General features: G+C 38.2%; 2 protein-coding genes across 3 annotated transcripts; one reads left to right on the forward strand and one right to left on the reverse strand.

Annotated features, from left to right (window-relative positions):
• Positions 1-6,772: 6,772 nt before the first annotated feature.
• On the forward strand, positions 6,773-103,985 carry LOC149840382 (alpha-mannosidase At3g26720-like). Its single transcript, XM_090003141.1, has 29 exons — positions 6,773-7,267; positions 7,544-7,627; positions 7,792-7,880; positions 8,041-8,215; positions 8,478-8,597; positions 8,740-8,826; positions 8,895-8,966; positions 50,212-50,325; positions 59,851-59,951; positions 60,045-60,138; positions 60,233-60,400; positions 60,491-60,580; positions 61,102-61,167; positions 61,260-61,316; positions 64,409-64,643; positions 65,195-65,325; positions 66,916-66,984; positions 68,217-68,276; positions 68,379-68,450; positions 68,674-68,721; positions 68,852-68,971; positions 70,219-70,284; positions 98,385-98,497; positions 98,604-98,688; positions 99,967-100,077; positions 100,151-100,246; positions 101,904-101,951; positions 103,172-103,240; positions 103,539-103,985. The coding sequence occupies exons 1-29, from the start codon at positions 7,034-7,036 to the stop codon at positions 103,764-103,766; spliced, it is 3,102 nt and encodes a 1,033-aa protein (XP_089859267.1). The 5' UTR covers positions 6,773-7,033; the 3' UTR covers positions 103,767-103,985.
• Positions 103,986-115,955: 11,970 nt separating this feature from the next.
• On the reverse strand, positions 115,956-120,024 carry LOC149840383 (transcription factor ICE1-like). Of its 2 annotated transcripts, none has more exons than XR_016431551.1 (4): positions 118,761-120,024; positions 117,126-117,347; positions 116,320-116,549; positions 115,956-116,224 (listed from the first exon to the last, which is right to left on the reverse strand). XR_016431551.1 is itself a non-coding variant. In XM_090004414.1 (4 exons), exons 1-4 carry the CDS (start codon positions 119,832-119,834, stop codon positions 116,141-116,143), a joined length of 1,551 nt encoding a protein of 516 aa, XP_089860540.1. In that variant the 5' UTR covers positions 119,835-120,024; the 3' UTR covers positions 115,956-116,140. The 2 variants fall into 2 exon arrangements, 1 of the variants encoding a protein (XP_089860540.1); XM_090004414.1 differs by having other exon boundaries at positions 116,320-116,490.
• Between the last annotated feature and the right edge of the window lie 24,155 nt (positions 120,025-144,179).

Consider the following 144,179-nt stretch of genomic DNA (forward strand, 5'->3'; position numbering starts at 1 on the left):
TACTGTCATCTTGAAGAGTTTCTCAAAATCTGCTCTACAGTGCGGATCAACAATTTTGGAGATGATCCGTTGAGGTTAACTTTGTTCTCGTTCTTTCTCAAGGATAAAGTCAAGTACTGGTTTAAGTTTTTAAATACGGTTTAGATTACCGTTTGAGAACAAATGCATAAAGAGTTTCTTAAAAAATATTTCTCAATTGGTAAGACAGACCAGTTTCGAAAGGCTATCACTAGTTTTTTTCATATTGAGGAAGAATAGTTTCAAGAGACTTGAGAGAGAATGAAAGATCTTTTCTGAAAGTGTCTCCATCATCAGGTGTCTCGATGGCAATTGGTGCAATACTTTTACGACGGGTTGACTGAGAAGAATCGTTAGGTGGTTGATGCAGACTGTGGAAACACTTTCATGCTGAAAAGTGGGGACGAAGTGTGAGTCCTGTTTGAGACCCTTAGCGAAAATTTGATGCACCACGCAAAGAGCAATACCTGCTCCTGTTGGAGCGAAGAAGGGTAGTATTTTTGAGTTAGGGACATACATTAGGTTGCAAAATAAGGTTGACCTGTTGACTCAAAAATTGGATCAGTTGTTGAATCTCTCACCAGTTATGCAGGTATGTGCGCTGTGTTAGCCCATCACACTATGTTTTTTACTGTCCTGCAACACCACAGTATCCTGAGTTTGTTTAAGAGCAAGCTCAGATGGTGCAAGGTTTCGCTAAACCCGTGCTCAATCCATTCTTCAACACCTACAACCCGGGTTGACGAAACCATCTTAATTTCTCGTGAAGAAATATACTACAACCTTTCATCCTTTTTCATAACCAACTCAAGCAAGACAGTTATCCGTCTAATTTTCAGAGATGCAGCTACCCTCCAGCTCAACCCTCCTTTAGTTAGCCTCCATCTCAAAAACCTACTTTCAGCCAGTTCTTTAAGGACAAAATGCTTTAGGTTTTCTCAGATAGCAAGGCAAACCTGAGTTCTCATACCTAATTCATTGTCAAATTAGAAATGCAGATGAAACAACTCATTGAGGCGTTAAGCAGGCGAAGTGAGGAGACACTGCGTAATCAGCTTGCATATGACAGATGTTCATCAAGAGCAAGCTCAAGCGATTATCAACCTTAAAGAATGAGAAATAGTACCAATATATTGAGAAAAGAATAATGAAGCTATACACCAATTTCTCTAGGCTGTCTGGAGGTTACATTATCCTTCCACTGACGATCCTCATAGAGATCAGCAAGTTAGCAAGAGACCATGCCAAGTCATTACTGAACTTTGGCACCCTCTGCACAATACATCTCTTGAACCCAAAAATTACAGAATATCTGGTTTGAAGCTCTATCCCTGCCCTCCACCGTCTGTAGAATGAGTCACATCACGTCTTGAGACCTCCACAATGATCTGATGGGGGGTATTGAGTAGGCCGAGGAAGGATGGCCATGCACTCCATTCCTTATCCTCTGGAGCCCAGCTCCCCAATGACCAACCAGCAATCAAAAAACAACCTGTACAATCTCCAACTACATATCCCACCCTCCATCTATCCCTTGTACAAAATGTATATACATCCATTAGGAGGAACAAGACTCCTCCCCCCCTGATCTCCATCTTAATGCTATCGGATGGCGATGGTTACACAAAAACATCAAAACATACTCTGACAGAACTAAAGCCCTCTTCAATTATGTTCTCTCTAGACCACTTCTCTCCAAACAGAACTTTACTCCTAAATGACCAAATTTTCCAAATGACATTTTGGAAACTTAGTACCCCACTACGATAAATCATTTTGTTCTGAAATTGCTGCTTCCCCCACCTGACCAGCTCAACATCCACCTCCCCTACTGGTATTCGGCTTCTCTCGAACAGTCTGTCCACCCTATGCCATAAACCCCTGATCCTTGAGAAAAAACAGGTAGGAGTGTGTTTCTTATGCTCTCCTGCATAGGCCGCATCCATTGACAACGTACCTGCCCATGCATCTCAAGCCGTCCTGCGTAAGCAATCTCTGCTGAGAAGCAAAAAACAGTGTAGTTGCTGCACGCGGGTAGTAGCCCTTGCACAAGATGTACTTGTTGGTCTTTGAATGACCTTCCCTATCCCTAATCAGCTCCAAGATTGCTTTAGATGAAATCTGCTTAGAACCAGCCCAAACAGACCTGTCCTTACTAGGATCCCACGTTTTGGCTGAAAGCTGAACAGAGCTGTGTGGAAGTAGGTGATTCTCCACATTCATCAATTTGCACTCAGGCCACTTTACTTGTCCTGCTTCTCGACCACCTTCACTGAAAACAAGCTGGCATACTCTCTTGGTGAAATCCTCTCTTGAAAGGATTTATATAAGGGGTCTGATCCCACCTAAGGATCCATCCAAAACCTAGTATCCTCTCCATTTCCCAATCCCACTGAATTCCTTGCCCCAGTGCCTCAGCACCCTTCTTAATACTCTTCCAACAAACCGATCCTGTTGACAGACGACAATTAATCAAATCGGGTGGTAGGTGACCTATCCAAAAGGGAGCACAAGCTCTCTCACCCCAGTGCTTTTGCGATCCCTAGGGCACGTTTGGAAGTGAGAAAAATGTAGAAAAAGTGAAGATAAGAAAGAAAAAAGTGTGGTTTTTCCTACTCTTCCGACCAAAAGAGATTTTCAAAATAGAATTTTTGAAAAAATTATAATTTTTTATTTTTTATAGGAAGCATTCCTCCACTTCTTCCTCCTCTAACAGCAGGTTCCATGGCGACACAAACAACCGCATTATCTGAGCCCCTAGCGCCGTCACCCAAATCTGGGGACGCGAGTTCCGGCCATTCACCTCTATTTTTTCTCTCCTCTTCCCTTTTCCTTTTTCTTCTTCTCTCTTATTCTTTCTTGTTTTTCTCTGACTGGTAGCATGGACGGTACAACCGAGATGGAGGATGGAAGGTCGGTGGATGGGGAGTTGTAGAGTTGATTGAATTTTTTCTTGTTTTTTCTTTATTTTCTCTCATTTGTGTAAGATGTTTTTTTTTTAACTGTTTCAATTCTCTTCACCTTTGTCACCTACCTATGCAGACATGTGAAGAATTTCATCCATTTTATCACAATTTTTTTATTCTAGATGGCTCCTCTTCACTCTTTTTTACTGATTTGCTCAAAATTTTCATGATTAAAGGAAATTCCTCAAGAATCAAACTATTCATTATAACCCCAAGAAATTAACTCTCCTAGCTCATTTTGGGTTAGTGATAATCTAGGTTAAACGGATGCAAGTTTGTTTTTGTTTAACAGTGCAAAATTTTAGGTGTGTTTTTTTTTTTATTTCAAAACTCAGGTGTGTTTTTAATTAATGGCCGTGCCTTTTTGAAAATTTCCCTCGCTTTTAAAAACAAATAAAATTATAAAAAGCGGCCATTCCATCGATTATTTATGATAGCCTCATAACATTTGGACATTACATTCAACCAGCTCTCTTGGGTATTGTTTCTTAAACTCGATTGGTCCTGGAATCACTCATCTAACCTACTCACAGGGTTGGGTTTACCCGGACTTAATCCAGACCAAACCCTATAGGGTCTGGATATGGTGACAAATAAGAAGACCTGATTAAGACCCGGGTTTGAACCCGAATGTTCGATTAATACATGAACCCAAGTATAGTTTGTGAAATTTTATACCAGAGTCGAGTTTCAATTAAGACCCACAAATTTTAATGTAAAAATGATAAAAAATATCATTTTATCCGCTATGGTCTGGTTTTGGTTCTTGTAGTTCTTATAGGATCCAGGTATGATTACTCTTATAATAGACCCGATTAGACTCGGGTTCGGATACGATATCATACCCAAAAATCTGGTCCAAGTCTGGTTTCACTTGGGTCGGAACCAAACCTAACCCGTTCACACCCCTAATCTAACCATTGTTTAGACAAAAAATAACTAAAATATCCTCATCTGTTTTTTGTTTGAACAAAAAGTAAGTTATTTTGTCAACAAACAAGTAGGGCTGCACAATGAGTTGCTCTAACTCAAGCTAGGCTTGTTTGCCGGCTTGGACTCATCAAGTAAATATGTTGAGCTTGAACAAACTCATAAAAAATAAACGCGTGGAGCTTGATCAAGTAATTAAGCTCGGCTAATGCATTTGTATAATGATTAATTTTAGAATATGTAGGTAGTTTCACCTTAGTAGGTGGAGTGTTCGATGCTTGTGTGTGAGGCGTTGGGATTGAGCACGACTATTGACACACACACTTTTAATTTTTTTTTTAAAGAAAACAACGCTTGAGCCGAGCCAAGTTAGACTCAACCCTCGGCTTGAACTGTGTTTGTAAGGATGGCAGTGGACCAAGGCGGGTGCAATGGACAAGCTCTCTACCCCTGCCCTGTCTCAAAATTTTGCCCTTCATCCCCACATGGGTTATGATTTTCACCTACATTCCTGGTCCATTATCCATTTCATGTCTTTAGTCCCTATCCCAAATGAGGATGGATCCCCATTTTCTCCCAGTGGACTGGGTTAGACTCGTTAGAGGAAGGAGAGAGGAGAGAAAGGGATAGTTAAACTTAGGGTTAAGAAACCAATATATATATAAAGGATTTAAATGTTATTTTATAAAATATTAAGGATATGTAATTTTAATAATGGAGATCGGGGCAGGATGGGGCGGGGAAAAGAGTAAGTCCATCCCATCTCCATCCTCGCACGAGTTTTGATTTACACCTCCATCCTCTGTTTATTCCCCATTTCATGTCCTTCCCCGCTTCAAATGTGACGGGTTCAGACGGGTCCCCGTATCCCCCACTGTCATCCTTATGTGTTTGTACACAGGTGTTCAAGCTCGACTCAGCTCGAGCTTGAGCTTTTTTAGCCTTAGCTCGGTTTGAGCCCGGATCATGTGCACCCCTACAAACAAGTAGAAAAACAAAAAAAAATTTCTAGCTTTTTCATTCAAGTAAAAAGAAAAAAAAACTAGGGCATTTTAGTTTGAGACAATATCAGGTTAGACATGCCTTGTACGCAGTTCATTCATGAGATGAAGAGCAAACCAAACACCACCATTTTTTTTTCAGCCATTCATTTTTTGTACTTTGAATGAATGAAAATTTTTGAGGGACCTTTATGAAAGCTAGGTCTTTAGTTTGCATTTCATCACATGGATGAACCGCATCCAAGGCACCTTTGACGGTAATCTGCTAGTGGTGCCCCTGACATGATCTTGCCTCTTTAGTTTTTTTTTCCCTATTTTGTCTGAGCAATGTTGAACCCATTGATTTAAGGAAAGAACGTGTGTTTGAGAATAAGAACCAAGAAAGGCAAGCATTTGAATATCATATCCCAAGTGTATATCATATAACCTAAAAAGTTCTTGACGGGTTGGTCAAGGTTCGATTCCTATGGGCCTCTCCTCTCTGCACAAGTCGATGCCCAATATATGCCCAGGGGTCAGGGGTCCTAGCCTCAGAGTTTTACGATGCTGGCACGACAACAGGCTGAGCGAGTGTGACCAGGTTTTCGTGCCGGCTGTGATTTCTTCTGATTATAAATCTTCCATCCCTCCAAAAAAAAAAAAGTCCTGAGAGTTCTTGCCTCAGCTCACAATGGCTTTGGATGTGAGCAATTTATGAATGTTACCAAGTTGACGACACATTCATGAATTCATGTTCTTCATGGCGAGGCAGCTGAGTGTACTGTTAAACAAGATGCTTTTGGGGGTTTTACGCGATGAACTCAGTGAGTAGGGGTGGGCATCTGGCCAGCCCTGCCTGGGGCTGGGCCCAGTTAGAGCTCAGAACGCCGGGCTTTAAATGCAGCCTGGCTCGAAGATGGCTTGGCCTGTTTACTAACGGGCTAGGTTTTTGCCCGGTTCTTAACAGGCTCGGGTTTGAAGAGCAGCCCATGGCCCCAACGGGCCAATGTGAAGCGGGACAGGTGAGGCCTGGCCCAACCCAAATTCATTTGTAAATAGTAATAATTAATAAGTTCCTAACTTTTTATGCACCAAATTAATTATCTTTATAGTTTTCATCATAGTACTATTCAATAGTTAATTTTTACTTTTATATTATTAAAAAATAATAAATAACTCAGGCTCATCGAGCTGAGCCGTTAGCCCGCGGGCCAGCCCAGGCCCGCCCACGTATATAACAGGCTGGGTTTCGGCTTGGTACTTAACCGGTCTAGGCCTAAAACCTTAGCCCAAACCTGGCCTCCCCCCCCCCCCCCCCCCCCCCGCCTTGCCTACCCCTATGGGTGAGGTGTCAGCAGAAAAGTCATCCCTATCTTAGTACCCTTCTTTAGGATTTAGTTGACGTAAATTATTAACAAATTGGACTTATAAATGTGATTTACAAAGGTCAAACATTTAATAAATCACCAGAATCTGACCTGTATACATAATTTTTGAGGACTCAAAAATCAAAGGTAAAACATACAATTTTGTATTTTAAACAACTTTTTTTTTTACATCCGAAAGTGCAACCCAAGAACCCAAGAATCGATTCCTATTAACTCAGCCATGATGATTTTATCTATGGGTTCAAATTTGATAAAAAACAATTACATCAATAAGATCTAAGAGGGGCACTAAGATAGTGGATGAGAGGAACCCAACTCATTTTTTTGGGGGTTATCTAAAAAAAAAGTTGTCTTCTCTCATAATTAACTGACAAATTGGGCCGCTTTATTCCATGAAAAACACGGTGGGGGCGTTTCTGGTCATTTTCCAATTTCCAAACTTATCGACAATGGATAAACTTTTATAAATAAAAAAGAAGTTGCTGACACTGACACTGTGCAACAAAAGCAACTTTCGGAGACGATCGGAATTCCATTTTCGCCGGGATTCGAATTCCCCGATTCTCCGAGCGATCGTCCTCCCGAAGCGGGCCGAGAGCCCGAGAAATCGGACCAAAAGGAGTTTTTGCACGGATCCCTGAAAGGTTTTTTTTTTGTTCGGTAGCTTCGGGAGCCTATGGTGTCGGAATTCCGTCCTGATTGTCTCTCGTGATCGATCGGAGCAAGAGGCGAGGAGGAGTCTGGCGCAGTGATGGCTTGGGGTGGGGGTTCTTTGGTTGTGGTTGTGGTGGCTTTGACGGTGGCGGTGGAGGTTGTGGCGGCGTGGGCGTTGGGATCGTCGGACGGCAGGTACATCGCGTACAACACGACGCCGGGGATCGTTCCCGGGAAGATCAACGTGCACTTGGTCCCGCACTCGCACGACGACGTCGGGTGGCTCAAGACCATCGACCAGTACTACGTCGGCTCCAACAATTCCATCCAGGTGAGGCTTCGCCTTTTTCCCTCTCTCTCTCTCAGTTGGGTGAGCGAGATTATAATTCGATGATTACCATCTGTTTTTATGCTTTATTGTACTGTATAGCAAGTACTCTCTCTCTCTCTCTCACTTGGTTGAGCAAGATTATAATTCGATGATTACCATCTGTTTTTGTGTTCTATTGTACCCTATAGCAATCTCTCTCTCTCTCTCTCTTTGAGTGACGGAGACATTAATTTGATGATTGCCATTTTATGTATTTGTGGTTTATTTACTCGACAGGGAGCATGCGTACAGAACGTATTGGATTCCGTTGTCTCTTCGTTACTGGCAGATAAGAATCGGAGATTCATCTATGTTGAACAGGCAATGAAACTCCTCTGTGCCAGTATTTTTCTGTCTTTGTTGCTTAAAAAAGTATTAGTGCTTCTGTGTAGGTGTTTAGTTGGTTATACATGAAAGGAAGGGGAATTTGGGCGTTTGATGCCTACCTGTCTAGCAACATGGGACCTGATATTTGAGCAATGCAGGCATTTTTTCAGCGATGGTGGAGACAACAGAGCCATCGAACCCGGAAATTTGTGAAGAAACTTGTTAAGTCAGGTCGACTTGAATTCATGTATGAATTTTCTCATCTTTCCAATCAGCTACAAACTTATTATGAACTGGGTGTCTTTTTTCTTTTGTTATTTTAAATATTCCAATCAAGTTCAATTGTGGTTAGTGCTTTAGAAAGAGATTGAGTTGCATTGAGTGTTTTGTTTCTTATGGCTGTGTAGAAATGGTGGTATGTGCATGCATGATGAAGCTGCACCGCATTATATTGACATGATTGATCAGACAACTCTTGGTCATCGGTTTATCAAGGAAGAGTTTGACCAGATTCCAAGAATTGGTTGGCAAATTGATCCATTTGGGCACTCTGCTGTACAAGCTTACTTGCTTAGTTCTGAAGTGAGTTTTGTTTTTTGTTTTTTGTTTTTTCCCCTTGTTTTCAATCCTTTTTTTAGTGTTTGTTTTAAACTAACAATGTAGATGTGAAAAGTCTTTTCTTAAAATAGTTATAGTTTGCTGCAATATGAAAATATTAATTTTGATCGTTGATTTTATGCTGGTATAACATGAGACTTGAAATCCGAAACATTTGATGCACTGAAAATGCATCATCCAAGATGGTGAATGTAATTTTTTTTCATTTGTTTATAATCCTTGTCAGGTTGGGTTTGATTCTCTTTTTTTCGCTCGGATTGATTACCAAGACCGACAAAAGCGGAGGGATGAAAAGAATCTGGAGTTTGTATGGCAGGGTTCCAGGACTTTTGGGTCATCCTCACAAGTAAGTGTATCCTGTGGATTATGTCTTGTTGATTCATGATGGCCTGGACTAAAAATATGGTTTACTTGAGGCGCGAAACCCAGTTTCACTTGCAGTGGCATATAGTAAGTGAAAGTCAGCTTGACAATTATTCTTTTTCTAGATTTTTGCTGGAGCTTTTCCTAATGGGAATTATGAACCACCAAGAGGTTTCTATTTTGAAGTTAATGATGACTCTCCTCTTGTTCAGGTTGGTATGCTTGACTCCTTTGGAATGAGAGTGACTGCTTGTTTTCATGTCACTGTTTTGTTTTTCAGGATGATATTTTGCTGTTTGATTATAACGTTCAAGAGCGAGTGGATGACTTCGTCAATGCAGCGATTTCACAAGTATAGATGCCTTCATTTGAGGACCTTTACTTGCATTTCTGATCATGTAGTTAGCTTGTCTTCTCAGAAGTCTAGTGCTTGTAGGGAGTTTTCTTTTGGTTCCACTGGATGGTTATTTTAAAAAATATTCATATCTTATCCTCAGATGGATGTACGTGTTTACTTTCAATAAGCAAATGACTCATCCCTTTTTGCAGTTTAAATCATATCCGTGTACTTTTATGAAAAATGAATCAAATAAAATTTGGTTTTGCAAATCCTATCAACTTATTCTGAATTGACTAGTCTCTTGACAATTAGCTTTGCAAGATTTGTTAGGTCTCTGTTTGTGACCTAACCTAATCATCAGAGAAAGGGAAAGAGTCCAATTCCTGGAATTGGAAAATATCTCATTTACGAAATCTATTCTTGGCTGCATAAACAGAGAAACAAAATCCTTACCCAACTCCTTAACTGACCAAATGCGTCTCCAAAAGCTTTCTCCCATACGAGCACTTCCAACTAAGGTTTATTCTACTCCTCTTCAAATCTACAAGTCTGCCAGACCACCAGCCCAAACAGTGTGTAGGTGACGCAGAAACCATTGTTTTCTTGGTGCAATGGAACTCAACTATAATGCTTTTCAATTGGCTATGTTCACCAGTTTTCTCTATTTTGCTATCTGATTAGGTTCATGACAGTTTGGATTAAAAATTGGATATTCTCTGTGTTAAAATGTAACATGTAATATATATATATATATATAATATATATATATATTAATAAAATAATAAAATAAAATATATTTATATTTTTTATTTCTTTTATTTTTATTTCTTTTCTTTTATTCTTTTATTTTATTTTCTAGTTCATTTTGAACTAGTTAGTCAAGACCTAGTCCAATGACTATAAATAGAGCCGTTGGACTAGGTCCAACGACTCTTAGGAAGAGTTCTTCCCACTTCACTCTTCTCTTGTATATATAGGGGTGGCCCCCTCCTTTGTATTTCAATGCTTCTTAAGCATTTCTTGTGAGAAATAAAATATTATTATTTTTAGTGTGTTCTTTCATTTATACCGTTTTATGGGTTATGCTTGTAGTATCTCCAATAGACGCCCTTTGTGAGTTTTCGTGCTTTTATGAAAGACTACCATTTCATTACATGGTATCAAAGCCTTGAAGATTTTTAGATCTTGGAGAATTTTTACCTTGTTTTTCATGCCTCTTTTGTAAAGGGTGATTTGTTCTCTTGTTCGTGGTTCAAGTGATCCTCTTTGAAAAAGGAAAGCACTTGGAGGAAGATTGGCTACAAAAATTTGTGTTTGTGCTCATTCTCCTCCTATCTTATCTCTCTTTTTCTTTCTTTTTCTTCTCCCATCTATCCTTTCTTTTTTTCTCACCCTTGTAACCCTTGCAAACGATGGATGACAATGATAAGATCACCATCATGCCCATGAAATTAAATGACACAAATTATGTGATGTGGGCTTCGATTATGAAGCACTACATTTGGGAAAAAGGGTTGAGGGGTATAGTGGATGATTCCGATTCAGAACCTAAACTAGTTTTCACAAAAATTGAGAATGACAAAGTAGTTTCTCTCACTGAAGGAGAGAAGAATAAGGCCTTAGCCACCTTTGAGAAAAAATAAAAAGAGTGGAGGATAGGCCACGCCAAAATTATGTCATGGCTAATTAATAGCGTTGAGATTAAGAAATGCTCTAGTCTTGCCAAATTTGAGCATGCCGATAAAACTTGAGAATACCTTAGAAATATGTATTCTCTTAAAGATATTGCACATGTGTGCAATTTGCAAGACAAAGTTCGGACAATGACTCAAAAAGACAAAACTATTAGAGAATACTACAACGAGTTATCCAAACTTTTGAAAGAATTGACTCTTCTTGAGCCAAAATAGCATTATTAAAGCAACTCGATATAGAACATTTTTATCAGTTTATAAATGGTTTAAGGCTGAATTTGAGTCAAGTAAATCAACTCTTTTACATCGTGGAAAGGTTCCTTCTATCATTAATACTATAGAGGAACTCACTATGGAGAAAAATAGACTTAGAAAAAATACTCCAAAAACTGAAGATGATTCTGTTCTAGCTGTATCTAGAGTCTAGACTAAGAAATTATCTGCGTACTTATAGGCCGCTTCACTTTGGTAGACAAAATGGTGATTTTGACAAAAGAAAAGTCATTTGCTACCATTGTCATGAGCCGGGGTATTATAGGCCTCAATGTCCTAAGTTAAAAAAAGAGAAGAAAAGAAAGTTGCATCTATTGGACCAAAATCAAAAGATCAAGATGCACTTGTATCTATGGCTCAATTAATGGAGATCCTTCAACCTCTTCTCAAATGAGCATCCTCCTCAACTAAAGCCTCAAATGGAGTAGTTGTTGCATCCTTCTCCGATCCAGGTAACTTTCCTTGGCTCATTATCTCTGGTGCTTCCTTTCATATGACCCCGAATATCAATAGCTTATCCTAATGTCTTAAAAATAACTCAAGTGTGTCAAAAGTTTTCACAATTGATGATACATCTCTTGAAATAAAAGGAGTAGGACATTTTGAAAAACTTAATAAGTCCAAAAAATTCTTTATCCCAGAAGTTAGATATATTCCTAAACTAAATCTAAACCTTTTATCTGTTTTTCAAATATTTAATTATGGGTGTAATATCTCCTCTTCTCATGCTTGTTGGGTACAAGATCGCCAGTAAGGGAAGCTGATTGGAGAAGGCTATAGAAGAGGACTCTATTATATGGATTTTTTGGATTTGCTAAAGAATGCTTTCTGTTATAATGTTCAGAAAATAAAATTGGATTTATGACACAAAAGACTTGGCCATCCTCATATGTCTAAAATCTAACATTTTTCAAGTTTATGAAAGTTTTGTAATTCTAAAAGTTTTACTTGTAAAGACTGTATTCTTGGCAAAATGAAAAGATTACTATTTCATGATAGAACTTTTGTTTCTTTTAGACCACTTGAGTTAATACATTCAGATGTTTGGGGTCCCACCGGTTATTTCAAAAGGTGGATATTCATATTATGTAATTTTTTTATGACTTTTCTAGTCATACTTGGATTTACTTCCTTAAGCATAAATCTGAGGTTTTTTCACACTTTCAAACATTTCATAAAATGTCTAAAAATAAATTTCAAAATGATATTTTCATTTTTCGCATTGATTTAGGGGGAGAATTTATGTTCAAAGAATTCAAAGACTATCTCAATTGACATGACATCACACATCAAAGATCGTGTCCACACACACCACAATAAAATGGCCTAACTGAACGTAAACATTGACACATTATGGAAACCACTAGGACTTTATTAATAGCAAATCAAGTTCCAAAAGGTTTTTGGGCAGAAGCTGCCTTAACTGCTATTCATCTCATTAATCGAATGCCATCTTCCTCTTTGAAAAATATAACTCCAATTTGAAAAACTTGTTAACTTGTCTCCTGATTACTCTAGATTAAGGATCTTTGGATGCAAATGTTTTGTTTTCACCAACAAGAATGATAAACTTTCTCACTGTGTGATTCCTTGTGCCTTCTTAAGTTATGCAGATAATAAAAAAGGCTATAGGTGTTTTGATTTTCAAAATGAAAAATTATATATATCAAGAAATGTATCCTTCTTGGAAAAAGAAAGTTTCTTTAAATTTGAAAAACCCAAAAAAGTCACTGAATATTCCTTTTTAATAGATTTGACTTCAAAATCTAATGAATATGATCATGAATATGATTTAGACAATGATCAAAGTACTATTAATTTTGAACATAATGTTGATAATGAAGAGCAAACTCATAAGGATGTTAGTTTATAATATTCAAGATGTAGAGAATCGAATCTTCCATGTGCATTAGAAAAATATTCTCAGGTACAAACCAGAAGGTCATCCAGAATATCTAGACTTCCTGAAAATTTTGTCATACAAATTTTTTTCACCTACATACAAGGTGATTATTGCATTAATACAATCATATGTATAACCGTCATCCTATTCTCAAGCCAAAAACCATACATAGTGGGTAAAAGCCATGAAGGTAGAATTGAAAGCATTAGAAAAGGCTAACACTTGGACTATTCAAGATATTCCTCTAGGCAAAAAACTTATAGGCTATCAATGGGTTTACAAAATTAAAACCAAGAGTGATGGAACTCTTGAAAGGTATAAAGTTAGATTGGTGGCCAAGGGGTATGCTCAAGAGTATGACATCGATTACGAAGAGACTTTTGCTCCAGTTGCCCGAATGACCACTGTTAGGATATTAATAACTTTTTCCTCTATTAGAAAATGAACCATATTTCAAATGGATGTTAAAAATGTTTTTTTAATAGAAATTTAGTTAAAGAAGTCTATATGAAAGCCCCACCCACTATTAGTATCACTAAGGGTAAAACTCTTTGTTTAGAAAAAGTTCTTTACGGTCTTAAACAGGCACCAAAAGTTTGGTATGACAGGTTTAGTCATGTTATAATTGATATTGGTTTTCGATCTTGTTTGACTAACACTGCTTTATTTATTAAGAATTCTGATACATGGATTATTGTTCTTCTTCTCTATATGGATGACATGATCATCACCGGAGGCGATAAACAGGGAGTTGAAAACATTAAAAAGTTTCTTAAAGCTCATTTTGAAATGATTGATTTAGGTTTATTGAGATTTTTCGTCGAAATTAAAGTTGCTTATTCCCTTTGTGGATATTTGATATCTCAATCTAAATTTGCTTTTATTGTCTCTATAAAACCCACGTGAAATATATATATATATATATATATATATATATATATATATATATATATATATATATATATATATATATATATCGGACCCAGGCCGGACCCGACCCGGGCTCATCCTCGTTAGGGTTTTAAAACCCGACGAACCCGACCTGGGCTCATCCTCATTAGGGTTTTAAAACCCGACGCAGGGGCTGAGGGTTTTAAAACAAAACCCTCTCCCCTGTGAGCTGCACCCCGCCCGTGCCGCTCCACCCCCTCGATCGGATAAGGGAAACCCTTGAGGGTTTCCCCGAAGATGCCCCCCCCCCCCCGAGCTCTTTAAGAGCATCACAAGAGGGGAGGGTGGACGCGCCTCCCTTCTCTCCTCCTCGCTCCCTCTCCTCTCTTGCACCCTCTCTTCCCTCTCTAGGGATGGCAATGGGGCGGGGCGGGGCGGGGGACAAGGTCTCCACCCCCGCCCCGCCTCCCTGGCGGGGATGGATTTTATCCTCCACCCCGCCTTCATCCCCGTTTCATGTCCTCCATCCCTGGTTCAAACGGGGATGAGGCGGGGCGGGGCAGGGATATTGCGGGGAAAAGTGGTCGGGGCGGGGTTGGGGCGGGGATGAGGCGGGGACGGGGCGGGGAAAAGTGCACGTCCATCCCCGCCTCCACCCCCGGACGGGGATGGATTTTAACCTTCATCCCCGCCTCCATCCCCGTTTCATACCCTTCATCCCCGATCCAAACGGGGCGAGGCGGGGCGGGGCCCCGCTTTCCCCCGCTCCACTGCCATCCCTATCCCTCTCTACGACTTTCGGCGAGCCGACGATCGCAGGTACTATGCTGACCCCGCCTCCCGTCACCACCGTAGGTAATTAGCTTCCCTCTTCCCCCTGTTGTTTTCCCTTCCCCTTGTGTTCGTCGGAGGGCCGACAGCCTCTGTTGAGTCCTCCCCTCCCTTTTTCGCTGTTGGTCGGAGGGCTGGCGGGTGGCCGTCGGCCTCTATCGTACCCTCCCTGTGTGCGTCGGAAGGCCGACAGGGAACCGATGAACCCTGCCACACCCTTCCCTCCTCCCGGGAGTCTGCTGAAAGGCCGACGGGAGCCCGATAGCCCCCTGTCGTGCATTCCCTCCCTCTCCTTATTGCCAGAGGGTCAACGACCCCCCTTCTGATGCCCTCTCTCCCTCCCTATGTTTGTCGGAGGACTGGCAGAGGTCCGGTAACCTCTGTCGGGCCTTTCCCCTCTCCCTGTGCTTGCCAGAGGATCGACAGAGGTCCGACAACCTCTGCCCGACCCTCCTCTTTTCCTTGTGCTTGCCGGAGGACCGACAGAGGTCCGACAGCCTCTACCCGGCCCTCCCCTTTTCCCTGTGCTTGTCGGAGGACCGACAGAGGTCCGACAACCTCTACCCGGCCCTCCCCTTTTCCCTGTGCTTGCCGGAGGATCGACAGAGGTCTGACAACCTCTGTCAGGTCCTCCCCCTTTCCCCCGTCTTGTAACCTTCGCCAGAGGGTCGACAGGGAATCAGAAAACCCCTGTCGCGCCCTCTTTTTCCTATTTTCCTCGTCGTTGGGCCGACAGGGAGTCGGAAACCCCCTGCCGCACCCTCCCCTTTCCTCTTGGCCCTTGCCTTGCCTTTCGTTTGAGTTTGGGTAGGGGTTTGCCCCTTTTGAGGTTGCAGTTTGGCAAGGGGGTCCCCTGCTGCCTAAACCTACCCATGTGGATCAGCGGGGGTCGAGCCCCTGCCATCCTCGGTTCTTTTGGCAGGCCAACAGGGGCGATACCTCTGTTGCCTAGGCTTACTCGTTAGGTAGGGATCCTACCCATGCCCCCGTCGCGCTATTTAATTATATAGCATAATTGAATATTTCACACTCTAGCAGATTTATGCAACGGGTCTCGTTCGTGCTCTGCGGCCCGACCCTCATATCATCTACACTCGTAGACGCACGCAGCTACACAACATCCCGAGGTAGGGGAAAGTCACACAAGGATTTTGGATGAATGAAATAAAGTATAGGGATTCTGAGATAGAATAATTTATTTTGCATACATGCTTACCTGTCGAACAATATAACTTGTGATTGCATGTTTGAGAGTCTTTGTTCCTACTCTGAAATTACATGCTTGATATATGCTAAATGGGTAGACTCATTTTCTACGATATTTCCTATTACTACGTTTATGTACTTTCTCACTGTTGTGATTGCACTACAGATTTGTCACTACATGTTAGATCTTGTTGTCGCCCTCAGGTAAGCCTCGTGGGGTGTGCAGGTGCACGTACTATATTTTGTGCCTTTCAAAAATGTACGAAATTTGGGTACATGCATCAAATCTTGAGAAGAGGATCTTCTTAGTGCAAGGCTCGACTTCTCGAGCACGAAATCCTGTTTTAAAAATGAATATTACATCTGTGTGTTGCTAGATGCAACTAAAAGTACCCCGAGTAGGTTACTCGGGGGAAATGATTGGATCCACAACGATCCCAAGACTTGTTTGAGATTTCATGTTTCGTAGTGATTGAGCATGCCAAGTATATTACTGATTTTATGAAATACTGTGATGGGTTATCCTTTGAGAAACCCACAAGATGCTATTGTAACCAAACTTTTAGATAGGTACGGTATATATAGTGCGATAAGAAGTATGAGAGGTCGTTGAGTACCTCGAAGTTGAAATAAAATGGGGATCTTCGAAACACGAGCTTAGATTCACAAGGGCAAGTGTCAATAATGACACTAAAGCATAACCCTTAAAAATGGTATAACTGAAAACAAAATAAAAATAAAAATGTATTCTTTATTGATATGAAAAACCAATTGCTTAAGAAGCATTGAAATGAAATACAAGAGGGGCTGCACCCCTTTATATACACAGCTGAAAGAGGACTCAATAGAGCTGTTGGACTGTGTCCAACAGCTCTATTGCTAGTCAAGTCTGGACAGGACTTGACTAGCAACAGTCATTCTAGTTCAAACTGAACTAGATGACATAAAGACAAAAAATAAAAATAAAGGAAAAAACTTAAAGAAATGAAAAATATATTTATATATATATGTACAGTTTTACATTTTAACACTCCCCTTCAAACTTACGGTACAATGAGTGAAAGTTTGTCTAAGAGAAAGTGAAATCGGGGAGCAACGAGAGGCTTTGTAAAGAAGTCTGCTAACTGATATTCTGAAGTGACATATGGCAGATCAATTATCCCGTGTAGATATTCCTCTCTGACATAGTGACAATTCATTTCGATGTGTTTGGTGCGTTCGTAGAATGTTCTGTCACTGGCAATGTAGATCGCACTTTTGTTGTCACAACACATTTGTGAAGCCTTTGTTGCTTCAGCTCCCATGTCAGCAAGCAGTTGTCAGAGCCAAACTACTTTCATGGTCGTGGTTGTCATGACTCTGTATTCAGCTTCGATGGATGAGAGAGATACCTTTTGCTGCTTTTTACACCTCCACGAGATCAATGATTCCCCTAAAAAGACACAAAAGCCAGTGGTTGAGTGTCTGTGATTGGGATCACCTCCCCAATCAGCATCAGTATACACAATTAAATCAAGAGAAGAGGAGGAAGATAAGAAAAGTCCTCGTGAAAGAGAGGACTTGATGTATCTGATAATACACATGACTGCTCCCATATGAACAAAAGTAGGAGCATGTTGAAATTGACTTGCTGTGTGAACATCATGTGTTATATCTGGTGTGATAATGGATAGATAGAAAAGTACTCCGATAAGATGTCTGTAAGGAGTAGGGTCTGCAAGAAGTTTTCCATCATCAATCTTCATTTTAACATTAACAACTTCTGAAGTGTCAACTTTCTTATCATCAGTAATACCAGACCTGAAAAAAATATCAAAAGCAAATTTAGTCTGAGATAATAAATATCCTTTAGGAGAATAAGCAACTTCAATACCTAAAAAATATCTTAACAAACCCAAATCAGTCATTTCAAAATGAGATTTAAGAAGTGTTTTGATTGTTTCAACTCCCTATTTATCGCTTCCGGTGATGATCATATCATCCATGTAGAGAAGAAGCACAATGATCCCTGCATCAGAATTCTTAATAAACAAAGTAGTGTCAGTTAAACAAAATTGAAAACAAATATCAATCATAACACGACTAAACCTATCATATTAAGCTTTTGGTGCTTGTTTAAGTCCATAAAGAGCTTTTTCTAAGCAAAGGACTTTGCCCTTAGGAATACTTAGACCAGGAGGGGGTTCAATGTATACTTCTTCAACTAGCTTTCCATTTAAAAAAGCATTTTTGACATCCATTTGAAAAGTAGACGATTTTTTGATAGAATATAAGGCAATTAAGGTTCGGACAATTGTCATACGAGTCACCGGAGCAAAGGTTTCTTCATAATCAATCCCATATTCTTGGGCATAACCTTTAGCTACTAAATAGGCTTTATATCTTTTAAGAGTACCATCACTCTTGGTTTTAATTTTATAAACCCATCGACTTCCTATAGTTTTCTTCCCTAGAGGAAGATCTTGAATATTCCATATAGAAGCCTTTTCAAGTGCATTTAATTCAGCTTTCATGACTTCTATCCATTTGATATCATTTTTTGCTTGAAAATATGTGGATGGTTCTTCATATGAGTGAATTAATGCAATAATTGCCCTATATGTGGGTGAAAAAGACTCGTATGATACAAACTTTTCTGGAGGCCTTGAGACTCGGGATGATTGTCTAGTTGAAATGTTAGAATATTTTTCAAGTGCACATGGAGGATTAGACTCTTGTCGCCTGGAATATTGAATACTAGTATCTCTATGAACTTCTTTATTTTCAACATTAAGATCAATAATTCTTTGATCATCATCAAAGTTACTGTCAAGGTCATATTCATCAGATGTTGATGTTAGATCTAGCAAAAAGGAGTACTCGGTGACGTCTTTTAATTTTCTAAAATCAAAGAAGCTTTCTTTTTCAAGAAAGGAAACATTTCTAGACACATATAGTCTATTATTTTTTAAGTCAAAACATCTATAACCTTTCTGTTTTTCAGCATATCCTAAAAAGGTATAGGGAATCGCACGAGGGGAAAGTTTATCATTTTTGTCAGTAAATATGAAACATTTGCACCCAAATATTCTTAGTCTAGAGTAGTCTGGAGAAATGTTCATAAGTTTTTCAATGGGAGTGATATTTTGTAACGAAGAATATGACATCCTATTAATGAGATAGGTGGCAGTCAAGGCAGCTTCTGCTCAAAAGTCTTTCGGGACTTGATTTGCTATTAATAAAGTCCTAGTGGTTTCTATAATATGGCGATGTTTTCGTTCTGCCAATCCATTTTGTTGAGGTGTATAAGGACAAGATCTTTGATGTGTGATGCTATACAATTTAAGATAATTTTGAAAATCTGTGGATAAAAACTCTCCCCCTGAATCTGTGTGAAAAATAGTAATATCATTTTGAAACTTGTTTTTAACCATATTATGAAAGGTTTGAAAGTATGAAAATACTTCAGACTTATGTTTGAGAAAGTAAATCCACGTATGTCGGGAGAAATCATCGACAAAAATAACATAGTAAACAAATCCTCCTCTAGAAATTACTGGTGCAGAAACCCAAACATCCGAGTGTATTAATTCAAGTGGTCTTGAAGAGAAAAAGGTTTTGTTCTAAAATGATTATCTTTTCATTTTGCTGAGAATACAATCTTTACAATCAAATGATTCAGAGTTACAAAATTTCCTTAGATTTGGAAAATGTTGGATTTTGGCTATATGAGGGTGACCAAGTCTCTTATGCCACAGTTCCAACTCTATTTTTTAAATATTATAACAAAAAGCTTTCTTCGGCATTTCCAAAAAATCCATGTAATAGAGTCCTCCTTCTTTATGGCCTTCCCCAATCAGCTTGCCTGACTGGCGATTCTGTACCCAACAACCATGAGAAGAAAAGAAAATATTACACCCATAATCCGAAATTTGAGATACAGATAAAAGATTTAAATTAATTTGGGAACATGTCTAATTTCTGGAATAGAAAATTTCTTTGTTTTATAATTTTTTTTTAAATTTCCTATTCCTTATATTTCAAGAAAAGTCCCATAAGCAGTAAATGCCTTTGACACACTTGTTTTATTTTTAACACATTTGGATAGACTTTGATTATTTGGGGTCATATGAAAAGATGCACCAGAGTTAAGAAGCCAAAAATTTTTACCTGGATCAGAAAAGATGAGGCTGCTGTGCCGGTTGAAGCTTCAGATGAGGAAGAGACACCTTTGATGAGAGGTTGAAGAATCTCTATTAGTTGGGCCAGGGAAACTGGTGCATCCTGATCTTTAGGCTCCGATCCAGCAATTGCAACTTTTTTTTCTCTCAACTCCTTAAGTTTGGGACATTGTGGCCTGTAGTGTCCCGGTTCATGACAGTGATGACAAATAACTTTCTTCTTATCATAGTCACCATTTTGTCGATTAAAGTTAGGAGCCCTATATGATCGAACATGATTCCCTGGTTTAAACACGGCTAAAACGGAATCATCTTCAATTTTTAAAGAACCTTTTCGGAGACGATTTTCTTTCATTGTTAACTCTTCAATAGTTTCAACAATAGAAGGAATTTTTCCCCGGTGAAGTAGGGCCGATTTAGTGGTTTCAAATTCCGGCCTTAATCCAGTGATAAACTGGTAAAAATGTTCAGCATCGAGTTGTTTCTGACGAAGCTCGATGTCTTTGGCACAATGTGTTAAAACATATGTAATAATACCATAATACCCGATAGGGGTATTATGGTCATTTCACAAAGTACCCCATAGGGGTACTTATTTTGTTTCTTTTATTTCACCATTTTTTATTTTTCTTTTTATTTTTATTTTTGTATTTTTTGGATACCGAAAAGGGGCCCCACAATGGAGTCGTTGGGGCCCCCAACGGTCACATATGTGACCGTTGGGGGCTCCCAACGACTCTATTGGGAGCCCCTTTGGTCTCCTTTTCTTATAAATAGGGGGAACCCCCCATGTATGGTGTATTGCTCTTGAGAGCTCCTCTTCAATAATAGTGATATTATTTTTCATGTGTGTAGCCTTTTTATAAGGCCCTTTGTATATCCCTTAGTGGATTTTCTCTCTTGTGCTTGTTGCACTTGTCCGTGTGGGACATAGTGAATGCTTTAGCATTCTTGGTTTCTTCCGCTTATTTCATTACATGGTATCAGAGCCATAAGATCTACTAAAGGTAAAATCTTGTCTCTCTCTACTTCTTTTCTTTCTTACATCTTCATTGTGTAGCTATGGAAGTCAAGATCGATCTATCATTCAAACTCAATGGAAAAAATTACATGATGTGGGCATCCGCAATGGAGAATAATCTCAAAGGCAAGAAGCTTTGGGGTTATGTAATGGGAACCGTTCCGGAACCCCAACTTAAGCTCACAAAGATGGAAGGAGATCAAGAGAAAGCACTTGAAGGCGATGCTCGTCTCAAGGCCATTGAAGATTATAATCATCAAATGGAAGATTGGGAGAGCAACCATGCAAAAATCCTAGCATGGTTTATGAATAATGTCGAACTTAAGGTATGTGCAAATATTGCAAAATTCCGCCGGGCAAATGAAGCTTGGTTTTTTATGAAGGGTATGTTTACCCAAAAAGATCTTGCAAGAGCTTATTTCTTGCAAGAAAAAGTAAGAACCACAAAACAAGGAGACATGAGCATACAAGATTACTATAGTACTCTAAATCCTTTGTGGGATGAATTGGCTCTTTTAGAGCCTAAATGGGTATCTATGGAGGATGTGGTTCTAAGACAAAAACAAATGGAACAAGATAGATTGTTTCAATTTTTATTTGGGCTTCGTCCCGAATTTGAACAAGTGAGATCCTCACTTCTCCATAGATCCACGTTTCCTCCCTTAGAAGAAGCTATTGCCGAGATTACTCAAGAAGAGACTAGGCATAGCATGGGTAAAAGCATAGAGGAAGTTCTTGCCGTATCTAAACCCGGCAATCATGTTAAAACATACAAACCACCTCATTTTGGTAAGCAAGGGAGTGGTGGAAGAAAAATGATTATATGTCACCATTGTTATGAGCCGGGACATATTAAACCCGTTTGCCCAAAGCTTAATGGAGCATTCGAGCCAAAGGTGGCTTCCGTTGAAGAATCCACCACCAAAGAAGATGACGGCAAGAACGGGGATCTCAAAGATACTCTTGGACAAATCTCCTTGGCTCTTCAACAAATTTTAAAGGTCACTTCTTCCACCTCCGGTGCCGCCATTGCCTCATCATCACCTCCTGGTACGTACTCTTGGATTTTAGATTCCGGAGCTTCTTTTCACATGACCCCTCATGAAAATGCATTAACCAATGTGCACACCAATTCAAAAATGTCTTGTGTCTCTACGGCCGATCGAACTTTTCTCAAAATAAACGGTGTTGGAACTCTTGATTCTAAAAATGTTCAAAATTTCCTTGTTCCAAAAGTTAGAATGGTTCCAAAATTAAATCTTAACCTCTTTTCCGTTTCTCAAATAGCCGACCATGGATGTGAAATATCTTTCTCATCCCAAGGGTGCTTTGTGCAGGATCTCCGGTCCGGGAAGCGGATTGGGCAAGGCCATAGGAAGAGAGACCTTTATTTTATGGATAATTTAATGCTTCCAAATACCTCATTTTGTACTTATGTCCAAGACAAAAATATTGAAACTTGGCATAAAAGGCTTGGACATCCAAGTTACTCTAAAATGTATCTTTTTCCTTTTGGACACAAGTTTTGTAAAGAAAAAGATATCAATTGCAAAGATTGCATTTTTGGCAAAATGAAGTCTACTCCTTTTCCTATTAGATCCTTTGTGACAACAAGACCTTTTGAATTGGTGCATTCCGATGTTTGGGGGCCATCTCCGGTTCTATCTAAAGGTGGTTATTCATATTATGTTACTTTTATTGATGATTATACTAGATATGTATGGATTTATTTTCTTAACTTTAAATCGGAAGTTTTTAACTTCTTTAAAGAATTCCATGCAAAAATTCAAAATCAATTTCAAAGTCAAATATCCATTCTTAGATCCGATTCGGGTGGAGAGTACTTATCAAATGATTTTCAATCATATCTAAAACAACATGGCATTTGTCATAAAAAATCTTGCCCAAGAACTCCTCAACAAAACGGTCTAGCGGAAAGAAAACATAGGCATATTTTGGAAACCACTAGATCCTTACTCATTTCTAAAAATATTCCTAAAAATTTTTGGGCTGAAGCCGTGTTAACCTCCACCTATTTAATCAATAGGATGCCATCTTCAAAATTGAATAATATCTCTCCTTATGAAAAACTTTTTAATATGACACCCGACTACAATCGTCTTCGGATTTTTGGGTGTAAATGCTTTGTTCTTTTACATAAAAGAAATAAATTGTCACCTAAAGCAATAAAATGTGTATTTTTAGGATATGGTGAAAATAAAAAAGGCTATAGATGCTTTGATCATAAAAACAATAAGTTATTTGTCTCCAAAGATGTAACCTTTTTAGAAGATGAAAATGGATTTGACATATTGGAAAAATCAAATGAAATTGATTATATGTTTATCAATGATCTTTTAGAAGATTCAAATGATGACTCTTTGAGTCATCCGGAAATTTTAGAAAATACTCATGATTCTCATGATAATGATGTATCACCAACTAATGGTGACAATCTTCAAGTATACACTCGGCGTGAGGAAGCCCAACCTATTAGTGCTTTAGAAAAATTCTTGCGGCTTAATGAACCCCTAGAAGAAACCTCCCTTAGACGTTCTTCTAGAGAATCAATTCCACCTAACAGGTTTGTCTCATATGAAACTCTTTCACCTAAATATAGAGCTTGTCTAATAGCCTTGCATTCTTACTATGAACCCTCCCATTATAATCAAGCAAAAAGTATACCTCATTGGGTTGAAGCAATGAAAGTTGAACTAGATGCTTTAAATAAAGCTAAAACTTGGAAAATAGTTCACCTTCCTCCAAATAAGAAAGCTATAGGATGTCGATGGGTCTACAAAGTCAAAACAAAAAGTGATGGTTCCCTAGAGTGTTATAAAGCTAGATTAGTTGCTAAGGGATACTCACAAGAATATGACATCGATTATGAGGAAACTTTTGCTCCCGTGGCTCGCATGACAAGCGTTAGAACTTTAATTGCTGTAGCATCATCTAAGAAATGGCCTATATTCCAATTAGATGTTAAAAATGCCTTTCTTAATGGTCAGTTGAATGAAGAAGTATATATGGACCCTCCGCCGGGAATCAGTGTTAACCAAGGTCAAACCCTTCGGTTATTAAAAGCCTTATATGGTCTTAAACAAGCCCCTAAGGCTTGGTATGATAGATTTAGTGCTATCATGTTACAATTGGGATTTCGCTCCTGTTATACTGACACTGCTCTTTTTGTTAAACATGCAGGTAATAGTATCATCATCCTTCTGCTTTATGTTGATGATATGATCATCACTGGCAATGATGAAAGCGGTATTCTTAAAGTTAAAAATATGTTAAAACATAATTTTGATATGTTTGATCTGGGTTTTCTCAGGTACTTTCTTGGTATAGAAGTTGCATACTCTCCTCGAGGGTATATATTGTCACAGATGAAGCTTGCTGCAGACATATGTTCCAAATCTGGGATTTCAGATGATAAAAAGGTGGAAATTCCCGAGGTTATCAATGCTAAACTACGACTGGAGGATGGAGTTCTGCTGGATGATCCTACGCCCTACAGGCAACTCATAGGCTCCCTCACCTATCTGACTATCACCAGGCCCGATATTGCTCATGCTGTGCACTCTGCAAGCCAATTTCAGCATGCTCCTACATCTGTGCATATGAGTGCTGTGCTCCGGATCATTCGATATATTAAAAATACTTTGACTAAAGGGCTATTCCTATCCTCACTCTCTTCCTTAGATTTACTAGCTTATACTGATGCTGACTGGGGAGGAAACCCAAATGATTGAATCTCAACTACTGACTTTTGTGTGTTCCTAGGAGATTCGCTAATTGCTTGGAGGTGCAAGAAACAGCAGAAAGTCTCATTGTCTTCTACTGAAGCAGAATACAGGGCTATGGCAACTACTACAATGGAGCTGGTGTGGCTTCGAAGTCTTCTTTAAGATATGGGAGTCGAAATTACCGGGGCTTCGAAGCTTTGTTGCGATAACAAAAGTGCCATCTACATTGCCAGCAATCACACTTTCCATGAGAGGACGAAACATATTGAAATTGACTGTCATTATGTACGTGATGAATATCTTCGTGGGACAGTAATACTGCCATATGTCACTTCAGAATATCAACTTGCCGATTTCTTCACCAAAGCCCTGCCTGCTCATCGCTTCTTGTTCCTCCTTGGCAAACTTTCGGTCATTCCCCCGTAAAGTTTGAGGGGGTGTTAAAACATATGTAATAATACCATAATACTCGATAGGGGTATTATGGTCATTTCACAAAGTACCCCATAGGGGTACTTATTTTGTTTCTTTTATTTCACCATTTTTTATTTTTCTTTTTATTTTTATTTTTGTATTTTTTGGATACCGAAAAGGGGCCCCACAATGGAGTCGTTGGGGCCCCCAACGGTCACATATGTGACCGTTGGGGGCTCCCAACGACTCTATTGGGAGCCCCTTTGGTCTCCTTTTCTTATAAATAGGGGGAACCCCCCATGTATGGTGTATTGCTCTTGAGAGCTCCTCTTCAATAATAGTGATATTATTTTTCATGTGTGTAGCCTTTTTATAAGGCCCTTTGTATATCCCTTAGTGGATTTTCTCTCTTGTGCTTGTTGCACTTGTCCGTGTGGGACATAGTGAATGCTTTAGCATTCTTGGTTTCTTCCGCTTATTTCATTACACAATGCCACTTTGGTTCTAAAAGGGAAAGTTCTTCCCAAAGTTCGGACAACCCATTGTAATATTCACGAATAATTTTGTCTCCTTGTTGTGAAAATGTCTACGAAAAGACAATACGCATACAAGCATAAATATTTTATAAAAGAAGTGCACGAAAGCACTCTCACAACACTTGAACAAAATACGCAAAAAGCGTATAAATAATAAACATGCAATAATGCATGTATTTCATAAAATGGAAGCAAATGCTTGAGACTCTCAAGCTTATTTTACAAGGGGGAACACCCCTGTTTATACAAGAGGAAAGGGGTGCAAGAGGGGGCTCTCCAAAGGAGTCGTTGGGGGAGCCCCCAACGGTCACAATTGTGACCGTTGCCCCCCCCCCCCCAACGACTCTATTGGGGGGACCCCCAATGCACCTTTTTGTTATGCAAAAAGGAAAAATAAAAAGGAAAAAGAATTACAAAAAAAAATAATAATAAAAGGAAAAAATACAGCATATTCCAAATGGAATATGCGCAAAATGTAAAAAGATAGAAATACCCTTTTAGGGTAAAAGAGAAAAGGAAAAATATATAAATATATATACTTATATATAGAGATACGTATACATATAATATATGTATACGTATCTCTATGTATATAAGTATATATATTTATACTTACAATAATGTTTTTGAGTATACATTTTAACACCCCCCCTCAAACTTACGGTGTGATAACCGCAAGTTTGTCAAGAAGGAAATGAAATCTAGGCGAACAAAGAGCTTTTGTGAAGAAGTCCGCAAGTTGATACTCAGACGTCACGTATGGTAAATCAATGACCTTCTTCAAGTATTCTTCCCTGACATAATGGCAGTCCATCTCTATATGCTTTGTTCGCTCGTGAAAGGTGTGGTTTTTGGCAATATAGATTGCACTTTTATTGTCACAGCACAACTTTGTTGGTTCTCTGATAGACACTCCCATATCTTCCAAAAGGCGTCGAATCCATACAATTTCCATGGTAGTGGATGTCATGGCTCTATATTCGGCTTCAGTGGATGACAAAGAGACCTTCTGTTGCTTTTTACATCGCCATGAGATCAAAGACTCACCTAAGAACACACAAAAGCCAGTGGTGGAGTGACGGTTACTAGTGTCACCTCCCCAATCTGAGTCAGTATAAGCAAGTAATTTCAATTCAGAAGAAGAAGATATAAATACTCCCTTATTCACAGTTCCCTTCAAATATCTGATGATGCGAAGCACAACACTCATATGAACGGTTGTAGGAGCGTGCTGAAACTGACTGACGATGTGTATAGCATGTGACAAATCAGGTCGAGTAATGCTAAGATACATTAAAGAGCCTACCAACTGCCTATAAGGAGTAGGATCGGTTAAAGGAACACCATCGTCAATCTTCATTTTTGCTCCCATAACTTCAGTAGTTTCGCATACTTTGTCATCAGAAATCCTTGATCTGTCAATAATCTCACAAGCAAGTTTAGATTGGGATAGAAAATAACCACGTTGCGAATAGGCAACCTCAATTCCAAGAAAATATGTCAGAAAACCCAAGTCTGACATCTCAAATTTTGAAGTCAAGACGGATTTAATACCCTTGACTCCTTGAACATCATCACCTGTAATTAACATGTCATCAACATAGAGTAATAATATTACAATCCCTGCATTAGATTTTCTAGTAAATAGAGCAGTGTCAGTATAACAAGAGGAGAAACCATTTTCCAGCATTACACTGGTAAATCTGTCATACTAGGCTTTGGGAGCCTGTTTCAAGCCATAGAGGGCCTTTTGAAGACGAAGAACTTTATCTTTAGGAATCTTCATGCCTGGTGGAGCATCCATATACACCTCTTCGTTAAGATCACCATTTAAAAAAGCATTTTTCACATCCATTTGAAAAATGTTCCAATTTTTAATAGATGCAATAGTAATAAGACATCTAACTGTAACCATTCGGGCTACAGGAGCAAAAGTTTATTCATAATCAATCACATACTCCTGCCCATACCCTTTTGCAAGTAAGCGAGCTTTATACCTTTCCTGGGATCCGTCGCTCTTAGTTTTAACCTTGAAAACCCATCGACAACCTATAGTTGTCTTTCCTATGGGTAGATTTTGGAAATCCCAAGTTTTAGCCCTTTTAAGAGCATTAAATTCATTTTGCATGGCTTGCCATTCTATACATTTTTTAGCTTCTTCAAAATTCCTTGGCTCAAAGTAAGAGTGAATGGCACTAAGACAAGCCCTATACCGAGGTGAAAAGGAATCAAAACGAGTTGGAGGTCTCCTATTCCTCTCAGATCTTCGGTGATCGAGAGCAGGAACAAGCTCACTATATTGGTCAATGACACTTTTAAAGGTGTCTTGGTTTCTACGTGAGTAGGTTATGGGGTCACTTGAAATCCAGTTTTCTTGTTCATTGAGAGGGCTATGTTCTTCAACATCACCATCATTTTCCTCATCATGGTTTGATGATACATCATCATCACTAGATATATCATCATTACTAGTCAATAAGTCAAAAATGAATGAGTAGTCAAAATTTTCTTGTTGAGAAACATTTTTTTCAAATCCACTTTCATTTTCTAAAAACGTTACATTTCTAGAAACATATAACTTATCATCTTGAAGATCATAGCAACGAAACCCTTTTTGAGTTTCGGAATACCCAAGAAAGGCACAGGGGATAGCTTTGGGAGAGAGCTTGTCATTTTTATCCGTAAGTATAAAGCACTTGCACCCAAAAACTCGTAATCTATTATAATCAGGTTCAAGCTTATATAAATTCTCAAAGGGGGATATTTTCCCTAATATCCTAGATGGTAAACGATTTATCAGGTAAACAGAAGCAAGAGCGGCTTCAGCCCAAAAATTTTTAGGAATGTTTTGAGAAATAAGAAGGGTCCTAGTGGTCTCAATGATGTGCCTGTATTTTCTTTCGGCCAACCCATTCTGTTGAGGGGTTTTAGGACAAGACCTTTGGTGAATAATTCCGTGATCTTCAAGATATACTTTAAATTGGTTGGATAGATATTCTCCTCCAGAATCACTTCTAAAAATCTTCTCTCCATCCCTGCACATTCTCTCTCTCTCTTCTCTCCATCTCTCTCATCTTCCCTTTGTCCCCTCGATTCGCAGGGAGGGGTGTCGCCCCCTCGTTCTCTCTCTTTGTCTTCTCGAGTTGCAGGGGAGGCGCTGTCTCTTTGCAGGAGGAACCTGTTTATTTCCTCCCTTTGTCTTCACAGGAAAGGGCGGCCGCCTGACTTGGCCGGTAGACGAAGTCTTCTTCTTCTCACCACCTGTCGCAGGTGGCTTCTTGTTCTGGGCGTTCTTCGAACGCTTCCAATCCTCGCTCATGAGGGTGGTTGCTGCCACAATCGTGGAAAAGGTCGGGGGCATACTAGTGAGGACCCGATGTCTGAGTCCCTCTTTTAACCCCTGAATGAACTTTCCGGCCCATTCACGGTCGTCCTCGAACAGGTTGGGACAATAGCGCTCCAACCGCTGAAATTTGGTGATGTAATCGCCCAAACTCAAACTGCCTTGGCACAATTCTAAAAATTCGATCTTCTTCTTTTCCCTCGCATGAGGGAGAAAGTAGTTCCCTAGGAAAGCCCTCTTGAAGGCCTCCCACGGAATCATCGCAACGCCCATAAACTGCACGTCTCGGGTCGTATCTCACCAGTCGCGGGCATCGTCCTTTAGTTGGAAGGTCTCAAAAAGAGTCTTGTCGTCTGGGACCGACAAAACTTGGAACACTCGTTCTACCTCCTTGACCCAGTTCTCAGCCATGTCTGGGTCCACCTTGCCATTGAAGGTCGGTGGATTGTGCTTCAGAAACTTCTCATAAGTCACTGTCGGGCTTGACTTAGAGAAGGGAGTTTGATCCCGATGTGTGCGAACCTGGCTTCAAATTGCCTCGTCCAGAGTGTTGAGGGAATCCATCACGAATCTTCGTTGCTCGGACCATTCATCTGCCGAATCTTCATTTAAGCTCCTTACCATCCTTGAATATAACTTAAGGATACAAGAGTCAAAATGCAGAAAACTTAAGAGAAAAGCATAATAATCCATAGTACTTTAAGCCTTATAAAAGTAGATCATACAAAAATCCAACAGTATTGATACACAAGCCAAAAGGGAATTTATCTACAATGGTGAAGGAGTTCGCAAACTCTAATACAAAACTTGACAGGTACTAACTCCTCTCAGGGACGGCTAGTGAACTGCCTAAGGTATTCCCTCTTGCTGCCCGTGCGCCTAAACTTGCGCGAAGGGGAAGAGGGAGGTAATTCCTCACTGAAAGTCTCTTGCCCATGGAGGGGTGTTGTTGGTGTATATTTTGGCGAGTCCGAAATATATATCGGTGACTCAGGTGCGGGTGTGTAAGTGGGTGAAGCATTTCCCGCAACGTCTGCTAAGTGTGGTAGTTGCTCGTCCGTTATAGGAACTTCTAAGGCATCCGGGACTGAGGAAGTTGTGCCCTCACATCCCTGTGTTGTTGTCGTCCTGTTGTACTCTGCCTTATGGTGACAGGTATTCAGGGTGTGCCCTATTTCTCCACAGAAGACACACTCTTCCTAGACATCTAAGAGGATATCTTTCACCGAAGATTCTAGCTTGGCATGCTGGTTTACTCGGACATACGAAGGAACACGCCCACACTCTCAATAGTGCACTGATGCCCAAGTCGCAGCCAAGGGTGCTTGGTAGATAGCCAAAATAGCAACTCCCCGAGCATCAGTAAAGGTGTGTAGGGGTGGACGATTAGCCCAGTAATTCGTCCAGGACATCATATGTCTACCCCTTTTTATAAAAGGGCCCCTACCCCTTACTAATCGACCACGCGTTCGACACATGCCTCTACTCGGGCCGCTACCAGCATCAACCGAAGAGTCCATTTCACAAGCAAAAACTTCAAGTAGAAACATACGTAATAATTCAGTGTAAGCATGAAATGGAAATTCAAAAGCAGAAAGGAGGGTTTTACTTACCGCGCGATGCAGATGTTCTATAGTCAAGACTTACTTCTCGTAACTACTCTGATACCAAGTTGTAACACCCCAAAATTTCAAACTTGTAAACTTTTGAAATTACTTAGAAAACCTTTCATGTTTCAGAGTTTTTATTTTAAAGAATCAGCGGATACGATTTTTTTTTGAAAAGTAAAACAAGTTGACAACTTTGGGCATGTTAGCGCAAAAATCCGTCATCGAAACCATCATTATCAAAAACATTTTAGCAAGACAATTAGTGAGCCAAGTATATATTAAACTTGCAGTTGTACAAAATTTAGGGTTTTCCTTATACAAAACTCAAAACCAAAACAGGTAAACGAACAGAAGAGTGAGATCTCGAGTCATCTTGCATCACGCCATCGACTGTCTGGTAAACCTATGTGTCACTTGCGCCTATAAAATAGGTCAGTTTCACGAAAAAATGGTAGGTACGAAAGTGAGACAATATAAAACAAAAATTAAAGCAAGACATTATGCTAGCATAATTATCAGTTTAAACAAGTAATTAAGTTATACTAGCAGTTAACTACGCAGAAAATAATCTATCTCTAGCATGAACAATTGATTCCACAAGCAGAGAGCAGTTAACTATAGCAATTAACTAACACATGATGTAAGCATAAGCAATAAGCAGTTCATCAATCTCAAAATGTATAACCAATCAATATTGTTAACAGGATAATCTTTGTTTCAATATTAGCTGGCCTGTGAGTACGCACAGACGCGAAACATAGAAACAACCGAGATTGATCCAAGGGTTTATTATGCCATGTATTTTACGATACCCCTGATAGCTAGCTGAGTCCGCTCCTAAGGGGACGATCAATGATCAAGAGAGGATTCTCCAAAGGCATTCGTGGCCACGGATACATCCTACTTATGTAGAAGTTCATAGGATCTACCACCTAAGATCATTTTTGGTAGTCCCGTCTCTTAACTCCGATGACTGGGGAGACCGAGTTATTTGCCCGAGAGGTGATTGTTAACAACCTATTCATCAGACTTTTTTGTACCAATCCATCCTCTCCCTTGACGGAAACAAGAGGCGAATGGGCGCATCAGGGGTTATTTAACTAACACCTCATTCTACGTGCTCGGGTCCTTCGACCCAACTCGAGCATCTTGCCTGTGAAGGCGAATCATCACCATTTATATGATTTCAACTCGAGCATATTGCACGTTTTGAGGTTACCATCGACCTCTCATCCTACTCATCGTAGTACAAATATATTGTACATGTCTAAAAGTACGATTATGATGATAGGGGCATGGGTTTCTCAAAGGATAACCCAACTCAGAGTTTCATAAGGACATAATGTAAGTAATTCAAATTTGACCTGCTTAGTCTTGCGGAACAGAAAACAACTTGCATGATTTAGGATTGCCATGGATCTGAAATATTTCTCCTAAGGCACCGACTTGGGGATAAGTTAGTTGCTAATTCACAACACTCAAATTTCTCTAGCTTTGTTTTGCAACACTGCGTACTCGAGAAGCCGAAATTTGTGCAAGAAATCCTCTTCTCGAGACTGTAGTGCCTGTACCCAAATTCATATTTTTTGAAAAGAGCAAAAATGGTATGCGCTCCTACGCGCCCTGCGAGGCTTGCATTTAAGGAGTCATGAGTATCAAAATGCAAGTTTGCATGCTAAACGTGTCGGCAAGGAAAAGACAGAGCAGTAATGCGAAAGCAATAGCTTATGCACTAAAGCGCGATGGCAAAGTAAATACAGAAATAGTAAATGCGAAAGCAAGCCTGTGCACTAAAGTGCGGCGGCAAAGTAAAGGCAGTAAGCAGAAAAGGCAGAAAGCAATAAAAAATAGAAAGTAACTGCGAAAGCAAAAGCTTATGCACAAAAAGTGTGGCGGTAATAGAAAGCAGTAAAAACAGAAAGTAAATGTGAAAGCAAAAGCCTGTGCATAGAAAGCGTGGTGGCAACAGAAAACAGTAAAGACAGAAAGTAAATGCGAAAGCAAAAGCCTATGCACAGAAAGCGCGGCAGTAACAGAAAGCAGTAAAGACAAAAAGCAAATGCGAAAGTAAAAGCCTGTGCACAGAAAGCGCGACAGCGATAGAAAGCAGTAAAGACAGAAAGTAATTGCGAAAGCAACGGCCTGTGCATAGAAAGCGTAACGGCAATAGAAAGCAATAAATACAATAAGTAAATGCGAAAGCAAAAGCCTGTGCACAGAAAGCACAGTGGCAACAAAAAACAATAAAAACATAAAGTAAATGCGAAAGCAAAAGCCTGTGCACAGAAAGCGCGGCGGCAACAAAAATCTGTAAAGACATGAATAAAAAAGGATAAGGATCGCAAAACCGCGTCCTTAAGTTAAAAGCATATGTATATAGATATGCGTCTATATATATATTGTTTTTGTCCTTTCTTTTCTCATTTTAATTTTAATTGCTTTATTTTAGTTCGTCCATTGCCCTTTGTGCAACTTTTCCCTACCTTGGGGTGTTGCGGCGTTGCGCACGTCTTCGAGTGTAAGGGATGAACGTCTCGAGTCGCAGGGCGTGAGCGAGATGCATTGCGCGAGCTGCGAAGAATAAAAGGGTGAGTTCTCACACAAATGTTCGAAAATAAACAAAGGGGTTGCAAGCCCTGAATAAGGAGAAAGAGGGGACTGAGCTCACTCGGATGAGTGAGCTCGCTAGGCCCTCATCTCGAAACATAAAAGGGGCGGGAGTGGGGTCGGCCTCTAGGCCGTACCCGACTCCGCCTGCACGTACAAAGGGGTGAGGGGTGGGCTCGGTTGTCAAGTTGAGCCTGACCCCGGCTTTAACCGGAGATGAGGAGGGAGGCCCAACCCCTGCCTCCTAGAAAACACAGAGGCAGGGGCAAAGCCCTTCCCTGTCCGAAACGAGGAGGAGGTGGCAGGGCTTCGCCCCTGTCCATCGGAAAAGCAAAGAGATAGGGCCCCCAGCTTGACAGTAGTGGAGAGCACCTCTGCCTGGCGAGAAGGTACAGAGGCAGGGGCGGTGCCCCTGCCAAACATCGGTGCAGAGGGAGGCAGGGGGCTTTGCCCCTGCCTGCCAGAAAAAAGGTGGACCCGAAGAAAGGCACAGGCAGGGGCTTCGCCTTTGTCGGCTGCCTGTTGGCTATACACAGGTTGCAGGGGCGTTGCCCCTGTCGAAAAACGAAAAGAAGAGGAAGAAGATGACGCATGGAGAGGGAGAAAGAGAGGTTGCCTGAGGGAGACGATGGGGGGGGGGGAGCACCGGCGTTGGGGGCTCCTCCGTTGAACCAAAGAGGAGCGAGGAAGAGAGGAGGCGACACGGGGGCTACGGGTGGCCGAAAAAGAAAACAGGAGAGAGGGCATGACTGCCGGTGTGGGGTCGCCTGCACGGGTCCCGACAACAGAAAACAACGAAAGAGAGGGGAGACTGTAGAGGGTGGCTCGGGCAGGCTCCGACGCCGAGGCTCCTCTGACGAGCTGAGGAGGTCGAGGGAGAGAGAGAGCACACGAGAGAAGGGGGAGGACATCGACGGAGGTCAGAAAAAGGGAGCAGAGAGAGAAAGGGCAGGGTGCAGGGTTTCTCGAATGGGAAACCCTTGCCCCTGCGTGCTTTAAATAAGCACGAGGGGAGGGCGTCGGGTACCCGGGTTCAGGTTCAGGTCGGATCTGACCTGGGTCCGATTTTTTTTTTCACAGGCCTTACAATATGGCTTGATATAATGTCTCGGTTTGGAGGTGGCAAGTACACAATCCTCTTCTTGACCATTGCTAGAAGTAGCAAGCACACTATCATTCTTACTCATATTTAACCTAATCTCTTCTCCACTAAGTTTAGTGAGAATCTCATGAATAGGACATGGCGATGAGGATGATAGCAAGGAAGCCCTAGTTTGTTCAAACTCGGGTCTTAATCCATAATGAAAAGAGTCTATCTTCTTCAACTTGAACTCTCTGCATCTTAATACACTTATCTTCCCATTTGGGTTCAAATCGAGCAAGTTGAGTACAAATAGATGATAACTCTATAAAATAATCTCTTACATTCTTATCTCCTTGTTTAATATTTCTAGCTTTTTCTTGGAGATAATACTTATGAGCCATATCTTTTTTGGGAAACATACCTTTAAGATATTTCCATTCTTCATTTGCTTTTTTGTAACACAAAAGATTTGAAGCAATTTTCATCTCAACTCTACTTAGCATCCAAGAAAGAATCTTGGCATTTTTCATGTCCCATTCATCAATTTTTTTGTAATATTCTTCCATTGCTTTGTCCTTTTCTTCGATGCTTATCTCGACACCATTTTCACATATTATAATTTTAGGAGTAGGTTCAAGAATAATACCTCTCACGTATTCACATAAACTTTGACCTTTTATGAATGTTTCCAAGTGTCCCGCCCAAATGATCTAATTGCTTCCATCAAGCTTAAATGGCGAAATGAAATTGAAGTTGCTTGTATTATGCGGGAAGAATTTGCCCATGATGAACAAAGAGAAGAAGAGAATCACAAGCAAGGAAGAATTGTTAACATGCTTCACTAGACAGCCCACCAATGCACTCTTCACAAGGCAACCTTTAAGAGTGATTATAAACCAAGCTCTGATACCATGTGAAGAACCTCACGAATAATCAAGTTTACAAACAACTTGACAAAAACATTCACTCATCAAATGTGCTAGGACAAAAATAACACAAAGTGCTCTAAGGCTCAAAAATAAAAAGAGTGCACTAAGGCACTAGAATGCTGAATATAATTGAGAGAGAAATCTCTCTTGAAAGATAATTTACAATGGGGAAGTAGTAGCCATTGGGCTACTCCCAATGGCTCTAATTAGAGTCGTTGGGAATTGCCCAAAGGCTGGTCAACCAGTCAACATTTGACTGTTGACTCCATGTTTTAAAAGAAAACAAAAAATACATATTACAAAAAAACAAAAAACAAACATATTACAAAATATATCATACATGTATATACTTTAAATATATATTTATATACATATATTTATACATATACATACTCTTGTATTACGAAGAGTATATATATATACATATATATATTCAAGTATATATTTATATATATGTGATTTTCTAAGATACGCCACCACGGTCGAGCAATTGACCAAAGGAGAGCTCGTGCAAGGTACCATCTTGGTCACTAACAAAGCGGCTTTTGCACTTTTCGATTGTGGTGTCACACATTCTTTTATCTCTGTTAATTTTGTTAAACAATTGCAAATACCTGTAAAACCCCTGAACAATATTTTAGACGTGTATAACCCGATTGGGAAGAACACAGTTTGTGCTAACTACGTTCTAGATCTGGACGTAGTCTTGGCAGACCGACATCTACCTGCCTGTGCTATCCTGCTTGATATGATGGAATTTGACATCATACTCAGTATGGATTGGTTATACAAGTATGACACCAAGGTCTTTTGTTGTGATGGGAAAGTTGTGTTGTCTCCACTAGGTTTTCCTAAGGTGAAATTCAAGCTTTCGAAGCCTGCCCTTGCAGGTCGAATAATTTCATCGATGAAAGCACAAAACTATTTGTGGAAGGGATGCATTGCCTTCTTGGTCAGTGTCATCCAGTCTGAACCGATGCTTATTCCTATTAGAGATCTGGATGTGGTTCGTGAGTTTCCAGATGTTTTCCTGGAGGAGCTGCCAGGACTTCTTCCACCTCGTGAGGTGCAATTCAACATTGAGTTGCTACCAAGTATTGTGTCAATTTCTCAGGCACCATATCGGATGGCGCCAGCCGAGCTCGAGGAAATCAAAAAGCAGTTGCAGGAGTTGATGGATCAGGGATTCATACATCCAAGTGTTTCGCCCTGGGGAGCACCGGTATTGTTCATGAAAAAGAATGATGGATCATTGCGGTTATGCATAGATTACCGAATGCTCAACTAGGTCACTATAAAGAACAAATACTCATTACCTCGCATCGAAGATCTGTTCGATCAACTGTAGAAGGCCAAAATCTTTTTGAAGATAGATCTTAGATTTGAGTACCATCAGTTCAAAATTAAGGGAGATGATATCTCAAAGACGGCCTTTCGAACCAGATATGGGTACTACGAGTTTATCGTCATGCCCTTCGGACTCACCAACGCACCTACAACCTTCATGGACATGATGAATAAGGTGTTTAAGCTATATTTGGGCACCTTCGTGATCGTGTTCATCGATGACATACTAGTGTATTATGAAAGTCGAGAACAACATCGTGAGCACCTGAGCATCATTTTGGAAACCTTACGAAAGCAATGCTTGTTCATCAAGTTTTCCAAATGTGAGTTTTGGCTCGAGAAGGTTATGTTTTTGGGAAACATTATTTCTAAGGAAGGAGTATCCGTGGAGGGTTGCGGTAGGCCTGTGACAGCCAGCATAAAAACTTTGTCATACCCTATGAAAATGAACCAATATGAGAATTTCGTTGGGGCGTTCCCTACTGAGCGACACACTGTACTCTCTAGGCCCGGAGGCAGTGATAAATGGGCAAGGGTTGCTAGGTCGTCGCCCAGAAGCGATGTGTCACACCGGCGCTCGGGTGTGGTGTCAAATAGGCAAGGGTTCCCTCACTTTGTTGGACGGGTGGGGGTAAAGAAGTTAGTCCAAGACCATAAAATTAGGTTAGCCACTTGGAACATAGGGTCTTTAACTGGTAAGTTGGTAGAGTTAGTAGATGTTATGTGTAGGAGAAAGATTGATATTTTATGTCTTCAAGAGACCAAATGGGTAGGTGAGAAAGCAAAAGTGATAGAACATTGGGGATATAAGATTTGGTATACAGGAATAAATAGGAATAGGAATGGAGTAGGGATTGTTATGAGTCGTCAGTTTATAAATAATGTAGTTGAGGTCCGGAGGAAGGGTGATAGAATTTTACTTATTAAATTAGTATTAGGTACGGATATTATTAATATTATTAGTGTTTATGCACCTCAAGTAGGTTTAGATGATTCCATTAAGCATCAATTTTGGGAAGATTTAGATGGAGTAGTACAAGGGATATCTTATGGAGAAAAACTTTTCATCGGCGGTGACCTTAATGGACATGTAGGCATTAGTAGGGATGGATTTGAGAGTATCCATGGAGGCTATGGTATAGGAGAAAGAAATGAAAGTGGAGAAAGGATTTTAGATTTTTGTTTGTCCTACGATATGATCTTAGCAAACACTTGGTTTAGGAAGAGGGAGTCTCACCTAGTAACATTTAAAAGTGGGGTTAATACGAGTCAGATAGATTTTTTCCTACTTAGAAAGAGAGATAGGGGTTGTTGTATCGATTTTAAGGTTATACCGGGAGAAAGTGTAGCTACACAACATAGAGTCTTAATTTTATATCTTAGAATTAGACAATGCTGCAAAAGGGATAGACATAGGATAAATCCTAGAATTAAGTGGTGGGCACTGAAAGGAGCTAAACAAGGAATGTTTGTAGAGCAGGTAGTTAAGGAAGTTGATTGGTGTCTCGAGGAAGATTCATAATCAATGTGGAATAAGATAGCGGGTGGCATGAGAAAAGTGGCTAAGGAGGTATTGGGTGAGTCTAAAGGCGGTGCACCACTAGGTAAGGATACATCATGGTGGAACGGGGATGTCAAATTAGCTATTAAGGTTAAAAGAGAGTGTTATAGAAATCTAAGTAAGAGTTGTGATAATGAGAATTTGGAGAAGTATATGATAGCAAAGAAGGAAGCTAAAAAAGTTGTTCGAAACGCGAGGGCTAAGGTATATAAGGAGGTTTATGACAAGTTGGATACCAAATAAGGCGAGAAGGATATTTATAGGCTTGCAAAGATGAGAGATAGGAAATCAAAGGATTTGGGTATGGTTAGATGTATCAAAGATGAAACGCAAAGGGTTTTAGTCAAAGATGAGGAGATTAAAGAGAGATGGAAAGATTATTTTGATAAGCTATTTAATGATAGTCATGCTCAAGATCTTGGAGACTTCTCCATTCATTTTCATGAGATAAATCGTGACTTCATGCGCAAGATTCAAAAGAAAGAAATTGCAGAGGCTTTGAAGAAAATGAAATCAAGAAGGACAGTTGGCCCAGATTGTATACCTATCGAGGCTTGGAAATGCTTGGGAGAGAAAGGTTTAGAATGGTTGACAAATCTTTTTAACTTGATTTGGCGAACAAATAAGATGCCTAATGAGTGGAGGAAGAGTACTTTGGTGCCTTTATATAAGAATAAGGGTGATATACAAGATTGCACAAACTATCGTGGTATAAAACTCATGAGTCATACTATGAAACTTTGGGAGAGGGTGATTGAGTCTAGGTTGAGGAAGGTTGTCATGATATCGGAGAATCAATTTGGTTTTATGCCTGGAAGATCAACTATGGAAGCTATACATCTTCTTAGACAACTTATTGAAAGATATAGAGAGAGGAACAAAGATTTGCATATGGTTTTTATTGATTTAGAGAAGGCATACGATAGAGTACCTAGGGACGTTCTCTGGTGGACAATGATAAAGAAAGGTGTTTCTCTCAAGTACATTAGTATAATTAAAGATATGTATGAAGAAGTAGTAACCAATGTCCGCACTTGTGGAGGGGTGACAACCAATTTTCCGATAACGGTTGGGTTACATCAAGGATCTGCTTTAAGCCCTTTCCTATTTGCGATAGTGATGGATGAGCTTACGAGATCAATTCAAGAAAATGTACCGTGGTGTATGTTGTTTGTTGATGATATTGTTTTGATTGATGAGTCTAGAGCTGGGGTTAATGCTAAGTTAGAATTATGGAGACAAACATTGGAAACTAGAGGTTTTAAGTTGAGTAAGAGTAAGACTGAATATATGGAATGTCGGTTTAGTAAGCAACGAAGTAGTGATGGGAGTGTAGTGAAGCTTGGTGAGCAAGAAATACCGGTGAATGATTATTTCAAATATTTGGGATCCATCATTCAAAAGTATGGAGAAATTGATGTTGATGTAAATCATAGGATAAAGGTTGGGTGGATGAAATGGAAAAGTGCAACTGGAGTGCTGTGCGATCGTAGAATGCCATTGCGGTTGAAGGGAAAGTTTTATAGGACGACTATTAGACCCGCTTTACTATATGGTACGGAATGTTGGGCTGCCAAGAGACATCATATTCAAAAATGAGTGTAGCTGAGATGCGGATGCTTAGATGGATGTGTGGAAATACAATAAAAGATAAGATTCGGAAAGAGGAGATACGTAAGAAGGTAGGTGTTGCACCCATTGAAAATAAGATGCGAGAGAATCGTTTACGGTGGTTTGGACATATTCGGCGAAGGCCTAATGATGCTCCAGTTAGAAGGTTGGAGAAATGGGAAAATATATTAGTTAAAAGAGGTCGGGGTAGGCCTAGGAAGACTTGGATGGAGATGATAGGAAAGGATATGAATGCTTTGAACCTCACCGAGGACATGGCATTGGATAGAAATGATTGGAGGAAAAGGATTCATGTGGAAGACCCAAAATGATTTTCTTTTTTGGTTCATATCGCTGACCCCCAATTGTTTTGGGATGAAGGCGTAGTTGTTGTTGTTGTTGTTGTTGGAGTATCCGTGGATCCTGCCAATGTGGCAACAATCGAAGAATGTTCGTGATATCAAGAGCTTTCTTGAATTAACTGGATATTATCGAAGGTTTATTCAAGACTTTTCAAATATAGCTCAACCTATGACCAGGCTCCTGAAGGAGGCTAAGTTTGAATAAAATGATAGATGCAAGAGTAGTTTTCAAATACTGAAGGAGCAACTCACCACTGCTCCTATTTTGGCCTTACCTTCGGGTCAAGGCAGTTTTGTTATATACACTGATGCCTCTGGGTCAGGCTTAGGTTGTGTTCTGATGCAAAACGGAAGAGTGTTCGCTTATGCCTCACGCCAAATTAAAATTCATGAGAAGAATTATTTGACACATGATTTAAAGTTAGCCGTGGTAGTTTTCGCATTTAAAATTTGGTGACACTACTTGTATAGAGAGCAGTTTGAAGCCTTTACCGATCACAAGAGTCTCAAGTACCTGTTCTCTTAGAAGGAATTGAATATGAGGCAACGACACTAGCTGAAATTCCTCAAGGATTACGACTTTACCCTCTCCTACCATACATGAAAGGTGAATGTAGTGGCCGACGCCCTCAGCCAAAAGACCTTCAGAGTTTCGGTCAATCTTTTGAATGCAGGATGGAAACTGATAGAAGATTTGCTTTTCTAGAAACCGTTTGTTGTCACGCAAGGTTTGATCAGTTTGTCAAACCTGGTAGTTCAACCTGATCTGCTCGCTAGAATCGTTGGCGGGCAGAAAATCGATGCATGTTACAAGAAACTGAAGGCTCAAGCAGAGCAGGGCGATACCCCCTTCCATCTTCAGGAGGAAGGAAGCCTATGGCTGAAGGATCGCCTCTGGGTCCCTGATGACCCTGACTTGAGAGATGAAATTCTTGCTGAGACTTACAAATCCAGGTACACCATTCACCCGGGAGGCACGAAGATGTTTAAAGATCAACAAAGATATTGGTGGAACGGGATGAAGCGAGACGTGTCCCTGTATGTATCAAAATGTTTTACCTGTCAGCAGATCAAAATCGAGCACCAAAGGCCCGACAGAGTGATGTAGCAATTGGAGATCCTACAATGGAAGTGCTAGGACATCACTATGGACTTTATCGTAAGTCTGCCGAGAACTAGGAGGAAGCATGACGCGATTTGGGTGATCGTTGATAGACTCACCAAGTTGGCTCATTTCCTGCCTATTCGCCTCAATCAATCTCTGGATAGTTTGGTGGACCTTTATGTTTGAAAAATCGTGAGGTTGCACGAAATTCTGGTCTTGATTATTTTCGATCGCGATCCGAGGTTCACTTCGAGGTTCTGGGGACAACTTCAGTCAGCATTGAGCACGAAGTTGAAATTCAGTACTACCTTCCATCCTTAAACCGATGGACAATCTGAACGCATCATTCATACTCTGGAGGACATGTTTCGAGCGTGCATGATGGACTGGAAGGGAGAATGAGATTCTCATACCAGCCTTGCAGAATTTGCGTATAATAACAGCTATCACGCTAGCATCGGGATGGCCCCTTACGAGGCTTTGTATGGAAGGCCTTCTCAATCACCTGTTTACTGAGACGAGGTTGGCGAGCGGAAGTTGGACTCATCGTTAGTGCTACAACACTATACTTAGCAAGTTCAATTGATACGGGAATGACTCCAAACTGCTCAGAGTCGGCAGAAGAGTTACGTTGATCAGTGTCGTCGAGAACTCACTTTCTCGACAGGGGATAAGGTTTTTGTCAAGGTATCCCCGACAAAGAGTGTTTTTCGGTTCGGGAAAAAGGAGAAGTTAAGTCTCAGATTTGTTGGACCTTTTAAGATCTTGAACCGGATCGATGATGCAGCATATCGCGTGGTGTTACCTCCTCAGACAGATCCACAACGTCTTCCATGTGTTTATGCTAAAGAAATACGTTCACGACCCATCCCACATCATCCACTACGATGACGTGGACATTCGAGGAGACTTGACCTTCGAAGAAAGACCTGTGGAGATTGTAGATCGATGGGACCAAGTGCTAAGATCAAAGACTATCACTCTTGTCAAGGTTTGTTGGCAGCATCATGGAATCAAGGAATGCACCTAGGCACCTGAGACTGACATTAGGAAGAAATACCCTGATTTGTACTTTGAGCGTTGAATTCTATAAAATTTCGTGGACAAAATTATTTTAAAGAGGGTAGGATGTAAAACCCAGATAAAAAAAATTTGGACCCGGATCTAGACTTGAGTCTCCCCCCCCCCCCTTCCGTGCTTATAAATAGGCATGCAGGGGAGGGTTCCTCTTACGCAGAAGAGGAAACCCCTCCCTCGCTCTCTTCTCTCTCCCCAACGGTCTCCCTTTTGGCCTCTTCTCTATCCCCGATTCCCTTGCTCTCTTCTCTCACGGGTCTTCCTCCCCCGCACCGACGACGTGCAGGTACACTCCTCTATCCCTGCACTCTCTTTCTCTTCTCTCTGTCTCTCTCGCCTGCCCTCTGTCCCCTCGGTTCGTAGGGAGGGGCGCCACCCCCTCCCTGTTCTATCTCTGTCTTCTCGAGTTGCAGGGGAGGGGCGTTGTCCCCCTCCCTGCTCCCTCTCTCTCTATGTCTGGTTCACAGGGGAGGGGCATCTCTCTCTCTCTCTCTCTCTCTCTCTCTCTCTCTCTCTCTCTCTCTCTCTCTTAGTCTGCTTCGCAGGGGAGTGGAGCGACCCCCCACTTCTCCCTGCTCCCTTTTTTCGACAAGCACACAGTCAAGGGGCGACTCCCCCTGCCTCCTCCTTTTCCAGCCTGAGGGCAGGGGCGCAGCCCGTGCCCCTCCCTTGTTTTTGTCAGGTCGGCTGACCTCTGCCCCTTCCTTTCCTTCTGTCAGGCCGGTGGGCAATGGCTGCGCCCCTGCCCCCTTCCTCTTTCTTCTGACTGGCCAACGGGCAAGGGCGTGCCCCTTGCCCCTTCCTCTTCCTCTGTCAGGTCGGCGGGCAAGGGTGCGACCCCTGCCCCTCCCTCTTTCTGTCAAACCGACAGGCAGGGCACAGTCCCTGCCCCCCTCCCTCTCTCTCTACCAGTCTGTCAGGCAAGGGCGCAGTCCCTGGCCCCTCATCTTTTTTGCTATCGGTTAGGGGCGCAGCCCTGCCCTCCTTTCTTTTAAGGTTCGGCCCCGTAAGTGTCAAACACTTCGTTTTAATAAAGAAACTCTTTTGTGTCATTTACGCAGTACGACGAATTTAGCATACCCCATCGGCGCAACAGACTCTACGTGTGCACCGAGGCACTGATCACCTATGCTCGAAAACGTTAGCATAGACGACATTCTCCCAGGTAGGAAAAAGTTGCACAATGGACAATCAAGGACAAATCTTAAAACTTATGAATTAAACAATATATATATATATATATATATATATATATATATATATATATACATTATGCATTTAATTCAAGAACGCAATTTTGCGATCCTTGTCCTCTTTCCTTTATGTCATTTACTTTGTCGCCACACTTTAGTGCACAGGCTACTGCTTACGCATCTATTTAGCTGAGGTGCGGTTTCATACCTCGTGCACTGCTTACGCACTTTTTAGGTCGTGCGTTTTCACACATCGAGTCTTGCTTTATACTTTGCCATCGCGCTGAAATGTGCACAGGCCTGCATATGTAATATATGTATAATCCTTAGATAAATGCAACCTCGTAGGACACGCAAGTGCGTATTCTATCCTACTTGTTTCCCACTTGCTCGTTTTCAAAAGACACGGGTTTACACTGCTCACCTATGCCCGAAAATGTTAGCATAGCCGACATTCTTCGAGGTAGGAAAAAGTTGCACAATGGACAATAAAGGACAAATCTTAAAACTTATGAATTAAACAATATATATATATGTATACATTATGCATTTAATTCAAGAACGCAATTTTGCGATACTTGTCCTCTTTCCTTTATGTCATTTACTTTGTCGCTGTGCTTTAGTGTACAAGCTACTACTTACGCATTTATTTAGCTAAGGTGTGGTTTCATACCTCGTGCACTACTTACGCACTTTGTAGCTCGATGTGTGTTTTCACACATGAGTCTTGCTTTATACTTTGCCATCACGCTGAAATGTGCACAGGCCTGTATATGTAATATATGTATAATCCTTAGATAAATGCAACCTCGTAGGACACGCAAGTGCGTATTCTATCCTACTTGTTTCCCACTTGCTCATTTTCAAAAGACACGAGTTTACGCATGAGCGCTAGAGTTTTTAAGAATGAGATTCCTTGCGAGAATCTAGCTTTCCAAACACGTAGTTTTGCAAAGCAAATTCTGCATACATGAGGGTTGCCAATTTGCAACTAAGTTTTCTCGAGCTGACACATTATGGAGAAATGTTTTGCAAGCTCGGTTTTATATCTTATATGACCCGGATATCCCCGGTTGGGGCATGAGAATGTGTTTGGACGGGGTTTCTTGTAACGCCCCAAAATTTTGAACCTTATAATTTCTTTGAAATAGTTGAAAAAAATTCTTTTTCTTTACAGAGTTTGTTTTTAAAATTAGCGGAAACGATTTCTTTAAAAGAAAAAAGAACATGTTTGACAACCTTGGGCACGTTAGCGAGAAAATAAAGATTTACCATGGACGATCTGCAATAATACTTAGGAAACCATTTCTTCTATTTAAAGAGAGTATCAAGTTTGTACAAAATTTGGATTTCTTAAAGGGAAAAACCGTATCAAAAACCAAAAATGTCTAGGAGAAGAACTACGAGCAGAAACAGTGGATCCTTAAATCATCTCGCAGTCGCGCCATCGCCTGATGCACCTATTCGTCACCTGTACACATGAAATGGGTTAGTTTTGCGAAAACTAGTAGGAGAGCACAAAGACAGAAAGAACTAAATTAGGCATGAATAATTGATGCAGCAGGTAGTAACGAGCAAACTAAGCAGATAGACCGAAGGAACAAGCTAAGTACAACAAACTGAAAAGGTGAGCATGCTCAATTTAGTATTTACTTGTTAACCGGCCATGCGGGTACATACATGGCACGTGAGTCGAAACAGTCGAGTCCAAGCCGAGTGTTCATTATGTTAAGTATTTTAAGATACCTCGGTTGTCTGACTGAATCCTATTCCTTTGGAGACGACCGATGGTCGAGAGAGTAAGTCCCCAAGGCCTGATAGGGATACATCCGACTTCTGCAGAAGTGTTAGGCTAACTATTGTAGCCCCAATCCCCCCTAACCTCCGATGACTGGGGAAGACAGGTCTTATGCCCGTAAAAAGCCATAAATGGTCTGTCCATCGGAGTTCGTACCCTTCGTCCTCTCTCTTGACGAAGCTAGGTTGAATCGAGTGCGACGGAGTTTCTTGGCCGTTGCCTCATTCTTCATGCTCTGGTCCATTAGACCAAAACGAGCATCTTGCCTATGAAGGCGATCCCATTATTTTTTTATATGTGTTTTCAACAACGTGCACAAAGCACTAATCGAGGTCATAAGACTCTCTCATCCAATCGTCGTAGTACTAACATGCCTCGCATGTTCAAGAGTACACCTTACGAGGAAAGGGATATAGGTCCTTAATAGGAGCCTCGGGAGTGTGTTTCGCAGAGATATAATGTTTAAAAAAAAACTATTTTAACATTTCAAATCTTTCAAAACGACACACAACTTGCCAATATATGGCATGTGATTTTCTCGAATCTGACAACTGATGATGCAGTGTCTAGGTGCTATGCAAGTCACGACACTGGTTTTGGTAAATGGGCTTCACAAATGAACCCATCACCCAACAACTTGATCTTGCCCCAGATCAAGGGTTTTCCCAAAACATATTGGGTAAAAAAAAGAGGAATAGGTATTCCTTTCGAATACGCTGTGTCAATGGCAAGGCAAGAATGAAAGACAATAATGCGAAAAGTAAGAGCCTGGGCGCGAAGCGCGACGACAAACGGAAACAAGAAATGCGGAAGCAAAGGACAAGGATCGCGAAACCGCGTCCTTGAATTAAAAGACAGTAAGTAGTAAATACGAAAGCAAAAGCCTAGGCGCAAAGCGCGACGGCGAACTGAAATAGGAAATGCGAAAGCAAAGGACAAGGATCGCGAAACCGCGTCCTTGAATTAGAAGACAGTAAGTAGTAATTGCTAAAACAAAAAGCCTGGGCGCAAAGCGCGACGACAAACAGAAATAGGAAATGCGAAAAGCAAAGGACAAGGATCGCGAAACCGCGTCCTTGATTTAAAAGTGTACTTATATACGTATATGTATATAAATATATCATTAAGTCCTTTCGATCTTTAATTATTTAAGCTTGATTTAATTATTTAAGTCCTTGTGCAACTTCTCCTACCTTGGGGTATTGCGAGAATGAAGCCGTCTACGAACGTAGGTGATCGTCGGTTTAGTTCGCGAGGCGCGAACGGGCTCCGTTGCGTAACACTGCAAAAGTACGTTGTTTAGCATGCATAAAACGAATAAAGATAGGGAGAAAACTCGGTTTCTCCGCAACCCAATGCAGGGGTCATCGACCCCTACAGTTACGAAAAAAAACGGGGTAGGGTCCAATAACCCATGCCGTTAAAGGAGATAGGTGCAGGGGCCATCGGCCCCTGCCGGATATCTAAAGGGTAAGAGGGGCAGGGGCCTTTGGCCCCTGCCGAGTCTTCAAAAGGAGGGGCAAGGGCCTTAGGAGGCCCTTGTTGGGTTTTAAGGAAAAGAGGGGGAGTGCGGGGGCCAAAGCCCCCCCCTGCGGCTTATCAGGAGAAGTGGCAGGGGCCAATGGTCCCTGTCGAGCCTCTGCTCGACAGGAAAGAGAGACAGGGGCCAGAGGCCCCTGTCGGTCAAGGGAGGGGCAGGGGCAATCGGCCCCTGCTGGGTTTCCAAGAGGTGAGGCAGGGGCCAAAGGCCCCTGCTTCCTTTCTTAAGGAAAGGGTAGGGGCCATCGGCCCCTACACGATGGGAAGGGCAGGGGCCATGGCCCCTGCCGGAAAAGTGAAAAGGGCAGGGGGCGGAGCCCACCCTCTGCCTGCTAAAAAGATGAGGGCAAAGGGGGCAGAGCCCCCTGCTTGCTACAAAGAGGAAAGCAAGGGGGCGGAGCCCCTTGCCTGACGAAAAAAGGGAGGAGAAAGGCTCGGCAGGGGCCGTCGGCCACCTGCCGGCCTTCCGGCGAACCAGAGGAAGAAAAGAGGGGGGAAAAACAAGAGGAGAAGGGGGGCTTACCTGGGCTGCCGAGGGAAGGGAGGTTGCCAGGGAGTGGCTGCCGTGAAGGAAGCTCGTCGTTGTGGAGAGCGAGGGATGGAGTCGGGGGGAGAGAGAGCAGAGACAAAGGGGAGAGACGAGAGATGAGAGAGAGAGAGTCGGGGGGTCGGGGGGTCGGGGGGTCGGGGGAGGCTCATAGGCCCTCCCCTTTCCCCTCTCACCTTTTTATAGGGAGGGGGCGCACACAGGGCCCGCCCCCTGTGTCGCCGGAGAAACCCCCCTGTCGTGGGCTGCCAGCCCCTTTGAAAAGGGGTTTTCGAGGGGCTGGGCACGGGTTGGATCCGGGTCGGGTCTGGACCCGACCCGGGTCCGATCCATTTTTTTTTGTTAAAAAACTGGGTTTTACATTTCTACTGAGAAACCTATACCCTTTTTATCGTAAGCAGTGTTGCGAGACATGCGTTGCATGTTGATACTACGATAACTGGATAAGAGATTCGTGACAAATCTCGTATTGTGTAAATTACACAATGTTATAAAAATAGTTGGAAAGGCCAAATCATGTCAAACTAAACTAATTGTTTCTTTTACGAAACATTGAGCTGAGATTTCTTTTGAGAAAACAATACCCCTCTCATCGTAGCTGTACTTTTAGACAGGCACAACATGTTAGTACTACGATGATTGGATGAGAGGTTTGTGGTGACCTCGAAGCCTGCAAATGGCATATTGTTGAAATCACATAATGGTGATGATCACCGTCACAGGCAAGATGCTCGAGCTGGTTTGAAAAATTGGAGCATATAGAATGGGTGGTTAGTTAAATAAAACCTAACGCGCCCATTCGCCTCTTGTTTCTGTCAAAGGAGATGATGGATTGGTACAAAAACTCCGATGGATAGGTTGTTAACAACCATCCATCGGGAAAATGACTCGGTGTCCCCAGTCATCGGAGTTAGGGGACGAGACTGTTAAAATGTACTTCATATATAAATATATATATATTACATCAATACCCGATAGGGGTATTTTTGTAATTTTACATATTTGTTTTAGAAAACAACTATTTTTATTTTTTGTTAAAATGTATTTTTTTTTAGTTTTTAATATTATTTTTTTTATTTTTTAGGAACCAAAAGGGGCTCCAACCATAGAGTCGTTGGAGCCCCCAACGGTCACAAATGTGACCGTTGGGGGCTCCCAACGACTCCATGGGAGCCCCCTTTTGGGCTCTCCTTTTGAGGCCCTTGGCCCTCCTTTTCTTTTCACTCCCTCTTGTATAAATAGGGGTGAACCCCTTGTATATTTGTATTCTTGAGAGCTCTCTCTCTTTTCAATAAGAGGTTTTTTATATTGTTGTCTTCTTAAAGGCTTGTGCTTGCATTGTGATATTCTCTATTTTATTCATTATTGTAAGTGCTTATAAGCACTCTTTATATTTCTGCAATATCTCATTACAGGGACTACTAGAGATTATCCTAGGTGGTAGATCCCATGGACTTCTGTAGAAGTTGGGTGCATCCGTTACCACGTATGCCTTTGAGGAATCCTCTCTCGGTCAACGACCGCCCCCTTAGTTGCAGACTCAAGTAGCTACCAGGGGTATCAAAAATACATGGCATAATAAACTCTCGAATTAGTCTCAGTTGTTTCTACGTTTCGTGCATGTGCGTACCCGCAGGACAGCTAATATCGAAACAAAGTTATTATGTTCACATTACTTGTTAAATTGCGTATCATGTATGAATTAAATGCAAATGCTAGATTTGTTCACATTACTTGTTGAATTGTGTATCATGTATGAATTAAATGCATATGCTAGAATTGTTCCATATTGTCATACTTGTGCACTTACTAGTTTTTCATGAAACCGACCCATCTTATGGGTACAAGTGATGATTAGGATTATGCGACAGACAATGATGCGATTGTAAGATGGATTCAAGATCCCATTGTTTCTGTTGACATTCCGTGTCCTGGATACATCTTTTGGGTTTTGAATTTTGTATAAGGGTTTCTTCGGGAAATCCCATTTTTGTATAAACTTGATATTATTTTTTAATGCATATGGTTTCTAAATGTTACAAAGATACAAATCTTTTGTGAAATGGAGGTTTTACGCTAATGTGCTCAAGGTTGTCAACTTGTCTTTTTTCTAAAAAATTATTTTTGTTGATTTCACTAAAACAAAACTCTGAAAAGCAAAGGATTTTCTAGTCTCTTTCAAGTCATTCTAAAAGTTTACAAGTTCAAAATTTTGGGGCGTTACTTGTAGTGTCTCCAGTAGACACCCTTTGTGGGCTTTCATGCTTTTGTGGACGACCACCATTTCATTACACTCTATACAGTTTTGTTGAACTGAAAAATGATCTTGTTTTAAAAGATTAGGCAGTTCTAGGTTTGAAATTTTGTAGTGATAACAAGAGAAAATAGGGTGTCGGATGCTGGTTGACATGTGTACTAATGTCAATAAGTGGAGTTTCATGATGATCCCTTATGTTCTGGAACTATATGATTGAAAAATCTTATGGTTACTGAAAATGCTAGTGAAAATCAAAGATAAAACCTTCAGTAAAGGAGCCTTGTGAGCTCTAATATTGTCAAATAATGAGCGGCAGCATTAGAGATTTTCATTATATGATATCACGAACCATGGTTAATAATAAAAGAACAATAAACAACAAATACTATGACACTATCCCTCCAACTACTAATGTGCATAAGCAGAAAATTATAGAATTGCCTATTTTTTTATATTGTTCCACAATGTATAGCAATAAATAGTTTCTAAGGGAATGAAAAATATAATTCCTGTAGTTTGAAATGCTTCCAGATTCATTTGATGCACTGTTTTAATAATTTAACTCTTGGATGCAGGAAATTAATTTTAGTTTCTATGCTTTACTTTTTTCAGGCTAATGTAACTCGTACAAATCATATCATGTGGACAATGGGAACAGACTTCAAATATCAATATGCACACACTTGGTTCAGACAGATGGATAAACTCATTCATTATGTAAACAAGGTATTTGTCTTGCTCGTAAATGAAATTTTCCATGGAAGCACTGAAACAAATACACACGGCATAAGTTGATGCCATATTTTCCTTATTTTTTGCGCAATTGGTTATCATGTTTGGTGTGGATTTTATCAGAAGCCTATTGTATTTGGAAGTTGTGTAGTGTTTAGATTTGGGAACATGCTTATCTGTATTCCATTGTGACTACATTTTTGAGGTGTTCTACATGCATAGCAGGCTCTGATGTGATAAAGAGAAGACTAAATTAGAAGGTAATGTCAAATTGTAGGCATTTGAAGCATATACTTATGCTTTAATAGCTGGGCTTGATGTCACACTGTTTTAACTGGGGTTGTCCTCCAGCTTGGCTATGATTAAAAAAAAAAGAATCTGGGGTGCACTCTGAAAGGAAATCAATATTCTTAGGGTGAAAATTATGAATTAAAATTAAAATTTTTGCATCAGTTCACATTCATGAAACATCTATTGTTCCATGTAGATGTAACTACATAAATTATGTAGATCAGAAAATAGCTAAAATGTCTCAATGATGCTGGTTTTGCCTAAGTGTGAAGTGGGGTCTTCTTTTGCATGTTGATCTCCCAAAACACCATGATTTGGAACATAGAAAGAGGCACTTTTTCACATATTTGGCAGGTGGTTGTGGTTGTTACTATTAGGCAGGGTTCTTGTTTTGTATTTAAGTTTGGATCCGGATCCGGATCCAAACTACTTGTGTGTATCATGTCCAACATATAATGGACATACTTGTAAATACCCTCAACTTATCAAGGTCATAGTGAGGACCATGTATTAGGTTTTTGTCTATATATTAAAGAAAGAGGTCACGGTTTTTATTTATGAAAAACCGTGACTCGTTGCAGCCTCACTCTCTCTTCCTCCTCTTAGTTTCTCGTTCGCAGGTTCTGGAGAAAACTCACATGGTATCAGAGCACGTCTGATCCGAGGGCTGAAATTCTTCTACACAGGTACGACCATACGAGATCTTTTCTTTTCGTATTTTCTCAAATCTTTCTTCCTCTCTTTTCTTATTCGGTGTGGCTGCTGGAATACGAGCCCAGATCTTCCTTCATCTATTCATCTGCTGGAATAGGAGCCTCAGATCCTTCTTCCCTCTGCTAGTTTCTTTCTGCAACAAGTCAGTCTGATTTGCGTATCAGATCTGACATCTTACCTTCCCATTCTTCTTCACCTCGCTTTGCGTCAAATTTGATTGCTGAAACTGATTTGGGTCTGGGCCAAATCAGTTTTCACGATACTCTTGTTCATTAAATCAGTTGATCTCTCAAACTGATTTGGATTCGCTGATTTGGGTTTGTGCCAAATTAGTTTTCACGATTTCCCTATTTTCAGTGATATTCTTTTGAGGTTTTATCATCTGCTCCAGATCTATACATCAGATCTATCATTTTAATTACATTCACCCCTTCCCATTTGATTTCGCAGATCTATACATCAGATCTGTCTCTTCCCTTCCCATTTGATTTCACAGATCTGTACATCAAATCTGTCCTTTTTTTTGTTTCTGTTTTATTATTGTTGTGTGTAATTTTTATATATATATACAACAACAACAACAACAACTACGCCTTCATCCCAAAACAATTGAGGTCGGCGATATGAACCAAAAAAGAAAATCATTCTGGGTCTTCCACATGAATCCTTCTCCTCCAATCATTTCTCTCCAATGCCATGTCCTCGGTAATATACATATATAAATTTATATATATATATATATAAAGGAGAAATCTTAGCTTCTTTGATGAACTCATATTAGACCTGATAATCTGGATATCAGATCTGATAATCAGATTCATGATGAATACTCAGCTCTCTACTAGTTAAAAAAAACTGCTGCATTTATATACTGATTGCAACGACTCTCAGTAAGAGTCGTCATAATGAGAATTTGGAGAAGTATATGATAGCAAAGAAGGAAGCTAAAAAAGTAGTTCAAAACGCGAGGGATAAGGTATATAAGGAGGTTTATGACAAGTTGGATACCAAAGAGGGCGAGAAGGATATTTATAGGCTTGCAAAGATGAGAGATAGGAAATCGAGGGATCTAGGTATGATTAAATGTATCAAAGATGAAACACAAAGGGTTTTAGTCAAAGATGAGGAGATTAAGGAGAGATGAAAAAATTATTTTGATAAGCTATTTAATGGAAGTCATGCTCAAGATCTTAGAGACTTGTTCATTCTTTTTCATGAGATGAATCGTGACTTCATGCGCAAGATTCAAAAGAAAGAAATTGCAGAGGCTTTGAAGAAAATGAAATCAAGAAGGGCAGTTGGCCCAGATGGTATACCTATCGAGGCTTGGAAATGCTTGGGAGAGAAAGGTTTAGAATGATTCACAAATATTTTTAACAAGATTTGGCGGACAAATAAGATGCCTAATGAGTGGAGGAAGAGTGATTTGGTGCCTCTATATAAGAATAAGGGTGATATACAAGATTGCACAAACTATCGTGGTATAAAACTCATGAGTCATACTATGAAACTTTGGGAGGGGGTGATTGAGTCTAGGTTGAGGAAGGTTGTCATGATATCGGAGAATCAATTTGGTTTTATGCCTGGAAGATCAACTATGGAAGCTATACATCTTCTTAGACAACTTATTGAGAGAAATAGAGAGAGGAACAAAGATTTGCATATGGTTTTTATTGATTTAGAGAAGGCATACGATAGAGTACCTAGGGACGTTCTCTGGTGGACAATGATGAAGAAAGGTGTTTCTCTCAAGTACATTAGTATAATTAAGGATATGTATGAAGGAGTAGTAACCAATGTCCGCACTTGTGGAGGGGTGGCAACCAATTTTCCTATAACGGTTGGGTTACATCAAGGATATGCTTTAAGCCCTTTCCTATTTGCTATAGTGATGGATGAACTTACGAGATCAATTCAAGAAAATGTGTCGTCGTGTATGTTGTTTGCTGATGATATTGTTTTGATTGATGAGTCTAGAGCTAAGGTTAATGCTAAGTTAGAATTATGGAGACAGACATTGGAAGCAAGAGGTTTTAAGTTGAGTAAGAGTCTTGGTCTGCAAGAAATACCGGTGTAGTGAGCAACGAAGTAGTGATGAGAGTGTAGTGAAGCTTGGTGAGCAAGAAATACCAGTGGATGATTGTTTCAAATATTTGGGATCTATTATTTAAAAGTATGGAGAAATTGATGGAGATATAAATCATAGGATAAAGGTTGGGTGAATGAAATGGAAAAGTGTAAATGGAGTGTTGTGCGACCGTAGAATGCCATTGCGGTTGAAGAAAAAGTTTTATAGGATGACTATTAGGCCCACTTTACTATATGGTACGGAATGTTGGGCTGCCAAGAGACATCATATTCAAAAAATGAGTGTAGCTAAGATGCATATGCTGAGATGGATGTGTGGAAATACAATAAAAGATAAGATTCAGAACAAGGAGATATGTAAGAAGGTAGGCGTTGCACCCATTGAAAATAAGATGAGAGAGAATCGTTTACGATGGTTTGGACATATTTGGCGAAGGTCTAATGATGCTCCAGTTAGAAGGATGGAGAAATGGGAAAATATATTAGTTAAAAGAGGTCGGGGTAGGCCTAGGAAGACTTGGATGGAGGTGATAGGAAAGGATATGAATGCTTTGAACCTCACCGAGGACATGGCATTGGATAAAAATGATTGGAGGAGAAGGATTCATGTGGAAGACCCAAAATGATTTTCTTTGTTGGTTCATATCGTCGACCCCAATTGTTTTGGGATGAAGGCGTAGTTGTTGTTGTTGTATTTATATACTGATTGCACACGCCAATAATATTTTTTCCTGTTCTAAGTCATGAATTCTTCTTCTTCTCAAATTTTTCTCTCATCCAACTTTCTTGGCAAACTCATTTCTGAAAAACTTACCAATTCCAATTTCTTGATCTGGAAGAGACAAATTCTTCCATTCATTAAAAGTCAAGGCCTTTCTGGATATCTAAATGGATCAATTTCAGCTCCTCCAGAATTTATCATACAAGAAACTAAGGATGGAAACAAGGCTGATTTTATACAGCGAATACCAAATCCTCAATATGAAAATTAGATGAAGCGTGATCAAGCTGCAGTTGCTTTTCTTATCTCCACTATCTCTCAAGAAGTATTGGTGGGAATTCCAGATGAGTGTTCAACAAAAGAATTATGGGACAGGCTAGTGAAGACATATTCTCATATTTCAGAGGCTAGAATTTCCTTCCTTCAGTGTGAATTTCAACTCCTCACTAAAGGTTTTATGTCTGTCATGGAGTACTTGAACAAGGTTAAGAACATAAGTGATCAACTAGCTGTTGTCGGGTATGAAGTGACAGACAAAGATAAAGTCAGGCAAGCCTTGAATGGATTGGGACCGAAATTTCATGTTCTTTCGACCTCATTGTTATGTCTACCCAGCTTACCATCGTTTGAGGACTTGCAAGCGAAACTACTTCAATATGAGATGACCTTAAAGGGGATGTCACATGACACTGGTGGACAGATTCTTGCTACTGGTGTTTCTTTTGGCTAGGAACGTGGTGATAGTCATTTTGGTGCAGGCAGAGGACAAGGACGAGGTACTTCAGGGGGGCATGGGTTACTACCCATCCCGAATGCTTCTCCTTCTTATAATATGAAAAACGTGCCCACCTGTTATCTCTCTAACAAGCGAGGTCACGTCAAAGCCAACTGTTGGCACAATCCACAGAACAAAGGAAAGTTCCAGAAAGGTGAGAGCTCGTCAGGACGAAAGGAGAACCCTACAAAGTTTGGTGGAGATGTGAAAGAGCTTCTTTTGGCCACGTTATCTGAACTTGATCTGAAACGCGATGATAAAGGAGTGTGGTACATTGATTCAGGGGCAACTACTTATGTCACAGGTAATGCGGGTAAATTCTCTACTTTAACTCCCTATTTTGGCAAAAGTAACATCGTCACTGGAGATGGGTCACACCATCCCATCACACACATTGAAAATGTTTCTATTCCCTTGCCTAAATCTTCACTTCATCTTTCTAATGTTTTACATGCTCCAGATATTAAAAAGAATATTGTTTTTGTTTCTAAACTTGTTGATCATACCAATTCTTCCGTCGAATTTACTGGCTTTTGTTTATGTCAAGGACCTACAAACGAAGGAGACATTCGCTAGAGGGGAACACCAGAGAAATATGTATGTCTTCCAAGAAGATCCTTTTACTTGTGTCTGACCCACCTTGAAGTCCTCTCCTCAGTCTATGTCGTCAAAGAGTGTTCATGTGTTTAGTTTGCAACCTTTAAATAAATGTAATAAGCCTGATTTTTGGCATTCACGTCTTGGTCATTGTGGTCGAGTCTTCGTTAAGAGACTGGTATCTAATGGGCTTATTCCTGAATCTAGCTTAATTCCTAGATCAGATGATAAAATATGTTTCAGTTGTCAACTGTGTAAGAGTCATGTTCTTCCTTTCATTCAATAAATGAGAGAGCTTTAAGGCCTTTTGAAATCATTTGTTCTGATGTGTGGGGACCAGTCTCTAATTCCTCTAATTCTGGCAGCAGATATTATGTTATTTTTATCGATAGTTTTTCTCGTTTCACTTGGATATATTTCATGAAAAATAAATCGGAAGTCTTCTCTATTTTTCGTTGTTTTCATATATTTATCAAAACTCATTTCTCTTGTAATATCTTACATTTCCAATGTGATGGTGGAGGAGAATACTCCTCTAGGGAATTTATCAATTACCTCCAAGATAGTGGAATAGATCATAGAGTATCTTGCTCGCATATGCCTTAACAGAATGGAGTTGCAGAACGAAAACATTGTCACATTATGGAGAGTGCTATGAGCATGATGCACGAAAGTCGTGTTCCCATAGGATTATGGATAGAGGCCTTTCACTCTACTGTTCACATTATTAATCGTCTGCCCATGAAGTTTTTAGAAAATAAATCACCTTATTTTGTCCTATTTGGGAAACATCCTAATTATGATGAACTAAAGATTTTTGGTTGCATGTGCTATGTTCATATTGACTCCTCTCTGCGAAACAAATTTCAGGCTAAGACATCAAAGTCCAGATTTGTTGGATACGCAGATCATCACAAAGGGTACAGATGTTATGATCTTGACAGTAGGCGAATCAAGATATCTAGAAATGTAGTTTTTGATGAAAATGATTTTGGAGATGAAGAACATGTTTCTGCTAAGGGCATTCTGTCAAGATGAAAACAGTGGAATTCATGAACTTGAAATAGAAAATCCATTAGAGATTGATAAGTTTGCTGGGCAGGTTTATAGAAGAAGAGAGAGGGACTCTCCCCTGACCCCGAACGATGTTGAACAAGAAGCTCTTGCGTCTCATTCGTCCAATGACATCACTTCCTTAGTTTTTAATGCAATAGCACTCCCGATCAGACAATCTAAGAGAGCCCGACATCCTATTGAAAGGTGGGTTAGTTATGAGAATTTCACCATGGATTTTCAGCTATTTCTATCACAGACCGAGAAAGAAACCGAGCCTAGACATTTTCGTCAAGCTATTAACTCCAAAAAATGGATTCAAGCCATGAATGAAGAGATGAAAGCTTTGTATCAATGTCAAACATGGACAATTATTCCTCGACCTCCAGATAAGAATGTTGTTGGGTCACGATGGGTCTACAAGATCAAATACAAACCGGATGGGAGTGTTGAGCGATACAAAGTTCGTCTCGTAGCAAAAGGTTTTATCTAGGAATTTGGACAGGATTATGATAAAACTTTTAGTCCAGTCGTGAAAATGGGCACAATTCGCATTGTTCTTTCATTAGTTGTAGATTATGGTTGGAGAATAAGTCAGCTAGATATGAAGAATGCTTTTCTTCATGGGGACTTAAAGGAAGAAGTTTACATGGAACAACCGCCAGGATATACAGAAGGAGATTCAAAAGAGTATGTATGCAAAATAAATTGAGCACTCTATGGCCTGAAACAAGCGTCTTGATCTTGGTTTGAGAATTTTTCCCTAGAAATTCAAAGACATGGTTTTTATCGGTCACAATTGGATCATTCTCTTTTTATTCTTCGAGGTAAGAAGTTTACTACCTTCTTGTTGATATATGTTGATGATATAATTATTACAGGAAGTAGTGAGAACCATGTTCAAGAAACTAAAGATCTATTAAGTCAAAGATTCAAAATGAAGGACCTTAAAAATCTTCGGTACTTTCTTGGAGTAGAGGTGGATAATCAAGGAAATAAGCTTACTTTGACCCATCATAAATACACCTTGGATATGTTAGAAAAGGGTGGAATGAAAGATTGCAAACCTCTTGCTACTCCTAGTGTACTTAACCAGAAATTAAGTGCGCAAGACGGAGACTTGTATCATGATCCCACCAAATATCGGAGTTTAGTTGAGATGCTTCAGTATCTTACATTTACTAGGCCCGATATCACATACTCAGTCAATCAAGTTTCTCAATTTATGCATGAGCCAAGGACAGGACACATGGATGCAGTAAAAAGGATACTAAGATACTTGAAGAGTACTGTTGGAGATGGACTTTTGTACACCAAAAGCAGATTCATAAATACTGCTCATGACATCATTGCTTATTCAGATGCAGATTGGGCCGGAGATCTTGATGATCGAAAGTCAGTTTCAGGGTATTGCATTTTCATTTGTGCCAATCTTATTTCCTAGAGTAGTAGAAAACAAAAAGCAATTGCTAGATCTAGCACAAAAGCAGAATACAGTGCGATGGTTGCTGCTACGACAGAAGTAACATGGACTAGACATTTGTTAACAGAGCTAAAAGAGTCGATTGCTAGTTGCTTTCTCTTTTGTGACAACCAAAGTGCTATTCAAATATCTCTTAATCCCATTCATCACAGTAAGACCAAGCACATTGAGATTGATCAACATTTTATCAGGCAGAAGATTGAAGAAAAAGAGATTGAGCCTCATTATATTAGAACAGAAGACCAAGTGGCTGATTTGTTCACTAAAGGACTCACAAAGTGCCGTTTTTGGTTCCTAAAGAGCAAGTTGTCCATGATCCAAAATCATGCACAACTTGAGGGAGACTATTAGACAGGGTTCTTGTTTTGTATTTAAGTTTGGATCCGGATCCGAATCCAAACTACTTGTGTGTATCATGTCCAACATATAATGGACATACTTGTAAATACCCTCAACTTATCAGGGTCATAGTGAAGACCATGTATTAGGGTTTTGTCTATATATTAAAGAAAGAGGTCACGGTTTTTATTTATGAAAAACCATGACTCGTTGCAGCCTCACTCTCTCTTCCTCCTCTTAGTTTCTCGTTCGCAGGTTCTGGAGAAAACTCACAGTTACTGCTCAGGGTATTTTTGTTGGAAAAAAATAAATAGCTGCATATTTGCCTAGTATCAAAAGGTTACCTGTCATTCCATGGGTTTGTTTATCACGAGATAAGCACTCAAGAAGTTAGGCTGACATTGAATGGGGTTGGATTAGTTTCTTGTGATGCGGTATTATTGGCTGTTGTTTCTTCCACTGTGTTTGTGTGGGTAACATCTTGTCACCTTAACCTCTTCTTAATCATAGTGTAACATGTCTTATTTAGAAAATGATATCTTGCCTCATTTTTGAGTTCTACACAAGAGTACTGACAGTTGTGTGCTGCTAACTACAGTAATCAGAGTTTTCCTCCAAAATCTCCTGCACCATTTTGTTAACTCCTAATATGCTCCTGATTTTATCATCTGGCAGCATGACACAATGGAAACTTGATCTTTGAGTTCCATTCTGTGTGTGCAGACTTATCACTCGTCATGTTTTGATGTTCAAAAGAAACAAACATATTCATGTTAATTTGTTTTGGAACGTTGATGATGTAACTATTAAATGCTTGCAAGTTCTCTATGCATGAAGAATCATTATGGTCAAAAGTTATCAAATACATTGTGAAAAAAAATAATAAAGTTTTAGAAAACAATTCAAAAGTAGAATTTTGACTGAGGCTCATTTTCATTGCTTTTCTTGATGTACTTGGTCCAATTCAAAAGTTATATTTTGTTTCTCTATGCAGTTTTCTTTTTCTCGGTATGAGCAAAGTTTTTATACCTTTTTCTTGAGCAATTTACTGGGAGTGTTAGGGATGTAACTCGGGTGGGATCTAGGCAACACCGAGTCTGACCTAATCGGATCTGACCTAATCAGATTCAGAGTCAGATGGGATTAGCTAAAACTGAGTCCAGATCCGACTTACAAAATCAGGCATTTACATGTATTCAGATTCGGATCTTAGTCGGACTCGGACTGGGGTTCGGATGCAAAATCCATTACGAGTCCAACTCCGATTATTTATTGGATCCTATTTTAGCTACCAGATCCGACTAATTGGATTCGGATTCAGGACTGATCTCGGATATTATGCGACCCATTGACATCCCTAGGGAGTGTGGTCTGTCTGCTTTAACAATTTTGTGTTTTGTTCTCTCCTATCCTGGATGTCTGTGCTTCTTAAAATCTAATTGAAAGCTTTGCTGTTAGGATGGACGTGTCAATGCCCTATATTCAACCCCATCCATTTATACTGATGCAAAGCATGCTGCAAATGAGTCATGGTCACTGAAGACTGATGACTTTTTCCCGTGAGTAGTCTTGAAGAGATGTCCAATTATACCTTTCTCTCTCTCTCTCTTGTTTTATCTGGTTGATTGATGATAAATCTGATCAATTTCCAGGTATGCAGATCGTGCCAATGCATATTGGACTGGGTACTTCACAAGCAGGCCAGCCTTCAAGCGCTATGTAAGAGCTATGAGTGGCTACTACTTGGTAAGGCTTTTATTTATTTATTTTTTTAGTTGTGTGTGCTTTTGCATGCACACGTGGGCATGATTACAGAGCAATGGAAATTTTAACTGATTAGGCAGCGAGGCAACTGGAATTTCTCAAAGGAAGAAGCAATTCAGGGCCTAACACGGATGCTTTGGCTGATGCCTTGGCAGTCGCTCAGCATCATGATGGAGTTAGTGGTACTGAAAAGCAGCATGTGGCTGATGATTATGCTAAGCGCTTATCGATTGGTTACTCAGAGGTACATAGGGTGTGTCACACTGCTGTTTACTGCATACTCCCTTTTATGATTACAAGATTCTTTTTGTTCAGCTATATTGGTTCTACGCAGGCTGAGAAATTGGTCAATGTTGCACTTTCTTGCTTGACGGAGGGGAAACCAAATACCAGTTGCAGAAATGTTGTGACAAAGTTTGAACAGGTCAATAAAGTTTATAACCTCCTTCCAGAATTTGTGGTGGTTTCTGGCATAGGTGATAGTCTCTACTATATCAGGTTCATAGTTTCACATATACCAATGGGGAGAAAATAGCATCACTCAAACAAGATCAGAGACAGTAACACTGATTTGGAGATGAACACTAACACTCAAAGTGATGAAAATAACCTCCCCTGACATACATCTCATGAAGCTGCAACCCATCTCAGAAACGATGATAATAAATAGTAACACGTCAATGGATTTACTTATATTAGCCTTTAGAGTAAGTTACAAGCCACCTAACTTATCAGCTATTTGTAAAAGTGAATCATTAAACTGACCGTTGTTCAGTCAAACCAAATATTTAAATTATTATCAGTAAGTTAATTGATAATTTATTATTTCAAGCTAGTCAGCCTTGCTCATTTGGTATGGATTATGCAGGCATACCTAGGACCATAGCGTTCATAGTATTGCTGAACTAATGTATATATTTTGTTTTATTCTGTTATTTTCTGCAGTGCCCACTCCTGAACATAAGTTACTGCCCTCCATCAGAAGCCAATTTAAATCTCAATAAGCAATTGGTGAGATCCTACTTGGCTATTTTATTGCAACTACAAAATAAAATAAAATAAGTTTCAAAATTAGTAATAATTTATCTGCTTCTTTGATGTAGGTAGTTGTTGTATACAATCCTGTTGGGTGGAAGCGAGTGGACGTAGTTCAGATCCCTGTTAAGTATTCTTGTCACATATTCTATCAGTATTACTGTTGTAACTTGCATTTCAGTGTCATAAACAAAAAGTGTTGATGCATGCATTGCACTTCATTTCTTGTTTGTATGCAGCTTTGTGAACAAGTCAGATTCGAGTTGGATCAAATCTACAAACCTGACCCAGCTAACTTGTCCCTGAGATGGCATAATCTGTTTCTGGATTTAGATTTTGATCTGATGATTTGATTACAATATGATGAACTAGATCTGAATCTGGATCTGGTTCTGGATCTGGGTAGTTTAATCGAGATATGATTGCAAGAACAAAAGGTGCATATTTTGTGGCTTAGGGTAGTTGTAGTTTCTACTCTAGAGCTCAATCATCTCAGGAAGTCAGTGTATGTCTTGTCAGGAAATAGGCGGAAGTGTAACCCAAGAATGCACAAGCATTCACAAAGTCCAATAATGGACAAGCACTATTGCATTCAAACAAGAAGTCTACAAAGGGACAATATGAAAGCCTAAAAGGTTATACAAGCATGAAAAATAATGGAATGTTTATTGGATTGAGCCTTGAAAAGGCATACACATACAAGCGGTCATGACCCCTATTTATACAAAAAATGAAGCAAAAAGGGAGAGCCATTGGGGGCTCCCCATAGAGATGTTGGGAGCCCCCAACGACTCTATGTGGGACCCCCAATGCATGTACAAGAAGGGGATTTAAAAAAAGGAAATTACAAAAAATAAAGAGATAAAAAAACCTAATTAAAAAATAGTTGTTTCTATAAACAACTATGTAAAAAGACAAAAATACCCCTATCTGGTATTACAAATGAATTACATAATTTTTATACATATAGACATATATATATACACGTATGTATATATATACGTATGTATATATATACTTATGTATATATATTTTTAACATGTCTAACTGGTGCAGTCTGGTTGGACTTTTCACTACAAGGGGATAGTCTGAATCAATGCCACAGATCTCATTCTTGGAAATTCTCAGTGAGGAAAATCTCGTGATAACTTAAAAATTTCCCTTTCCTTGGGAAAATCTTTGGAAAATATTGGCATATACAAAAATTACAATATTAAAGGTATACATAAAACTATTAAAAAAAAATAAAAATATATTAAGAGTGTTCCCATTGCATTAAATCATGATAAAGACATGATATTTTAAAGCAGGGAACATTTTGAAATATCACATTTTTGGGGGGATTATTATCGGTTTTTGAAAATATCACACTAAAATCTCAATATTTTCAACATATCACCAATTTTTGTGAACATGTTTTTAAGAGGCTATAGTTGAAGATTTAGAGGCTTATGCTTTTTATGCTGCATGGGTCTACATGCCTCAGAGGCTTAAGTTATTTAGTGGCTTATACTTTTTAGTGTGGTATGATTTAGTTATTTTTAAGTTTTCTATTTACTTAAAAGAACCTTTTAAAAATCTTAAATCTTGTTGTAAGCTCAAATTGGCAGGATGAAAATTAACTTTACACATTAAACTGTAAAGAAAATATATTTAGATTTTATTTGAGTAAATAACTTTTATACTCACTATTAACTCCCTTTTTGTAAGAAATTCGACTATACAGTACAATGCAATAATTTAAGTGAAAAAAAGTAAATAAGCAAAGGACAATCCTAATAAATATTTATTTCATATTAATTATTGTCTAGTAGTAAAGAATATAATTTCTTAGCATTTCCACCATAGTTATGTTTAATTGTATAGCTGTTTAGCTTTATGACCTTATACAATTAAAAAAAATTAAACAATCAATTATAAGACAAGAATAAAAAACAAAAACGAGGAAATGCATAAGGTGTACAATTAATAAACAACAAAGGGTTTCCTCCAAGCTCTTACAATGTTAATTTCATTGTTGCCTGATTTTGTACAACTTCTAGGAAGCAAGTAATAATGGGTCAATTTTTCATTTAGAAATTCTTTTGAAATTGAATGATAATTATGTTGACATAAAAAATTCAAGTACTGTAGTTTTTATTAGTGTTTGATTTTTGAAACATTAAGGGATTGGAGTCTAATGTTGTTCATGTGACTGTTTATATTTATTGTTATTCATTTATGTCTTATAGTTAAAAAGAAAGGTTTTTTGGTAGTTCAATTTTTTTTTAATATTTAAAATGTATGTCTCAAAAAACATTGAGGCTTATGCCTTGAACTGCCTCAAGGCTTGTCCCCTTGTTTGTACTATTCAAAAACACTTCATTACGCCTCATACCTCTAAGAGCCTTATTTGTGGCATAGATCTGAGTCCTGTCTGATTGGATCAGGTCAGTTTCATCTAAATCTTGCCTGTTTCCTCATCCAGCCACTGGATTTACTCATACGCAGGATAATATCAGATATGGAGTAGATCAGAACATGATCCATACCTGGTTGTTTGACAATCCTATTGTGTATGGAAGTTTGAAATATTAATGTATTTATGTCTTTTAATCGATTTTACTGATTTTCCTACTCATTCATGCATTAGCAACAGGATGAGGAGTTCCTTGCATGCTGATTGTTCAGTCATACTGCTATCTGCCAAAGCCTCTATTTAGTGTATGCATGTGATAAGATTTGGAATGAGGAGATACGTAAGAAGGTAGGCGTTGCACCCATTGAAAATAAGATGAGAGAGAATCGTTTACTGTGGTTTGAGCATATTCGGCGAAGGCCTAATGATGCTCCAATTAGAAGGATGGAGAAATGAGAAAATATATTAGTTAAAAGAGGTTGGGGTAGGCCTAGGAAGACATGGATGGAGATGATAGGAAAGGATATGAATGCTTTGAACCTCACCGAGGACATGGCATTGGATAGAAATGATTGGAGGAGAAGGATTCATGTGGAAGACCCAGAATGATTTTCTTTTTTGGTTCATATCGCCGACCCCAATTGTTTTGGGATGAAGGCGTAGTAGTTGTTGTAATTATTTTTTCTCTCTCTCCCCCCCCCCCCATGTCTACCTGATAAATTATTTCTTTCAAAGTGTGTGCTTTCTGGATGGTTGTTCGTGCAAGCCAAACAGTGCTGCCAATATCACCTTATTACTTATAGGTTCATTAACTTTCAGGTTAGCAGTGAATCAGTTGTTGTTCGGGACTCTGATGGGAGAGCAATCGAATCACAGATTTGGCCTCTAGCAAACTTTTCTGTTGGCATAAGAAACTTCTATGCTAGAGCATACACAGGTGTATCCCCAAGTGATGCACCAAGGTTTTGGCTTGCATTTACAGTATCTGTGCCACCTTTTGGTTTCAGCTCTTATACTGTAGAAAATGTGAAAGGGAATTCATTCAAACATGAAGGTAAGACCGTTTCATTAGATTCCTGTTTGTGTAAAAATCTCTATAGGTGTGGGCAAAAAGCTTGTGTTGGGCTTACTAAAAGTTTGGGTTGAGCTCATTCATTTAACAAATGAACCAAGCTTAGGTTCAATCAAAAGGCTTCGTTAGTTAAACGAGCTGAGCCTGAGCCTAAGCTTAACCTGGTTAATTGCTTACTAAGATCAGTTAAGTTTGCTAAAGATATTAGAATTAATGTGTATTTGGTAGACATATTTTGACATTAAAAAAGAAAAGCTTCATGTACTGGTAGGAGGTATTTCTGTTAGAAGAGAGGTGATGGGTTCAAATGTATCTCCTTGTGTAAAAAAGTATCTTATTTTTTATTGAGCTGGCTTGGCTCAAGCTTAGCTGTGCACTTGAACACTAGTGTTCAAGCTTGAACTGCCCAGCTTGCACTCAGTTGGCCTGCATGCAGCCCTAAATTCCTATTATCCAATATATACAAGTTTTAAGAGTGTTTCCAATTAGATTGTTTAACTTGTTTTTTTTCTCTCTCTATTTTATGCATGCAGAGGATATATCAACTTTGTCAGAAGTATTTATTCAAGAAGATACAGATATTATTGAAGTTGGGCAAGGAAATTTGAAGTTTATTTATTCTGCAGATGGAACACTATCCCGAGTCTTGAATAAAAATAGTTTGGTATGTTAATAAATTTTTTTCCTTTATTTATTTTAAATTGTTAACTTTCCAATTTCTGCCCGTATTTGAGTTGTTTCAAGTAATCTTTTTATGGTATATGTTTATTCCTTACACCAATACAAGACGATATATTTCAGATACTTGTTACTTTTGCTGGATATTTTCTGTCCCATTGTACTCATACTTATTGTCCTCTTGAATCGGCTGCATGGGAATATTTTATATTTTATCAGGTCAGACTTAGGGCATGTTTGGAAGAAGGAATTCGTACTCGCATGTGGAAATAAATCATGCTATCTAGAACTCCATGGTTTGTTTTTTTATGTTTGTTTTCCAGTATATGAAAAAGGGCGTAGTTCAATGTAGTATTTGTTTTATACCATGAACAATTGGATCCAAGTATATCCAAACCTTTTTCAAGCTCGAGTTTACTTTAGATCCAAGCTCAAATAAGTTGCATTTTGAAACAATTGTTTTAGTTATAGTTCATTATTAGATTCAAGTTCAAAATGGATCATATCCAAACTCCAATATGCTTTTATGATTATCTGATTAAATGCTAAATCTAAATCCCAACTATGTTAATATGGATCTGGTTAGAGTTGTCACACTGAATCTGGTGACATCCAAATCCAACCCATTTACATTCTCAAGAGAGGTTAAGCAGAAAATTGTTGAAGTAGAAGCCATTAAACTATTGGCACTAATTGCTGGTGAGAAAACTTTAGTGAGGACTGGAATTGCATGGGAAGAGGTGTGGCTTCAAATCCCATGACGACTCCTTTACTGGGATCTAATTTCCCATTGACTTGGTAAACTAGATCTATGTTTATCTTGAATTATTGTTATATTAGAAAGTATGCATCTTTCACATGAATATGAATCAGTTTCTCACTTTCCAAAACATTCCTCTAGAAATTTCTTATTCGAGCTTAATCACTGCAAGAATTTTGCTCAATCTACACTTTGTGTTCTTGTTTAGTTTGGAATTGCATATTTTTTGTTCTTTTTTTTCTGGATGTTTCCAATTGGAATTTAAACAAAAACAATTAGCTTCTATTTCCATCATGTGTTTGTGAAGTCTTTTTGGATTTTCTTATATTATTTTCTAGAAATGTAGGCATGTTATTTTTGTGATAATAATTAGGATCTGCTGCTTAGGTTGAGAATGTTGCATGCTTTTAAATCTTCTTTCCTCCATGATTATAATTCGTTAGAGCTTTTGTATCCACATCCGACAGCATAAATAGAAATGCTGAGTCAAATATTAGGATGCTAGAATTAAAGAATGAATATTTGTTTTCTGTTCTAATGATTATTTGTTGCCTCTATTTCATATATATGTGTTCTGTGATCCGTTTTGCACTGCTGAGGGTCATATATTTTGTCATCTATGGTATTTTATCCTTTCATGGAAAATTGTGTATCATTCGAGCTTCTAGATTTTCATGTACTGGTGACTTTTTGGATAATTCAATCTCTGTTAGAAGATATTATTTGGTTCAATATTTTCATAGGTTTGCAGCTTGAACCCACCGATATTTATCTACTAAGCAATATTTGATATAATTATGTCTTTTCTTTTGCAAGGTGGACACATTAGTGGAACAATCATACACTCTGTATACAGGGGATGATGGAAGTGGCAGCGATCCTCAGGTAGCTGAGTTTTTGCTAAAAATAAAATCTTTTCTATGATAATACTTGGAGTCAATGTTCAAAAACCCAGTCTCGGGAATTGACTCGTCTAGGGTTGAGTCATGACTCTGGCAGGTCAACTCTGTGACTTGGCTGGGTTTTGTTAACTTTTGATTTTATATAAGAATAGTGCATTAGTTATCATATGCTCATCATAATGTAATAGATACAACTCTGTGAATAGTGCATTGGCTGGGAATCGACTTTTCTATGATAATACTTGTTAACAAAAAGCTAAGAATGGCATTGATTACTTGTAAAATGGTCATGTTAAGATACAACTAAGTTACATTTGCTCATTTAGTAATAAGAGTCGGACAACTAAGCTAGTGTGTAACTGTATATTGTTTGACATACATCATGGCTATGAAGATCAATGATGAAAACGAAGAACAAAAAAAAAGCACCAAAGTTTGCTACATTGAGAATATCAGTTAATTTCATCACAATGTAATAGAAGCACTTGTAAAACAATTTATCAAATTTAGCACACACACACACACACACACACACACACACACACACACACACATATATATATATATATATATATATATAGGATGCTTCTGTTGTGGTACTGAACCACCATAACTTATGGTGGTACACACTTGATTTATGCATACCTAACCTCCAAAACCAAAAACTAACCTTTGGATCATGTTTAGCATCTTCTATTGGCTATTCTCATGTGTTAAAGTTGACTCCAACATGATGTTTTATACCATTTCTTAAACCATCCTTATCTTCATGAATTGTAAGCCGTCAATTTTTCACCATCTCAAAAAATCAAATCTTGTGGTGAATTAGGGATGATAAAACCTCCTATCATAATAAACAAATCATGTTAAACACCTGTATTGTTGGATCTAACATTCGGTTGCTAGATCTATATGAACAAAAGTGTGCACAACTATATGGTATCATGGTTCACAACCACCATATATATATATATATATATATATATATATTCATATATATATATATATAACACTAGTAAAACCCCATTTAACTCAGCCAAACCTTACCTGGTTTTGCTGGTTACCAAGTCCATTCACCAAGTTGACTCGCCATGTTTTAAAATACTTATTAGAGTTGCTTGAGACCATGTATCTGTTCTTTATGTATTTCAGTCATTCAATGTACCCCTTCATTTGAACTTGAATATCATAATGCTTTTGTCTTAATTGTTTAAGGCATCTGGTGCATACATATTTCGACCAAATGGCACAGTGTCAGCAAGCACTGGAGGACGGGTACTTTTATGTTTCGTGAAAAGTTGACGCAGCATTGACTGTTTGATTCATTTTTTTGCTTTCAAAAAGTAAATGTTTAATTATATTGAATATCTGCTTCAGATACCATTAACTATTGTTCGTGGACCCATATTAGAGGAAGTGCATCAAGAATTCAGTCCATGGATATATCAGGTGCTTTGCAAAATCCATGTGAATATTAGTACATCTATCTGCATTTTCTCCATGCAATTTCTTTCATGTGATAAATATCTTCTGATTCTTTTCTCTTTGTTCACTCAGTTGGATGTCTAAAAACACTGACCATCGCTTATCATATTCCATTTTCTTTCCAATGACTAAATAGTAACAGTCTTGGTCATGATTTTGCTTAATCTGATATAACGTATCCTTTTAGATAACCAGGATATACAAGGAGAAGGAACACGCTGAAGTTGAATTCATTGTAAGTGTACTCTTTAAATGTCATGGATATATCATTTATTAGGAATATGTGATTATTTCTCTACAATATGAATGTGACTTCTGAATTTAATGTTTGACAGTTTTGTCCATATTTTCTACCTTAACTGCAGATTGGTCCTGTACCTGTGGATGATGAAATTGGCAAAGAAATTGTTACTCAGATCACGACTAATATGATGACTAATAAGACATTCTACACAGATTCCAATGGGCGGGATTTTATCAAAAGGGTCTGTATTTATTAATTTTCTTTCATTGAGATTGAATTAACTTTCAGTATAGAGCAGTAGTGGAAGCCTATATGGATGTGGTGTCATTTAACAATTTGCATCATGTCTGTCTCTTCGTGTGCTTCAGAGTATTTCATGTTTTGGTCATACTCAACTTACAGTGTTTCTTGAGTTCTTTGAGGACAATAAGAGTTGTACGTTGAGGAGAAATTGAAACAATAAATTGTTAACGCTTTCATATTCTATACAAACTACTAGCAAATGTATGAGATACTTCCTCAAACTAAACATGAAGTCTTGGATTGTTGATGGACAAACAAGTAACATTTCAAAGGGCTGTTAATTGCAAGCTGTATCAACAGTATTTGTTTTTCATGGGATCTGAACCTAGTAGCCTTGGTTAAGATGGCAATTGGAAGCTCTTCAAATTTCTGCCATCATATGAATCCTAATTTACTGCTTTACTATTTATAGAATAAAGCTGGTCTCAGATTGAATCTGTCATCTTAAAGGTGAAATTATCTGATCCTCGTGCTGGTAGACCTGAATACTTTGTTGTCAATATCTATAACATAGCCATGTGTGGCATGGTACAGAGTGGCATTTTCTGATAGATATGCTTGTCAGTGTCTACATCAGGCACCCGTGGTCTTTTGTGTTATCCTGGGTGATGTGGGTGGAATCTTTGCATAATCACTGGTTGTGGAAATTTATTATGTATATAACCAACTTTTGCTAACCTTATCTGTCATTTGTTTCACAAAAACTGTGAAACCACATTCTTACTCCAGCCAGTGAAGTTATCAAGCTGGTTTTAGGTCTTTACTTTCATTTAAATTTTTTATCAAGGTTGGGTTTTGAAAACTGGACTGTGTTTTAACTCTTCTTATCAGTTTGTATCTAACATTTTAGAAATCCTTGATTATGCTGTTTTAATAATATATGTAGGCAAAAGGAGACAAGATATTTTGTTATGGGATCATAAGATCCTTTATAGTGGATCAAGTATCATATCCACTATTTCTGAGATTGTGAAGCTGAATTGCTACAGCATGCCAGATGGGCATATGATTATGTTTTGTGAAGCCATTCATGTTGTTCCTTTGCAAACTCTTGTTAAGCTGTTCAAGCTCTTGGGAGAAAATAGTTAGAAAATGGGTGTCTGATTTAGAAACTATTATATTCCTGTCTATTTGTAAGTTTGTTGTACATGTTTGACTTGCATGTGAATTCCATCTAATGTGCAGATTCGAGATTATAGAACAGACTGGGATCTGCAGGTGAACCAACCCATTGCCGGAAATTATTATCCAGTATGTCGCATCTCAAGATTGTGTTTGGCGTAGTACTTTAGTAGTAAATTGATGATTTAGCTTTTTGTGTTGGTAGCTTATTACTTAACAGTAAATATGTTAAACCTCTCATATGACCTATCTTAGATAAGTGAATGACATTAGTGCACGAAGGCCTGTGGAAACTGGGGTAGTATGTGAAACAAAATGATATTCTAAAATACCATGCGTATAATAATTAAATGATAAGGGTATAAAATTACAAAATACTAACAATTTTTTCTCTTGACATTAGTTTTTTGTCTGTCAGATTTAAATAAAAATATCAAAATTTTAATCACCAAATGTAGTCTGTGACTCTGTGCATTCCTCTTGCCCATCTGTTTTGAAATTTATGTGAGACTCTACTCTCTTTTTCTTTTGTAACTGAGGTTCTTAAGATGCCAGACTTTAGACTAAGTTAGCTTGATGTCTGTTCTGATTACGATTGATCATATTGAGCCAATCTTTGTTTTTATGGCTAGTGATAATATTGAAATGATATTATAAAAGGGAATAAGGAAAGCGACTTGGTTCGTTCCAGTATGTCTGGCACACTCTCTTGAGGCTTACATCAAGTTCTTGGCACGTGAATTAATCTCGGTTAAGCAAATGGCAATCTGTGCAGAGAAAAGTATTGGTTTTTCACTAGTTAGCATTTGAACCTTTGACTAATTCTACCAATATTTATTGCATAATTGCCTTAGTAGTTAGTACAAATGAAAGGATCGGTCTAAATTTGTTTGATGGCTATCTCAATTCTTATATAGTAGTTAAAATAGAGCAAGCTGCTCTTTTTGTATTTACTTTTTGCAACAACAGTGACGATATATGATATATGGAAAGGGATGGGCATTTGGTGGATGAATTTTAAAAGAATGGTTCCTTTTTTTTCTCTTGGTGGGCAGAGTCTTGGGTTGAACTGAAATAAGGAGATCATAGCATGTGGATAAATTGTTCACGAATGAGTAATAAGTTGGAAATGTGGAATGAAAGAGCACAATTTATTTCAGTTACCTAGATGCCTTTATGCATTAAAAATGCACATGCCTATAAAGAAAAGAGAAATTTTTGTTGGATGTGATAAGGCAAGGTGAAGACAATTGGTTCTGGTTAAAGGGGTATAGCCGATATGAGATACAAAGAAAATATGAAGTCTGAAAGGATAAGAAAGAAGCACCAAGTAGATGTTGGAACTCTATGGATGTTAAGGCCAAAGTTATGTATGACTTTGTTCCAGTTTCTTGTCTATTATGCCTTCATAAAGATGGGGCAAGGAGGAAAGGTGTGAGGAGAAAACCAAATTCTTGTTATATATGTAATAAAATGGTGGTCTTCCACAAAAGCACTTGAATCCACTAAAAGAATGTCTAGAAAGACACTTCAAGCAAGACCCATAAAAGGGTATAAAAGAAAAAACACAATGAAATAAATAAATCTTTATTACTAACAAAAATGCTTAAGATGCATTGAATACAAAGGAGAGGGGATCACCCCTATTTATACAAGAGTAGAGAGAGGGGAGAAGAGCTTGTAATGAAATGGTGGTCCTCAACAAATGCACAAATAACTCACAAACAAGTGTCTATTGGAGACACTACACCCTTGAAAGGGTATAAAGGGAAGAACACTTGAAAAATAAATAATACTTTATTCATGAACAAAATGCTTAAGAAGCATCGTGATTTACATTGAAGGGGTTCACCCCTATATATACAAAACAATGGGAGAGAGAGGAGAGCTCATTTTGAGCTCTCCAAAAAGAGATGTTGGATTCCAACGTCTCTTAATATAGTTGTTGGACTACAGTCCAACAGCATTTATTATTATAGCTGTTGGACTATAGTCCAACAACATTTATTATAGCTGTTGGACTACAGTCCAACAGCTACTTGCACAGTCAAGTTCCAACAGGAACTTGACTGGATCAAAATATCTAGTTTCTATTGAACTAGATGCTAAAAAAGAAAATAAAAAAATAGAAAAAGAAAATAATAAAAGAAAATATAATAATATTAAATAATATACATATATATATATATATTGCAGTTTACATTTTAACACTCCCCTTCAAACTTACGGTACAATGAGCGAAAGTTTGTCTAAGAGGAAGTGAAATCTGGGAGCAGCGAGAGGCTTGGTGAAGAAGTCTGCTAATTGATATTCTGATGTAACATATGGCAGATCAATGGTTCCATGTAAGTATTTCTCTCTGACATAGTGACAGTCCATCTCAATGTGTTTAGTGCGCTCATGGAATGTCCGGTTGCTTGCAATGTAGATCGCACTTTTGTTGTCACAGCACATCTTTGAAGCTTGCGTTGCTTTAGCTCCCATATCTGCGTAAAAATAATAAAAGAAAATATAATAATATTAAATAATATATATATATATTGCAGTTTACATTTTAACACTCCCCTTCAAACTTACGGTACAATGAGCGAAAGTTTGTCTAAGAGGAAGTGAAATCTGGGAGCAGCGAGAGGCTTGGTGAAGAAGTCTGCTAATTGATATTCTGATGTAACATATGGCAGATCAATGGTTCCATGTAAGTATTCCTCTCTGACATAGTGACAGTCCATCTCAATGTGTTTAGTGCGCTCATGGAATGTCCGGTTGCTTGCAATGTAGATCGCACTTTTGTTGTCACAGCACATCTTTGAAGCTTGCGTTGCTTTAGCTCCCATATTTGCTAGCAATCGTCTGAGCCAAACAACCTCCATAGTGGTGGTTGCCATGGCTCTGTATTCAGCTTCGGTGGAGGAAAGAGAGACTTTCTGCTGCTTCTTGCACCTCCACGAAATTAAGGTTTCACCTAGGAACACACAAAAACCAGTAGTTGAGTGTCTATTATTGGGATCACCTCCCCAGTCAGCATCAGTATATGCAATTAAATTTAATGAAGATGAAGCAGACAAGAAGAGTCCTCGTGAAAGAGAGGATTTTAAGTATCTAATAATACGCAAAATCGCTCCCATGTGCACGGAGGTGGGAGCATGCTGAAACTGACTAACTGTATGAACCGCATGAGTTATATCTGGCCTAGTAATGGAAAGATAAGAAAGAGCTCCAACAAGTTGTCTATAAGGAGTAGGATCATCAAGAAGTTCTCCATCATCAATTTTCATTTTAACATTGACAACTTCTGGAGTGTCTACTTTCTTATCATCTGTAATTCCAGACCTAGAAACGATATCAAGAGCAAATTTAGATTGAGATATCAAATACCCCCGAGGGGAATAAGCAACTTCAATGCCTAAAAAATATCTTAATAAACCTAAGTCAGTCATTTCAAAGTGAGTTTTAAGAAGAGATTTGATATTTGCAACTCCCTGTTTGTCGCCTCCGGTGATGATCATATCGTCCACATAGAGAAGAAGAATAATGATGCCTGCATCAGATTTCTTAACAAACAAAGCAGTGTCAGTTAAACAAGGTTGAAAACCAATATCAAGCATAACATGACTAAATCGGTCATACCAGGATTTTGGAGCCTGTTTAAGACCATAAAGAGCTTTTTCTAGACGAAGAGCTTTACCCTTAGGGATACTAATACCAGGTGGGGCTTCCATGTATACTTCTTCAACGAGATTCTCATTCAGGAAAGCATTTTTGACATCTAATTGAAAGATAGGCCATGTTCTAATGGAGGCCAAGGCTATTAAAGTTCTAACAGTGGTCATACGGGCCACAGGAGCAAATGTTTCTTCATAATCGATGCCATACTCTTGGGCATATCCTTTTGCTACTAAACGGGCCTTATATCTTTCCAGGGTCCCATCACTTTTGGTTTTGACTTTGTATACCCACCTACAACCTATAGGTTTCTTACCCGGAGGAATATCTTGTATCGTCCAAGTATTGGCCTTTTCTAGTGCATCCAATTCTATTTTCATGGCTTCTATCCATTCTATATGATTTTTTGCTTGAGAATAGGATGATGGTTCAACATATGATTGTATTAATGTAATAGCGGCCCTATACGTGGGTGAAAAAGATTCATAAGACACAAATTTTTCTGGAGGTTTAGAGATTCTAGACGTTCTTCTAGGTGGGACTTCAGAGTATTTTTGTAATGCACATGGAAGATTTTGCTCTCTACGTCTTGAATATTGTAGACTAACATCCCTATGGATTTGCTCTTCATTATCATCATTTTCAACAACAATAGGACTTTGACCATTGTCAAGGTCATATCCAACATCACATTCATTGGATTTTAAAGTTGGATCAATTAAAAACGAGTATTCAGTGACATCCTTGGATTTTTCAAATTCAAAGAAGCTTTCTTTTTCCAAAAAAGATACATTTCTTGACACATATAATTTGTCATTTTGAAAATCGAAACACCTGTAGCCTTTTTTATTATCAGCATATCCTAAAAAGGCACATGGGATTGCACGAGGAGAGAGTTTATCATTTCTGTTGGTGAAAACAAAACATTTGCATCCAAAGACTCTTAATCTAGAATAATCTGGAGTTAAATTAACAAGCTTTTCTATTGGAGTTGTATTCTTTAATGAGGAAGATGGCATCCTATTAATGAGGTAGGTGGCAGTTAGGACCGCTTCAGCCCAAAAACTTTTTGGAACTTGATTTGCAATTAGCAATGTCCTAGTAGTTTCCATAATGTGCCGATGTTTGCGTTCGGCTAGGCCATTCTGTTGTGGAGTGTGTGGACATGATCTTTGATGTGTAATACCATGTAAATTGAGATAGTCTTTGAATTCGTTGGACATAAATTCTCCCCCTGAATCAGTGCGAAAAACAGAAATATCATTTTGAAACTTATTTTTAACCATTTTATGAAATATTTGGAAGTTAGCAAAGACATCAGATTTATGTTTAAGAAAATAAATCCAAGTATGTCTATAAAAGTCATCAACAAAAATGACATAATATGTATAACCACCTTTGGAAATAACTGGTGCGGGGCCCCAAACATCCGAATGTATTAACTCAAGTGGTCGTGAGGAAACAAAAGTTCTACTAAGAAATGGTAACCTTTTCATTTTGCCAAGAATGCAGTCTTTACAAGAAAAATTTTCAGAATTACAAAATTTTTCCAAACTTGGAAAATATTGAATTTTAGACATATGAGGATGGCCAAGCCTTTTGTGCCATAAATCCAATTCTAATTTATGAATATTATAACAAAATGCATTCTTGGGTAATTCCAAAAAGTCCATGTAATAAAGTCCTCCTTCTCTATGGCCTTCCCCAATCAGCTTCCCTGACTGGCGATCCTGTACCCAACAACCATGAGAAGAGAAGGAGATATTACATCCATAATCAGATATTTGCGAGATAGATAAGAGATTCAAATTAAGTTTAGGGATATATCTAACTTCTGGGATAAAAAATCTTTTGGATTTTTGAAGATTTTCAAAACATCCTATTCCTTTTACTTCGAGAGATGTGCCATCGGCTGTAAAAACCTTTGACACACTTGAGTCATTTTTAAGACATTCGGATAGACTATTAACATTTGGGGTCATATGAAAAGAAGCACCAGAATCTAAAAGCCAAGGAAAGTTACCTGGACCGGAGAAAGATGCAACTGCCGCTCCAGTTGAGGCTTCGGTTGAGGAGGATACCCCTTTGAGAAGAGGTTGAAGGATTTCCATCAGTTGAGCCATAGACACAGGTGCATCTTGATCTTTTGACTCAGATTCAACAGATGCAACTCTTTTTTCTTCTCTTCTTTTTAACTTTGGACATTGAGGCCTATAGTGCCCCGGTTCATGACAATGATGACAAATAACTTTTCTTTTATCAAAGTCGTCGTTTTGCCTTCCAAAATGAGGCGGCTTGTAAGTACGAGTATGATTCCCCGGTCTAGATACAGCTAAAACGGAGTCATCATCAACTTTTGGAGTACTTTTTCTAAGTCTATTTTCCTCCATAGTGAGCTCTTCTATAGTATCAACAATAGAAGGAATTTTTCCACGATGTAAAAGGGCCGATTTGGTGGATTCAAACTCCGGCCTTAGACCATTCACAAATTGATAGAAATGTTCCATATCGAGTTGCTTTTGGCGAAGCTCGATGTCTTCGGCACAATGCCATTTGGGCTCAAGAAGAGCCAACTCTTCCCAAAGTTCGGACAACTCATTATAATATTCTCGAATAGTTTTATCTTTTTGAGTCATTGTCCGAACTTTATCTTGTAAATTGCATACATGTGCAATATCTTTAAGGGAATACATGTTTTTGAGGTATTCCCAAGCCTTATCGGCATGCTCAAACTTAGCTAGACTAGATCATTTTTTAATGTCTATGCTATTGATGAGCCATGACATAATTTTTGCATGCCCTATCCTCCATTCTTTCCATTTCTTTTCATAAGTGGCTAACGCCTTACTCTTCTCTTCTTCCGTTAGAGGAACCTCTTTATCACCCTCTTTCTTGGTAAGAGATAGTTTAGGTTCCAAATCGGAACCATCCACTATACCCCATAAACCTTTTCCCCAAATGTGGTGCTTCATAATCGAAGCCCACATTACATAGTTAGTATCATTTAGCTTCATAGGAATGATGGTGATCTTATCATTGTCATCCATCTTTTACAAGGGTAAAAGAGGAATAAATAGGAGGAGAGAGAGAGAAAAATAAAAAGAAAAGAAAAAGAGTAGACAAAGGAATAAGAGAGGATACAAAACCAAATTTTTTTGTAGCACAAGTTCGCCTTTCTTCAAACAAATCTTCTTGAGCCAAGAACAAGGTGATGAAACACCTTTTGTAAATGTGGCACGGAAATCGAGGCGGAAGCACTTCAAGATCTAAGAATTTCATAGCTCTGATACCATGTAATGAAATGGTGGTCTTCAACAAATGCACAAATAACTCACAAACAAGTGTCTATTGGAGACACTACAAGCATGACCCTTGAAAGGGTATAAAGGGAAGAACACTTGAAAAATAAATAATACTTTATTCATGAACAAAATGCTTAAGAAGCATGGTGATTTACATTGAAGGGGTTCACCCCTATATATACAAAACAATGGGAGAGAGAGGAGAGCTCATTTTGAGCTCTCCAAAAAGAGACGTTGGATTCCAACGTCTCTTAATATAGCTGTTGGACTACAGTCCAACAACTTTTATTATTATAGCTGTTGGACTATAGTCCAACAGCATTTATTATAGTTGTTGGACTACAGTCCAACAGCTACTTGCACAGTCAAGTTCCAACAGGAACTTGACTGGATCAAAATATCTAGTTTCTATTGAACTAGATGCTAAAAAAGAAAATAAAAAAATAGAAAAAGAAAATAATAAAAGAAAATATAATAATATTAAATAATATATATATATATATATATATTGCAGTTTACATTTTAACAGAGCTCTTAAGGAGCTCTTCTCAAAGAGTCGTTGGACCTAGTCCAACGGCTCTATTTGTAGCCGTTGGACTAGGTCCAACGAATACATTTCTAGTCAAGATCTAATGTGATCTTGACTAGATAAATAGTCTAGTTCAAAATGAATTAGACAAAAAATAAAAATACAAAAAAAAGAAAAATAAAAATAAATAATATATATATATATTACATCTTTACATTTTAATACTCTCCTTCAAACTTACGGTACAATGCGCGAAAGTTTGTCTAAGAGGAAGTGAAATCTGAGAACAGCGAGAGACTTGGTGAAGAAGTCTGCTAATTGATACTCTGATGTAACATACGACAGATCAATAGTTCCATGCAAAAATTCTTCTTTGACATAGTGACAGTCCATCTCAATATGTTTGGTGCGCTCATGAAACGTCTGGTTGCTTGCAATGTAGATCGCACTCTTGTTGTCACAACATATTCTTGAAGCTTATGTTACTTCAGCTCCCATGTCAGCTAGCGGTCGCCTGAGCCAAACAACTTTCATTGTAGTGGTCGCCATGGCTCTATATTCGGCTTTCGTGGAGGAAAGAGCGACCTTCTGCTACTTTTTGCACCTCCACGAAATTAATGACTTACTAAGAAAACACAAAAAACAATGGTTGAGTACCTATTATTAGGATCACCTCCCTTGTCAGCATCAATTAAATCTAATAATGATGATGCAGACAAGAAGAGGCCTCGTGAGAGAGGTCTTTAAGTATCTAATAATACGCAAAACTACTCCCATGTGTACAGAAGTATGAGCATGCTGAAACTTACTAGATGTGTGTACAATGTGTGGTATATCTGGTCTAGTAATAAAAAGATAGGAAAGTGCTTCAATAAGCTGTCTGTAAGGAGTAGGATCATCAAGAAGCTCTCCATCATCAATTTTCATTTTAACATTGACAACTTATGGAGTATCCACTTTCTTATCATCTGTAATGTCAGACCTGAAAACAATATCAAAGGCAAATTTAGATTAAGATATTAAATACCCATGAGAGGAATAAGCAACTTCAATTCCTAAAAAATATCGTATGAAACCTAAGTCAATCATGTCAAAGTGAGTTTTATGAAGAGTTTTGATATTTGTAACTCCCTGTTTATCGCCTCCAGTGATGATCATGTCATCCACATAGAGGAGAATAATAATAATCCTTGTATCAGAATTCTTAACAAACAAAACAGTGTCAGTCAAACAAGGTGAAAAACTAATATCATGCATTACATGACTAAACCTATCATACCAAGTTTTTAGTGCTTATTTAAGGCCATAAAGTGTTTTTCTAGATGAAGGACTTTACCCTTGGGAATGTTAATACCAGGTAGGGGTTTCATGTACCCTTCTTCAACTAGGTTTCCATTCAAAAATGCATTTTTGACATCCATCTGATATATAGGCCATGTTTTGATGGAAGCCAAGGCAATTAAAGTTCTAATAGTGGTCATACGAGCCATTGGGACAAAGGTTTCTTCATAATTGATGTCGTATTCTTCGGCATAGCCTTTGGCCACTAATCGAGCTTTATATTTCTCAAGAGTTCCATCACTCTTGGTCTTAACTTTGTAAATCCATCGACACCTATAGGTTTTTTACTTAGAGGAAGATCTTGAATAGTCCAAGTAGAAGCATTTTCAAGTGCATCTAACTCAATTCTCATGGCTTCTACACATTCTACTTGATTTTTGGCTTGAGAGTATGATGATGGTTCATCGTATGAGTGTATTAATGCAATAACTGCCCTATATGTTGATGAGAAGGACTCATGACAAATTTTTCAGGGGGTCTCAAGACTCGGGATGACCTTCTGGTTGGTAATTCAGAATATTTTTCAAGTGCACATGGAAGATTCAACTCACTTCATCTTGAATATTGTAATCTAATATCCTTATAGATTTGCTCTTCATTGTCATCATTGTGTTCAATATCAATAGTACTTTGATCATTGTCAAAGTCATATTTAAGATTAGGGTTTTGATGTTAGATCTATTAAAAAGGAGTATTCAATGACTTCCTTAGGTTTTTCAAAATCAAAGCTCTCTTTTTCTAGGAAAGCGACATTTCTTGATACATACAATTTGTCATTTTTAAAATCAAAACACCTATAGCCTTTTTTATTATCAGCATATCCTAAAAAGGCATAGGAAATCACACGGAGAGAGAGTTTGTCATTTTTGTCAGTGAAAATAAAGCACTTGCATCCAAACACTCTCAATCTAAAGTAGTTTGGAGAAATATTCACAAGTTTTTCAATAGGAGTTATATTTTTCAAAGAAGAAGATGACATTCGATCAATTAGATAGGTAGCAGTTAGGACAGTTTCTGCCCAAAAATCCTTTGGAACTTGGTTTGCTATCAATAATGTCCTAGTTGTTTCCATAATGTGTCGATGTATATGTTCAACCAATCCATTTTGTTATGGTGTATAAGGACATGATCTTTGGTGTGTAATGCCATATAAATTAAGATAATCCTTGAATTCTTTGGACATAAATTATTCCCTTTAATCCATGCGAAAAATGAAAATATCATTTTGAAACTTGTTCTTAACCATGTTATTAAATGTTTGAAAGTATGAAAAGACTTTAGATTTATGTTTAAGAAAATAAATTCAAGTATGTCTAGAAAAATCATTGACAAAGATGACATAATATGCAAATCCTCCTTTTGAAATAATTGGTGCAGAACCCCAAACATCCGAATGTACTAGTGCAAGTGGTCTAGAAGAAATAAAGGTTCTAATATAAAATGGTAAATTTTTCATTTTGCCAAAAATACAATCTTTACAAGTGAAATTCTCAGAATTACAAAATTTTCCTAAACTTGGAAAATGTTGGATTTTGGCCATATAAGGATGACCAAGTCTTTTGTGCCACAAATCTAACTCTATTTTTTGAACATTATAACAAAAAGCTTTCTTAGGCAATTCCAAAAAATTCATGTAATAGAGTTTTCCTTCTCTATGGCCTTCCCCAATCAGTTTTTCTGACTGGTGATCATGTACCCAACAACCATGAGAAGAAAATGAGATATTACATCCATAATCAGATATTTGAGAAACAGATAAAAGATTTAAATTTAGCTTAGGAATAAATCTAACTTTTGGAATAAAAAACTTATTAGTTTTATGGATTCTTTCAAAATTTTATATTCCTTTTATTTCAAGAGAAGTTCCATCAGCTATAAAAACTTTTGACACACTTGATTTATTTTTAAAATATTCGAATAAACTACTGTCATTTGGGATCATATGGAAAGAAGCACCAGAGTCAAGAAGCCAAGGAAAGTTACCTGGATCGGAAAAATATGAAACCGCTACTCCAATTGAGGCTTCTGATGAGGACGAAACTCTTTTGATAAGAGGTTGGAGAATCTCCATTAATTGAGCCATAGAAACTGGTGCATCTTGATCTTTAAATTCCGATCCAGCAGTCGCAACTCTCTTTTCTCTGAGCTCTTTTAGTTTAGAACATTGAGGCCTATAGTGCCCTGGCTCATGACAATGGTGGCAAATGGCTTTTTTCTTGTCAAAGTCACCATTCTGTCTGTTGAAATGAGGAGACCTGTAAGAACATACATGATTACCTGGTCTAGATACAACTAGAACAGAATCATCTTCAGGTTTTGGAGTATTCTTTCTAATTTGGTTTTCCTTCATAGTTAGTTCCTCTATAGTATCAACGATAGAAGGAACTTTTCCTTGATGAAGAAGAGACGGTTTAGTTGACTCGAATTTCGGTCTGAAACTGTTTATAAATTGGTAAAAATGCTCCATATCAAGTTGTTTTTTACGGGGCTCAATATCTTTAGGACAATGCCATTTTGGCTCTAAAAGTGCTAATTCTTTCCAAAGTTCGGATAACTCATTGTAATATTCTCGAATGGTTTTGTCTTTTTGAGTTATTGTCCGAACTTTGTCTTGTAAATTGCACACATGTGCAATATCTTTAAGGAAACACATATTTTAAAGGTATTCCCAAGCCTTATCGGCTTGCTCAAACTTAGCAAGGCTAGAGCATTTTTTAATGTCTACGCTATTGATTAACCATGATATAGTTTTTGCATGCCCTATCATCCACTCTTTCCATTTCTTTTCATAAGTGGCTAACGCCTTGTTTTTCTCCTCTTCTGTTAGAGAAACTTCTTTACCACCCTCTATTTTGGTGAGAAATAGTTTAGGTTCCGAATCGAAACCATCCACTATACCCCATAAACCTTTTCCTCAAATGTGGTGCTTCACAATCGAAACCCACATCACATAATTAGTATCGTTTAACTTCATGGGTATGATGATGAACTTATCATTGTCATCCATCTTTTACAAGGGTGAGAAAGAAATAAATAAGAGAAGAGAAAGAAACAAAAGAGGATGAAAAAATACAAATTGTAGCAAGAGTTCCTTCAATAGCCTCCTTTCTTCAAACGAATCTTTGTGAGCCAAGAACAAGGTGATGAAATACCTATTTGCAAGGAGGGCACAGAAAACGAGGTAGAAGCTCTTTAAGATCTCAGCGATTTTAATACCATGTAATGAAATGGTGGTCTTCCATAAAAGCACTTGAATCCACCAAAAAGAATGTCTAGAAAGACACTTCAAGAAAGACCCATAAAAGGGTATAAAAGGAAAAACACATTGAAATAAATAAATCTTTATTACTAACAAAAATGCTTAAGAAGCATTGAATACAAAGGAGAGGGGATCACCCCTATTTATACAAGAGTATAGAGAGGGGAGAAGAGCTCTTCTTAAAGAGTCGTTAGACCTAGTCCAACGGCTCTATTTGTAGCCGCTGGACAAGGTCCAACGACATACATTTCTAGTCAAGATCTAATGTGATCTTGACTAGATAAATAGTCTAGTTCAAAATGAACTAGACAAAAAATAAAAATAAATAATACAACAACTACGCTTTCATCCCAAAACAATTGGGGTCGGCGATATGAACCAAAAAAGAAAATCATTTTGGGTCTTCCACATGAATCCTTCTTCTCCAATCATTTTTATCCAATGCCATGTCCTCGGTGAGGTTCAAAGCATTCATATCCTTTCCTATCACCTCCATCCAAGTCTTCCTAGGCCTACCCCGACCTCTTTTAACTAATATATTTTCCCATTTCTCCATCCTTCTAACTGGAGCATCATTAGACCTTCGTCGAATATGTCCAAACCATCGTAAACGATTCTCTCTCATCTTATTTTCAATGGGTGCAACGCCTACCTTCTTACATATCTCCTCGTTCTGAATCTTATCTTTTATTGTATTTCCACACATCCATCTCAGCATACGCATCTTAGCTACACTCATTTTTTGAATATGATGTCTCTTGGCAGCCCAACATTCCGTACCATATAGTAAAGCGGGCCTAATAGTCATCCTATAAAACTTTTCCTTCAACCGCAATGGCATTCTACGATCGCACAACACTCTCATTCTATAATAATATATAAATAATATATTATTATATTATATTATATTATATATATATATATATATTACATTTTAACAATATAGTTCTGTTAGTAAAGTTTAAAGAAAAATATTGAATGCATTTATGCAAAGAAACTGCAAAAAATATAATTGTGTAGTGAAGAATAAAAGCAATAATCTACTTTATCATAAAATATTGATTAGCTTTTGTTGAATCTAAAGATTGTTCTGCCTGATGCTTCTAGAAATAGATTCATATCCAATAACATTTACCTTAGATCATAGTCACAAATGTCGTTCTCAGCAATTTTTTGGTGATGCAATATCTCGGGAGATTTTGAAACCTTTTGTTTTTATCGGGAAAATCTCAGGATGAATGATATCGGTTTTCAAAAAAATATTGTAACAAATATATAATAAAAAATAGTGTAAAAACACATGGAAAAATGCTTATGTAGTCTATAAGTGGATTATAATAGATTACATTAATATAAACACAAAAATATACATAAATAAACCAAAGTTGCAGCGGAACGTGGAGTGGTTTATAAAGTATAGTAGTGCGGTATTGTAGTGTAGAATACACAGAAACCGAGGCAGAGAGAGAAAAGAAGAGGGAGAGAGAGGAAGAAAGAGAGAGAAGAAAAAAACGTCAAAAAGTTGTATTAGGTCTAATCTCTTCTTAGTTAAATAGAGATTAGCTAAAAGGTTAAAATTACATATGGGTCCCTTATTATTATATAAAATACCTAAAAACAACTTTTAAGAATAAAGACTTTAAGTGGTCGACTATTCTTAACACTCTCCCTCAAGCTGGAGCATAGATATCAATCATGCTCAGCTTGCCGCAACATTTTGAGAAAGTGGGTCGGGCAAGCGGCTTTGTAAAAATATCTGCAACTTGGTCCTCAGAGTTAACATGCTTGGTAGAGATATGTCCAGCTTGAACCATATCTCTTATGTAGTGACAATCAACTTCAATATTTTTTGTCCTCTCATGAAATACCGGATTATTTGTAATATATATAGCCGCCTTGTTATCACACATCATCACCATAGGAGATGGAACCTTCACTTGAAGATCACTCGGCATAGTTCGAACCCACATCAATTCAGCTGTTGTTTGGGTCATAGCCCTATATTCTGATTCGGCACTCGACCTAGCAACCACGGTTTGCTTCTTGCTTCTCCAAGAAATTAAGTTACCTCCCTCAAATACACAAAATCCTGTGGTAGATTTCCTATCCTCTATAGACCCAGCATAATCAACATTAGAGTAAGCAACTATCTCCAGGGTACCCCCTTTCTTGAATAATAACCCTTATTCAGGAGAAGATTTTAAGTATCTGAGTATCATCATTGCAGCATTCCAGTGTACCTCAATCGGTTTGTCCATGAATTGGCTAACCTTGCTTACAGCCAAAGCAATATCAGGTCTTGTCACTGTCACATATAGTAACTTTCCTACCAGTGAGCGATATCTTCTGCTATCAACAGGTTTTGACCCCTCTTCCAACAAATGAACTTTGTTATCCATGGGAATATTTGCTGGTTTAGTTCCCAACATTCATGTTTCTTTTAGTAAATCAAAAACATACTTCCGTTGTGACAAAACCACACCCTCACTGGCCCTGGCTACTTCTATGCCCATAAAGTATCTAAGGGAACCAAGGTCTTTTGTAACAAAATGTTTTTTGAAGATGAGCCTTTGTAGCTGCAATATCATTCATGTTATTTCCTGTAAGGATGATGTCATCCACATATACCACCAAAACTACTATGCCTGAGTTGGTTGTCTTAATAAATAATGTGTGATCAGACGCTGATATATTAAAGCTAAACTTTGACATTACTTCAAACAACTTTTGAAACCATGCCCGAGGACTTTGCTTTAAACCATATATCGCCTTTCTTAATCTACACACTTTCTGACACTCCCCCTCAACCTCGAACGCAGGAGGTTGTTGCATATAGACAGTCTCAAACAAATCTCCATATAGGAATGCATTTTTCATATCTAACTGACATAAACTCCATCCACGGTGAACAACTACAGAAAGAACAAGACGAATGGTGCTCATTCGTGCCACAGGAGAAAAGGTCTCAAATAAATCAACCCCATATGTCTGAGTATAGCCTTTTGCAACTAACCTGGCCTTATACCTTTCAATTGAACCATCTGAGTTATACTTAATGGTATATACTCATTTGCATCCAACAATGTCCACATCCTCTGAGGGATCAACAAGGTCTCATGTCTGTTGAGACAACAAAGCATCCATTTCATCTTGCATAGCCTGCTTCCATCGACTATCGAGAACTGCCTCTTGATAACTCATAGGAATAGTTTCAGCAGTTAAGGCGAAAATAAAAGCTTTCATTTGATTACCGAGTCTGGCATCTAACACAAACTTAGATATAGGGTATAAGGTACATTGTTGTGTCCCCTTCCGTAGAGATATTGGCATGTTATCATCAGCATGAATGCCATCACTATCAGGAGTACTTACCTCAGGAGAAGTAGATGGAGGCACCTAAGGAGTGGGAGCTCTACGCACATACACCAATGGAGGATTGTGAAACCGTGAGGGAGGTGGAGTTGGATTCGATAATAAGGGCACTGATTCCAAAGGAAGAGGAGGAACAGGAAGTGGAAAAGAGTCATCATGATTAGATTGCAGTTGAGTACCAGTACTAGAATAGTATGGAAGGGACTCCAGGAAGGATATATCCGCACTGACATACTCCCGATGAGCGATCGGATCATAACATCGATACCCCTTTTGGTTTTTTGGATAGCCTATAAATATACACTTAGTGGCTTGAGGTGCTAACTTATCACGATTAGGTCCAAGTCTATGCACAAAGCAAACACACCCAAATACCTTGGGCGAAAGAGGAAAGAGAGGTGCACTCAGATACAGGATTTGTAAAGGGATTTGGTCTTCCACAGATGATGAAGGCATGCGATTAATCAAGTAGCAGGCAGTGGCAACTGCATCACCCCAATATGAAGCAGGAACATTGGATTGAATCATAAGGGTGCGTGCTACGTCAAGGAGATGCCTGTGTTTTCGTTCAGCCACCTCATTTTGCTGAGAAGTATAAGCACAAGAGGTTTGATGTTGAATTTCATGATCACGATAAAATTGCAATAGTGTTGTGGTTTTAAACTCAAGAGCATTATCAACGCGTAACAACTGACTCAAACTGGGTTTTTATTTCAATGACCAAAGATTTGAGAATATTAGGAACTTCAGATTTTTCTTTTATTAAGAATACCCAAGACAACTTAGAAAAATCATCAACAATGACAAGATAATAACGACAGAGTCCTGGTAGGAATCTTACTAGGACCCCATACATCTGCATGAAGAAGTTCAAAGACTTTATGACTAGACTGACTCTGACTAGAAGGAAACGAACTCCGATGATGCTTGCCCAACTGGCATGCTTCACACTGAAACGTAGTAGACAGAATTTGAGGAAAAACACAACGAAGCTTTGACAATGAAGGTTGTCCGAGACGACGATGCCACTGAACAAAACTGGAGGAATAATCGACTGCAACATAAATGTTTTTCATTAGGTGATGTAGATAGTAGACTCCATTTTCTTCATAGCCTCCACCAATCTTCTTCCCCGTCAGCAAATCCTGAAAATGACAACACACAGGATCAAATGTCACTCTACAGTTTAGCTGTTTTGTAAGACAACTCACTGAGAGTAAACTTTGAGGAAATGAAGGAGCAAGAAGGACATTTTTCAACTGCAAAGAAGAGGATATGAAAACATTTCCCTGACCAATAACCAGAGAGGAACTCCCATCTGCTAATGAGATCCCCCGATGTGCAGTAATAACCGTTAGATCTGAAAGATTTTGAGAGTTTCCACATAGATGTCTAGATGCACCAGAGTCAATGATCCACTTACTATCATGGGGATGAAGATGGTCTCCTGTTGAGTAGGTCACACCAGCTGCAGGAGAAGAGGAGCTTGAAGGACGATGAGCGACCAGTTCATCATATTCTGCATGACTCAGGGTGATACAGTCACTTGGAGAAGTGGTATCATTCGCTACCTCTAATTTTGTAACATTAGCTTTTGGAACATTAGGCTTCGATGTAGGAAAGGCAGGTCGTCCATGTTTATCCCAGCAACGATCTTTTAAATGTCCTGATTTTCTGCAAAAAGTACATTGGAGTTTACCTCTACCGCCCATACCTCTTCCACGACCTCGTCCTCTAATATTTAGATGATTTCCTCTTCTATAACTAGATGGAGCAGTTAGAGCAGATGTCTGAGATATAGGTTGAGATTGTGGAAGAGAGATGGCAAGTCTACTCAAACGATTGTATGCATTAGCAAGGGTAGGAACATCAGACCCGGTCAACATTTGAACTTTAGCAACTGAGAAGTCTGAAGATAAGCCTGTGAGGAACCGAGCAACCATAGAGTCTGTTCTTGATGGTCTTTTTGCTTTGAACAACACAGTGGCCTATGAGCATTAAGTCTTTTAAAAGCAACTTTAACGGAGGCATAGTACTGTGCCAAGGTCTGATCACCCTGCTGCAAGTTATATATCTCTCGTTCAACTTGGAGAATACGGCTCACGTTAGTCTCTTGAGAGTACGTATTTCGAAGATTGTCCCACATCTGTTTAGCTGAGGTATAATAAATTAGACCATCTGCAATATGAGGTTCGATGTTATTCATGATCCATGACATAACAATGTCATTATCTTCGTCCCAAGTAATATATTTTCCCACTTTATCATTTGGTTCAGTTTCCAACAGAATATGTTTTCTACGATGTCCAGATACCGGCATCATAAACGTTCTGCCTGACATAGTTCATTTTATTTAATTTCACAGAAGAACCATAAGAGAAAGGATTTACAAAGGCTTTATATTCCCCAATAGTCTCATTCTTGGAATCGGATTTCAAAACTTCACCCATAGTGAATGCCGCTAACTAAAGAAATACTGCCAACAACACTGTTGCAATAAACGACCACGTGAAACAAAATTTATCATAATTTATAAATTTGGTAGATTCCAAAAAGAAATTCGTTCAGATTTACTCTCCACTCCACAAAAAACTAAATGCTTCAAGACCATACGGTCTGCTCCACACGATGCAAAACTTAAGATGACACCAGAGACAGTGCAGAACCACGACACACCTGATCTGAGACCAGATCTGAACTAACCAGATCGGATCCAAAAGAAATCAGTTAAAAAAAACGTCATCGATCCAGGTTCAAAAAAAATTTTAATAGATGATCTGATATGAACAAATCTCAGACCAACTACTCCACCCAATACAGGATTCACGGCACCACCAGATCTGTGATCAGATCTAAATTTAACAAAAAAAAATGACTACTTCAAAAAAAATCCCTCGACAGCCAGATCCACGACTGAACAACATAGTTATTCTTTACCCCACTCAGATCCATTATAAGATCTGAACTAACCAGATCGGATCCAAAAAAAATCCAGTTTCACGACTTTTGCACAGCACCCGTACCTGTAGCTACTCGATCCTGTCGACATGGATATATAGATCCATCGTAACCTTTAGATCTAACTCCAGATCTGAGTCATGACATTTGTCAGACCTCAGATCTGTTATCAGATCTGTATCACTTATTTTCCAAAACAGAGATCGATCACACCTTTTATTTTTCTTCACGTAATCTATTGTCCTTCACTCGAACTTGGTGCAGAACACGAAATCATGCTCCCAGGGTCGACTGCTTTGATACCATGTAGAATACACAGAAACCGAGGTAGAGAGAGAAAAGAAGAGGGAGAGAGAGAGGAAGAAAGAGAGATAGAAGAAAAAAACTTCAAAAAGTTGTATTAGGTCTAATCTCTTCTTAGTTAAATAGAGATTAGCTAAAAGGTTAAAATTACATCTGGGTCCCTTATTATATATAAAATATCTAAAAACAACTTTTAAGAATAAAGACTTTAAGTGGCCGACTATTCTTAACATGTAGTATATGCTATAATGGGACTAAGGATAGTCCCGTATCGAAGAGGAAGGGAGAACAACCATCCCTCCCACATCTATTTAAGGGGGCTGGACCTCCTCCCTTTTCCACATCCCAACAAAGACAACTGCGCATGAGGTGTCCATGTGAGCAGAAATCTTGGTTTCTTATATTTTGGGGGTACGAAAATGCCCTTGCTTTAAGAAAAACAATCTTGGCATGCTAGGTGTTTCAAGTATTACCAGATCAGACCAGCAGTCGCTCGTTGATCAGCCTTGTTGAGATTCCTTTTTTGTCAGCAGCGTCTTGTTGGTTCCCCTTTTTAACGAGAGAGAGAGGTCCAGAATGTATTGTGCAGCAGCCAAACCCTTCACGTGTAATGTCCTTTTATGTTACAATCAGATTAGGGTTGCAATCCAATGACTAAACAACCCTCGATAATATAACTTAGTTACATAGCATGTTTGGATTTTGGATCCATATCCGATCCAAACCCGAAACCATAAAATGATGTCTTAACAGCCTCCCTCAAGATGAGCATGTATTTGAATCATGTTCATCTTGCCTTTAAGGAACCAGAATATTCTTATTATGAGACCTTTGGTGAGCAAATGTGTAATTTGATTTTTTGTTTCAATATATCTCGCTTCTAGTTCTTGATCTTCAATCTTTTGCCTAATGAAGTGTTGATCTATCTCAATATGTTTCGTTCTTCCATGATGTATAGGATTCAGAGATATTTATCGCACTTTGATTGTCACATAATAAAATCGATTTTGGTAAAAATTCTCCTAGCTCAACTAAAAGATGTCTAATCCACGTCAATTCGGAACGGAAGCCATTGCATGATATTCCGCTTCTGTGCTTGACCTAGCAATAGCCCTTTGCTTTTTACTACACGAAACTAAGTTTCTTCCAAGAAACACACAATAGCCAGTCACTGATTTTCTTTCATCGGGATCTCTAGCCCAATCTGCATCTGAGTATGCCATTAACATTAACATGTCTTGATTTTGTCTTTTTTTCTCATACACCAAGCCGTCTCCTATTGTGCCCTTCAAGTACCACAAGATCCTCTTAACTGCCTCCATATGCACAGTCCTTGGTTCATGCATGAATTGTGACACTTGATTTACAACATAAACTATATATGGTCTAGTAAAGGTCAGGTATTGAAGCATACCAACTATACTTCGATAGTTGGTTGCATTCGCATATATATCTCCATCTCCGTTACTTAACTTCTGGTGAATGGGAGATGGCGTGGCCACTGGTTTGCATTCCCTCGTTCCACTCTTATCAAGTAAATCGATGGTATATTTATGTTGAGTCATTGTTAACACCTCTTTTTGCCTATCAACTTCAATCCCAAGGAAGTACTTTAACTTTCCAAGATCTTTCATTTGAAATCTGCTGCTAAGCAGCCCTTTGATCTCTTGAATATGTTCTTCTGAATTTCCTGTAATTATCGTGTCATCTACATATATGAGAAGAAGTGTTATGGAACCTTCTCTTTTGTAGATAAACAAGGAATAATCAAGATATGAATGAACAAATCCATGCCTCTGAATTTCTTGAGAAAAACTTTCAAACCATGAACGTGATGCCTGCTTCAATCCATAAATGGACTTTTGTAGTCTACACACATAAGCATTCAGGTCATCTTGAGCGTACCCTTCCGGTTGTTCCATATACACTTCTTCCTTTAGGCTGCCATTAAGAAAATCATTTTTAACATCCATTTGGTTGAGTGTCCAACCATAATCAAGAGCTAGAGACATAATAATCCGAATGGTACCCATTTTTATCACCGGAATAAATGTTTCATCATAATCCAATCCATGCTCTTGAGTGAATCCTTTTGCCACAAGTCGTGTTTTATATCTCTCTACACTACCGTTCGGTCTATATTTTATTTTATAAACCCATTTAGACCCAACCACATTCTTATTCAAAGTTTTTTTGACAATTTTCCAAGTTTGACATTTGTGCAGAGCTTTCATTTCTTCATTCATTGCATCAATCCATCTTTTATGTTGATATGCTTGATAAAAATGCTTGGGTTCTTGGGATTCTATGGCTGCAAGAAATGCTTGATGATCTGCACTAAATTTTTTATAACTGACCCACTTCTCTATGGGATGATGTATTTGTCCTGACCTTCTCAGAGTCACGAGATTCTCATATGTGTCCACATGCCTTTCCTGTCCTGATATTTTGGGCATAAAATAGGATCTCGTACCTCTAGTATACACATGTCCCTCTTTGAATTTGTGGTGGATCTGCTCTTTTGTCTTATCTCTGTCATCTGTTCCTGTCTCATCTAATCCAACAGAAGTTATCATCTCTTTCTGTATGTGGAAATAACTCCACACTGAGCCAAGGTTGATAATATTTAATCTTTGATTGCCTGTCTTGAAGTTTATTTGTATTATCATCATGCTGAAAACAATTTTCATCAAAAACGACATTCCTTGAGATACAAATGGTTCTAGTGGCCATCTCATAACATCGATACCCTTTATAGTCATCTGCATATCCAATAAATCTGCAAATACTGGCTTTATCCCCAAATTGATTTCTTTGAGTCTTATCAATATAAATATAGCAAATGCAACCAAAAGACTTCAGAAGTGAATAATCAAGATGTTTGTCATAAAGTATGAAATAAGGAGATTTTTTGTCTAATACTTTCATGGGAAGACGGTTTATTACATAAATTGCAGAATGAAAGACTTTTATCCATAGTCTCATTGGTACACCAGTGGCTTGTATCACATTGAGTGCACTTTCTACAACATGGTGATGTTTTCGCTCTGCAAGACCATTTTGTTGGGAGGTGCGAGGACAAGACACCCTTTGAACAATTCCATTTAGTTGCAGAAATTCAACGAAATCATTAGAAACATACTTACCACCTCTATCACTTTGAAAATTAAGAATGGTCGAGGAAAACTGATTTTTGACATAGGCATGAAATTTGTGAAAGATGTCAAAAACTTTAAACTTTTGTTTCATGAAAAATATCCACGAATAACGAGAATAATCATTGACAAATATAACATAATATCTACTTCCAGAAGATGAATTTTCTGGAACCGGACCTCAAACATCAGAATACACAATTTCAAAAGGTTTTGGAGCTCTTTTATTCATAGAATGAAAAGGAATTACATGACCCTTGCAAACTTGACAACTGGAACACAATGTCTTATTTAAATCATAACTCAAACTTGTCTCTAGAATCAACTTGCTAGAGGCAAGGTGTTCAATAAATTTGACACTACAATGACCCAATCTACTGTGCCAAAGATTGACATTATTGATAAGACTAACTGTATAAGCAAAAGACTTTTCCAAAACTGATGTTGAAGAAGAAGAGGGACACTTCTGTAATGAATTTTCTTGGAAGACGTACATGTTCTCACGTCGCTCCCCTTCAACATATGTTGTCTTCATGCAAAGATCATTCACATACACAGAAGGAGTGAAAACAACGCAGGAATTAGTATCATCAACAAGTTTGAAAACAAAAACAAGATTTTTCTTGATGTTGGGTGCCCAAAGAACGTCAAAAAGTTTAATAGCTTTAGATTTAGAGAAAGGAATAAAAACATTTCCAACATATGTGATGGGGGTGTTTAGCACCGTCTTTTGTAATGACATTGCCCTTCTTAGAATATGTAATTGGTCTAGAAAGCTTACCTGCATCTCCAGTGATGTGACTAGCTGCTCCAGAGTCAACATACCAAACTCCTTGATCATTTTGTTTCATATTTAAGGAATTTATCGCAGCAACTAATATATTTAAATCACCCAATTTTTTCTCTCTTCCAGCATGTGGCTTATTCATATTTTGTCCAACTGCATGCCCTTTATGATAAGTAAAGTTATCCTCAGTATTATAGGCCGGATCATCTTTGTGATAACAATTAGCTTTCACATGGCTAGGCTTTCTGCATATGAAGCAAACTGGAACACGCCTGCTCCCAATGTTAACACTAATTTGGAGCATTAGGAGAGGACAAAATACCAAGGTTTTAAAACCCGTGACTCGGAACTCGACTCGTTCTTTATTGACTCGTGACTCGACGGGTCAACTCGGTGACTCGGACCGGGTTTTGTTAACTTTTGATTTTAAAAGAAAAACAATATATAATTTGTCTGAAACCATGTTTTTGAGTAAACATAGTCTCCAAATGTCTCTAAGAATATAAAAACAACTGCAAAGAGCTATAGAGGTTTGCTTGAATAATTGAATTTGATATCTATACAAGCACTTTGACTAATTCATAACTTGAATTAGAGGATTTGGTCACCATGAGTTTAGTCTGCTACTACCTAAGGTTCCTAAAATGGTCAATCATATATGCTAGCTTGTTTTAAAAGTTTTAATTCCCTCTCTAACAAATCCATAAATGTAAAACAGGGATATATGTGCATATTGAAAGTTTACAGAATGCCCAATATCAACATAAATAAGCAATTTTCTCATGTATAAAACTATGCAGGAAATATATTAATGGCACAACTATAAAAAGACTACTAATATTTGAATATGTACAATGCTTGTTCACATAAAAAATGGATGATGAAACCTAAATGTGACTTCCCATAGGCACAGTTGACCCGCCATATATAGTGAGAATCATTTCTTTAAAATATTTTGCTAGAATAAGTTGATAACACAGGGTGAACAGTAGTTCGAACAACATGGCGATTTTATTCTATGGATTTAAATGCTTTTTTATCTTTAAATGATTTTTATTTTCTTTTTTATACAAAATCTGGGGGTAACCCTTGTTAAAATATATGTACTTATATATTTCGAAACTGTAATTTGAAACTCAAAAAACAAATTTCAAACATCCCAAAACTCACCCGAGTCAGGCCGAGTCAAGCCCGAGTTTTGGCAAACCGAGTTTGCCTTGCCGGGTTGACTCGCTGGAGGGGCGAGCCGAGCCGAGCCGAGTCAACGAGTTGACTCGACGAGTTTTAAAACACTGCAAAATACCTCTGCCTCCCTGATTTCTTGCTCTTCCTCGGCCATGTCCTCCTCGGCCATGTCCTCCTCGGTAACCTCCTCTTCCTCTTCCTCTTCTTCTATTTGCCCCCATATACAATACCTCATGAGAATCTTGTGACAACCCAGAGTATCCGGTAAAATTCTTGAGATTCATCTCATACTGAAGTAACCGAGGTCTAGATCTTTTAACGACGGAAAAATATGAAAGCACGACAATGTCGTAGAAATAATATGATATTCTTGCCCCAAGCCCGCTAGGGTCTGTTGAACCCTATGTCACATGGGTGCGGGGATGTGGCAAAATATATATATGAGGGGGGTCCAGGGATTCTTCTCATTAAATTCTTGTGATAAAATAAACATGATTTTTGTGATAAGCAAAAATGGGTCTTTTCATGGTTTTTCCTTAACCAACCATTTCTTTTTTTATGCCTAAGAGTGTTAAGTTTGTGAAATTTCATATGGCTCGGCCCGAGTTCCAATTAAGTTAGTATTTTTCAATGTAAAAATGATAAAAAAATATTATTTTAGCAGGTATGGTTTGGATCTGATTTATCATTTATGTAACCTTATAAGGTTCGGGTATGGTTTCTCTTATGATGAGTTCAATTAGACTCTAGTTCAGGATCTTGGTATGGTTTCTTATGATGGATTCCATTAGACTCAAGTCCATAACCCGATACCATTATCTCATATAGGGTTTGAGTTTGATTTCACTTAAATCCGAACCAAACCCAACCCAACCCGTTGACACCATGAAATTGAAAGTGGGCCTAACCACGAGCGATAATGTGGTGGGGCCAGCGCTTCGCACTCATAAGAGTAGTGATAATAATCTCTCTCTCTCTCTCTCTCTCTCTCTCTCTCTCTCTCTCTCTCTCTCTGACGCGATGATCGAGGTGGAGAGCTGGAGAGGTGAATGTGAAGTTTGTACAACTCATTTAATTCATGCCTGACAGAGCGCAGCATTGAACCAGTCATTTAATTCATGCCTGACAGAGCGCAGTATTGAACCAGCCTGGGTCACCTTTCATTCATTGCTCTCTCTATGTCGCCTTTGTTTTCGTGCTGCTTGTGATCTTTTTGCCTCCTGAGGAAGAAAGCAACAATTGGGGTTTTCGAATCCTACAGAATACTTTTGAGTATTTTATAGCTAAAGGAGTCCATCACACAACACTCTTTTGGCTCTCCGTCCGAGAGAGAGAGAGAGAGAGAGATGGGGAGAGCTCCATGTTGTGAAAAGCAAGGGTTGAAAAAGGGTCTGTGGACGGCTGAAGAAGACAAGATTTTGGTCGATTACATCAATAAGAATGGCCATGGCAGTTGGCGCTCCCTTCCTAAACTTGCTGGTACTCTTTAATTTCCTACTTGTTCATTCTTTCTTCTTCTCCATCTTTGTTTTCTCTATTATTTTTTCCTCTTTTGCTTCTCCTTGGTTTTAGTCCGTTTCATGGGTTTCTTTTTTTTTTTAAAGGATCTCTTGTCAATGAAAATGTTGTACTTTGTTTAGTGTCACCCATGGTATTTCTTGAGTAAAAAGAAGAAATATATGAAGGGGGCTTTATAAGCCCAAACAAGCAGTACACAGTGAATTATGTACGGGTTGTAAAACATCACTTTCACAAACACCGAACACTATAGAGTGGGATTTCTATATCGGTTTTCATTGTAGAGATTTGCAAGCATCCAAAAGGGGGATTTTTAAATTCCGCAGCTCATTTCATAAGGCAATTTTAAAAAAAAAAAATCCAAAAAATAGACCAAAATGACCCTGGGTGCGTTGACCGCACCCAGGGCCAGGTTGACCGCACCGGGTGCCACACCCGCACCCGCGTCGCGTCACGTCGACGTGGGTGCGACACCTGTCTGGCCGAATCCTGTGACATAGGTTGAACCTTGTCACGATCAGAAACAATCTCTCCAACCAACGCTAATTGGTCAGTGATCTCTTTCACTCTATTTAAATAGTCCAAAATAGTTGAGGAACCTTTCTTGAGACTCTGAAACTCTTTCCTTAGATACATAACTCTAGATTCTGAGATTTGAGAATATGTCTTGGCTAAACTATCCCATAGTTCTTTAGTTGTGCAATCATCTGGAATCCTAATGAGAACCTCTTGTGAAAGGGTAGACGTTAGATAGGCTACAACCGCTTGATCCTTTTTTACCCATGACACATACTCAGAATTCTTAACATAAACTACGTTCACTATCCCTTTGTCATCTCTCTGCTCCTGCATAATAAACTCGAATGGCATTTTAACCGAACCATCAAGATGACCAAACAAATCATGGCTCTTGATAAAAGGGATAATTTGCCTTTTCGAGGTCAGAAAATTATTGTTTAATTTTTCTGAAACAAGTTGGGTCAAGAAACTAGAGGACAACATGGTCTCTGAACTATGTCACAGGGAATCGGCTAGCAGGGTGCCGCACCCGCGTCGACGCGACGCGACTCGACGCGGGTGCGGTCAACCCAACCCTGGGTGCGTTGACCACACCTAGGGGCATTTTTGTCCATTTTTTTTTTTTTGATTTTTTTTTGAAAAAAAAAATTTGCCCTATGAACTGGGCTGTGGAATTTTAAAAATTTTCTTTGGGTGGGGCGCTGCCCCCCTATAACCCCCCTTCCTACAAGGGCAAAAACAATGAATCAGACTTCACAACTCATCACTTTCATCTTTAGGGACAACCATATAAGATAAAAAAATGGTAAAAAGTAAGTTGGGCATAAATGTCATGGACCTTAACAGCTACCATACATTCTTACATATAGACTATATATATATATATATATACATTTTTGCCCCTGCCGCACCCCCGCACCCGGGTTTTTTGGAAGTGCCGAATCCCCACACCCGCACCCGCGCCCGCACCCGCACCCGCACCCATGTGACATAGACTGTGAAGTATTGATATCCATTAGAAAGAGACGAAATTACAGCAATATATGATGAACAGATATTATGTTCAACAAACAAAAATGATCAAGGGTAAAGGCCGACCCAACAACAATATATAATGAACAAATATTATGTTCAGCAAAAAAAAATGATCAAAGGTAGACTGGAAATGAAAGGCTGGTAATGATAGACAGACCCTGAGATATGGACAGCAATGATTAACTCATAGAACTTTCAGCAGAATTTCTGTTACAGTCCAAACAGGCCAGATCACGACTCAAAACAGTTTCTGGATACCAAAGAATACCGAGGATCCGGAAACACAACACAGGACTGATAACGAATCAATTTCAGTCCAGCCAAAACAGATTTAAGATGCAACCAGTTTCCAAATAGTGGATGACACGAGAAATTCAGATTCACGACACACAAAAAAATGATTGCGACACAAAATCGAATTCACGACAACGACACTAGAAATATAAAGGGGGAAAGATCTGAAAGTCAGATTCACGACAACACAGGAAAAATATAAAAGAGGGAAAGATTTGATTCACGACACAACAAAAACAACTACCCAACCAGTTATAATCACGTTACAGCTTGCAGAATGATGATCGGCCCAATCAAACACATCAAATCACGCCCAATCATGCACCATGCTTTGATACCATATTAGAGTTTCAAGTATTACCAGATCAAACCTGCAGTCGCTTGTTGATCAGCCTTGCAGAGGTTCCTTTTTTGTCAGCAGCGTCTTGTTGGTTCCCCTTTTTAACGAGAGAGAGAGAGAGGTCCAAAATGTATTATGCAGCAGCCAGACCCTTCACGTGTAATGTCCTTTTATGTTACAATCAGATTAGGGCTGCAATCCAATGACTAAACAGCCCTCAATAATATAACTTAATTACAATTTACATAGCATGTTTGGATTTTGGATCCATATCCGATCCAAACCCGAAACCATAAAATGACGTCTTAACAGGTTGCTTACCAGCTTCCATAAAAATGGCAATAAATTTGCAAATATATTGCGATTAAAACATGCTAAATTAAAGTTAGGCAATATTTTGAAAATCTCGTGATATAATCAGGATCATCGCAGCCTTTGTTTATATTGTGATAATATCACGAGATTTCAAAATCTTGGGGATATTTGTGACTATGCTCTAGATACATTCTGAAGGCACATTTTTAAACATTTATCCCCTTATGCCATACTTTTAACTTGAAATATACTGTGGTTCTATAAAATTTGGATGGGTAATGTACTGCTTTTGATATAATTTGGTCCCAAAACTCTCACTTTGTGTGCCCCTTTCTTTCTCTTTCCCTTCCACAGATCAATCTTGGGATATATATGGTGGATAACAACCTAGAGTTCTCAGTATTGGTAGACCGAGCAATTGGAGGATCTAGTGTAGTAGATGGACAAGTAGAGTTGATGCTTCACAGGTTCCTTCTTCATTGCATCATGCTGCAAAGAAACTTTATCAACATTTTGTTTATATTTAACATGTATTCTAGTGCCTCTAAACTCACAGCTCTGATGCTGATGCAGGAGGTTGCTTCATGATGATTCGAGGGGTGTTGCAGAGTCATTGGATGAAACAGTTTGTGTCCTTGAAGACTGCAAAGGATTAACGGTATGCGTACATTGTGCTCTTCTTTCTCTATCTCATGTACTGTGCTCTTGGTGATCTATCTATTTCAACCAAAAGATGTGATCTTCAGATGGGAGCTAGTGAAACTATTATACTATCAAAATAGATTTGTGTCTAGATTAGTTTTTATGATAAATGGATAGGATCCAAGCTCAATGCAATTGGCAGCCTACCTTGAATTGTTTTCTTTTGTCTTCTCTTCAGAGGTAATTCTATTTGGCATATCATGTTTGTGTCTTCACATAGCTTCTGACCCTGTAAATTATATTATTTTATGCAACAATTGTCTTTTTGGCTCTCATTGTTATCAACTCTTCTTTGCCTTGGTGGTTATAGGCATCCTTGGCGCCTACAACGTCAAGGGATGGGGCTAGGTATTATTAATCTATAAGTTGTGGTCTGGTAATTAAAAAAAAATCAACAACTTATTGAATGTTCTGTCAGACAATAGCTGACATAGAGGGGATGTCATTTCTGGAACTGTATATGTAAGACATTTATGTTATAGTCCAGAGTTACCAGTCGAGGAAGCGGGAGCGGGAAGCGATACGGGAAGCGGGAGCGGGAAGCGAGGCACTTTAAAAAATTTAGGAAGCGGGGAAGCGTGGGACCACTTAGAAGAAAATTCCGAACCGTCTCGGAAACGACCTAGGAACCGAACCGGAAGCGACCTAGGAAGCGAACCGGAAGCGAGGGGAAGCGAAAAAAATGAAAAAAATGGGGAAGCGAGGGGGAAGCGTGGGGGAAACGTGGGGGAAGCGCGCTTTCCATTTATGGGAAGCGCGTTTCCCATAAAAGGGGGACGCGCTTCCCATAAAAGGGAAGCGCGCTTCCCAAAAAAGGGGGACGCTTCCCCTCACGCTTCGGAAGCGCGACGTTTCGCGCTTCCGAAGCGCGCTTCCCCTTTTGCCTAGGCGCTTCCGGTAACTCTGTTATAGTCCACAGATAGTCTGTCTGAAGTCGGTTCTAATGAAAGAACACTTGCTAAGCAACTCAACTTTCATGAGTTCATGCCCTTCAGGTTGGTCCATGCCTTGTCCAGTTTTCCCACTTCCTGCTGTGCTTTGTTGAATCCCTTGGTTGCCATTGATTGTGCGTCTCTCCATATCATTTTTCTATCTATGCCTGTTGAAATAAGATTTCCTTTCTCATGTTCTTTTCATTTTCCAACATATTACTTGTAATTTTTTTATTTATCTGTATAAAATTCCTCTTTTTTCCCACCTTTGTGTTGAAATAGTCCACTTAATGTTCATACAGATTCAGGGAAAATTTTATCTCAAGATAGATCCAATAGGTGCAGGTGCCAAATGGCGCCGTTCTGCTGGTCAAGAAATATATTCACCACTTCTTTTAGCATTCGCAGAACAGGTGCAGCTCACATTTGGCTTTCATTGAATTTTTAATATTGTTGTGGCGATATTCAATGGTTCACGATCTACAGGATAGAGGTAGATGGAACATTCCTCTTGTATCAACCTTTTCAGCAACCGATACATCTTACACCCTGCCCGATAATGTGGCAATGATCACCCTTCAGGTATGTGATTTCCACTATCATTCAAATATTATATTATTCTCTTGCAATTTGTTTTTATATAGGATCTCCTATGGTTTAAAGCATGGTCATGTTTGGCTTCTACAGACTTGGAAGGTTGCTTCCAGAGTGGAAAGCTGGCTGCTTCCAGCTTAAAAAAAGCACATAGAGAATCTGGGAAGCATGCATCTTACACCATGCAAATCATGCTTCTTAGAAACTGTGGTTGTTTTATGAGGAAGTTGCGCCTCTATTTGGTGGGAACTGGGAAGCACACACACACATTAAAGAATTGCCACTATTGAGGAAAAAAGTCATGATTCTCCTATTCAAAGTTTGACATCTAAAGATATGACTCAGCCTCTTTCTCTCACATGCATAAATGCAACATTGTTACTTTTGTATGACAGTCTACATCCTTTTTTGCAAATCCAGCCCTTCAGATGCATTCAACGTGGTCCATCTGCTAGGAATCAACAGTTGGACCATGATTTTTAGATGATTGAATATTTATGAAAAATCTAAGCCATCGATTTCAAACCTTAAAAAGTCCTGCTTATGCATCACAATCGGATGATTCAGGAGCCAGTCCCTTTAAAACAAAACATGTAGATCACATCCGTACAGCCAGATTTAAGAACAAAAAAAAAAGAAAACCTACAAAAGTCTTGGTTCACGCTCTAGTTCTCACATTTTAGATGCCTATATATATATATATATATATATATGCACCCATCTTAGACCATCCGAACAAATGATCAGATGTTCAAAAGGGCCTTATAGATATTGGTTTGTTTAGTAAAATACTTTTGGATCATGTGATTGCGATGTGTAAGAAGGATTTTCAAGGGTTTCAAAAATCGACAGTTCACAATGTAATAAGGATTTAAAAATTTTGTGATTTTACTTCAGAAAAAAAATCAGGGTTGTAATCTCTATTAACCAAACCATCTTGAACTCATCAATGGGGTCAGATTCAGTGAGGTAAGTTGTTGACTTGATAAAAGGTGGTTGCATACAACTTAATCGCCGCACACCTGTGAAGCTATACACACACACACACACACATCTTAATGTCCAGTGGAGGTGGCGTTCTCTGCCAAATAGAAATTCTTTTCAGGTGTTTGATCCATCAGATATAGGTTGCTGCATAATGAGTTTATTCCCCAAGTAACTGAACAAAAAATCAATTTTATTCGACTTTGAATTGAGAGAATCTCGGTCTTAAGTTTCAACGAACTTTAATGACTGCATTGTGCTTATTCCTAGAATCTGAGAGGATTGCAGAACTGAAGACTTATGCAGAATTCACGTGAATATCAACCTCTGTAGAGCAAAACATTCATTAAAAAAGATTATGACTATTAGAACTAGAAAAGCAAGGCATTTCTTAACAAGCTTATAGGCTACCTGTCTACCAGTGTGATGAAAATGCAATATGCTTCAGTATTGCACATCCCATGATGAAACTTATCACTGATGTTCTCCATTTTTTGAGAAATCCAGTGCTCAAGAAAAAAATTAAAAATAAAAACTGATCACTGATATTTGATGGATTTTAGGAAATTATTGTCTAGAAGCAAATGTATTATTAGCTCTATCATATCTTTCCCATATTTAGACGCTGCCTTTTGGAGCTTCTGATATCATATGTCTGCAGGAGCTTGAGGATGGAAGCACACTTCTTCGGTTGGCGCATCTATATGAGGTTTCATTTTCCTCTTTGTTATTCTGTCTTGTGTTTTCCCATCAAGTTGCTTGTTTCTGGAGCATGGTCACAAAGAGATGCAAGCGCTCATTATATTTCATGAACTTTTGGTTAGCATGCAACTCCCAATAATTAGAGAATTGCCTCTTTTTAATTGCTTTATGTTTTATAGTATTTTTGGCCTGCTTGCGTCAACATTTACTGTTCAATTTATTGGTGAGTTATGCTTGAAGTGTTCTGAAAGATGCAGAGTAGTTAGGCTGCAAATAAGCAACACGAGGATTTCTCTTTCTGAAGCCAAAAGGATATTCAGTTTTTTTTCAATTAATATTGTTCAAGACTTTTTTCTAGATTTTTTTATTTAATTAATTTGGTCTTGTAATTCCTTCCTGTTGTACTGGGAACTTGCATGAAAATGTGTTCCTTTTGATAAGCGATTTGATGGACTATTGTGTAATGAAACACAAACACAAATACACTCACAATACTACTAGGAACATGCAAGAAAGTGCACATGTACAAGGGCACACTCACAATAGCACACAAAAAAGCACAAGATATAAAAAATAATATTTTATTCACACTTAAAAAGCTTAAGACAAGCATACAAAATACATGGGAGAGACCCCATATAAATAGAGAAGGGAGGGAACAAGAGGGCTAGTTTGACTAGTTGTTGGACTAGCCCAACAGCTAGTTGGGCTAGTCCCAACGGCTAGAACAGATTCAAATAAAAAATACAAAAATGCCCTTAATGGGCATGACCTATTACAAAGAGAGAAAAATACATAGAAATCTAATGGAAATATATATGTATATCGACACATATATACATAATGTATATACATATTAATATACATACATATACATTCTTATATACATAACAGCTATATATACATATACATTCATACTGAAGGGAATAGGTTGTCTTGTTCCATTGTCCTGCATAGGTATGGTTTTACCTCTTTCTAGTTCTAATTTGTAGTGTAGCATTATAGTGATCATACCCAATAGACGAATATTTCACATGCAGATCCACACTTTTCTCAGGTCAAAATCACCCAAATAGTAGGTTGCCTGGGCATCACCAAGAAAATTACATGATTGTTTGAGAATTGAAGGGTTCTTTATTTCCAACAACGAATATTGGTCAAGAACTCTTAGGAATTCTGGATGTTATTACCTGAAATTCTTCTCTTGCTTATATTCTGCCTTGCCAGATGGGAGAGGATAAGGACCTTTCGGTGATGGCATCCATTGACTTGCAGAAGCTGTTCAAGGGTAGAGTGGTAAACACTTTTGACTTGAAAATGGAATTTTAAGTTTGGTTGCATTTCACTAAAATACATCTGTTCCAATATCAAGTTGTGATCAATGTGGGCTTAAACAATGAGTCATCTGAAAGATGTCTTGTTGAAAAAGGGGTTGAGACTCACCTTGCCTTTGGGTGTTTCTATTGGCCATCTGCAACTGACATGATGCTTGTTGAGTGCTTTTCCTCCACTCAATGGTGTTTTTTCTCTTGTAAGTTTTATTTTCTAAATCCTGCTTTGGAGCCTAAAAAAATGGATTCTTCTGCATTTACAGGTAAGTAAAATCAAAGAAATGAACTTATCTGCAAATCAAAAAAGGGAAACCATGGAAAAGAAGCGACTGGTTTGGAAAGTAGAAGGTGCACCTCGTGCTGAAACTGTCGTGAGAGGTGGCCCTGTGGATCCTGATAAGTTGGTGGTGGAGTTGGGTCCTATGGAGATCCGCACTTTCTTGCTAGAGTTTGATTACATCTTCCGCCAAAAGGGTAATTCCATGAGGTAAGACACCCTAAGATAAGTTTTCCTACTGAGCGTCAGAGTGGCCATATTATTCTCATTGTGGTTCTTCGTCTTCACTGAATTTGTGTATCTACAACTTACAATTTCTTCATTCCCTTCCCTCTTGTGTTTGATGGATTCTACTTTAACCATTGGAAACTTTCTTGTAGGTTGTATATATAGGATACATGGTGCTAAATAAAACATGTAATTGGATTTCCAATGTTTTTTTTGCATGATTGATTTACTAGAAATCGACACTTTGATCATGCGTTTTGGATGAAAAAAATGGCATTTGGAGCCTGAACATTTATAAAAATTGTAGGCCTTCTATTTTTGAAATCTTGTAAAAACCTATCCATGCATCGGAATCAAATGCTCCAAGAACTGATTCCTATAAAAACTGTAGTCAGAATTTCGAAAAAAGACCTGAAATCCAATAAAATATTTTTTTTAGCTCTATGCCATGTTTAGCACGGATTTATATACATATATATATATATATATATATATATATATATATAGAGAGAGAGAGAGAGAGAGAGTCAAACTTGAATCAATTATATGCTAAATATTTTTTCTTCCAAATATATGCTAAAGTAGAGCTTTTTAAAATGACGAGCAGCTTGTGACTTGATTCAATTTTGTCTAGAGCTTGTTCGGGCTAATAGACTAAACTTGATGAGCTGAGCATAAACAAAGTGTGAGCGGCTTAGTCAAACACGCACACCGTGAGCACAAAGTGCACTCAAAATTTCACCATTTAAAAAAAATCTGACCGTACAGATGTGCCACACAGATGAATTAATAAGGATGGCTTTTGAACCATCTGATTCCAACATGTAATCCGACTTTTTTAAGTGTTGAAAAGTAAAACGGCCCATAAGTTTTTTCTTTTCTTTTTTTTTGAAAAAAAAGGCCCATAAGTTTTAAATTTGAAATATTATAAAGTTCGTTCAAGAAACAGGAACCAATAGGTGGTTCCTAACAAATGGAACATGTTGAATACATTCGTGATCAATTACTGGAAAATGGTGTCCAACACCCGTGCACTCGAGGGTCCACGCCAACTTGGAGATTTGTTTCAGGTCTGACCCAAATTTGGATGCGTTCTATTTAGAGCTGAAATATTGGTTAGATCCATTTTGGACTTAAGTTTGAACTATGATCCGTTCATAAGCTCATAGTCAAAGGAGGGTTGTTGGGGACCAACAGGGGGCTCCGTTTGTTTGGTAAGTGCAGTTTGTGCAAGTCACTGTGTGATGGGGCGTTGCAAGTTCAAACTCCACTGGTATGGGCGGTTGAATAACTGCCTGGTTGTATAGATACCAGTAGGGCTTGTCTAATGGAAGCCTTAATTCCCCAGCTTGATCATAACACAAAAAAAAGAGTTCGGTTGTTGGGGGTTTAGTTTTCTTTTTGTTTTTACGATCAGAAACTCTTGCTGAAGAAAGGAAAACCTGGGTGGGGCACCGCGACCGCCCTGCACCTCTGAAAGATAATTTTAAAGCAATTTTTTTTTTGAAAGGCAAGCTAGGGCTAGGCGGACCCTTACCAGAACAACAGCTGCCCCATGTGGCAGGGGGATTCGATACTGGGCTTCAGCTTGACACAGGACTCCGCTTACCACATGAGATACCACAAGGCTTGACACAGGTTCCCAATTCATATTTTGCTTGAGAGAAGGGTAAAACAGGCACATTTACATGTTTTCCATTGCTTAATGTCCTTATTTGACCATTGTCACTTTGGAACTGCATAAGGAATTTCAAAAAAGGTGGTATCTGCAATGAAATATCGGGTAAAAAGTGGGTCTGTATTAGGAAATTATGCTATTTTAAAGCAAAATTCCTTTTTTTTTTAGCCATAAAATTTGGGTACATTTTAGGACATTGATTTTTGAAGTCTTTGAAAAACTTTCTTGCACATTCTACTCATGTTTCAAAACCCTTTTTTTCACTAAACCAACCATGTATATCACTTATTTTAGGGTTTTTTTTACCATCCTATCATTTGATGTGGCAGTTCATGATTGGTGCACTCACCTGCCACGTAGGTCTCTGAACAGGTTTGTCACAAGCATAATCTGAAATATGAGTCATTTTTTTAAAATCTCGTGATAAATTGTGAGATTTTCAGGAGACAATATAATCCCTAAAAACAGGATATTTTCAAAATATCCCGTAGACTGAAATATCATGTTTTATTTCTGTTATTAACATGTTATTTATATTATATATAATTTTTTATATCTTTAATTTTTCTGAAAATTTTATATATTTTTAAATTTAAATATAAAATTACAAAAAAATTAAATATAAAAAAAATTTCCTGGAGTTTTTTTAAGAAAAAACAAAATTTGTAATTTCCTTCCGGATTTTCTGTTTAGAAAATCCCTATAAAGAGATTTGATACCATGGTCACAAATTTTCATGACTAAACTCTTAATGCATTACTTGCTACTACAGGGAATATATTCCAAACCTGGTCTGCAGAACGAGCAGGATGGCGTCTTTTTGTTTTTATAATTCCCTCTCTTTTTAACCTATTTGCTATAATGAGGCTTGGCAGACCCCTTTGAAAATGATACAAAGACTAGCTAATGGTTTTGTTCAACCCAACCAACTCGAATCTACCAAATGGGTCGGGTATCTGACGTATCAGAGTGTACCCGGACCCGCCCGAATAACAAGCAACTAGATTTGGGTCCGGGTTATGTCATATCAAGAAAATGAAACGCGAAGCTATGATTCGTATAATCTAAAGAGTATCTAACATATATTCCCATATTTTTTACTAAAATACATGCAAAATACTTGGACCAACCCAAGTCCAGTTGGATATCCGCAAAGATCACGGCTCACCTACATAGTACTCGGTCCGGGTAAAGATCAATTCAAAATTACACGGTTCAGCACTTTTGTGTCCATAGCTAGGGGTGTAAGTGTAACAGGTCGGGTTTGGTTCGGACTAGGGATGGCAGTGGACTGGGGCGGGGGACAAGGTATCCACCCCTGCCCCGTCTCAAAATTCTGCCCTTCATCTCCCCACTGGTTTTGATTTTAACCTTCATCCCTGCCTCGATCCCCATTTTGTCATCCATCCTCGGTTCAAACGGGGTGAAGCGGGGTGGGGCCCCATTTCTCTCCGATCCTCTGACATCCTTAAAGCCATTTTAGTTATTTTACTAACGGGGACGGGGACGGGGCGGGGCGGTGGAAAGCGTAAGTTCATCCCTGCCTCCATCCTTGCACGAGTTTTTATTTTAACTTCAACCCCGCCTTCATCCCTGTTTCATGTCCTCCATCCCTAGTCCAAACGGGGTGAGGCAGGGCAGGGCTTCATTTCATCCCGGTCCACTGCCATTCCTAGTTTGGATCCAGGTGGCACCAAACCATGTCCTGATTTGGGATGCTGGTACTGGATCCAGACTTGGTAAAATAATAATTTTTAATATTTTTTACATTAAAAAATTACAGATCTTAGTCAGAACTTGGGTCGGGCCTGTGTCTGGTATGAAATTTCACAAATCATACCCGGCTCCATATATTAATCAGACCCTTTGAGTCTGACCCGGATTCTAATTGGACCTCCTTGTTTATCTCACCCTATAGGGTTTGGTACAGGTTGGGTATGGGTCAAACCCGACCCATTGACAAGCCTTACCCTAGCTGGGCACTTAATTCTGGGTTCGGTTCTGGTACCCGATACAAACTTAACCAGTTGAAACCCCCACATATCCATATCCCAGTACTCAATTTCGGGTTGGGTACCCAACACAAACCTAACCAGTTGACAGCCCCGATGCTTATGCCGGGGCTCTTATCCCAAACAGAAACTGATACCCTCCTGGGCGGACCTCAGAGGGTCGACTAAGCAACAGAGTGGTATTGACCGAGCCGAAGCCAAACTGGGCAAGCCCCAGAAAATCTTTGACGGGATTCTGTGACAGTAATACTGTCCACAATAAAGTCTCAGTGAACAGGAAAAGCATGAGGTAAATGAGAAGAGAAACGTGAAAGGGGCATTTGGGGATGACGATAAAGACGAGGAAGAGAAAAGCTTTATACGGGAAGATAAGAACTTGAAGGGCATATATATATATATATATATATATATATATATATATATATATATATATATATATATATATATAGAGAGAGAGAGAGAGAGAGAGAGAGAGAGAGAGAGAGAGAGATCTAATTAGGGATACAGACTAGCCGGGCTTCCTATGTACAAGCTCGGCTCGAGCTTGGCCCAAGCATGAAGTCTGGTGTTCAGGCTCAGCTTGTACCGAGCCTGGGCTGAGCTCGGCTCCATTCATTAAGCTCGTTCTGAGAGCAATGGATCGAGCTGGCCAGGACTCATAAGTTAAAAATCTAAAGCACTTTTTCAAAGAGATAAACCCGATAAAGGTTAGCTATTACAAACATTGTTTTCCAAATAAATGCCCGACAAAGGTTAGCTACACTGGTCATTTTCAAGGAAAACAAACTTCAAAAAAAAAACACCCTTAGACAGACCAAAGGCCAAATTGTGTAATGTATATACTTCAATGAGGATGATCATACTGCAAAGATTTTGCATGAAGTTCATGTAGAGACCAAATAAGAAATCATAATGTGAAAAATGGTTAAGGCACCATTATCATGTAGCAAAATTTAGATAGAACAAGAACAAATTAATAAAAATTTTCATAAAAAACTGTCATAGACAGAATTGGAACAGATTCATGAAGTTCCCCAAGGAATTACATATATCTCGAAATCATTTTATGGCATGTAGGGATGGCAGTGGGGCGGGGGACAAGGTCTCCAACCCCGCCCCGCCTCAAGATTAGAACCTCCATCCCCGCCTCCATCCCCGCGCCGGGGATGGATTTTAACCTCCACCCCCGCTTTCATCCCCGCTTCATGTCCTCCATCCCCGGTTCAAACGGGAATGAGGCGGGGCGGGGCGGGGATATTGCAGGGAAAAGTGATGGAGACGGGTTGGGGCGGGGTGAGGAAAAGTGTACGTTCATCCCTGAATGGGGATGGATTTTAACCTTCGTCCCCGCCTCCATCCCCGTTTCATACCCTTCATCCCCGGTCCAAACGGGGCGGGGCCCCGCTTTCCTCCTGTCCACTGCCATCCCTAATGGCATGTCAATCTCTTATTTGCACAAGCTTGGCTCTATCGTATTCACAAATCACAAATGCTTGCATCAACGGGTTCCGCTTGTCCGGCAGGAGCAATTAGTGCATGACACCTTGTCTTGGAACATTGCAGGTTCGAAACCTAATGGTACGGTTGTATAACTCGTTAGGGTTTTCCAAACCCCAACTTTCTCTATTGAAAAAAAAAATCACAAATACTTGTTTTTTAGAGAACATCAAAGTTTGAGAGATTCACAAAACATCGAATAACAATCACACACGAATGTGCATGATACAATAAGAAAAAGAATTAGACGATTTCAAAGAGCAAGGCCAGAACTACTAAGAACAAGTTTTAGTTTTTTCATAAGAGAGAGTGTCACGGCCCTATTTCCTTCAATGGGCCAATGCAGCGCGATGATCCTTCTTTATCACCGCGAGCCTACTTGTCAGCTCGCTTGCCAATCGGGGAAGCTTGTAATCAGAAAGCAAGAGAGAATAGAGGGAGAAGAATTGCAATCATAAGAAGCAATCACAACGAGGGTGAATAAAAGAAAGCTCAACGCATTTAATTCATTCATAATTTTGTCGGCTAGCTATTACAGTTCAAGCATACGGGCTACCCCTTTGGGGTATTGATTCACCTGAACCGGGCAGCTTACATCAAACTCAACAAAAGCAAAACAGACTCTAAGCACAACTTTACAATGTAAGTTGCAAGGGAACATGTTCTCCCCTTCAAATCATGCGCCGTCATCGGCGTCATCTGTTTCATGGTAAGCCCTGACTTCAGCTAGGTAGCGGTTGTTCATTCGGAATGCAGGCTCCCATGTTGGTTATGTTGTTTCCTCCCACTGCACTAGATATTTCTTCGCTTCGCTCAAGTAGTTGACCTTGTGACGAAGGATCTTACTGAGGCGCTTCTCGGCCCGTTGTGCTGTCAGAGCTCTTTGCATGATGGAAGCGCGTTTTGGCATGTCGCGTTCTGGATCTTTATCGTCTGGATGAAACTGCTTGGGGTTGCACACATGGAACACTGGGTGCACCTTGAAGTCTGGGGGCAACTCCAGCTTATACGCCAGCTTGCCCACCTTCTTTGTGATGGTGAAGGGTCCTTCATACTTTCTGATCAGTCTGCGGTGCTGCCCGCGGAAGATGCTTGTGCGCCCAGGATATAACTTCACCAATACTTGGTCCCCAACTTGGAACCCAGCGGGCAGACGATGTTTGTCCGCCCACTTCTTCATTCTCTTTGCTGTTTTGTGTAAGAATGACTTTGTCAACTCATTTTGCTCGTGTCAATCGCGAATAAACTGATAGGCGAAGGATGACCTTCCCTTTTTTGTGCAGCAAGAGTGTGCGGGGTTAGTGGTTGCTGCCCCGTGGCTATCTCAAACGGGTTGTGGTCTGAAGACTCGCTCTTCTGCAGATTGTAACAAAATTGTGCTACGTCAAGGAGCTTCACCCAATTTTTCTGATTGGTACTAACAAAGTGCCTAAGGTACTGCTCAAGTATTTTGTTGATGTGTTATGTCTGACCATTTGTCTGCGGATAGAAGCTTGTTGAAAACAACAAATCAGTGTCAAGTAGCCGAAATACTTCATGTCAGAACTTGCCCATGAAGCGAGCATCGCGATCACTCACAATGCTCTTTGGTATGCCCCAGTGTTTCACCACATGCTTTACGAATAACTCTGCAGGGCACTCCTTAGAAGCTGGGATGAAGATGACATACTTTAAGAAACGATCCACCACAACCAAAATAGAACTGAGGCCCTCTACCTTTGGCAAATTAATAATGAAGTCCATGAAGATGTTATCCCAAGGACGTTCTGAAATTGGCAGAGGCTCAAGGAGATTGGCAACCTTTTGGTTTGTCCCCTTATCTTGCTGGCAGATGAGGCATGTCCGCACATACCCCTCAACGTCGTCCCTCATCTCTGGCAAATAGTAACCGCGCTCAAGGAATGATAAGGTCCGCTCCTGACTAGGGTGGTCAGCCCATAGTGTATCATGGCACTCCTTAAGCAGTTCTCGGCAGAGGCTTCCTCAATGCGGCACGAAGATTCGTCCCCCTTTTGTCATGAGAAGGCCATTCTATAGTCAAAATCGTCGAGTCTTCTCTGCCTCTGCTAGAGAAACAAAGTGTTGTGTTGTGGGATCCTGCTGCATCCCTTCGCGTATGGGGCTCAACAATGTGCCCTCCAAATGCACTTCAGAAGGCTATGTGTGCGCAACTGCCAGTTCAGCCATGCGGCTCAGAGCATCCGCAACAACATTAGTCTTTCCAACTTTATACTCCAAGGCAAAGTAGAACTCAGCCAAAAACATCTGCCACCGATCTTGTTTAGGCGTCAGCTTTTTTTGTGTCTGAAAGTAGCTCGTGACCACATTGTTCATCTTTACGATGAACTCAACACCCAGAAGGTAGTGCTTCTAGGTCATAAGGCAATATACGATGGCGATCAACCCACGTTCATGCATCATGTAACGCCTCTCTGCATCCTTCAGCTTCTGACTCTCATATGCAATCGGATGACCTTCTTGCATAATAACTTCACCAATGGCAAAGTTTGAGGCATCTATGTGGACCTCAAAGAGTTTTGAGTGATTAGGCAGTCGCAACACTAGCTCCCTCACTAAGGCTTTCTTCAATCCATCAAAGGCATCTTGGCACGCTCCTGTCTAAAGTCATACCTGATTCTTCTTTAATAAATCTGTGAGGGGCACAATAATGAGGGAATAACCTTCAATGAAACACTAATAATAATTTGTCAAACCAAGGAATGACCATAATTATGGCACTTTGCTTGGCGGAACCCATTCCTGGATGGCCCTTATCTTTTGCTCATCCATACGCAGACATCACGTCCCACAACATGGCCAAGGAAGTTGATCTCTTCCTGCCCAAAGCGACACTTCTCTCATTTGACACAGGTCATTCTCCTTCAGCCCCTGAAACACTGTTCGCAAGTGCATGACATGTTCCTTCATGTTGTTGTTGTAGATCACGATATCATCCAGGTAGACTACCACGAACTTGTCTAAGTAAGGGTAGAAGATCTGGTTCATTAAAGTCGTGAATGTGGTTGGAGCATTTGTCAACCCGAATTACATTACTAAGAATTTGTCAGCACCATAGCGAGTGACGCAAGTTGTCTTCGCCTCATCACCTTCAGCAATCCTCACCTGCCAGTAACCCGATCGCAGATCTAACTTCGAAAAGATATGAGCACTGCCTAGCTGATCGAACAAGTCTGTTATCAATGGCAATGAGTACTTGTTCTTTACCGTGACCTTGTTAAAAGTACGATAATCCACACATAACTGTTTGGAGCCGTAATGTTTCATCTGAAAAAGAACTGAGGCGCCAAATGGGGCTTTCGATTGACGAATAATGTTTGTGTCTAACATCTTGTCTAACTGTCTGTGTAGCTCCTTCAACTCAGCTGACCTCATACGATATGGAACCATTGCGGGAGGCTTCGCTCCTGTGGTCAACTCAATCTTATGGTCAACCTCACGTCTTGGTGGAAGATGCTTTGGCAATTCTAGAAGCATCACCCCCCGAAACTCCTCCAATAGTGGGGCTAGGGTCAGCGACACTGCTGCTTCTACCCTCCCTTCTTCTGTATGCACAACAACTAAGAATGTATGTTCTCCATGCTTGACACCCTTTTTCAGTTGTATCGTCGATAACACTGAAGACTTGCATTTTTGCGTAAGACACTGCATTGTGTAGAACAGGTTTGGCCCCATAATCATCAACGTGTTAAACTTTGGCAGCATCATAACATTCTGGCTTCGCAAAAATTCCATACCCAGAATCATCTTGAAATCGTCCAAGGGCACCACAGAGAAGTTGACTTTTCTGACCCAACTCCTCACTTGGATAGCCACATCTCTTGCTTCACCAAGGATGAGCTTGGCCTCAGAGTTTACCATTTTGATGGTCCTCTGCTTTGGCCCGGGCTTCAAACCCAACCGCTCTACCTCTTTCCGTGAGACAAAGTTGTGTGTGGCCCTAGAGTCTACCATAGCTGAAGTAGACTTTTCATTCGTAATGACTTCGAAATACATCAGTTTTTTGCTAACCTTCATGTTCTCAACTGCGCAAGTTCTAGCTGCGTTGATCGGCTGCATGACTCTCATCCGCAGTTGCATGGTCTCAGTGTCACTGCATTCTTCCTGCGTTGTATTGGCTTGCCCGTCATCCTTTACGAGGCGCTTGGGGCACTGTCTGACGATATGCCTATCGCCATAGAACCAGCATGTCACAATTGTACCCTTGTTGTTATTGTTGTTGTTGTTGTTATGCTTTGTGTAGTTCTATTTCTTGTCGAATTGATGGTGTGTTGACGCCTCACCTTTGTTGTCGCATCGTTCATCCTTCTTTCCTCTGTGGTCAGGCTTCTTCCCGACTTTGGTCGATAAGGTGAAAGGCTTGCACTGAGTGTCAACTAAGCGTTCAGCCGCCACATATGCATCTTTCAAAATATGGGGGTTGCTCCTTTCCACTTCAGACTATGCCCATGGTTGAAGTCCCACAATGAACCAGTTGAGCTTATCCTCTTCTGGCATGTTAGGCAACTCTAGCATAAGCTTCTGGAACATTCTAACATAATCTTGTAACGAACCAATATGTTTAAGCTCACGAACCATCCGGTATGCCTGCCTCTACGCATTCCTCGGCATAAAGTAGTTGTGCAGCTCTATTTTAAAGATGTCAAAGGTGTCTATTACGCATTGACCCATCTCCATGTTGGTGCGCTTTCGCCTCCACCAAGCTATAGCATCCCCATCCAATAACGTTGTTGTAGCCTTAATCCGAAGATCTTCAAACATCACATTTTTAATATCCAAGTAGTCTTCTACTTGGAACAAAAAGTTCTCAATGGCCTTGCTGTCTCAAGAACCATTGAACTTTACAAGTCTTGGCACATCAATCCTTGATGGCCCCTCACCATTTTCGCCATTTAGGGTCACTAACCGTTGTAATGTGCGGTTTTTCAACTAAAGCTCTCCTAGTTCAGTCTGTAAGTCAGCCACTGTTGTCATCAACGAAGTGATCTGCCCCATCTGTAAGTTCACATGCTCTTGCAAGGTCGCCACCATATCATTCAGTCCACTGAATGATTCAACTGCACGTGAAATTATTTTCTCGTGCAAAGTCACATCTTTCACCAGCTTATTGACAGTTGCAATCATCTCTTCTTGGCCCCGAGGTGAACCCATCTCCTCAGCTTGGACAGCTGCCTTGCCTTTGGTGTTGTGCATATTTTGATAAGACGCCACAATGTCTTGCTCATAAATCGCAACATGTCGGCGTGTCTATCGACACCGACTTCAAAGTCCCTTCCTTAGCACGAGAATGAGCTCTGGTACCACTTGTCATAGACCTATTTCCTTCAATGGGTCAGCACGACGCGATGGTCCTTCCTTACCACTGCGAGCCTACTTGTCAGCTCGCTTGCCAGTCGTGGAAGCTTGTAATCAGAGAGTAAGAGAGCATAGAGGGAGAAGAATTGCAATCACGAGAAGCAATCACAACGAGGGTGAACAAAAGAAAGCTCAACGCATTTAATTCATTCACAATTTTGCCCGAGGGCTATTACAATTCAAGCATATGGGTTGCCTCTTCGGGGTATTGATTCACCTGAACCGAGCAGCTTACATCAGACTCAACAAAAGCAAAACAGACTCTAAGCACAACTTTACAATGTAAGTCGCAAGGGAACAAAGAGAGTCTATAGGAGAAACTCTGTGGTGGGACTGGCGAGAGTCACAACCGCAGAGGGGACCATCGGGAGACACAGGGTTATGGCGCCGGGAGTGTGGTGATGGCCTAGTGGGCGATGGTGTCGTAAGATTGAAACTGGCGAAGGGGCATCAGTCGTCGGGCAAGGCGAGGGAAAGGTCCATCCGAAGAGAGATCGAGCGAGTGGTCCCCTATGGGTGGGGTGGGAGTCATGTGGGAAATGGCGTCGGGGCCCGGGAGTGTGGTGATGGCCTGGTGGGTGACAGCGTCAGAAGATCGCAATTGGCAAGGGAGCGTCAGCCATCAGGGCAAGGTGAGGGGAGGTTCGTTCGAGGGGAGATCGAGCGAGCGGTCCCCTGTGGATGGGGTAGGAGACATTGGGTGATGGCACCTGAGCTCGAGAGTGTGGTGGTGATGGTGGTCAGGTATGCGACGACGTCAAAAGATTGCAGTGGCAATGGGGCATCAGCCATCAGGGCAAGGTGAGGGGGAGGTACCTTCGAGGGGAGATCGATCAAACTGAAAAACCGTAGTTTGACTGTTCAAGGGGTAAAGGGGCGAGAGGGGTCTGAAATGCCCGTAAAATGAATCAAGCATTATCAGGCCTACTGAGCCTTATCGAGCTCAGTAGGCTGATCAATTTTGACTCCTTTGCTCGTTCAAACCTCAGAACTAGTACAAACTCAGCTCATTTACAGCACGGACGAGCCAAGAGCGGAGCTTATCTGAGCCAGGTCGGTCTGTTGTGCTTTCCTAGACCCTAACCCCAGATTGCCTATCAAAGAAGAGAGAGAGAGAGAAGATTCTCCGAGTATGGAATACCAGAGAACAATGGTAGTTTTGGAAACGCCAATTGATGATGATGGATGGGCATGGGGGACCGGATCTTATCGTACCAAGCAAGGAAGTACCTGATGCTCTGAGCTCCCAGCCCCATGCCTGCACTTGGGCTGGAGCATATTCACATAGATATCGTTAAATCATAACCACCGTCAGTCAGAGAGAGAGAGACAGAGATATCGTTAGAGCATCACCACCAGCAGTCAGAGAGAGAGAGAGAGAGAGAGAGAGAGAGAGAGAGAGAGAGCTTTGCACTTAGGACATATACTTAGAGCATCACGACAGAGAGAGCATTTGCGTTCAGCCTTATCATGACTCGTAACGTTAGATGACCAGGGGAAGACCAACCTGCAGCAAAACAAGACGCTGTAGGAATGACTAGACAATTAAGCCGTACACGTGCACTGTAGTTGGAAGGAAAAAAGCATAGAAATCACGTCAGAGAAACGCAGGAGGTGCTAAAAACAAGAACTTTATTCGAGCCAAAAATGGCAGATGAAGTGTTTGGGGTAATTCCAGGCCTGAAAAAGAAAAATGCTTCCCCCGTAACCCCACCCACAAAGATTAAGGGCCATGGTCCATCAGACTGATTTGGTTCATGATCACATTTACATACTGCATAAACTGTTTCCAGTCTCACCCTACATAGCAGCATGAAAACCCGCTGAGTGCAGAAGCACTGCTTTGATTTCTTCAGGAAGAACGTCTGGTCCATCTTTGCATTGCTGAAAGAAGACAGAAATCAACAAACTTTAACCAAATCTAGCCGTGGTGATAGTCTGATAGAACAAGAATGCAGAGGATGGGAGAAGGAACTCACTTCTGCACGAAAAACATCCAAAGCAAAACCATTGAAACAACTAATGACTGCCTGCTGAACATCAAGCCCGAGCCCATCCAGCGCCCGCATAGTAGACAGCAATAGACCTGGCCTTCTTGCACAGAACATATGAATGTTAACGGCCCTCCCTTCACGCACCCTTACCTCAACCTGCCCAACAGAAATGAAAGTGGCCTGTGAAGACTGACTACAGAGTGGAGCCAACGACACTGGATACCACGGTTTCACATGGCTGTCAGTTCAGGTCAGTTCACGAACACAAAAAAATGCAGGTTAAGCATCGACAACATGATCTAGTTCATGATTTGTCGAGGCCATGAGCTGGATCCATTGTCACAGACAATGAACCTGTCCTCACAGACAAATGCAAAAAAAATCTGAAGGAATATCAGAAGACACTATTTCCATTGTCCAAAATTATAACACGGTTATGAGCTAGCAATGTACAACATATCGCATTATTTTCACATAATTACAAAACTGGATTCAGACGAACAAGAAAGGCTATTCAAGACAGAGCAGTACATTCACGATTCTCAGCAATGAACAGAGTAATTGATAGAACAAGTCTGTCTACCTAAAACATCTAATTCAAATTTCTAGCAAACAGAAAAAGGGTGAAGATTTGTTTCAGATTATTCTAGACAGTACAATAAATTCACCATTCTCAGCAAAGAACGCATCTACAGACAAGTGAACAAGACTGTTAAGCAAAAAGTTTTAATTCAAACTTTTCAACTAATAAATGTTACAAAAGAATGCTGAGGAAGATGGCATAAGCTTACTCTTGCTGGTTGACTGTTTGGGCTGGGTAGTGAACTTGGACAAAGTTCCTCCTTCACATGGCATGGCAAGGTTGGTGGTGTGGGTGTCAGAGGGTGGAAGCTCGGGGTAGTAGCCACAGAAGAATTAGGCGTTGATTCAAGTTCATCGTGAAGATCATTGATCCTTTGGAGAAGCTCCTTCAAGTATTCTATTGCATCACCGAGGATGGAAGCTCTATCCATCTGACAGGACAGGGTCAAAAAACATCAGTTAATAACTTAATACCGGTTGTAAATTGTTATCAATTACAAAAGTATTCCTGCTAAGACAATCTCAATATCAAGATGAGGGCCAATTATTGCACACATTATGTTCCTTTTGATTCTTAGTTTCTGATGCATGTATGAGCACAACCTCAATTTACAGATCAGAAAAAGTGAACAAAGGCATAGCGAGAATGAGTTGATTCCTAAAATTTTCAATTTTGTTCCCCCATTTTCTTCTCTCTTATGAAGAATCGAAAACTACACTCCAGGAGGAGGAAGAGATAACTTGGAATACACATCAAAAAAAATGAAGAACATGAATGATTTTGGCACACTTTGTACACATGCATACCACCAAGCTTGTCTTTGCAATATTTATCTTCTCAGGCAACAATGGGAGCAATAAACTCATGGCCTTAATGCAGATATGGATAGACAAGATGTCAAAGAACAAAAATAACTAGAGACAACCACAATTAGATGCAACCTCTAAAACTCCTTATCAGGGAGAGTGTAAAAATTTACCTCTCTTGCAACCATGAACATTACACCACCCTTTCCCAAGAGGAACGGGAAGAGGAAAGGAAACTAAAGTTGACGAGAGAAGAAAATGAAAGTAATTGAGGATCGAGATTAGATAAAAGTCCGAGTATTCTAGACAGGGAGGCAGGTCGCAGGTTTTAATCCGACAAGAGCTATTCCCCAGCTTAGGTCTTGGGTTTTGACATAAAAATGAGGATCATACAAGTGAAATGGAGTGCAAGAGGAAACAAGGAACAATTCAAAGATGGTAATGAAGAAGCACAAGTCTAGAGACTGTCACCAGGGTAACAACACTGTTCAGCGAGCAAGAAGATTTGTGAAAACCACAAGCTTACTTACAGAGCTACAAAACAGTTACTATCCTCTCTAAGTGTTGGATACGGAAAAAGGACAATCTTCCCAAGTTTTGAAAGTATACAATTCAACCTAAACTGTTAACTGTAAATGTCATTATATGCGAATCACAGTGGAATTTTCACGTCACTTGGAGCTGAATATTAAATTATTTTATCTTCGATCTGAGTCAGAAGTATAAAATGATGAAAGAAAAGAGCTTCACCAACTTTACTAAAGGGAAAAATGTGACTATTTTAACCAAGTACGATCATTGACTATATGCAAATTCAGCATCAATCGACTATAAAACAATAGAAAGAACGACATTCCTCAAATCGATTATCAAAATAGAATAGTGAATTATTCATGGAAATATACCATCAATTCAACTTCTAAAAAGGAAATATTATAAAAAATAAAGAAAACATGAAATTATGTTAATATATGTAAACAAGGGCTAAATCATTATCACCAAATTCAATCACACGAGAGAGAGAGAGAGAGTCCAACCTTGCTGATCTTGGGGACTACGGATCTGAGCATGTAGAGCCTATCATTGAGCTTCTTTCTTCTTCTCCTTTCCGCCATCAGGTTCTTAGCCGGCAAGCCTTTCTTCTTCCCCTTCCGATCTACAGCGCTGTCCGCGGGCACCCCCGAGCTCAAATTGCTTCCGCTCCTCATCACCGTAGCGGACTCCTCCCCCTTGTTCTCAGCCACCTCATCCGTATCGTACTGCAACCCCGAGCCCTCCATGCTCCCCTCGTCGACTTCATCCTCATTGTTCTTTCTCTGCTCCTCCTCCAACAATCGCCCTTCGCTGCGCCCACCCGCGTGAGCAACCGCCAATCCACCACCTCCCGCACCCGAATTCTGCCGGAGCGCGGCCCTCTTCTGAAACAGAGTGGGCTGAGCTCCAACAGGCGGAAAAATCTCAAGTGGCCTCAAAACCTTGGTCCGATTAAGGAATCCTCCGTTCTCCGTGCCCCCATCCATACCGAAATTCAACGAACCGAAGTTCGGGTTCTCGCAGAGCGGCAGAATCCGAGCCAAGTGACCTGTAGGGCTAAAATTCGAGGCACCTATTTGGGTCTGCGAGCTCAGGGCGTCGAACCCGCAGCTGGGGATCATCGAGCCCGGGTGATCGCTGGCATCGGCGGCAGGATTGGGGTTAAGGTTTCCCTGCAAGGAGGCCAAGAACCCGCCGTCGCAGCCGAGATCGATGCCAGCGTCGAACGGGTTGGAGCAGACGGCGTTGAGGAGGGAAGAAAGGCAGGGTTTCTGCGGGAGGAAGGAAGGGTCGAGGTTGAAGACGGAGGAAGGGGAGCAAGAGGAGGAGTCGACGGGGTGGAGGAGGGCGGCGTGGTGGGGCGGGTTCGAGGAGGGGGAGAGGGCGGCGAGGTCCTTGGCTTCTTCGTGGTGGGTGGCGATGCTCTGGACGTACCAGTCGTCGTCGAGCAGGGACTTGAAGGAAGGCAGAGCCCCGAGCTCGTCCTTGCCCTCCGCGGCGTCCCTCGACCAGGAGACGGCGTCATCTTCCTCGCCCTGTTCCTCCATCCACACCACTCCGTTCACCCTCGATAGCATCCCTCCCTCTTCTTGTTCTTCCCTCGCTTCCTTCCTTTCTTCTTGCTCCTAGAGAGGGAGAGAGAGTTTTCTGCAACGTATTGCTCCTAGAGAGAGAGAGAGTTCTCCGCAACGTATTGCTCCTACAGAGTACGACTACAGAGAGAGAGAGAGAGAGAGAGAGTGAGTTCTCTGCAACGACGGCGAACTCGACGAGGAAAGATGATGAACGGGCGTTTTTTATGGGCTTACTGACAGTAAGAAGATTACTGAAATACCCATAATGTTTTCTATTAAATAACGAAAATGTATTCACCACTGCTGTTTTTTTTTTTTACTGGTTTACCCTGCTGGTTTCTCTTTCTCTCTCTATCCTTGCTCAGGTTTCGAATTTTTTTTACTGGGTTTATTTATGACCGCACAAATTGGGTTATTCAGTTTTTCACTCGGGCTTTAGTTTTCAACTCGTTTGGTGCTTACCATATTTTTCAATTCTACGTTCATTTAAATTGCTGAAACTCTCTCTCTCTCTCTCTCTCTCTCTCTATATATATATATATATATATATATATATATATCTTTCTAAGTGTGAAAATATTTCGTGTATCTTCTAAGCCCAACCAATTGTTTGCTGACACAGTTTAAAGTGTCTGCTCTTATGCTGCCACTGTATCAGTAGCTTTCATGGGTGAGCCACACAAGGCACAGTGATCGTAGGGCCTCACCCAGGGTTTTCCTGGCTTTCGCTTAAAGAGGGTTTTTCATCATTAAAAAAAAAAAAAATTTAACGTTTGCTATTACCATGTGTAAAGTTTTTAAAGAGACATTTCAAGAAACTACTTCATCTTTTACTTAACCACTAGGGCGCCCCAAACAGCAGACACCAAAATTGCTTCCAAAGAATACCAACAATGACTTCTATCAGAGTACCACCCTTCTTCCCAAAATAAAATCTTTGTTTGGGAAATGGCAGAGGTGGTATGTAAGAAATGTATTTTGCTAAAAAGCACGATCGGACTAACTTGGTGATGGATGTTTAGTGCAAACTAATGCATTTGAGAGTGAAAGTGAGGCCATCTGCTCTTTGTATTTGCACCAAACCTTGAATTTGTACTACCTCTACCACCAAGTCTAGAATTTGACAGCTACCACTTTTTCATATACATAACTGCCCTCAAACGACCCGTTTCCAAACAGAAATTAAGTGTGTTTTAGCCTATAGTTATTAGGGGTGTCAACCGGTCTGTTTGGTTTGGACCCAAGTGGGAATCAGACTTGGACCAAATTTTCAGGTAGCGTTTCAGGTCTGGACTCGCAAGAAGATCATTTATCATAAAGAGGATAAGCTTCAAGCAAATGATTCAGAGTTTTTGTAGAGGGGAACCATGCAGTACCAGTACCAAACACTAGATCTTTCAAAGAACAAGGGTTTAGATCATTTCTTTTTCCAAACACTAGATCTGTGTTTTCACGTCCAAAATTTTGTGTAGATGAAGAAATTAATATCAAAGGGTCTTATTACTTCCCAGACAAACCCTTCTATATCTATATATAAACGTTGGTTGATAAAAAATATGCAAGAAAAGCATTTTATTGTTGATTCATCGCTAGAGCTGGCTTAGAACTAATACTAATAGTTTATTCTCTTATGGATCTTTTTGTTCTAATACTCTATCCCAGAGTTATCAGAATTTGTCAAATTTGTTCTTATCTAATAACAGAAGGTTGTTGAATCAAATGACAAGGACATTGTTGAGAAAGAAATGGCCAATATTTATTGGTGGATCCTATTTAATAAGGTCCATTATAAGAAAAAACATACATGAACCATACCTGATAAAATCATATTTTTTATTATTTTTATATTAAAAAATTGCAGGTCTTATTCAAAACTCGGATTGGGTCTGTGTCTGATATAAATTTTTACAAAGTATACCTGGGGTCTATGTATTAATCGAATGTTCGAGTCCAAACCCAGGTCTTAATCGAGTCTTCTTATTTATCACCATACCTGGAGCTTATAGGGTTTGGTTCACATCGGGTCTGGGCCTGTTGGCACTCCTAATAGTAAGGATCACAGTCAAGGTTGCAAATGGTTCTGATTTAGGATGGGGCTTTTGCAAATTTTTTGATCCAAAATGCTAACCTTTTGCATCCCCGGTTGCAGCTCTTCCAGATCCACCATTTGGGAGAGAGAGAGAGAGAGACTGTGGATTTTTTGAGGGATCCACCGCAGTGTTGTCAGTTTTGGTGCGTATGGGTCAATACGTCGATACAACACGGTGCTGACCTGAATCAGTTATTTTTAATAAATATAAAAAATAGATTTAAATTATTTTTTAAATATTAATTTAATAGCTTTAACATGTGTCACATCATTCTGATTGACATGTAATATTTTTTTAATTAATTTTTAACCGATTCAGAACCATTCACTTGAGAATCCGTATTGGCCGATTCACCAAAATCTTTGGGCAAACGATACAGGTCCGATACAACATTGATCCACGGCATTCAAACACAGTCTACGTAGGGATGAACATGTATTTACGTGCCACACCTGACAAGAAATGATTGTAACTTACTCTGCTGCCTGAATGCAAGCCCTATTTTTTCATCCAAAGCCTTATTTTTCTCAATCAATACCACGTCTTACCATATTGGCCAAAGGGAAGGATGGGGAGCTTCATCTTCAATTCTTTTTTAATTCCTGAAATTGGGATCAAACCAACCTCCAGTACCCAAAAATACCCTTAATATAACATTGCTGCATGGCGTTTGAAAACTGCAATAGAGTAGTTTTTTTTTTTTTTAAGGCTAATCTCATTTAGGGACTCATTTTCAGTCTTATATCCAGGAAACATATTCAAATTTTCAGGTTAACTGTGGGTTTATGACAACAAAATTACCAACGCCGCTTGTCTGGTAACAGCAATTACCAACGGGTTGGGATCATAGTGACAAACGTTAAAAACAACAAAATCTCATTTTTTAAATGCTCGTGAGAATTTGATTTTTTTTTTTATAAATCTTGTGTTTTTTTTTTGTCAAAATCTTGGTAATAAAAAATAAATTAAAAATATATAAAATACATGGTTTTTTCATGATAAATAACCATTTAAAACGTAAACATCTCATTTAAATCACGGTGTTCATGTTTTTCATAAATCTCACAATATTTTGAAAATCTCATGAAAAAATGCCGTTTTAAACTTTCAAGCAATTTCTTGTGATATTATCGCGAGATTTTCATAAATCTCGCGATATTTGTCACTATGGTTGGGGATTAGGGGTGTCAACGGGTTTGGTTCGGACCCAGGTGAAACCAGACTCGGATCAGATTTTTGAGTATGGTATCAGGCCCGGACCGAGTTCTATAGGTCCACTATATAAGAAAAATCAAACTCAGACCCGATAAGAACTACATGAACCAAACCTAGACTATGCCCGGTAAAACCATATTTCAATCATTTTTACATTGAAAAAATTGTGGGTCTTAATTAATCGAAGCTCGGGTCAGGTCTGGGTCTGGTATAAAATTTCACAAACTATATGTGGGTTCATGTATTAATCAAACCCTCGGGTCCGGACCCGAGTCTTAATTGAACCCTATAGGGTTTGGTTCAGGTCAGGTCAGGTCAGGGTAAACCAGGCCCGTTGACACCCCAAATTGGGATGTTGCAAGTTCAAAACCCAATGATACAGTTGTATAACTGGTAAGAGTGTACCTAACCTCAGCTAACCTACCAAAGAAAAAAAATGATAATAAAATTAACAAACAGCCTTTGTTGTCCAACAACCTAAGCTACATAGACATTTCAAATAAGGGTGCTTCTGCGATGGTATTGTACTACTTGATTTACCTAGATTTAATTAGAACCTTTGAATGATGTTAGCCTGTTCTATTTACTAATTTCATGTGTTAAAATTGACTCAAGTAACATATTTTATACCATTTTTAAACCACCCTCATTTTCATAAAATTGTGTGCCATTAATTTTTTATCATCTCAAAAATTCAATCTTATGGTGTGTTAGATATGATAAAGCCTTATAACATAGTAAGTTATGCTAAACATATTTATAAGCATAGATTTACCAATTGGCTGCCATATTTATGCAAACAAGGGTTGTACCACCATAAGGTATCATGGTACCGATCCACTATATATTTTCCCTTCAAATATATGCATCTCTGACATGAGATTATCTTTGGGTCTTTATTTGACAGTTTTATTAGAAAGATGGGAATTGAATCATTTTTTTTTTTAGGAAATTAGCCAAAAGATTGGCCTTTAAACAGAAAACTTTTTAGAAGTAATTTGCAAGAGTTTTTTTTCTTTGCATCTGTTCCGGCCCGTCAATTTTCTCTTTTACCACCCTGGCAAAGCAAGAGCATTTTGGTTAATATGAGACATTTATGTTGCAAATTACTGATGCATCTCTTAATATACCAAAACTACCATTCTCATAATCTCTCTCGACTCCCCAATGCAAGGGTAAAAGCTCTCCGAGTTAATCCCTTGCAGGATTTGCTAGCTTCATCTCTTTGATTCTCAAAAACCACCATCAAGATTCAGCCATTTAGGTGCCAACACTCAGGTTTGATTTGGTTATCAAACCGGTTGGTTGTTTATCTGAATTGACTAACTCTTTTAGTGTCTGCTTGAGATATATGAGCTGGAGAGAGTTTATGCTCTGTTTGTGAGGAGGGTGTCGAAGGAGATAAAGACAGTTATTTGAGTTGGATTGCTCTAAAAAAAAAAATTAAAGGATGTTTGGAAAAAGGAATGCGATGAATCATGAATTTAAGCTGAGATTCATGAGGTTACAAATCCTCACTTTTACCCTCTTTCAACTCCTTTAACAATGAGGAGGTATTTACAACTTATTTTGAAGAGATTCTGATAGGTAGTTACTGAAAGACATTCAGCCCTCTCTCTCTCTCTCATATTAGTTGTTTCATATTCATTTGGATCTAGGTAACCCAAATCTCACATAATGGTCAAACATTGGATTTGGATCAGAAAAAATATTTTAGTCGGTAACATTGATACATCCTGTTTGGATTTGGAGTTATATCTAGGCCTAGAATCTCTATATAAAATCCATATTTAAGTTGAATATCAATCAGATATTTTTTTTGTCAAATCTAACTGAATGAACTCATATTCAATTGGATATCTGACCCATATCTAATTTTTTTTGCTATCAGACTTTTTTGTCAAATCTAACTGAATGTACTCATATTCAATTGGATATCTGACCCATATCTAATTTTTTTTGCTATCAGACTTTTTTGTCAAATCTAACTGAATGTACTCATATTCAATTGGATATCTCACCAATATCTAAATTCTTTGGGTTCTTAATAATAACATAAAAAATGGACTAGATTTGTTCAAATCTTTGGTTTGAAACTAAGCTTTGTTTCTAATATTGATTTAGATTTACATATTCAAAGTGTTTTGGATTAAAATCAATGTTTAGAATAAAAAATATGGTTGGATTCGGGTCTATTTCAATTCATCAATAGCGTTTAAATGTAGATTTTTGGCCACTATTATTAGGAAGCTTGAGGTTGATATATACTTGGGTGGGTCTAACAAATTAAATGGTTAATTGAAATGATAAGCAATCAATCTCTTGTTTTGTTTTTTAATGGCACTTATGCTTTTAGTTTGCATTTTTCACTTAGTTTACTTTTATTAAAATTGAATGCATCAATTATTGGGTAAAACTTAGTAGATTTAAAAGCTTACTTAATTTTTTTGTGCATGAGAGATTTAATCCAATTGTAATCCATATTATATGTAAAATTGTTTTCCACATAAGACAATAAATTAAATATTACTTGTTTGTCAAAAAAAATTAAATGTCAATTATGCAATCAAATATGATATATATTTTCTCTACACTCTTTACTCTCAACTACCATGCTACAGATTCCCAAGCAAGATGAGAAATCAAGAGTAGTTGAAAACATAAATCCTTGAAGGAGTTGTTTATGCTTCCAAACAAAAGAGGGAGTCCACAACTCCTTTGAAATCCATTTTCCTTCAAATGCAATAGTTGCACTTCCCCTGACTCCTTGTAACTCCCTCCAACACAAGTTTCCAAACAGAGCCTTATGGTTTGAGAAAAGTAGAATACTTTTATTCCTAAAATTGGATGGTAGTTATCAATTTAGGTTCTTTTAGAACAAAGAGAAACTAGAGACTGTCTTGCCTCCTTTCTCCATAAACTATCTTCTTGACATCATTTTCCAAAAAAAAAAACATCACTAGAAAATTTAAATACAAATCTTCCACTCCCATTTGAGTTACCAGCTCCCAAAAAGAGCTCTAAGTCTGAATATTTAGCTTAGACTTGGTGTTTCAGCATCAGGATGCTAATAACGGATGCAAATGATTTGGATTTTGAATCAGAAAATATATTAAAGAGTTGGGTTGGATCAAATCTGGGACAACCAAAATTTGCAAAATCCCCTTCCTAAATCTGTCTCGTTTGCAATCCTAGATGCTAAGCAAATAAATATTATTAACATGACTACATCTAAAACCAACACTACAAAGTAGCTAATTGAGTCATGGATCCAATTATGATACATCTAGACGTAGATGACAGGAAGTACAACTGTTGGTTGTACACTGTGGTGGGCATGAAATTAGGAATAAAGGAGAGGCTAAGAGTCATGGGTATGTGACACTAGCCAATCACATGATAGTATTGCACGTGCCCACCCTAACATGAAAAATTGCCTCGTAAGGGTATCAGGCTGCCCACCTTGACCCGAAAACCTGTAATATAGGCCCAGGTCAGGGTGGGCACCATCCAAGCCTAACCCAAAGGCATAAGATGTGCTCCACCCCAACCCCAACCCCAACCCCAACCCCAACCATACCTCTCTAACTCTTTATCTACATCCTGCAGAACCGAACCCCACCTCTTTCTCTCGACTCTCGCGCGATGACTTTCGATGCACGCCACTCAGTTTGACAATGGCAGGTCCCCTCTCTATTTAGGCCGAGACATCGAGTCAAGGCCTTAGGCGTGCATCCTACACCCTGCATCCAACCATCCTCTACAACACAAGACACACGATAGCACACCTCCTCCTTCTTCTTCTTGTGTTTTTTAGTGTTTAGAGTTTTTTTTTTTCAATTAGCATTTATGTTTTTTATTTTCAGTTAACATTAAACAAGATTTCACATGCTGGATTTTAGTTAGAAACTTATAATTTAGGGATTTTGGTTTTTTCAATTAGCATATTTATGAAATTATGAATAATTTTTGTTAGGATTTAGGGCCTGGGTTTTGATTTATGTTTGAATATTTAAATGTCTTAGGGCTTTTTGTGTTTTTTTTAATTAGCATTTAGTTTTTTTTTATTTTGAATTTTAATGAGATTAATATTTAATTTTATATTTGTATATTTTTTAACTAACATTAAACATAATTTTACATGCTTGGTTTTAGTTAAAATTTTGGGGGTTTAATTTTTTAATATTTGCCTATTATGAATGATGTTTGTTAGGATTGAAGTTTTTTAGTTAGTTTTTTTAAATGACATTAATATTTAATTAGATTTTAGGGTTTTTTTTTTTGCAAATACCATTTAGTTAGTTTTTTTTTATTATGATTGAGGTTTTCTAGTTAGTTTTTTTAATAGCATGAATATTTAGTTAGGTTTTTATTTGGTTTTTAAACAAGATAAATATTTAATTAGGTATGTCTGTATTTTTTTAATTAACATTAAACATGATTCCATATGCTTGATTTTAGTTAGGATTTTAGGTTTTTTTTTTCAATTAGCTTATAATTGAATGATATTTGTTGGGATTTCATGTTATGATTTGGTTTTTTGTAAAATAGAATAAATGTTTAGTTATAGTTTAAGGTTTTTAATTTTTTTCAATTACTATTAGGCATGAATCCATTAATATTCAATAATATATACTTGATTTTGGTTAACATATTAAGAGTTTTGTTTTTTTGTCAGTTACCTTAAATGCAGACATTGTCATTAAGCAAAAATGCAACAACCAATAATGAAAGATATGTATTAGATCTTTTTTAATACAAAAATGCAGGCATTTGTGCCCGCCCTAGGTTAAATTCTCAGCCCTCCCACTACAAAATGTTGTCATGTGATTACCTGTGTCAAATGGCCATGGCACTTAGCCGCTCTTTGAATCCCTGCTTGGTGGGCATGGGTATATGAGATCAGTGTCATTGAACACCCTTTAATGGTGTTTGTATTCCATTGTATAGTATACATGAGAGTGATATTCGAAGTAGTGTAAGTTCCAAATCATTTATCTCTTAAACCATAAACCATGGATGGGTCCCTTTAAAAACTATATTTACATGTGTTTTTTACTTAACCTAAATGTATTTACTTAACTAAAAATATATATTGGTTTAAACATTTTTCATGTTTAGATGTGTTCATAGCTGAACAAAAAAAATATAATGGTTCATATTTCATCAAAAACTTATAAAAATAAAATTAAATTGATTCAATTCAAAACATAGTTCTTAAAAAAAAAAAAGTAATGATAAACACATTTACAGGTCTAGATTAAGCATTAAACACATAGAAGTATGTTTTTTAAAGAGTCCGAGCATTATGAGAGATAAACTGTTTGAAACTTATATTTTTTCTGTAACCGTGAACTCTGATCGAAAACAGTGAGTAAAACACCGAGTGGGTCCCACGACCACTCTGCCTTACCTGGCCCACCTCAGAAAGTCCTCATAAGCAATCGCCCGCCCGACGCAAAACCTCCTTCGGGCAGAACAGTAAAGCCATTCTAAACAAGAAAAAGGAGGAATTAGTAATTGCGCCATTTTCCAGAACTAAATGACAAATTCACCCCAGTAAAACCGCAGCCTTGCCTAAATGGGCAATTCCGACATTTCAGAAAATGATATCGGCCGATTAGATATGGAGGTTATTTTAGTAATTTAGTGTAGACAGTAACGCCGCCGAAGAAATGGGGGAAAGAAACGGGAGCGCGAGAGAAGGACGGGACAGGACGACGGCCAACGGCCGATTTTCAGGGACAGCTTTTAACGACTTTCATGATCTGATCAAGAGAGAGACAGTGACGCTCATTAATGAGGAAGGTGACAAGCGAACCTTAGAGAGAGAGACAGAGAAGGGAAAAGGGTGGGGAATAAATTTGACGTGGGAAAACCCAGGTTTCCCGTGACACCATTCACCGCACCTACTCATGTGATGAGGTGGCTCGATCACGACCCGTCATCCCACCGAACCCACACCCACCCACCCAGGCCCATTCCAGCCAACCGATTCGATTTATTCGGACTCACTCCGAGTCTGCCACCCTCTCGTACTTGGCCATAAGTTTTCGTGGAGCATAAAAGCTTTTTTTTTTTTTGACAAATAAAGCTGAGGTTAGTCAGACCCCACCAGTAGGGATGTCTGTGGACCGGGGCGGGGTAGGGACAAGGTCTCCATCCTCGCCTCCATCCCCTTTTCATGTCCTCTATTCTCGGTCCAAAACGGGACGGGGTGGGGCAGGGCTCGTTTTCCCTTGATGCACTACCATTCCTAAAGAAGGATCGGGGACAAAGCGGGGCAGGATGGGGAAAAGCATAAGTTCATCCTAGCCTCCGTTTCCGTTTCATGTCCTCCATCCTTGGTCCAAACAGTATGAGGCAGGGCGGACGCCCTGTTTCTCCGATCAACTGTCATCCCTGTCCACCAGTAATACAACTCGTACCATTAGGTTTTAAACTTTCAAACGTCCCAACACAAAGTGACGTTCACTAACAGATCCTACCAAGTGGAGCCCCTGTTGCTCGAGCATAAAAGCTACTTGAGCAATTATGACCTTTGGACCAAAAAAAACGAATGAAACTATCTTGTTAAAGTACCGGCAAAAAAAAAAAACTTTTTATTTAGAGAAACGTTTTATGTTTAGAGATTATGTTTTTCAATTAAAAAAATCCAAGTTAAATCATCATAAATGTGTTTATAATTAATGAATTATAAACTTAAAGGTGCATTTTTAACAATATATAAAACTTGACTGTTTTCTTTATTGTGGCAAAAACTTTAGTTGTGTTGCAAAAAAATATGTATTTTAATGCAAAACATTTTTTTTATGTATTCATTCTTTATCAACATTTTGCAGTTCTAAGTTTGAATGAATGCATATTAACTAAATAGTTATACTTAGCATTTTGCATTGCTTTTTTTGGATTTATAATCTTAAAAAACTGCACCCGGCATGAAGACCTAGCCAAGTGGGCTTAGCCTGCCATAGCTATGGTCATCGTGCCGGCAGCATAAAACTCAGAGGCTAGGTCCCCTGCCACCAGGGCCTATGCTAGGCATTAGCTTGCGCAAAGGCCCCACCCCACTACGCCAACCCCCCTTGGGGCATTTTGCACTTCACATCCTTCTTTTTTAAGAAAAAAATACTTCTATTGTGGCAACTTATTCATATACTTGGTAAACCTTTCATGTATCATGTATTGAGTCATTTCTTAAAAACTGCTTTCTTTTTTTAAATGATGAGTATGGTGATAAATAAGAAGAGTCGAGTGTTGATGGGTATGGTGATAAATAAGAAGACTCGGGTGTGGACCTGAAGGTCTGATTAATATATGGACTCAGGTATAGTTTGTAAATTTTTATACCAAATTCGGACTCAACCCGAGTTCCAATTAAAACCCTCAAATTTTCAATGTAAAAATAATAAAAAATATGGTTTTATAGGATATGGTTCAGGTTTGGTTCATATAGTTCTTATCAGGGTATGATTTTTCTTATAGTGGACCCGATTAGACTCAAGTCTGAACCCGATATCATACCCAAAAATCTGATCCATGTCAAATTTCACCTGAATCTGAACCAAACCTGACCCGTTGACACCCCTAGTATTATCCATACCAGGTCCATCCATGAACCCAATCCGAGAGAAGTCCCAGAACATCAGCTCATCTCTAAGCTGGTATCCTGATCAACAACAGAACACACATGAAGGAAACTACGCACAGAAAGAAAGTTAGATGGGCAGTCAAGGTTTGATTCTCATGGGCATCCCTCTTATGAGCAAGCTTATGTGTAGCATAGGCCCCGGGGGCAAGGGTCCTAGTCTCAAAGTTTTAAGTGTGGCTGGCTGAGCCAGCGCGATCAGGTCTTCGTTTCTTCGGATTATAAATCCAAAAAAAGTGAAGTTTTTGATGAGTTGAGAAAAATAAATGAAAATAAGGGAACAAATTATATCAAAATTAGTTAAACTCGTACAGAAAGATTTTAGATGCCAAATGGCGTTGTAGCAAGTAAGCTTACAACTTTAAATGGGAAAAATGACGTGGCCATCAATCATCATGATTCGTCCAGCTTGGCACGAATCGTGTTACGGATCAACCATGGCTCACGGGGATGAATCAGACTTAAGAAGGGGAATCGGAAGCAACTCGAAAGTGGGGACCACCAAGTCCTTATATGGTGGGGGCCCACATTAATCCGAGCCCGGTCCCCAATTCATCTATGGTGCGGGCCCACATTAATCCGAGTCCGGTCCCCAATTCATTAATGTATTGCTCTCTCTCTCTCTCTCTCTCTCTCTCTCTCTCTCTCTCTGCTTCATCCAAAAAGGCGTAGGTCTTCCCTTCCTATGGCGGTTCTAGTGTCATTTTGTAGCTCAATTGACGGGCTTGCTTGAGTGAATGATTTCAATTTTGCACCCTTCCCCTTTACTCTCTCTCTCCGTTTTAGTGCATATCTCTTATTTTTATTCCTATGAAGTTAGGCTATGGACCATATAAAGATACAGCATTCTCTCTCTCTCTCACTCTCTCTCTCCGTTTTAGTGCATATCTCTTATTTTTATTCCTATGAAGTTAGGCTATGGACCATATAAAGATACAGCATTCTCTCTCTCTCACACTCTCTCTCTCCATTTTGTGTATATCTCTTATATTTCATTCCTATGAAATTAGGCTATATATGGACAATCTAAAGAGGCAGCATGCTCTCTCTCTCTCTCTCTCATACACAATAGTAGCAGTGGTCTTATATGCCATAAACAGACGATTGAATCCTTAGACGTTTACCATCTTGTGGCTATAGCCAAAGGTTTCTTGCTAACCAACTTATCATTATCTGCTGCTGGTTATGATTGCAGAAGCCCAGTACTCATGGAGCTTGGCTCAGTTCATTATGAAGAGAGATGGCTTCCATAAGATGAGAAATGTAGGCCATGGGAGTAATATCAGCATATATTGTTCTTATTTGTAATCTTTATATGCTTAATTTTCAGTTTAAGATAGTTGTTTTTCATATGTTATTACTTTAATTATAAGCTTAATTAGCATTTAAACATTGTTTAATACATACTGCATAGAGTTGATTAAATGTCAATTGTGATCTTGCACACCTTCTATATGCTTGAAACTTTTTGTTGAGAATGAATATTGAGGCCCAATTTTGAAAAATAACATCCTATACTTGAGGCTGATAAATGAGTCGAACAAATTGAACAGAGGGTGTCCAAGCTAGGCTTATTCTTGTGGCAAGCTGACAGCTTGTGGCAAGCCTGAGCTAAATGAGCTGAGCTTGAGCTAACTTATTCATCTTTTAAATTGAAAATAATCGAACTTTGGATCTTACCCTACCGAGACAAATTCAAACCTGCTTATTTACAAAATTAATGTGTTGATTCAAAGTTGTAAGCAATAGTATTTGAACTCTTATTGCTTGCATGACAAACACTTCAACCATTTACACTCTAAAATAAATGTAAAATATATTTATTACTAGTTATCAAGCCGAGCTTCGAACGCTCATCGTTTGTATTCGGCTTGCTAAGCTTATCTCACGAGTCTGAACAAACCATTTCTTAGCCAAGCCATGAGCAGCTCATCTCTTTTCCCATGCCCTATCAAGGCTAGGTGAGCCATATAGGAAAAACTTGGGTCAATTGGAGTGCAAAAAAAAAGGTAAAGGTATAAAGAATTGTTGAATAGAAATTCTTTTCCTTAAACATTCTCAGTTTTTTACAGATCGAACTTTACATATGTGATCTTCTTGAATCATGTGATTATGACAAGTAATTAGGTTTTAAGGGGGTTAAAAAATCAATGGCCCACAATGTGCCAAAACTTCATAACTCAAGAACACATCTATGTGGTTAGATTGAGTTGTTCCATCCATTCATTAGTACCAAATATTTTTCTGCAAAAAAAAATTTATAGATATGTAACAAAGAAAATATCAAGAGGTTTGATTGGTTGCATTAGCAATGACAAAAACAGTTGTCAAAAAGGTACTCTCTTCAAAGGCAAAGTAGGTCATTAGCCATACACTGCATTGGCACTGTAGCTGGTGGTAGATGTGGCCACATCAACGAGCTAGTGTAGCTGCAAAGCACACAAGTTGACTCATCGAACGAACATGTGAATGCAGTTAATAAGGGTAAGGCCATTTATTACTTGCACCACAGTGCCAAATGTCGCTGATACTTCTAAAATATTGCGTTTTAACATGATATCTTCAATGAACGATATTATGCCCAAAAAAACGTGATATTTACAAATGAAATTTCATATTTTGGAAATATCATGTTATTAATAATATTTAACAAGATATTAACTTGTTATTCTTTTTTTGTGTTACTTATAAATTTAATATGCATATTTCATATGTATTTTTTGTCTATACTGACATTTTTTTCAAATTTTTTTAAGAAAGACCTTTTGAATATGATTATTATTATTACTATTTTTCTTTTTTACCATGAAGTTTACATTTGATCAAGTTGTTTCAACATAAAAGCCACACACACACACACACAATGTGTGTGTGTGTAAAGAAGAAAACCATGAAAATCTGGGTTGGCATGGTAGCTCTCATATTCTAATGACTATATATATATATATATATATATTGGCTACTAATGAAAAGAAGGAACTAATAAGTAGAAATCTTTTTTTCTTCAAACATTATAATTTTTTGTAGATCAAATTAATGTTACGGATGTGATCTAAATGGTTTGTTTAGTAGGAAACTTGTTTTGAATCAAGTGATTATGACAAGTAATTAGGTTTCTAAAGGGGTCCAAAAATCAATGGCCCACAATGTGCCAAAACTTTATAACTCAACAGAGATCATATTTTTACATAAAAAAAACACAATCCAAGGCTTGATCCTTAGCAAAAGAACCATTCTAAACACATCTATGTGGTTAGATTGAGTCAATTCAACTTGCAGCTATGATTTTTTAGCTCATCAGTTCCATAATTTCATTAGTAGCAAATATTTTTCCTATATATATATATATATATATATATAGAGAGAGAGAGAGAGGCTTTTAAAGGTTTTCCTCATGTTTTACATAAATAATTTTTTAAATCTTATAGAAACCTACATGTGTATTGGAATTGGATGATCCAAAAGTCAATTCCTATAAAATCAAGCATGTAAGAAAATCAAAGACCGTCGGATTTTAAAGGGTTTTCTCATGTTTTACATAAATTTGGCCATACATATGTGTTTGGCATGGTCGATAAATAATGTGATTTTTTAAGCCTTTAATATTTAGAAAAATCTTAGACAGTCGACTTTTTAAAACTTAGGAAAACCTACATGTGTACCAGAATTGAATGATCCAAGAGTTAATTCCTATTAAATCAAGCATGTAGAAAAATCATAGACCATCGGCTCTTGTTCAACATATTCAAGGCTTATCGTGTGTGTGAACAACAATGCAAATTTTTTCGATGTAATGGTGGATGATTTGCTCGTCCATTGTTACTCACATCCCTATAAATATTTAAATAAATAAATGAATATGTGTATGTGAAAAGAGATTGCCCAAACAAAGAAGGTACAAATTGTCTAAACCATTTTTAAAAATCATATTTAAAAGTATCTTTGGCAAATCTGATGACACTGATGTGATCTTCATGATAAAAACCCAAGAACTGACTCTTATTGCAAACTTTTTTATGCATAGATTGGATTTTTATGATCTAGAAAACTTTAAAAATTTCAAACCATTGATTTTTGCAACACTATAAAATCCTATGTACACATCGAATAAATTTGCAATAAAAGTTGGTTCTCATAACTGCAAAAAAATACCGGAAGAGCAGAAAAACCCATCAAGCATGTATCGTAAGCACCTCTCTCTCTCTCTCTCTCTCTCTCTCTCTCTCTCTCTCTCTCTCTCTCTCTCTTTCTATATATATATATATATATATATATATATATATATATATATATATATATATATGTGTGTGTGTGTGTGTGTGTGTGTGTGAAAAATGGGAAACTACAAAATACAAAACCTACTAAATAAAACATGCTATTGCATTTTCATAAGTTTCTAGTGTTTTTTGGAAATTCTGACCCTATGTGATATATATTCTTGTTTTTATAGGAATCACTTCTTAGAACATTTGATTCCGATTAGGGGTGTCAACAGGTCGGGTTTGGTTTGGAGACTTGGGTCCGATTTTGGGGTATGGTATCGAGTATGGACCCTGACTCAAATCTTAATCGGGTCTTATTATTTATACCCGAACCTTATAGGGTTTGGTCTGGGTAAACCTGACCCATTGACACCCTTAATTCATATGCATGGATAGATACGGTTTCAAAATTCAACAGCCTAAACCTTTCATAAATTTGCAATGCCTCAAATACCATTTTTTCATCCAAAATGCATGATCCAAGAGTCTATTTCTAGTAAATCAATCATGTTGAACACATCTATGGGTTAGAATTTGAAAAAAATACCAAAAGTCCACTATCATGTTTCATTTAGTAGGTTTTGTATTTTTTAGGTTTCTATTTCCTTTATATATATATATATATATATGTGTGTGTGTGTGTGTGTGTGTGTGTGTGTGTGTGTGTGTGTGTGTGTTTTGATATACATTTAATACAATCGGCTGTTTGTGCAATCTAGTTGGAATCTAAAAATGCAAGTTGTTTTTCACTCAATCTAACCTCATAGATGTGTTAAACATGCACAATTTTTGGACCATCTTTTATCAATATAACAATGATTTTTTAGTCAAGAAAAATTAGTGCATTTATAACTATCTATTTTTGCATCACTGAAAAAGCCTATACATAGGTTGCTTTCCAGCATTTTCAAAAGTCGGTTCTCACTAAAAACAGCATGTTTAAATCATGTGATCCTTTGGACAATAAAATGAAAGTTTGCAAAATCGTTTGTACATACAAATGACTTATCAAACTTTAACCCTATATATATATATATATATATATATATATATATATATATATATATATATATATATATGTGTGTGTGTGTGTGTGTGTGTGTGTGTGTGTGTGTGTGTGTGTGTGTGTTTCTTATGTTAAAACAACTCGATATATCCAAAGTAAGCTTAGTGATGTAAATAGATTGGACTCGGGTTGGGTTTAGGCATTACCAAGTCTTAATTGGGTTTGACCTAATCAAGTTCAGTTTCATATTGAACTAGACAAAACCAAACCCATAACCAACTAATGTAGAACTCGACATTTACACTTGATCAAATCGGGTCTTAATTAGGTTTCAAGTTTTGTCATATTTGGGTTTGGGTTTGACTGCAATACTCAATATCAAACCCGAATCCGATTATTAATCAGTTCTAAAGTTTCCTACCAAACCTGAGTAAATGAATTCAGTTCAATCATCAATACTCTGATATGCTATGCACATCATGAAACCCTTCCCATACTGATCCCTTGTAAAGGAGAGGAATTCACTTTCTCTTTGTTTGCTTTTTATTTTGTTGGTAGAATTTTGGTTCGGCAGATTCTGTTTTTGAGCTTTTTTTAATCTCTGATTGTCGTTATTTTGTGGAATTTGTGTCTTGATTATTGATCTGAATGTTTTTCATTGAATTGTTCCTTTTTTAATACTTATGGAATTTGATTGATTATTGTGTTCTCTTCCTTTCTTTTTATGTGGTTTTAGAAATTGAAGTTTTTTTTAGATTTTATTTTAAATCTCATTCTCATTGTTTTCTTTGTTAGGTAAAAAAAGAGTAACTTGATGATGATCTTCTATGTTGCAAGGTATAATATCATTGCTTTTAATTGGTTTAGTTGCATAAAAAAAATCCTGCAAGGATGATAAGATTAGAGTACAATTAGTTACTTCAGATTTTATTGGTCATCTGTATGCATTAGATAAGTTGTTTAATTTATAGAAGTATTAGAAATCGATGAACAAAAATATTGAAGTGCACCAAACCTGTTTTGTTTACATACCTCAGTATGCTTAATGGCAAAAGAAAAAAAGAAAAATAGTAATAATAATTATATTCATATTCAAAAGGTCTTTCTAACAAAATTTAAGAAAATAGACAAAAAATACATATGAAATATGCATAGTAAAACTATAAATAGCATAATAAAAATAATAATAGTATCTTTTTAAATAGGATTAAAAACATGATATTTTCAAAATAAGCAATTTCATTTGAAAATATCATGTTTTTTGGCCTAATATTATCAATTGTGTTTATATGCTATATTGACAGGGTTGTGTCTTAATAAACTAAAATGCATAGGTGTTCAACTTCAAACACATTACACCACTTCGGTTCAGAAGAAAGAAGAAATTTGTAAGCACCACACAAAATAGAGGCATGATGAATTCAATATACCCCATCCTCCTGACATCTCTAATCATTTTAGTCCTTTGATTCATGTCTGGGCTTCTCCTTAATTTGGTGTGTTTATGTAGAGACTTATTTCTAAAATCATTCCATTAGGAATCTCTCTCTCTCACTCACACGCATACACACAACCAAAAGGTAAATGCAGATGAATAGATAGAAAGCCATTAATCAAAGGCATACGACAAGTAGATATACAAAGTTGCATAAACCCATGTCACAAAAAAATGAACCAATACAAAGAGAGTATAAACAATGTTAATTGATATGTGATTGGGGCATTTTCTTTCTCGCACTTTTGGTTAATATCTAAAATAAAAAATAAAATAGTTTTATGGATAATTTAAAATAATAATATAAAAAATTATTTGTTTTCCCACAAAAAAATAGTTGTTAAAAATGAAAACATTATGACAAAAAATATTTCTCATGTTTTTATTACTATAAGGTTATTAACAATAAATAAAAAGTTTCAAAAATGGATTTTTATGAGTAAATAAAAATAAGAATATAAAAAATTAAAATCACATTCTTTTTTCATAAAAAAGATTGTTAAAAACATAAAGATTCTGATAACAGATATTTCTCATGTTTCTAGTAAAAAATGTTGGCAACAATAAATTAAAATTTTAAAACTAATTTTTATGAATAAGCAAAAATAATAATATATAGACAAATAAAATCATAGATTTTCTATGAAAATTTTCATAAAAATGTAAATATTATGATAAAAAAATTTATTATTAAAATATTGATAATGATAAATAAAAAATTTATAAGTAGTTTTATGAGTAGATAAAAAATAAATATATATCAAATCACACATGTTTCCATGAAATATGTTAAAATATATATTTTTAGGAAAGTATTGGCAATAATAAATAAATAATTTTAAAAATATATTTTATGAATAAATGCAAATATAACAATATAAAAAATTACATCTTTTTTCATGAAAACATTTGTTACAAATATAAGTATTTTCATAAAAATATTTCTCATGTTTTTCAACAAGCAAGAATTTAAAATTTTATAAATAAGTACAATAAAAACATATAAAAATACAATCACATGTTTTTTGTGAAAATAACTATTAAAACTGTAAAAATCATGTTAAAAATATTTTTTGTATTTTTATTAAAATAGTATAAGAACAAACAAATCTTAATATAATTTTTTAAATAAATAAAAAGAAAATAACACAAATTTTCCATTTAAAACAATTAAAAAGTAAATATTGTAATAAAAACAATTCCTCACATTTTTTTAGTAAAATATTGATGACAATAAAAAAATTTAAAAAATAGTTATTATGAATAAAAGGAAACACATAAAAAACTTAGTAGTTTGCTTTTGTGCTTGATCGAGACATAATAGTTTGCTTACTTATTTTTTGAATTATTATTTTATATGTGCCATGAAATATCTAATGCTATTATGTAGTGAGCTTTTGACTCTTTCTTGAGTATTTTGTATCACTAGGACAATGGAGATGTGATCATGATAACATGCATGTCATCAATTTTAACTACTCTATCTAGTGAAATTAGAAAGACACACACAATTATAAATTAAAAATATTAAGTAACATGGTATTCATAAAAGCTATGCAATACATAATGAAATCTTTTCTAAAAAATAAAAAAAGAATATATGAAATGCATGAACTTTTTGCTCAAGCTTATGAAAATATTCAATGTTTTTTTATAGAGACAAAATTTTAATTAAGTAAAAATCAATTGCAAGAACATGTGATATAGTTTTAATTGTTACATTAAACATCATAAATTCTGAAATTTATTTAGTAATTTTTAAGCTCACACTGCTTGCCTACTATTGGGGGGTAGACTTTGATGAGGTCTAAAGAAGGAAGAATGAGGAGTGGGTCCTAATAGTAGAGCTATGTTTAAATACAACAAATTTGTACAAAGGTCCATGTATTAATCAGACCTTCAGGTCAGGACTCAGATCTTAATTGGGTCTTATTATTTATACCTTGACCTTATAGGGTTTGGTTCGGGTAAACTTGACTCGTTGACACTGCTAATTCAAATGCATGGATAGATAAGGTTTTAAAAATCAACAGCCTAAAATTTTCATAAATTTTCAATGCTTAAATTACCATTTTTCATCCAAAATGCATGATCCAAGAGTCTATTTCAGGTAAATCAATCATGTTGAACACATCTAAGGGTTAAAATTTGAAAAAAAACACCAAAAGTCCACTATCATGTTTCATTTAGTAGGTTTTGTATTTTGTACGTTTCTGGTGTAAATTTTATGAAATCGATTTTTAAAAGATATTTTATATAAAAACAATGTGAAAGCCAGACACCAAATAAATAAAAACCAGGGAACAGTTTGAGTTGATCTCAGGGAACAGAAAAAATACTTTATATTCCACAGAAAAGCTAAACTACTCTTTATTGTCTTGAAAATAAAAATAATTAATTGAATAAATGAGAGTGGGCCTCTCTATAGAGGGATTAAACAAATAAAAATAATAAGTGCCTTATTACAAACCCAAATTGAATTAAATCAAATAAAATAAAAGCTTAAGCTAAAAATAATAAGAAAAAGTCTTCAGTGCTCTGAGCACTAGTCCCTTATTTGATAGTTCTTGTTTCTTCAATTGGTTATTGTAAATGGTCCTCTTGAGGGGTCTAAAGGGCCTTTTGAGCGAACCTTTTAGAGACCTTAGAGGGCTCTTTTAGGGTACTTTTGAGGGTACACCGCACGTCTGAACGCTTTCTTGCAAAAACAAAACACGAAACAATGACAAACTCTACAAAAATTCAAGGTTAGTTTGATGAAAAATCACAAAAGCAAGAATATAACTATGAAGAACAAACTAACTTAACATGTAACAAACATGGACTAACTTGAACAAACTAAACACTAGATGAAAAAATAGCAAAACAAACTAACTAACAAGAACTAATTTATGTAACAAACTAACTATAAATTAATTAAGAAATCAAGAAACTAAGCTAGCCGAAAATCAAGAAAGGAATTTAACTAATATGACTTATTACTAATTAACTAATCTAACCTTAATAAGTAACAAGAATTAACTACCAAGAAAATTAACTAACAAACAATGCTAATCGACTAACAAGAATCAATTAAGACGAATTATTAAACTAAATGCAAGATTGATAACTAACTAACAACCAAATGACGACTAATAAAACCTGTTGTATGACATTCAAGATTGAGCTAATCTAATTAACAAACTTGAAAGTACTATAGTATCTAACCTAAGCTATTCAATCCTCAAATGAAATAATGAAAGCAAAATTGGCTATCTATTCATATGCATGACAAATCAATAAAAGAAAAAGAAATAAATCTAATGTAATTACGTGATTTGAGTCTTATATAAACTAACTAAATTAATTAATTATTATTCTAAGCTACTGCAGAATTTGTTAACAACGTATTCTACACTATGCTAAAATGGTAATGGAGAAAGAACACAAATCAGCTAGATATATTTCTAAAAAAAATGGTAATCAAATTCTAATAACATAAACCAAACGACATAGACTGATGCGAATTAAATAAAGCTACAACTGACTAAACAAATTAAAAGCTGAAATTAACCTATAACTTAAGCATTAATATTAACTATACTAATTAAAGACAACACGATAATTGAAAGAAAACATAACTCGGCTACCAAAATTATTTTAATTCTAATCTAAGCAATAATTTAAAAGCTACTAGAACTAAATAAAATAACCATCTAACTAATAAAAGATGACAGAAATCAACGCTATGTTATGTGGCTGATTATAATAAAAAATGCTACTTTATATTTTACTGATTTTTCCTAATTTAGTAAATAATCTAACTAACTAAAAAAAACTAATCTAATATTTAATAAAAGCTTAATGGCTTGTATTGAACAGTAAATGACTAACTTAAAATTAAATTTAAACAAAGAAAATAAGATATACTTGACGCCATCTAAAAAGATTCAAAAAAACTATACAAGAAACTAAATCGGCTAATAGTAAAAAACTATTTAAGTAATCTAGGAAATACAGAATATTAAGAACGTGATCTTGACTAACTCTAACCTAGATCTAACCTAAACTGCATTAAAAATCAAGAAAATATAAAAAGATGCTATGCTAAATCTACCGATTTAAATAAAATATTATTATCCTATGCACAAATCAAGAAAATCAGCTAAACTAAACTATTTTATATTTTTTTCTTTTTATATTTTCATATGATGAATAATATAATGAATCTAAACTACATCTGATGAATATGCCATGAAAAAACAAAAACTACATGTAATGATATAATTTATGATATGCAAAAACACAAATCTACAAAACTACAAAGAAACGAGGAAGAAGAAGTAAACCGTACAATTCGCTTCCAATGGAAGGGTTGAGAGGAAGAAGGTGGTCTTTCTCGCTGCAATCAAACAAACTTCTCTCTCTATCCAATAGAGGGGATTTGAAGAACCGGTGATGATGAGGTTTAGAAGAAAGAGTGAAAAGCATAAGAATCAAGAAGAAGGAGGTCGACAATCAGTCGATCGAACAAGGAGGAGAAAGGAAGAAGGGAAGGCAGAGAAGAGAGAGAGAGAGAGAGAGAGAGAGAGAGGGGTGTAGGCTAAAAAGAGAAAAATGTATGTTTTGGCTAAAAAAATAATATTTATAATAAGAAAATTAGGTTTACATATTTTTTTCCAGAAAACTCTAATTTATTTTCAAAAAATTTAAAACAGTGCTTCTGAAAAAATGTGTTTAACAAAAATATCATTCCTAAACCAAATAAAATATGACTTAAAAACTTTTAAGCTAATTAGAACACTAATTAAAATGTCTTAAATAAAATTAAACATTGAAAAATGTTGAAAAGTATTTAAAAAATGAGGTTTTTCCTTTATTTTCAATTTAAATAGAGTTTCTAAAAATATCAATAAGATTGGGTTTTTAACATGATTTTTCAATGAATCGTGCATAAAATTGAATGAATAAAATGCAAAATATATGCATGATCAAATTCTTCCATGTTTATCATTTGCTAGTCCTCGAGCAAACTAAAGCAAAAAACAAAAAGAACAAACTAAAAAGAACAAAAACCTAACTCACTTTCGTAGGAATCACGGTTGCATTTAGCATATGCAACAAACCCTTTAAACCCCCGGGTTACCTAGTGGACGAGTAAGGTCTCATGAAGGTTTGCAATGATGCTACCCACAAACATCTTTGTCATGTATGCATAAAAATTTCAAGTCACAAAGCATTAGGCAGTTAAGGAGTTTGTTTTCACAAATATTTCGTGCCATTACATTTTCAAAACATAATTAGAGCCTTTTATAGGCCACCACAAAATAAAACTTTTTCTTTTACTTTTCTAAATATCATAATCATTTATACTTTATTTCAAAAAATCAAATATATACATGTCATTATTTACTTATCTTCACTCATATGTTTTCTGCACAAGTTTTCTTAATACTTATTCCTGAGCAGTGAACTTTTTCTTTCATGCTCTTGATTTTCTTTCTTTTTCTTTTTCCAGATTTTTAATTTTTTCACACTTCTACTTTCTTTTTATTTAGCACTATTTCAAATTTTCAGTTTTCGTGACCCGTGTAACGAGCTTTGGGTCAGTGACTCTGAGGCCAGACGACCTTAGGGCACCAGATACAAAGTATTTCTCAGACTTAATTACTCGAGTCACTAGATGATCATGCATATATTTTGCATTTTATTCATTCAACTTTATGGATGATTCGTTGAAAATTGTGTTAAAAACTCAGTCTTATTGATATTTTTGAGAAATTGTATTTAAATTAAAAATAAAGAAAAAAGTGTGTTTTTAAATACTTTCTTGCATTTTTCAATGTTTAATTTTATTTAAAACTTTTTAATTAGTGTTCTAATTAACTTAGAAGTGTTTAAGTCATATTTTATTTGGTTTAGGAGAGGTAGTTTTAGGAAACATGTTTTTTTAGAAGCACTGTTTTAAAATTTTTAAAAATATATTAGAGTTTTATAAAAAAACATGTAAACCTAATTCTGTAGTATAAATAGTAATATTTTTTTTAAAGCACACAATTTTTTCCTTTCTATAGCTTGCACCCCTCTCTCTCTCTCTCTCTCTCTCTCCTCTCTGCCTCCCTTTCTTCCTTTCTCCCCCTTGTTCGATCGACTAGTTGCTTACCTCTTTCTTCTTGCTTTTTATGATTTTCACTCTTTCTTCTAAACTTCATCGTCGTTGGTTCCTCGCATCCCCTCTGTCAAAGAGAGAGCGGAGTTTGTTCGATTTGCAGTGGGAAATACCACCTTCTTCTTCCCAACTCTTCCATCGAAGGTAAGTCGAAAGGTAAATCTATTCTCTCCCATCTCCGTAGTTTTTAGGATCATGGCATGCATTGTTTTTAATTTGTATTCATCTTCAGTGCGTATATCATGGTTTGATTTTCAGTATATTAGATTAGATATATATTGATTCATAGATAGTTTAGATAGAGTTAGATGCATATTTAATTTCCAGCATTGTGTTCTTAGAGAAATTTGATTCAAGATTCATAGAGTAGTCGATCTTTTTAGCTTATTTGTGATTAGAATAATATTTTATTCTGGTAGAAAATATTCTTTTTATTGGTAGACGTGCTAGATTAAGTTAGGTTATACAACACTGGTTCATGCAA

Source organism: Nuphar pumila, chromosome 4 (assembly GCF_984573655.1).
Source record: "Nuphar pumila chromosome 4, dmNupPumi1.hap1.1, whole genome shotgun sequence".
Lineage (NCBI taxonomy): Eukaryota > Viridiplantae > Streptophyta > Magnoliopsida > Nymphaeales > Nymphaeaceae > Nuphar > Nuphar pumila.

Coding starts and splice junctions, on each gene's coding strand:
- LOC149840382 (XM_090003141.1), top strand. CDS start 7,034: ATGGCTTGGGGTGGGGGTTCTTTGGTTGTGGTTGTGGTGGCTTTGACG. Junction 64,644..65,194: donor GAATTCATTCAAACATGAAG/GTAAGACCGTTT, acceptor TTATGCATGCAG/AGGATATATCAACTTTGTCA. Junction 68,451..68,673: donor TCAGTCCATGGATATATCAG/GTGCTTTGCAAA, acceptor GTATCCTTTTAG/ATAACCAGGATATACAAGGA.
- LOC149840383 (XM_090004414.1), bottom strand. CDS start 119,834: ATGCTATCGAGGGTGAACGGAGTGGTGTGGATGGAGGAACAGGGCGAG. Junction 117,348..118,760: donor TAGTCCCCAAGATCAGCAAG/GTTGGACTCTCT, acceptor CTGTCCTGTCAG/ATGGATAGAGCTTCCATCCT. Junction 116,225..116,319: donor TGGATGTTTTTCGTGCAGAA/GTGAGTTCCTTC, acceptor GTCTTCTTTCAG/CAATGCAAAGATGGACCAGA.